At 43.7% G+C, this 134,425-nt stretch overlaps 2 protein-coding genes across 2 annotated transcripts; one reads left to right on the forward strand and one right to left on the reverse strand.

The window, feature by feature from the left end:
* Positions 1-10,907: 10,907 nt before the first annotated feature.
* On the forward strand, positions 10,908-34,287 carry FAM98B (family with sequence similarity 98 member B). The gene is made up of 10 exons (XM_069950114.1): positions 10,908-10,981; positions 13,147-13,215; positions 17,054-17,103; positions 18,928-19,073; positions 20,244-20,375; positions 21,586-21,758; positions 25,804-25,884; positions 26,501-26,617; positions 28,582-28,749; positions 33,381-34,287. The coding sequence occupies exons 3-10, from the start codon at positions 17,066-17,068 to the stop codon at positions 33,633-33,635; spliced, it is 1,110 nt and encodes a 369-aa protein (XP_069806215.1). The 5' UTR covers positions 10,908-10,981; positions 13,147-13,215; positions 17,054-17,065; the 3' UTR covers positions 33,636-34,287.
* A 7,379-nt stretch (positions 34,288-41,666) lies between these two features.
* On the reverse strand, positions 41,667-79,088 carry RASGRP1 (RAS guanyl releasing protein 1). The gene is made up of 17 exons (XM_069949862.1): positions 78,794-79,088; positions 65,438-65,619; positions 58,840-58,945; positions 56,622-56,684; positions 56,408-56,539; positions 56,174-56,327; positions 54,877-55,050; positions 54,667-54,783; positions 53,857-54,132; positions 52,599-52,679; positions 50,491-50,595; positions 50,288-50,397; positions 48,076-48,220; positions 47,286-47,322; positions 45,991-46,140; positions 43,176-43,543; positions 41,667-43,084 (listed from the first exon to the last, which is right to left on the reverse strand). The coding sequence occupies exons 1-17, from the start codon at positions 78,886-78,888 to the stop codon at positions 42,950-42,952; spliced, it is 2,430 nt and encodes an 809-aa protein (XP_069805963.1). The 5' UTR covers positions 78,889-79,088; the 3' UTR covers positions 41,667-42,949.
* Positions 79,089-134,425: the final 55,337 nt, after the last annotated feature.

A 134,425-nucleotide genomic window follows, 5' to 3' on the forward strand; every position in this document is an offset into this window, starting at 1 on the left:
TCCCCCAGTGCATATAACCAGGCCAGTGCACGGCCACAGAACAGTGCCGAGCATGAGAACCAGGTGGTGTTTCAAAAAAAAAGGACCGAACGACCAAAGGTTCCCTCCCAAACCCTGCATTAGTGGGACAATTGACCTCCATTCCCCTAATCAATGCTGATCCCAACTGATGGGCCCCCCAATAATTATCTAGTATTAATAGGGGATAACACTTTAATCTTGGGATAATCCCTTTTAATAGACGTCTCCATGTTCGTATAAAGTACAAACATGGCACATTGTACAACAAGGTAAGTAGATAAAACCAGATCCTCCGACATGGTGATCAAATTCTTTAGCTTCTGATAACCAACCAAAATGCAAGAGGGAGATATGTCAGTCATCCTCCCTGCATTCCTATTGATTATTTTAATCTTTAATATAGCACTATCATGTTCTGCAGCCGTGTACAGTGATTAGGGCTCACAATCTGAATTCCAGTATAACCAGTATGTTTGTGAATTGTGGAAGGAAACCAACATACCCAAAGGAAACACAAGACGAATATTCAGATATTGGCCTTGGCCGGACTCAAACCCAGAACTCCATTACTGCAGGGTGAAAGTGTTCACTACTGAGCCGCCGTGCTTCCTCCAATGTTCTGGCTGCTTCTACTTTTATTTTTTTTAGAACTTGAGTTTTCCATTTCAGATAAACATATTTTACATGATATATATTAAGTTATACATGCTGTTTGACTTGTCAAAAGTTTAGATAATAAGAACCAGCAGGGCGATCCGCTCCCCTCTGTGTCAGCAAAATTAGTCGGGCTCCATAGATTTACATTGACTATCAGCGACTGATCATGTGACACAAAGCTGGAAGAGGATCGAGTTTAGTGCGGTCCTTTCCTGGCTCTGGCTCCCAATTGGTACAAATCTGAGCAGACCCGGACCAATCAAAACTTTTGACATATCTCTTTGAAATGTTTGAAAAAAATATATATTTTGCCAAATATGAAAAATGGAGAACTCTGGTCGGATCTAAAAATCGCAGACTAGGGAGAGATAAGAGACTAATGGTGCGTTTACACAGAGAGATTTATCTGACAGATTTTTTAAAGGGAACCAATCACCGGAAAAACGCATATAGAGCTTTTGAAATGTGCTGTTAGAGCACACAGCACACTTGCCACACGTGTTTTCATAGCCTCCGTGCCTTCCCGGTGTAAGCCGCAAAGTAACTTTATAAAACTGGCGCCATGTATGCTAATTACCTGAGGTAGTCATCTGGGCGGTGTGCGGCTAGCAGGTAGTCACGGTCCCCTGGGCATTCTGATGCCGCCGCGCATGCGCAGTACAGCCGCTTCCATTCCGGCTGTACTGCGCCTGTGCAGAATAGCCTGTGAGGCAGAGTTCGAGGCTATTCTGCACAGGCGCAGTCCAGCCGGAGTGGAAGCGGCTGCACTGCGCAGTACGTAAGCGCGCCGACCTCGGGCACGGTGCGCTCCCGGGTGACGCCACAGCTACTCTGCCATTTGAATCACGCCCAGAGGGGCGTAATTACAGCGGAAGAACGCCCAGGGGACCGTAACTACCTGCTAGCCGCACACCGCCCAGATGACTACCTCAGGTAATTAGCATACAGGGCGCCAGTTTTATAAAGTTACTTTGCGGCTTACATCGGGAAGGCACGGAGGCTATGAAAACACGTGTGGCAAGTGTGCTCTAACAGCACATTTCAAAAGCTCTATATGCTTTATCTCGGTGATTGGTTCCCTTTAAGCCAAAAACAGAAACAGACTATATACAGGGAACAGGTCAGAAAGGAAAGACTGAGATTTCTCCTCTTTTCAAATCCATTCCTGCCTTTGGCTTCCAAAATCTGTCAGATAAATCTTTCTGTGTAAACGCACCATTAGATAATAAGTAATCCCTGCTCCCCACAGCAGCACAGCATCATTAGTCACTAACTCCAGTTGCCCTCCTGCCGCTTCCAGTCCGAAGATGTCCTGGCTCAGAAATGTCACTGACTGGCTAAGTGGGTACTTCCCTCCGCGACGTGCCGATGCAAGAAGTTGGGAAAAACTAAAGAGCGGAGGCCATCAGAAAACTGGTGAAAACTGTGGGGGTACGGAGATGGCTAAACATAGCTTCCTTATTATGTTTCCTCCACCCCCTAACTGGCCATGATTTTTAGATTAGGCCAGAGTTTTCTTTTAAGAATGATGGCTAACTTCTCTCATGGTATCAGTGACGTAGCTACCATTGAGGCAGACCACGTGACTGCTACGGGGCCCGTGCAGCAGAGGGGCCCTTGCAAAACATAGGCTGCCTCCATGGTTGTTTACAGCACACACTTGCAGTGCTCCCTGCCCTGACAGTCTCCCTTGTGGTCGGAGGTATCATTGCACCTTCCTCCACCCCTGCAATACACATACTCACAGGACCGCTCTGGCTGCCGGGTCCTGTAATTGTGCATGGGGGGGAGGGGCATGGGCTTCGTACAGTTTCCTTCTATGGAAGCCCATGAATCCTGGCTACACCCCTGCATGATAATCAAACTGAAAGCATGGGACATCCATCAGTACAGAGCAGGGTGCTAGAGGAATTACATATAAGAACCTCAGAGTGGAAACAGAGTTTAATTTGAAAAGTGGAGCTCCCCTTTAAACATATCGGTGTATTATTTGTAAGGTACGTTAAAAAAAAACAAAAAATGTGCGACCTTAGATGGGTATTATTGCATATATAGTATAACCGCCCCTGCCTACTGATGTTGCAGTTGGAGCACAACATCGTCTGATGCCAAAGTAATAGCCGGCGGTAACAACTGGATGATCCACCGTGACCTCCAGTATGAGAGAGAGCTAAATTCTTCCACCATTAAGGTCCATTTACACAGAAAGATTATCTGACATTATCTGCCAAAGATTTGAAGCCAAAGCTAGAAACAGACTATAAACAGAGATTAGGTCATAAAGAAAAGACTGAGATTTTTGCTCTTTTCAAATCCATTCCTGGCTTTGGCTTCAAATCTTTGGCAGATAATCTGTAAAATAATCTTTCTGTGTAAATGGAGCCTTAGAGAAAGTAATCCAAAGCACTAACAGAGCTATGATATGGCGCAGCTTGTGCGCTGATAAGACGTTAGCCATTGTGTAGGTAAAGTCATGGTAACTACATGACATGGCTGATCTTCCCTGTCAGTCACACCTGCTAATGTCACAAAGCAGGTTCTTCTTCTCTAGGATAGCAGGGTCCAAGTTACACATATCACAGGAGAACAATGCTTCTACTGACCCCTCCAGCAGCCAAGAATGGAGGCGGCAGAGCCAGTTGGCTCACATTCAGCTGTGTTAACCATTCGTTTTGTGGATAGAACCAGACGCAAGGAGAATATTCCTTATGTGTTATATGTATATTTGCAGATGTTCTTAGCCAGCAGGATGACCTCCAGTGTAATATTTAAAGCATCCAGCTCCCTCATATACTCTACCATAGTTTTACCACTCCAAATAAAAGAAATAAAAACTCTGAATAAAAAATAGCATCTATTGTCTCCTGCAAAATTAAGATGTATTGGTGGGCAGCTTTATATGAAGCTCTGGAGAAGAAGAATAAAAAGTTTTAATGTCAACTGGTGTCAGATTTGTAATTTACTTCTATGTAACAATCTCAATCCCTCCAGTTCTTATCAGCTGCTGTATGTCCTGCAGGAAGTGGTATATTCTTTCCAGTCTGACACAGTGCTCCCTGCTGCCAGATGTGTCCAGTGCAGTTTTTTGTTTGTATTTGCTGCTGATCTGGACGTTTCTAGTCACGAACAGAGGTGGCAGCAGAGAGCACTGTTCCAGACTGGAAAGAATACACCATTTCCTGCAGGACATACAGCAGCTGATAAGTACTGAAGGGATTGAGATTGGTACATAGAAGTAAATTACAAATCTATGTAACAATCTCAATCCCTCCAGTACTTATCAGCTGCTGTATGTCCTGCAGGAAATGGTATATTTTTCCCAGTCTGACACAGTGCTCTCTGCTGCCAGATGTGTTAATGACAAGAATTGTCCAGTGCAGTTTTCTGTTTGTATTTGCTGCTTCTCGGAACGTTTCCTGTCACGAACAGAGGTGGCAGCAGAGAGCACTGTTCCAGACTGGAAAGAATACACCATTTCCTGCAGGACATACAGCAGCTGATAAGTACTGGAAGTTCTGGAGAACTGGAAAGTGCAGATCTATAAATTACAGTTAATTTCACTCCCGGTTTTGGCTCAATATATACCGAGCATGTTTGAACATAACCTAAGGAAAAATCTGTTAAGGAATACGGGAAACATCAGTGAGGGGATCCAGCCTTTAGTTTTTTGTTTCCCTTCTCTACCACAAAAAGGACAATGAAGTCAATGAGCAGTCTGTATAATGAACCGACATGGAGGATCATCCCCTTTTTCACACTACTGAACAGAGGACAATCCCTTTAATACGATATGATGTACTGTATCCCTCCATTATGAATGAGTTTTACGTTGCACCCTGTGACAGATGTCATATATATATTTTTTTTCTTCACATTTTTCCTTTACACGTTGCTTCATTATATAGAAAAATAACCCAATTAAAAATCCTAAACATAATCTATATTGCCATGTAACAATCCAAATTATAAAGTGATATCAGTATTTAAAAAACAAAAATTGAATATATATATATTTATTTATCCTTACTCGCTGTGAATCCCTGCCCAGTACACCCTATGGGCAGACAAACTCGCAGCAGGATGGACATCCCGCTGCGAGTATGTCAGCAGCCTGCTCCGTTTACCCCCCGGGCGCTGAAGCGTATACTTCACCTGGTCCTGTTTCGGCTTGCTTCGGGGGTTCCCGGCACGTCCCGCTCGGCCAATCAGTGCGCAGCCGCAGTGCACCAATTGGCAGAGTGGGACGTGAAGTCACCGGGAGCCCCGAAGCAAGCCGAAGCGGGGACCAGGTGAAGTATATGCTCCGGCGGTGAGAAACCTGCTGCGGATCTGTTACGTGTGAACGCAGCCAAAGAATAAATCGCTGTGGGGGAGATTTATCAAACATGGTGTAAAGTGAAACTGGCTCAGTTGCCCCCGGCAACCAATCAGATTCCACTTTTCATTCCTCACAGACTCTTTGGAAAATGAAAGATGGAATCTGATTGGTTGCTAGGGGTAACTGAGCCAGTTTAACTTTACACCATGTTTGATAAATCTCCCCCATGTACATGTGTCCATAAGGTCCAAAAATGTTCTGAAGGGGTTAAAAGCCATCCATTTACTGCGAACAAGAAAGCCAGTAGGTAGAAATTGTTAAAACCTGTAAAAAATCCCAAATGTCTATAAAACGGGATGATTGTGCGCTGACTGGTCTGGTGACTATATGTGTGTATATGTATGTAACTAGTGGATACCTTGTCTGTGAGCTCACTGGCTGTGTAGACGGCTATGCCATGGACTTCACTAGAAGATGTGGGAGAAGGTTTCCGCATTATTAGTCTCTGCTTCAAGCATCTTTTGTTCTGATCAACTCCTAAAACATTTAGGGTTTGTTCACATTTACGCAGTCAGACTTTTTACCACCCACATAAAATTCTATACAGCTTACACATGGTGACTGGACCCAGTTCCCACATAGAGGATGGTGACAACAGATGGATTCATCTAAACAGTGCGCTATGTAGCTATAAGGATGAGTAAGTACACATTGACATTACCAGATTTCTGGAAATGGGATCAATTTACTACAGTTAAAGGGGTACTCCAGAGGGGAAAAAAATTCAACTGGTGTCGGGAAGTTATACAGATTTGTAAATGACTGAAGTCTTCCAGTACTTATCAGCTGCTGTATGTTCCTGCAGGAAGTTGTGTATTCTTTCCATTCTGACACAGTGCTCTCTGCTGTCACCTCTGTCCATGTCAGGAACAGTCCAGAAGTTTTCTATGGGGATTTGCTACTGCTTTGGACAGTTCCTGTCATGGACAGAGGTGGCAGCAGAGAGCACTGTTTCAAACAAGAAATAAAACACCACTTCCTGCAGGACATACAGCAGCTGATAAGTACTCGAAGACTTGAGATTTTTACATAGAAGCATTTTACAAATCTGTATAATTTTCTGATTTGAATAAAGAAAAATGTCACTGTAGTACCACTTTAAATTGTAGGGGAATGACTTTCTCTTGGCTGTACCCCATTTGGTCAGAGTGCCCATGCTGACTAGACTGCCAAGAAAAGAACCTAAAATAGGCCCAGAAGCAAATGTTCTTGACCATGAAGGCCACACCTCATAACCTACAGGACTTCAAGGGGTTGTTACTAGAGTTGAGTAGCCTTTTCAGAACCCAAACGCTTGCCATTTGACTCCCAGAGGCTGGAGAAGTTGGACGCCACCCTAGGGAGTCCTGGAAAACATGGATACCTTTTAAAGGTCTCCATACACCTTCAATAACTGATGGCAGAATCATTGTGAAGCCCTTGTCCTTCTCATACACTAAAACATTTAGCACAGCTCAGCGTTCCTGTACTCTGGGAAGGGGTCTGGCTGTGGCTTATCTCTACAAGAACAAAAGGGTCAAGTGGGGATTTTTCCATCACGCCGACCCCTATATCAACCAAAATCATCTGTTGGTGGACAGTCAGGAGAGCATCATACACACTAAACCGATGGCTGACATGAGTATAAGGTGTATGGGAACCTCAAGACTTATCCCTATACACAAGTATATGTTCGCTGAGGTCTCGGGTACTCTTAATAAAGGAGACCTAAAGTATTGTATTGCTCCTCAAAAGTTATACAAACCCCAATATACACTTATTACGGGAAATGCTTATAAAGTGCTTTTTTCCCTGCACTTACTACTGCATTAAGGCTTCACTTCCTGGATAACATGGTGATGTCACGACCCGAGTCCCAGAGCTGTGCGGGCTGTGGCTGCTGGAGAGGATGATGGCAGAGGGATGCTCAGTGTCCCCCCAGTGCCCTGTGTCCCTCAGTGTCCCCCTGCCATCATCTTCTCCAGCAGCCACAGCATGCACAGCTCTGGGAGTCGGGTCGGGACATCACCATGTTATCCAGGAAGTGACATCACCATGTTATCCAGGAAGTGACATCACCATGTTAAAAAGGAAGTGAAGCCTTGATGCAGTAGTAAGTGCAGGGACAAAAAGCACTTTATAAGCATTTCCTGTAATAAGTGTATATTGGGGATTTGTATAATTTTGGGGGGGCAATACAATACTTTCATAAAAATTTTCGCCGGACTTTTCCTTTAAGTGCTTCCATAGACAGTGAATGGAGGGCACTGTGGTCAGGTTCTATAGACTTACACTATGAGCTTGACTCGTCACATGACACACAGTCGGGAGAGGACCTCACTTAGCGCGGTCTTCTCCAAGCTCGTTCTCAGGATCGGTACGGGTCTGAATACTCAGAACCCGGACCGACCAAAACATTTCACATGTCTCTGTGACTGTCAAAAGTTTTTTTTATAAGCACAGGTACACTTTAAGAGATCTGTTGTTAAGGCACCTTAAGGCCTTATTACACAAAACAATTATCTGCCTTTCTTGGCCGATTACTGTCCATTCAGCCGATATTTGATTTGTGTAAAAGGACATGTTAAAAGGCCATGATCAGCTGACTTCAATGGGCAGCCCAAATGATCTAAGGATCATTTGGGCGGCCCCTCCCACTGCTTCTCGCTTGCTGTCTGTGCGTGTAATCGCTCAGGCAGCGAACGGGGAATGAGGCGGAAGAGTCCATGCCTCCACCATAACAGCTGTTTGGTGGAGCTACACAATAGTCGGCTTTAATGTTATGGCTAATTGGAGAGCGACAACGAGAAGGGCAGCCATATTGGTTATTACTTCTGAGTAAGTTTAGAAGAAACCGTTGACAGACTCTGTTATGTGTCTGCTACTATACCCAATGTTTATTGCCTGGGAGGCTTCCTGTGTCTTTGCATTGTGAAGCCTACACCGATCCCTCATTGTTGTCGAAGGAACCTTGGTCTGAAGTAAAACAGGTCTTAGACCCGAAACACAATGCAAAGTACTTGAAGGTTATTGGAACAGTAATTATTAAAGGTGACAAAACCGGGCCATGCACTAAGAGAGTGACAGACCATGTGCCAAGTAGAAGCTGGCGAAGAGTGGAGTTGTCTCTTCCCTTCCCCAGGGCGTGGGTGTTGGAATGGGGGGCATGTGGCGGAGTTCAACTCTTGTGAAGGGCAGAGGAGGGGGCTGTGGGGCTGGTGCCCTATAAAAGAACTTCCTGTACTATGAAAGCCCATAATGTGTCCTTATTCCGCTGCCTTGATGTGATGGAAGGGAAATGTATGGCTGGATATAAATAGAAAGCGTCCCTATATCAGATGAGGAACAAGAGCGACATTCTCCTCCTCTGCTTTCTGATAAATGAATCGAACGGAGAAGAAAGAATAATTACGAAGGTTCGTGACAGCGTCTGTGATGTGTATCTGCAGCGAGCTGGTGCCGTGTGAGCCGGTTATTTATAGTGCTATGAGCGCCAGCTGCTATTTCATTCTGGCCTCTGGAGTCGGCCATATTCACAAGTTTTCATATGACGAAAGTGCTTTGTACGAAAACTAAGTTCCGGTAACTGGCACGTTTCATGAATGACTCCGGAGTGAAACAAGTAGCTCAGCATCGCCCCCCTGTGACCACTCACGGAAATGCCTCATTGTACATGATAAACTGATGGTTTACGCGAATAGTTATCAAATATATTTAACAAAAATCAATTTAATATTATGGAATCCCAAAGAAAGAATGTTGACCCAGCTTTTCTTTTCTTTTTTTTTACTTTATAGCAAAGTGTTGTTGTGTTGTTGTTGTTGTTGTGTTGTACTGGAAGCATAACAGATGGAAGTCACTTGTCACAATGGGTTCAAGTGAATTATCGCTGTTAGAATGATCTAATAGTGGCTAGTAATCTGTGTCCTTTGCTGCATTATGATGAATCTCGATCTATCGTTATCGGAATTATTTTAAAGTATATCTATTAAACGTTAAAGGGGTTATCCAGCGCTGCAAAAACATGGCCATTTTTGCACCCCTCTTGTCTCCAGATTCGGTGGGGTTTGAAACTCAGTTCCATTGAAGTAAATGGTGTATAATTGCAAACCACACCTGAACTGGAGACAAGGTTGAGCCAAAAGTAGCCATGTTTTGTAGCGCTGGATAACCCCTTTAAAGAGACTCTGTCAATAAGTTTATGGTGTTTTATCTAAGAGAAGCACAAAGTTGTGACTGAAGCTGAACAGAATGCTATATCACTTACATTGTTCTGTTCAGCTGATACAGAGATATCCTCCTCAATAACATGGACAATAAGTAGTCCTCTCCATTATGTGCATGTGCTCAGTAGTCCTGTATATTCATGAGAAGCAGAAAACTCCACCCACCATCTGCTGATTGGCAGCTATCTCTCCATGCTGTGTATAGGCAGTCACCTGTGCTTAATGTGTATCGATCAGGTATGTGTCTCCACAGTGTCTTGGGCTGACCAGAGAAAAAACGTAAATAAATGGCACCGTGGTTGACCAGTAGTTTAAAGTGTCACTGTTGTTATAACTTTCAAAATCTAAATAAAGAGTAGATGTGAAATGAAGCAAGTTTGTAATTTGCATTCATTATTTTTGTTGTTGTTATCATTCTGTAAAATAAAGCTGAACTTACCAGGAATCCAGGTTCAGTCTCCTGAAGGCAGATTTTCTGACTTGTGCTGGTTGAAAAAAACAGACTAAACCCAGGATATCCGGCCAGTACAGAGAGTCACAGCTCAATGTGTCCATCAGTCACATGACTGCCTTCTCTCTGTGAGCGATCAGATGGCCTGAGATACACAGGACTTCCTGTTCTCTGACTGTTTCCTGTTTTTTTGAGGGGAAAAAAGAGTCAGAAAACAGGAAGTGCCGTGTTTTCCATGATAACCGGAAAAAAAAATTATGAATGTAAATTACAAACTTGCTTCATATCACATCTACTGTTAGATTTTGAAAGTTATAATGACAGTGACACTTAAGGTAAAACTTAACTTTTATTTGGTAATATAAAAAGCACATAAAGAGAATGGACAGTAATGTACGTGGCTAGTACGATTATGTCAATCGATATTGTACATAGCAGAGCTTATAAATACATACAGCTAAGCCCTATTATGTCCCTACCTGCGGCTATAGTGGATTGCCTGGTGTGGGTGTCCCCTGAGCCAGGCAGGACTTACCCTAATTGCCCTCACTTGGTGGTCAGTTAGGGTTTATGATGAAGTATATGAATATGGAGAAATCTGTAAACCAGTGTAAGATGAGAGAGAAAATAAATCCTATGTAATCATGTCGTTCGCAATGTTTGTTGTTTTCTGAGGGCTCTTCTTAGACCCTGTTTCCTTTCTGATGCGTTTTCCCCAGTAGGTGGCGCTAGGTTCTTCGGGGAAATAGTGGGTCATGCATAAGTGTGGGTACTTCAAACGTCAAGTAAGTCGGACACTGATAAATTACAGCTACGATGTCCCTGTCTAATAGAGAGATAATAGGGGTCGTAGAATGCTGGTATGAGTCTCCGTTTTAAGACTACTACCCCCCAGGGTGTTTCCTGGTGCAGGAGGTCCTGTTAAGAGATACTGGTAAGTATATTGGTCCCAGGTTATAAGTACAGGTGCATGAGCAAGCGTTTGAATTTCACGCTGTTTGCAGGTCCCTGAAGCTCCAGTTGGCGTCTTCATTTTTTCTTTACTTCCTGGTTTGGGCTTTCCCATGATGCACTTTGTCTCCTGTGATGTCTAACTGACTCTCTAAAACTGTTAGCTGGCTTACATCTTTTCAGCCAATCAGAGCTCAGCAACCTGTGTCATCTGACAAAGGGAGGCTGGCTTAACAGGGCTTAGACCCGCCTCCCTCTTGATGATGTCATTGTCACAAAATGGCTTCCACAGAGCAGCCTGGGGTCAACAGTCATTAGGTAAGAATGAATTTACTTCACTTCCTGGTGGGGGGGTTGAGGCTTGAAAATATAGGGAAGGATGGCAGATAGGTGATTAAAGGGGTAGTGCGGCACTAAACAATTATTCACTAAATAACACACATTACAAAGTTATACAACTTTGTAATGTATGTTATGTTAGTGAATGGCCCCCTTCCACATGTCCCCCCCCCCCCCACGCTAGACCCGGAAGTGTAGTGCTCTATACTCACCTGATTCGTGTCGACCCCCGTCTGCCATCTTATGACAATGATGTCATCTTCGGGAGGCCAGCCGAACCGCTCCAACTGTCCCTTGTGCCGGCCCCCCTCTGCCGCGTCATCAGCTGCTCAGCCGCAATTGTGGCTGAGCAGCTGATGACGCCGCAGAGGGGGGCTGGCATGAAGGAGGGCTGGTGCGGTCCAGTCGGCCTCCCGAAGACGACGTCATTGTCCCCAAGATGGCAGCCAGGGTCGACACGAATAAGGCATGTATAGTGCACTACACTTCCGGGGGTGGGGGGGGGACACGGGGAAGGGGGCCATTCACTAACATAACATACATTACAAGGCTGGGTTCACACTACGTATATTTCAGTCAGTATATTTCAGTCAGTATTGTGGTCCTCATATTGCAACCAAAACCAGGAGTGGATTAAAAACACAGAAAGGCTCTGGTCACACAATGATGAAATTGAGTGGATGGCCGCCATATAACAGAAAATAACTGCCATTATTTCAATATAACGGCCGTTGTTCTAAAATAACAGCAAATATTTGCCACTAAATGGCGGCCATCCACTCAATTTCAACATTGTGTGAACAGATCCTTTCTGTGTTTTTAATCCACTCCTGGTTTTGGTTGCAATACTGACTGAAATATACTGACTGAAATATACATATACTGACTGAAATATACGTAGTGTGAACCCAGCCCAAAGTTGTATAACTTTGTAATGTGTGTTATTTAGTGAATAATTTTCTAGTGCCGCACTACCCCTTTAAAGCATATTACAAAGTTATATAACTTTGTAATGTGTTTCAATTACTGGGAAAAAGCTTTTCACTGGAGTACCCCTTTAAGGTCTATAAGAGGTTTATAAAGCATATAGTTTTCATATGGAGGTGCAGTGAAGTAGATATTGACAATTGATATTCTCATTAATGAGAATAATGAGGGGGTAAGGTGACTCCCAATTCAATAGTAGAAGTAGAATTCCTAATGAAAAAATGGAGGATGAAGAATTGTACCAACACAGGAACACATCAGTGAAAATGGATACCTGTATTCCCTAACCTCTGAGGCATATCAAAAAACATCCTATCAATCTTACACAATGAAGAATAATAAAATATAGGGAATAGTGGATAGATGCCGAGAAATGTATTTTAATCATAACCCTGTTGCTTTAAATGGGCATCAGATTGCTTGTAAAATCAACTTTTATTTGTGGCTGCAAGTGTCCAGGAGATGTGGCTTAAGCTGCTTAAGTGCCACAGCATCAGTTTGTTTTCCCACCCCTCTCTTTAACAGTTGGCATATTGGGGCACATGGTCACATAGATAGAAAAGGGCTACTCCTTCTATATAGCATTGCTAACATGTCTGCCCCTGTTCTGAAGCTACCAAGAATTTGTTTGTTTTGGATGGTCTTTGTTCTGTACTTCATGGTTGTACTTTCTGATTGAGTGGTTGCTCAGTACAGTACTACAGTTCCCTGAATGCATTTCTTGCCCTCATCCTCACAGTGCTCCCACCCTGCCTACTTCCCTCCCACAGCACTCCTGCCAGACTCTGCCCCAACCAACTCCGTTCTATTACAGAGCAGACACAGTTTTTAGTAATCATCACTACTAATATTTTGTGGTCATGGAGCAGGTTTCTCCTCTTGGCTTCAAAGATAGGCACATACAGCACCACCATGACATCTACTGGTGATTAAAGGAAATAACAGAGTCACAAGAGATCATTCCCGCCAAGGGCTCTTTTCCTTCTTGACTCCCCAGAAGTGATTGTCTATAGGAATTAAGTGAGATTATATTTTTCTTTAGTGTTTGAAACAATGTCTCATTGTGTATATATGTTTTATAGACGTTCATTTTACAGGCTTTACATGTATTCATTTATTAACTTTCAAACATGCTCATGTAATATTTTTACCTACAGTATGATACAGACAATAACCACAAGATATCAAACGCTGACCTGCATAACAGCAGTTTCTTTGACCTGTCCGTAAGTATGGATTCCAATGTATGTTTTAAATGTAGAACCTGGTAAAGTCTGAAGCGCAAAACGCATTGTCCAATAACCAATAAAAACTACCGGTCATGGTGAAAAAAAAAACAAAAAAAAAACGAAAAAGGTGGAAAAATAAACTAAAAAAAATTACAAGTCAAAACATGGTAATGCAAAAAAAAAAAAAGTCTAAAAAAAGTAAAAGTATTCATACTTGGTATTGTTGAAATCATACTGTCCAGTGGGAAAAAAAACAAAAATGTCACTTTTATTGTCCAGTGAAAATAATATTGTCCCACAGTTTTGCACAGTTGCATTTTTTTTTATTTCACTTTACGGGTGCGTTCACACGTAGAGGATCCGCAGCAATTTGATGACGCAGATTTAAATCAGCAGATTTCATGGCCGAGATTTGAAGCTGCAGAACTGCTGCGAATCCTGTACGTGTGAACACACCCTACCTCTGCTTGTGCAATCTCTGTAATAAATGGAGTCTACCACCAGATTTGACAGTATTAAAGGGGTTATCCAGTGCTATAAAACATGGCCACTTTCTTCAGAGTCAGCACCACTCTCGTCTCCAGTTTGGGTGCAGGTTTTGCAACCTAGTTCCATTGTATTGAATGGAGCATAATTGCAAACCACACCTGACCTGGAGAAAGGAATGGTGCTGTCTCTGGAAGAAAGTGGCCATGTTTTTGTAGCGCTGAATGACCCCTTTAAAGGGGTTATCCAGAAACATGGCCACTTGTCTCCAGTTCAGGTGTAGATCGCAATTGAGCTCCACTCAATACAATGGAACTAAGTTGCAAAACTGGCAACCAAACTGGAGACAAGAGTGGTGCTGTCTCTGGAAAAAAGTTGCCATATTTTTGTAGCGCTGCAAAACTACTGGTATTGCTGCCTTCAGAATCATGATCTGCTGTGTCGTTCTCTTGGAAAACAATTTTAATTCGACATGAAAATTAGCTTGCTGGTGGTACGCTGAGGGGATTGTTTGACCTCTATACCCACCAGGACCCCTCCCATCTCTGAGCCACGTCTGGCCATGAAGACTGAGCTGTAACGAACAGGCTGATGTGCAGTAACACTGGAACAACTACTGCGTAAGCATGAGATTCTGCATATTCAAGGCCTTACCAATCCTTCATGTACACCCCAGGTCAGACACTGCTGTATACAAACTCCAAGCCGGAACCATCCCTAAAGAACACCAGACAAGACCACCACTGTATAAAGACTAATGAACAAACATAAATACTCCCAACCCCCCTAGTCTAATACAGAACTAAGGCCAGAACCTTCTCAATAAATTCAGCCTTCAGAGCAGTATGTCATGTTCGTACAGACCCCAGACCAGCTTTCCACCTCGCTCCTAAGTGCAGGAACAGGGAGAAGTGAGTATGTAGAACACCATTGAGATACTACTGCTCCTATGGAAGTTCAGATTTCTCCTGGCAAATATGTAATATTATCACGTTACTGTTTACAGAAGTCGTATAAAATACTAGGTTCTGTTCACATTTGTGTCAGCAAGTCCATCACAAATTCAACATGTAGGTTTATGGTCCATCCAGCCAGGCATGCCACTTTAGTTTTCTTGCTTTTATGATGGAATAAAAACATGGCGTTAAAGGGGTTATCCAGCATTAGAAAAATATGAGCACTATCTTCCAGAGACAGCCCCACTCTTGTCTCCAGTTTGGGTGCAGGTTTTGCTACTCAGTTCCATTGAAGTCAATAGAGCTTAAAGGGGTTATCCAGTGCTACAAAAACATGGCCACTTTCTTCCAGAGACAGCCCCACTCTTGTCTCCAGCTTGGGCGTGTTTTGCTGCTAAGTTCCATTGAAGTGAATGGAGCTCAAATGCAAACCGCACCTGAACTGGAGACAAGAGTCATGTTGTCTCTGAAAGAAAGTGGCAATGTTTTTGTAGCACTGGATAACCCCTTTAATTGCAAACCGCACCTAAACTGGAGACAAGAGTTGTGTTGTCTCGGAGAAAGTGGCCATGTTTTTCTAACGCTGGATAACCCCTTTAAGATACATTCACACGTACAAGATCTGCAGAAGATTTTGCAGATATCAATGTAACTTATAGGGGAAGTCCGAAGCCCGACCTTTTTTTCAAAGAGCCGGGAATGAGGTGGTTGAACATAACAACATGCACCTACCTCCCCGGCTCCAGCACTGGTGTCTGCTGTTGGCCCCTCCAGTTCCCGCCCGCTTCCTGGTCTGAACAAGGACTTGATCATGACGTGTCGGCCCTGCTCAGCTAGTCAGTGCCCAAGGCGGGATCTTGCTATGGCCACTTACTGGCTGACACGTCACGACCCGGTCCCCGCTCAGACCAGAAAGTGGCCAGGGGACCGGCCAAAGCGGGACACTCGTGGTTCAGTCTAGGAAAGTTTTACACAGCAGATGTGGCTGCATCCTTAGGTCTCATTCACACATCAGTAACCCTGTCTGTAATTGCGAAACTGCAGACAGGATTACAAATATTTCCGAATTTGCAAGGACCTCTTGCCAAATAGATGACACGGACGCACAATGGCTTAATAATTTTTGCGGCATGGATCATGTCCCTAAAACGGATCAGTAACACCTACAGATGTGTGTATGAGACCATAGAAATGGCATGTGTGACAGGGGCCATAATGTCACACGATTCACATGAATATAACAATTTTTAGGATCCATCGTGCACCACATGATGGAATAATCTGCAGGTTTGGGTCCATTATACAGTAAGAAATCAGACACTTTCTAGAGAAACAGAAAAAGTTTACTAATGCTAATCTCATTTCTAGGTAAAAAACAGGGACATGTAAAGGGCAAAGAGGGACAAGGGTCAAAAGTAGGGACTGTCGCTCCAAAAGAGGGACACTTGGGAGGTATGCATGTTGTTAGGTTCAGCCACCTCCTCCCAGGCGAAAGACACCTCCTGTAATCAAATCTGCTGCAGATCCTGTACATATGAGCATACCCTTAAAGCGAATGTACCATCAGGTACATGACCCACGGATAGATTGGCGCCGGCGCAGGGAAGCCAGTGCCGAGGTCTATATTTGAACCGCGGCACGGTTCCCGTGTACAGCATTGTTCTATCCGTGGGTACCAGGCTGGGCTGCCACCAGTGGGAGCCCGGTACCCATGAATAGAACGGCGTTGTACTAGGGAACCAGGCTGCGGTTCAAAAAATAGACTGCGGCACCGGCTTCCCTGCGCAAATCTATCCGTGGGTCATGTTAAAGCGAATGTATCTGATGGTACATTCGCTTTAAAGGGGTTATCCCAAAAAGCATACATTTATATTTATTTTTAACAAGGAGAGGGTTTATAACAGTGACTTCTTTAACTTTGTTGACCCGTATCGGAAAGCAAACGAAGACATGTGATTGGCTGCTGGAGAGGAGCCCTGCAGTGGGTGCCTACAGCGCCTCATACACAGAGACCACAAGAGAAGAGCTGTCCCCATTACTGTATAGTGCAGGGATGGGGAACCTTCGTCTCTCCAGCTGTTGCAAAACTACAATTCCCATCATGCCTGGACAGCCAAAGCTAAAGCTTTGGCTGTCCAGGCATGATGGGAATTGTAGTTTTGCAACAGCTGGAGGGCCGACGGTTTCCTATATCTGGTATAGTGAAACTTAGTTCCCGCTCAGCCGCTCTGTTTAATTTAGTCATGTGTCCGTTATGCACCGGAAGTTATGTTGCTGCACGGACGAGTTTCATTGCTGTACCGGAAGCCGCTGGAAAAAGCGCTCCTGATTGCAGCCGGTTTCCTATTGTAACTACACACTTGTGAAATATATATATATATATTTTTTTTTAGCGCGGTGAACAGATGGAGGCGGATTTACTGGATACGTTAGAGGCATTGGGGTGAGTGTAATGTAATGGTGGGTATAGGCAGAGCTGCAGGCGGGTGTAGACTCCGTGAGCCGCATGGGTCCTGTGTGCACATGGACTGACAGTCACCGGGCCGGTATGTGGAGGCTTATACACCCTGAGCTGCTATGTGTTGCAGAGACAGGCAGGTAGGAGCGGTGTAATACATTGTCCCCCCTGTGGTGGCGCTGCAGGGGAGTTGATCCTTGCTGCCAGATTACCTATGATCACTGGCCCCAATCTCTAATAGGAAATCCCCCAGCTTCCTACAACATAGGTGCAGAGAGGTGAGGATCTCCATGTAGTGTATGGAAGAAGAAATCATTGGGGCTAGTTACACTGAAAGATGGAGGCTGCCAGTAAAAAAAATAAATAATAATTTATATATATATATATATATATATATATATATATATATATATATATATATGGCATATACACGTGAAATAATGGGCAGAAATAGAGCCGCTCCTCATGAGGGCTGATCCTGACACGTTACTGAAATGACAGGTACGCTTTAAAGGGGTACTATAGGGGTACTTTAGCCCATAGTAACATGCAGGTATGGGGAATAGCATACATCACGCCGGTTACTATGTTACATTTAATATCTTTCTCCATTGTGAGAGGTTTGTGAAATCTTCAATAATAGGATTACAGAAAAACGTTTGTTTGGCGCACTCCCCGGCCGTGATGTAACTTGTTCAAGCATGGAAATCCCCCATACACCTTAGTTTTGTCAGCCGTTCCCGCCACTCACAGTGGGTTTGGCTGTCAGTATAAGGTGTATGGTGCTCTGCCAACCGACCGACCACCAACAGATGTCATCCGTGAAGAAAGGGATTGTGCGCAATGGAAAGAGAGAGAGAAGCTGCAGTTTACCCCTCCCCATAGAGAACACAGGATCGCTTGGTTGTCCTAAATGTTCCTGTGTATGGGGAGGGTGAGAGCTGGATGGAGCAATAACTGTTCATCCATCAATTATTGAAGGTGTATGGCCATCTTTACTGCACAGATTGGGAGATTTCCATGCTTGAAGGAGCTACATCACTGCAGGTGAGGACTATGAATGTTTATAAGGAGGCATTGTGACTGGAGCTGCCAGATGGGACAGAAGTGCACTTAGGGTCCATTTACACAGAAAGATTATCTGCCAAAGATTTGAACAGTAGTGGATTATAATAGGGGCGTTGTAGGTGGCAGCCCGGGGCCTTGAGCTCCTGTGGGGCCCATGACCACCCAAAAAGACTTATACTTTCAGTGGTGTACTGTCTCCTGGCTACACTTCCACCATGATTTGCAAAAATAACAGTTTTTTTTTTTTTATGGCAATTTTGCACAAATCAGGACATCATGACATTATCTGTCCTGTACTATGAATGCCAGGCTAGTGCTGCCATAGTTACAGTGGGGTGGGGGGGCCCAGGCTTGGTGAACAGCCCGGGGCCTATGGTACAGTTAATCCGCCCCTGGATTTGAAGCCAAAGTCAGGAATGGATTTGAAAAGAGGAGAAATCTCAGGCGTTCCTTTATGACCTGATCTCTGTTTATAGTCTCTGGCTTTGGCTTTAAATCTTTCTGTGTAAATGGACCCTTCGGATCAAGGGAACGCACCATTTTCATAACTCCGTTATTGAACATTTAGCAACAACAGTACAATGAAGGAATAGGTGTCGTACCATAGTAATCAGTGTGACATACGTGGTTACTTTATAGCAGCAGGTTAGTATGGGCTGACATGATGATCGTTTCTCTTTAAGAGACAATGCAAAATGTTCCTCTTTGTTTTTTCCTGAAATAATGTGTTTTTTCATTTAGGTACAAGGGTCCCTTATTGGAAGAGGACACACTGGGTCCAGCGTTAGAAGGTGGTTTGTCATCTCCTGACTACTTTCAGCTTCTAAAATGGCTCACGTCTCAGATTAATTCATTAGAGAACTTAGAAGAAAGTGTTAGTTCTGAAGGTAAGATCACATGTAAAAAAAAAAATCATTTTTGCTTCAGTTTTAGCCAAATTCAGGAGTAGATATGGAAGGGAGAAGTATATGTCTCTCCTCTTCTGTGCTTTTCCTTCCAGTTGGATCTGCTTCTGGCTATAACTATAACAGCATGTGTTGTTCCAGGCCAATACTTGCTTTGTACTTACAATTATCCTCTGCTTAGTGCAAGTACAATATAACTTCAGCAGTGCATCTGTTTAGCAGTAACATCACCTCTGCATGTTGCTAGACAGCTGGCCATACCACTTAAAGGGATTACCCCAAGATTAGGGCCCTATTCCACAGAATGATTATCGTTCAGATTATCATTAAATCGTTCGAATCTAAGCGATAATCCTTCGTTTGAATAGCAGATAAAGATTAACGACCGAACGAGAAATCGTTGATCGTTTAATAAGACCTAGACCTATTTTTATCGTTGCTCGTTCGCATTGAATAAGATGTTGTTCGGTCTTTCGCAGTAGTGACAAACACAATAGCGACGACAAGACGACCGCAAGAACGATCATAAGTAAGATTATCGTTCCATGTAAATGGGTGAACGATTTTAGGTCTTTCGCAATAGCGGTCGTTTGGATCATTTATGGTTAACGATTATGTGAACAATAATCGTCCCGTGGAATAGGGCCCTAACACTTGTCAAGTATGCACTGGGATGGTGGGGAGTCTGACTGATTGGGGGGGCTGCCCCACCCCACCCTTCACGAGAAAGGGAATTTCTTGTCTCGCATGTGAATGGAGCAGTGGCCAAGCATGCATGTTGCTGTAGAACTTCTGAAGATTGCTGAGCACTGTACTCAACTATCACCATTAGTCACATAGAAAACTAATAGAGTACCAGCTTGCACTTTCAACTGCTGCTCTAGACTCACAAGAGGCCAAGGGACCCTGATTGGTCGAACCCCCACTGATCAGATGCATGTCATCTGTTCTGATATTTTTTAATCTTGGGATAAACCCAAGGCAGCCCGAGGAGCAGTACATACAATAAATACTACTCTTAATCTGTAAAAATAATATGTCCTGTAATATTGCTAATATTTAGGTCTTCGTATACATAACCTCTTTCTGCAAATCTGAATATAAAGGGACTTATTGTAAGCATATCATAAACTGTCCAGATTTCCATTCTAGGTGGTGATGTAGAAAGTGTTCAGCTGGAAATAAGTGGTTTCTTAAAGGAGCTGTCCTGCCCTTATCCTACTCTGGTTACTGGAGACATTAAGGACAGATTAAAGACAAAGGAGGACTGTCTGAAACTACTGTGTGAGTATAGTAAAATGAAGACATCAATGATTCCCCTGACTGTACCTCAGGCAGATACTGCAAAGCTCAGTGTTCAGAAAGCCTGAGCTGCCATGAGGAACTGTACCTTACTGTCATTTGCCTTAGTGTGTATGTAGCCCCTATCAGATAGGGATTTACTCTGTTCGCTGTTTTTGGAGTCAGAAACAAACAACTGGCATCTGCCCTTAGAGGGAGTTTTGCCGGGATCAATGCAGTAGGGTTCAAGGTTTAACTTTTCCATTAAAATTTTTTCGTTTGGGATTTATTAGTCTGCACTTGATGATCAATTTTTCTGTACTCTAATAGATAATTGTTGGCAGCTCTTTCCCACAAGGAGATGTGTCATGGCCAAAAAAAGGTCTCACCCCTTGACGCCCATTGGTTGGCCGACGTATAGGGGGTGGGGTCTAGACCTTTCGGCCAGCCTGTTCCAATGGCCGGCGAGGGGGTGGGGCCAACTGTGGCGTTGTGGGCGGTGCTAAGTGGCGCTAATGCCGCGAGGCCCGCCCACCTCACTCAATCTGCAGTTGATAAAAGATGACCTTTTACTTGAACAATCACCATGACGTATTATATAAAATAAGGTATGAAAAACGCTAAATTTACCCTTTACACCTGTGTAGAGATGTCAGAATGCAAAAAGGAGGTGACGGTGTCACTTTAAAGATGCGTTTAGCTGACAGACAAGTGTTATCTTATTTTTCGAGTGAACACTGGGCAGTGATCGGGGAAGAATGTTTACAGAAATGATTGTTCACTTAAGGCCCTATTCCATGGAACGATTATCGGCCGATATCTGCTGTTATGGCTGATCATCCCGTGGAATAGAGGGCAACGATCAGCCAACATCGTTCATGTTGGCTGATCGTTGCGCCGCTTGTTTTTCAAACATGTTGAAAAACAAGCGACTTATATAGCAGCGATCTGCTGCCGTCACTCTGTGGAATAGAAGCGGTGGCAGCAGACTGCTGCTATCCTCTATGGGCTGCCCGGACGATCTAGCGATTACCCGGGCAGCTCCCCGCGGCCCCTCCCTCACTCAGCCGCTGATAGCGCTCGTTTGCTCCTCTCCGTCGGCCCGTGGAATAGGGGCTTTAGGCATTGACCTGTTTTATTCTGTAGGCAATTTACCAGAGTCTCATTTTTTATAATAAGTCTAGCGCCTTACATTGTTTGTCATTTCTTCCAGTGTTTTTAGGTTCCGAGCTTCAGGCCTTGCAAATTCTACAAAACAGCAAGCAGAAAGACTCCGATCCTGGCGGCCAAGTATATAAGGAAGTCAGAAGGATCTGCGCAGCGCTTAGACTTCCTGAACAATCGTCTTCACATATTGTCTCCATGATAAAAAGTGTGGAGGAAAAGGTGAGGAGCAGGCATTGTATAAATTTTCATATTTTCGTTAGTCCTCATTCTTGATGGTAGACCAAAATAGATGGAGATTCACTGTAGCAATTAATTTACCTTATTTTCTGGAGTATAAGACGACTTTTTAACCCCGAAAAATCTTCTTAGAAGTTGGGGGTCGTCTTATACACTGGGTATGGTCGCCCCATACGGTGGGGAGGCCCAAAAATAACCCCATCCCCAGTGTATGGGGTGACCATTATAAAAAAAACAACAAACATTTAATTCACCTGGGGCTTCGGGAAATTCCGGCGCCTCTCTCATTCTCCCGAAGCTCTCCCGGCAGCCGAGCATCTCTGAGCCTCTCCGATGAGACGCTTGGCTGCCCGTGATAGAATCGGTGATCTCCATATCCGGCCCAGGAAGTGTACGTCACACTGCCTGCGCTGGGAACGATACGGTAGGCGCGCCGATGCCAGGAACGGGCCCCAGGTTAGTTAAATGTGTTTTGTTTTTTTTTAATTGAGCTGCAGGGGTTAACATTTTCCGACATATAAGTTGAACCCCTGACAATCTTCTTAAAATTCAGGGGTCGCCTTATATGCTGGAAAATACGGTATACTTGTAGCAATTCCTATTTATGCTTAAAATGTGAACATTTGTTTTAATGTCAGGCTATGATAAGATGTCTTACCTTGTGTAACTGTGAGCAGGTGGTGCATTCTGATATCCCAGTTAATACCGATATGTTCCCCAATAGAGATAAGCATGACTTGAGCATGCTTAAGTCGGATTGCTCGGTATTTGATTACTGTTGGATGCAGCCCTAGGGAACACAGAGAAGACAGCGCTCCATGGTGCAGAATCCTCAAAACAGAGGTGGATCAAGTAGGGGGAATTTAACAGTGGATTCCCTCACCTGATGTTGTTGTGAAAGACTGAGGCACTCTCCAAGCGTGTAGAGGGAGCCTTTCCTGGATACCCCGGCTGGGGAAAATATATGCAGACCTCCACTTTGCAAGAAATACAGGTTCAACAGGCACAGCAATACATGAGCATATAGCTTATAAAGATTTTTTTTTAACTTATTAAACACTTTCCGTGTTTTAATAAATGTAAAAAAAAGTTGTTTATAAGCTATATACTCGCATATTCTAATGGAGTAGGCTGCGCCTGTTAAACCTGCTTTTCTTAAAAAGTGGAGGTCTGCATCGGTATAGTAGCCCTAGGGAGTCCTGGAAAACATGGATACGGCCATAGGGGGAGATTTATCAAACATGGTGTAAAGTGACACTGGCCCAGTTGCCCCTAGCAACCAATCAGATTCTACCTTTCATTTTCCAAAGAGTCTGTGAGAAATGAAAGGTGGAATCTGGTTGCTAGGGGCAACTGAGCCAGTTTGATAAATCTCCCCCATTGGCTGTATCCATGTTTGTCAACTGCCTGTATTCAAATGCTGAGTGATCTGACTCTAGCATGCTCATGTCCACACCCCACATGTTTGTTGTTATGTTATATAGTCTTCACTAGTAATTTCCTGCCATTTAGAGAAACATAAATCCATCAGACAGACTTTCTTCTTTCTTAAAGGGCCTATTACACGGGTCGTCAGAGGAGCAAACTCGTTCCCCGCTCGCTGCTGCCGCTATTCAACGCGACAGCAGCGAGCGGGTGAGTGCGGGAGGGGACGGCGGGGAGCTGCGGGGGGGCTGCCCGGGTGATCGCTGATCGTCCGGGCAGCCCATAGGATATAGCAGCGTCTGCTGCCGATGCTCCTATTCAACGGAGCAACGGCAGCAGGTCGCTGCTATATCAGTCGCTTGTTTTTCAACATGTTGAAAAACAAGCGACTGCAACGATCAGCCGACATGAACGACATTGCACTCTACTCTACGGGACGGTTATCGTCCGTAGCGGCCGATATCGGCCGAATACGGACGATAATCTTTCCGTGGAATAGGGCCTTTAGTGTTTGAGATAGCAGCAGGGAGAGGGAGTGAGTTAGGGCCATATTACACAGCCTGATGTGCCGAGTAAGTGCTGATCTGCTAGATTTGTGCTTGCTTACAGAGGCTATTACACAGCCCGATGATCATGCAGCAAGGGCTGTGCGGACATTACTTACCCAAAACTGGACAGCAGAGTGGCCTATCACTTTAGAGGCGGCTACAGAAGCTTCAGTAGCAGCTGTAGTAAGCAGATAGCATTGCGTGGTTGGCAGCAGATGATTTTTAAACATGTTGAAGTACAACGATCAGCCAGTGATTCCTTGGCTGATCCTTGTCTTTATTTTACAGAGCGATATGTTCCTGATTGGCAGATGTGTGTTATAGGGCCCCTAACAGCTTAAAGGGAGGGCAGTTTGAAGATAAACTTTGGAGAACAGCTTGCTCACCCAGGCAGACAGCAGAGCAGAATCACATAGACTGTGTCCAAGCATTGAAAGAAAGCAGCAGGGCTGTGGAGTCTGAGTCGGAGCTAGTTTTGGCTGGAGTGTGAGTTGGAGTCGGAAAAAAAATGTTCCGACTCCAGCTTTTGCTCATAAATATTATATATTATATAAACATTATAATAGGACACTGTCCCTATTACATAAGGGTGGTCAGGGAAAAGTTGTCGTCACTATTTGGCAGTTTGTTTCTGAGCTGGAAGAGTCCATTGTGTGGGGGGAGATCTGTGCTGTTCTCTTCCTGGATGCTGGATGATGGATGATTGTATATGAGCAGCAGTGTAATATGGAGATATCCTGTGTAATATAGAGGAGGAGGAGAAGACATAAGTAGTGTAGCAGTAACCTCTGTCCTCAGTGTGGTGTTTTCTCTTTGGGAGAAGATTGTGTTTTTCTTCAGTTGTGTGTGTGTGTGTGCGCGCGCGCTATGGCTGCAGCAAGCTGTGTGTGTGTTATAGCGATGTCACGACACCAGAATTTTGAGTTCGATACCGATACTAACTTTTTTATTTCGCTACTCAATACTAGCTCGATATCAAAATAAAATAAAAAAAAGATAGAAATATAATAACCCCTAGACAGCGAATATAATAAACCTGAAATGTTATCTATATTCTTCAGACCTGCACTATTACAGAGATACCAATTTATGGGCCTTTTTTTAATTTTATTACGTTAAAAATAAAGGTTTACGTTTTTTACATAATTGTGTACAGAGATCACTTAGACAGCTATGCTATACCGCGTACAAGGACAGCTCTGCTGTACGCTGCTCAGACAGCTCTGCTGTACAGAAGGCACATCAGGCCTCTGTTGGCAGATACTGATTGACAGCTGTGAGCAAGGGTCCGGGAGGAAGGAACGGTTAGGTGTGCCAGAGTGGGTACAACTTCTCATTGACTCCTCATTACTGTAGGCGACCTGAGTTTGTGCATAATCCACACCACAGACAAATGGCCTAAAAATACCATGCTCACTAAGGGCCTGACAACTACAGCACACTGTCAGCACCTCAGGTAGGGTTCAGGGGCTGGTAGATTTCCTTTAAGTCATGCTGGTGGTATGATGATAAACGGATAATCTTGAAGCTCTTACACAGTGTGATACACTTTGATTCTCAGAGGATGCTGTTGGATCTCCTTTTCTACACCAAGGGAGAGGTCATATATGTGAGATCTTTTTCCACATAGTTACGTAGTTAGTATGGTTAAAAAAAAAAAAAAAACAACAACCAAGGAGGAGATGGGTGAGGGAACGGAGGTTGGATGATGGGTACATTCTGTACATATGCAGTAACAAAATAACATTAATGCATATGTGTAGAATGTATCCATCATCCCCCTCATTCCCTTCACCCATCTCCTCCTTGGGTGAACTTGATGGACATGTGTCTTTTTTCGACCGCACTAACTAATTATGTCCATGAGGTGTCCAAGCCAATCTCTTGGGTGGAGATGTATCACTCTTGAGTGAGCTAAAATAAGGGATTCAAGGTAACCATAGGATCTAGATATCAGGTTTTAGGTAGGCTATTTCTATGGGGCATGCACTTTTTTATGTAAATCATGAAATTTGTGTTTGGTGAATCAAAATTCTTTTTTTAATTCTTTGAAGGTTACTGAACTTCTACCAAAAGCTAAAGCTGCCAGCATTGACCAGGCGCTGCTCGCTGTGGATATGAATACACAACAGCTGGTGAGAAAGCTGAAAAACAAACTATACATTTAATGGGGGAGGTTTATATGTTATAGATTCTACAGATCTGTAAAAGCTCAAGTGATTACATAGAGCTGCCTAACAGGTCTTAGGTCTCATGCATGTAGTAGAGCTTTACACAGTCTATAATGCTGGATCAAAGCCTGTGGAGTCCCTCCTGCCTCTGTATAGTGCCATACTGTACCTTATTAATACCACATCCAAAGGATTGTACTATGATTTTTTTTTTCCTTATGAGAAGTATGCGTGGAAGACTATATCATGATCTGCACTTCTTATGCTGGACAGCGTAGGGCTTTTGCCCAAATTCACTGTGTATGGGTGTGGGAGCAGCATCTTCCCCATACAATGAATCAGTAGGGGTGCTGCCACAAATCAGATATCGATGGCCTGTCCTGTGGATAAAAACCTGCACTCAAACTGGAGACAAGAGTGGTGCTCCAGTGACCATGTTTTTGTAGTGCCTGATAACCCCTGTCATTTATGTTAATTTCTAGTGCAAATGATGATAATTCCACCCGGCTTTTATGTGTTACCTTGTACGGATACCTTTGAATATCTATATAACTTGCATCCGGTTTCTTTTCTGTTAAAGGATCGCCTGGATAAAATAAATGAAGCTCTCTGTAAAGAGTACGAGTGCCGGCGCAGAATGTTAATAAAACGTTTGGATGTAACTGTGCAGTCATTTGGATGGTCTGACAGAGCCAAGGTGAGGGAAGCACAGTAACTTAATGCACAGGAGACCTGTAGTGTGGAGTGTAAGGGCTGGAGAAATCCTGCTTCATGTATCCTAGTACAGTGGGTATAGTTATAGCCTTCATTGCTTGAGTATCCGGTCCGCATACAGGATGGACAGTCAAGTGATTTTTTTTTTTCTCAATTGAAAATTCCTTTTTCATGGACTAAATTTTCCCTGTTTTGTCCTTAGTTATTCTGTAGTCAAAACTTAAATGGGGGTCTTATAATATAACCCCCATTTTCTGGTTCATTGTGATCACTATTTCCAATATGTCTATAGAATTCAATGGGGAGGTAGCCATACTTGCTCATGATCATCTCCATACAGATTTGGTAAATGTACCTGTCTTTTAGAAAGACTTTTGACATGAAAAGTTTTGATTGGTCAGGGCCTGAGTGTTTAGACTGACTGATGGATCCGTCAGTGGAGCGTGGGAGAGATGTACGCTGGTGCACACTCATATCCCCGCCGTGTGTCTGGGACCTGGAGGGTCCCATACACTTACATTATGAGTCTGTCCGAGTCATGTGAATCAGGTGGAAGAGAATGTGCTTAGCACAGGCTATTGGCTTATGCTGCTGATCAGTCAGGGTCTGAACATTCAGAATCTGACTGATTAAAAACTGTTAATCAGATTAGTCTCTATGACATGCCTATATGCATAGATATATAGGAGTCCTTCTCATGTTGCTGTAGTTTCTACATATTATACACGTTATACACTATATATATATATATATATATCTATATATATATATATATATCTATATATATATATATATATATCTATATATATATATATCTCTATATATATATATATATATATCTATCTATCTATCTATCTATCTATCTATCTATCTATCTATCTATCGAGGTCTTGTTATCTCAAACCTGTAGCTCTCAAGCTGTTGCAAATATACAGCCCCCAGTATACCTGGACAGCCCAGGCACGCTAGAAATTGAAGTTTTGCAGCCACTGGAGATCTATGGGTTGAAGTCTGTTGTTCTAGGTTAATTGAACTACTAAGAAATTAGCTTTAGCATATATGAATGGGGCCAGAGACTGAATAAACATGTTCTGTGCACAATGCTGTGGAATATTCTTCAGCTATATAAATAAGAGAAAAGCATTACATGCAGTGACACTAAAGGGCACAGGGGGGCAGCATTTCCATACAAAACTCATTGTACATCATCTGCTTTGATAATATCCTGTGGTGCTTTCGGCTAGGCGTCACATCTTAGTAACATCTAAGTGTAGATCTAAGCATTGTGGATAAACCATACAGAGTGATATAGAAGCATCATAGTAGAGGTTCATATTTTAAAACCAGTTAGGCTGGGTTCACACTGCGTATTTGAAATCCGGTTTTTGAAAAAACGGATGAAAAACGGATGCATTTGTGTGCATCCGTTTTGATCTGTTTTTCCATTGACTTCCATTATAAAAAAAAAAACGGATCAAAACGGATCCGTTTTTTTTTTTTTTTTTTTTTGACGGACACAAAAACGTTGCTGACACTATTTTTTTTGTCCTTTAAAAAAAAAACGGATCCGTTAAACGTATGCTAAAAACGCAGTGTAAACCCAAACTAATCCAGATGTTGGCCCCAACAGTAAGGAGTAACAGTAAATCTGTAATTTTGTACTGAAGACGATGCATTAACAATGGAATGAAAAGCCACTTCATACTGAGAGATGTCACACGGGGATGCTTGCCAAGTAGTTGTGTAATGTCAAGACCACATGGTAAACAGGATAAGCCACAAATGTTCAGCGTTTTTTATGTTCTGATACCAGCAAGAAAATATCTTGGTACAAGCGACACACCCAGAGCATCAGCACATGACAAGAGACATTGAATGTATCATACTGCTGCTATGATGTGGTTTATATATTTATGTAAAAAGACATATGCTATCCTATATTTTTAGGCAAAAACGGATGAAATTGCACGAGTTTACCAACCAATCCGTTACGCGCTGTCGACAAAATCGGAAATCACTGTGTCACATCTCTTGGCCGCCAGACGGGATCTTTCCAGGATAGTGCGTACTAGCAGTGGGTCGGTTCGAGAGAAGATGGTCTGCCCTGTCAATAAGGTAAACAGCCCAGGATATTTTTGCTGCATATTAGAATGTATATTTCCATTCACTGCTGATATTCACAGCCAGGACGTCACATGCTTATTGTGTGTCTGATGGCAGCATGCAATGGGTTATATAGATTTTACCTATAGAAAGCACTTAGTAAATATTGGTAATTGTAAAACAAATATACTTGTGTGTGTACTCTGTGCTACTGTTCATGAGCTGGGAGCTCCCCCAGCCCACAAGGCATGATTGACTGATCAAGGGAAAGCCGTCAGGCACAGCCAGTGTATCGGGGAAGCTACAGGCTACACAAGAGAGAGCTGGAGTTCAGTAATTCTCCTTCCCAACCCTATGAAGAGGTTAAGAAACAGGAATGAACAACGTTCAATACATGTGGAATCACCCTAATGGTGTATGTTGAGTCCTACTGCCGAGGGCAGAACAAGCTGTATATATGGCCGTGCCCTAGACGCTACACATGGTGGCTGGCAGTAGCCCTGAGTGTAGCTGAGACCCATAGCTGATTTTATGGACACCACAATCTTGCCTGGTCCTTTTTCTTATGTGCACTTTATAGCACCTCCTGAGAACCATTCCCCTCCTCCAGACTGGGCTGCCCTGCTCTGTGGTGTTTCTGTCCATAAAATGGCTTACATGGAGGAGCATGTGACCATCCCCCGCCCTCTGTGTCCACCACTGAGTCTGTATATGTCTATGGAGGACACTGGGTGGGGCATGGTCACATGCTCCTCCATGTCGGCCATCTTATGGACAGGCTCACCACAGAGCAGGACAGCACTGTCTGGAGGAGGGGAGTCTGGTATTAGCTCTATGAGGTACACAGGGAGCTGCTGTCAGTATATACACTTACTAATACTGTACACTGAACTACTTTACTATAAAGTGGCCAACCCCTTTAATGTTTAATTTGGGTCATACTTGCAGTCACCATATAATTATTATTATTAGCAGAGGGGCAAGATATGGCATTGCTCCATTCACTTGAATAGTACAGTGCTCCCTTGCACCACTACTACTTAAAGTACAGCGATTGCAAGCATGGGCATGACCATCATGGCCCCTTCAAATAGCTGATTGTGGGGGTGCAGGGAGTCGGACCATCCCCATATGACATTGATGGCTCTTTCTGAGGATAGGCCAATCATTCATAAAGCCTGGATAACCCCTTTAATTTTCATAAATCTTCCTGACTATGTGAAAGTGATCTTCTCTGCCCCTATCACAAGGACGCATCTATTCAGCACTTATAAGGAACCTATCACTTGGGTGTCAGACCCAGACAGAACAATGAGAGGCAGCTGGACGTACGGCTCAGTCACTAGGTCTCATCTTTCAGTCACCATGGAGACTCTGTGACTGGGATTTGTTGAGCTCTGATTTATAGTCTTATTTTATGTGCGTGTTATGACACTGCCATATGCCGTATAGTCACAGTACAGTTCTACTACTTAATCTGATACCAAGGAAAATGTGAGCGCTCTGTACTTATTGTCCTGGTCTCTAAGCCAGGATGGCGTTTTCCATGGTAACAATGCACGACTTCACGGAAATCTATTTTTAATAGTCTTTGACATTTAGATGATAGTTTTGTTGGGTTGGTGGTGGAGGTCATCACTGGAACTGAGGTTCAGAAACACTGGATGAGACCTGTTCCCACGTATAGGATTCTATTAGGATTGGGGCCCGGGTATGTTCCGTCACCTGACCTCCCCGTTAGTCTCAACGTTGTTGGGGTCATTTGTCAGTGCAATATCCTTCACAGATGAAACCAAGAGCAAGAGCCACCTGAAGTTGGTGCAGTTATTAACTATATTGCATGGCTATTGGTGGCCACATGGGGGCGTGGTTTTGGCCACATGCAAGATGACAAATGTGTAAACTCGGCTTGATTGGAAATGATCAGAAGGGTAGCCCGTACTAGCCTGCTGCTGTCAAGTACCGGCTCTCATGACCCTGATCACAATGGGAGCTTTTTTTGTGTGTTGCACTGTTTTTGCAATACTTATAATTAGAGATGAGCGCAATTTCAGCATGCTCGCGTGAATAGCGGTAGCTGCAGCCCCAGAGAGTCCTGGGAAACTTTGATACAGCCATAGACAGGCTCAAGTTGCGCTAATCTTTAATAGTAATATGTAAATAGGGTTGGTTAGTGTACAGGGGCATTACCTAGCCCCTAACTGCACCGCTACAGTCACCTGACAGCCCCTCATAAATATTTAGCGGCCTCTTATATATACTCAGTGGCCTCCCCTGCTGCTACTCATGTATACTCATTGGCCTCTGCTGAGTGGCCTCTGCTGAGTGGCCTCTCCTGCCTCTTCATATAGATAGATAGACACACACACACACACACACTTACTCATTGTCCTCTTCTCATATATACTCATTGGCCTTTCCTCATATATATATATATATGAGGAAAGGCCAATGAGTATATATGAGAAGAGGCCAATGAGTAAGTGTGTGTATGTGATATATATATATAATATTTCATCGGCCTCTCCTCATATATATACACTCATTGGCCTCTCCTCCTCTACTCATTGGCCTTTCCATATACACACTCACCGGCCACTTTATTAGGTACACCTGTCCAACTGCATGTTACCACTTAATTTCTAATCAGCCAATCACATGGCGGCAACTCAGTGCATTTAGGCATGTAGACATGGTCAAGACAATCTCCTGCAGTTCAAACCGAGCATCAGTATGGGGAAGAAAGGTGATTTGAGTGCCTTTGAACGTGGCATGGTTGTTGGTGCCAGAAGGGCTGGTCTGAGTATTTCAGATACTGCTGATCTACTGGGATTTTCACGCACAACCATCTCTAAGGTTTACAGAGAATGGTCCGAAAAAGAAAAAACTTCCAGTGAGCGGCAGTTCTGTGGGCGGAAATGCCTTGTTGATGCCAGAGGTCAGAGGAGAATGGGCAGACTGGTTCGAGCTGATAGAAAGGCAACAGTGACTCAAATAGCCAACCGTTACAACCAAGGTAGGCAGAAGAGCATCTCTGAACGCACAGTACCTCCAACTTTGAGGCAGATGGGCTACAGCAGCAGAAGACCACACCGGGTGCCACTCCTTTCAGCTAAGAACAGGAAACTGAGGCTACAATTTGCACAAGCTCATCGAAATTGGACAGTAGAAGATTGGAAAAACGTTGCCTGGTCTGAGTCTCGATTTCTGCTGCGACATTCGGATGGTAGGGTCAGAATTTGGCGTCAACAACATGAAAGCTTGGATCCATCCTGCCTTGTATCAACGGTTCAGGCTGGTGGTGGTGGTGTCATGGTGTGGGGAATATTTTCTTGGCACTCTTTGGGCCCCTTGGTACCAATTGAGCATCGTTGCAATGCCACAGCCTACCTGAGTATTGTTGCTGACCATGTCCATCCCTTTATGACCACAATGTACCCAACATCTGATGGCTACTTTCAGCAGGATAATGCGCCATGTCATAAAGCTAGAATCATCTCAGACTGGTTTCTTGAACAAGACAATGAGTTCACTGTACTCCAATGGCCTCCACAGTCACCAGATCTCAATCCAATAGAGCATCTTTGGGATGTGGTGGAACGGGAGATTCGCATCATGGATGTGCAGCCGACAAATCTGCGGCAACTGTGTGATGCCATCATGTCAATATGGACCAAAATCTCTGAGGAAGCTTCCAGCGCCTTGTTGTATCTATGCCACCAAGAATTGAGGCCGTTCTGAAGGCAAAAAGAGGGCCAACCCGTTACTAGCATGGTGTACCTAATAAAGTGGCCGGTGAGTGTGTGTATATATATATATATATATATATATATATATATATATATATATATATATATATATATATATATATATATATAATTTTCATATTCATTGGCCTCTCCTCATATATATTCATTGGTCTCTCCGGATGTATATACTCATTGGCCTCTCCGGATGTATATACTCATTGGCCTCTCCTCATATATATTCATTGGTCTCTCCTGATGTATATACTCATTGGCCTCTCCTGCCTTGCTTTCAGCTGTAATTGACATTTCAATCTGCTGACGCTCTTAGGTAGCTGTTTGGTCAAGGAGACACATAAGATTTATCAAACATGGTGTAAAGTGAAACCAACCAGATTCCACCTTTCATTCCTCACAGACTCTTTGGAAAATGAAAGGTGGAATCTGATTGGTTGCTAGGGGCAACTGAGCCAGTTTCACTTTACACCATGTTTGATAAATCTTCCCAATAGTTCCTCTTACATACTGTATCAGTCTGTTCTTCCAGAATGTAGCGTCAGAGAAGATTGCCCGAGCTACTAAACTGCTGCAAGCTAGGACACCTCCTTGTTTCGCCTACCAGTCCTATCCCTGCTTGATTGACAGTCAGCTGCAAAGCAGGGATGGGAGGGGGAGCAAGGAGATGTTACTACATACCGCAAAACAGGAATTTGGCATAGCCTCTTTGACATTTTGCAATGGAGAATAAAAGATTATTGTACATTATGGAAGAAAGCAGCTATGTTTTTCTAATCCTGGTTAAACCCTTTAAGGAGATTTAATGATATGTGTTCTGTATAAAAGTGATTTGTGCGCTTTTTACCTCACTTGTAATAATAGATTTTATCTTTTATTCAGGTTCTGATGGGCAGGGTGCCAGATCGAGGAGGAAGACCCTCAGAGATCGAGCCTCCACCTCCAGAAATGCCACCATGGCAGAAAAGGAAGGACGACGGAGGAAGAGGAGGCTGGAGAGGAGGCGGACGAGGTGGTGGTGGTGGCGGCTACGGAAGAGGAGGGTATAATCCAGGAGGCGGACGAGGAGGCTACCAAGGCAGAGGAGGTTATGGAGGTGGGGGCTATGGAGGAAGAGGGAATTATGGGAGGTACTAAATGGACTCGTTTTATACTCGAAGAACAATTTCCTCACCTGTAAGTGGACTACTAATGGAGCAGCTAGTGTTCTTCATTTTTGCAAATCACCTTATTTATTTTTGTATGTTGATAACCTAAGATCATGGAGGCTAACGTTAAGTTAATAATGAGAGAGTTGGGACGTATGTGACCTACGGTATCATGCTAAGCATAGTCTCTGTAATTCTGGTCATACAATAGATGCCATTCCTGTTCATGGTAGCCGTCAGTCAGTCTCTGCTGAGAATCATGATAACTTATGATTCACGAAACCCCCGAACACTTGTAATTTGACTCTTGGTGGCTGGAGAAGATGGTTGCAGCCCTTACTGTAAGTTAGTGATAACTTTTTATACATTTTATATATCTGAATCTGAGTAACGGCATCTGCATCGTGAAGGTTTTAGACTGTAGAGCAGCCATAAGCTGATGATGACTGTGGGTAATCCATGACTATAACATAAGGTAATTCATTATTGAAGAGACATTGGGAATAATCATTAGGTAGTAATTCAGGCCACTGCATGTACAGTAAACGTCCTGAAAATCTGATCATCTAGATCAGGGATGGGGAACCTTCGGCCCTCCAGCTGTTGCAAAACTACAATTCCCATCATGCCTGGACAGCCGAAGGCTGTCCAGGCATGATGGGAATTGTAGTTTTGCAACAGCTGGAGGGCCAAAGGTTCCCATCCCTGATCTAGACCTTGCTCCCAGCACAGAACTGAAAATGATTTGACAAGATAAGAAGCAGAAAGCTCCTTATGAAGAAATGCAGTTACTTTATAATGTATTTGTTGCTGTTGTGATATTAGTCTCGTTTCCTTTTTTTTTTTTTTTTTTCCCACTTATTATCACTTATTATTGACGCCAGATTGCAGATTGCCACCAGAACCCCTACCCCAGAGCATGTAGCCATGATGATGAATACATATGACCCGATGCTTTGTACTACTAAGATAAAGAATGAATTCCCTTAGGCTGCAAATTCTCAGTCCGACCGAAGGCCTGACTGTGCAGGCTAACAGCATGATACGTCCTTATTAAGCTGTTAGTTTGGGGGGGTCAGACCTGCAGTAAGGCCAGAATTTGGAGGGTTTTTTGTGACTTATAGTTTCTTTTTAGTAGTGTGTGTGTGTGTGTGTGTATGTGTATGTGTATATATATATTTTATATTGGAGAGGCCTGGGCTCCACAGCCTGTATGATTATCAGCAGTACAGCGACAGTGATTTTAAACCCGTGTGATATCACAGATGTATGATCATGTATATGCATTGAGTATGCGCTCCCACTGTATGAATATTTTTAAATGGTTGGCACATTTCTTAGAATAAGTCGTCTTGTGTATACGTGAACTATTACTGACCATTATATACCTTGTATATGGCATCTTCACCAGTTCTCACCTCTGCAGATCCTTCCTATATACTTTAAGAAGCAGCATGGAGGACATTATAGAGCAGTATTGTCTTTTATTAATCAAATCCTAACTTGTACAATGTCTGTGTATGTCTCACTCTGCAGCAATGTCTTCCTTTCCTCCTTATAGACTTCTATGGGCAGTATGCAACGTAAATGCTAAGGGCTTATTCCCACATTCTGTGAAACACGGACAGGGAAGTGATCTGAAAATTCAGATATACCTTTAAGCAGGTATGGGGAACCTTCGGCCCTCCAGCTGTTGCAAAACTACGATTCCTTTAGCTTTAGCTGTCCAGGCATGATGGGAATTGTAGTTTTGCAAAGCTGGAGGGCTGAAGGTTCCCCATCCCTGCTTTAAAGGTTCAGGATTTCTTTGGGTAGATGGTTCTGGGAGAACTTGCTGCATAGATAGTAATTGTTTATGATGGTGAGAGTAATGCAGGTTGTCTGCAGCCATCTCCCATCAGCAGGAGTAGGAGACCAGTACCACAATGTGGAGGTCTCTCATGGATGGTAGGTAAAAACCATATTAGTTCTTGTATCCAGCACCTGGGTGAATGCAGAGTGTAGATCGAGCACAGAGAGTTGTTTATGACGACAGTCCATTACCCTTTATTTACTAGAACGTCGACCCTCCTGTCATCATAAAATGGTAATGGCGGAAGTCCACTTTAATCGTGGTGTGGACTTTTAATAATTGTATGCTCACTTTGTCGTAGGTTTAGTACAGCATGGCGTTTTAGTCTGCTATTAAAGCGTGTTTGACCTCTCTAACTCGGAGCATAACTTTAAGAGCATGTTCACAGGGAGATGTGACGCGTTTTGTCTGTTTTTCTACTGATTCAGTACTGAAAAGCCGTGTTATTAGCTTTACCAATGGTATTAATGTAAATGTGCTGCAGTTTCGGCCATGGTGAATTTGCTTCCACAACTACTAATCATGTAGGGTGATCAGGTTTCTGATGCATTGAAACTCTATGAATGTTTTTCCTTTCTCATATGAATTTTTAAGGCTGTATTCATTTGTTCTGGTGTGTTTACACGGAAAGATTATCTGACAAATTTTTGAAGCCAAAGCCAGGAATGGATTTGCGAAGAGGATAAATCTCAGTCGTTCCTTTCTCTTACCTGTTCTCAGTTTTATAGTCTGGTCCTGGCTTCATGAAATCTGTCAGATAATCTGTCTGGGTAAAGGCACCATTAGACTGCTGTTAATATACAAAATAACATAAAGAAACATTTCCGTTTAAACCTCCATTGCTTTGTGTGGTTTATATTACATACTGGCAAATCAGGTCAGGTGACTTCAATTCACCTCCATTACATCAAATTTCCATTGTGTTTAGTGGTTTAAACATAGAAAATTGTCGTCAGAAAAAGACCACTGGGTCCATCTAGTCGGCCCTTTTTTATATTTACATTCTTATTATCTTAGAATAGATATATGTTTATCCCAGGCAGGTTAACATTGTGTTGTTGTAGATTTACCAACCACATCTGCTGGAAGTTTGTTCCAGGTATCTACTACTCTTTCAGTAAAGTTGAAGGGGTTATCTGGGGAGAAGACAATATCCTACCTATTCTGCTCCCTGACACGCTACTTCGTCACTTTGCCATCTTGCAAGTATACCTTCTAAGACGAAAGATTGCACTTGTGACATGCTCTCGTCTCAGAAGGTATACGTCCAAGGAAGCAAGTGGTGCAGAACAAGAAAAAGGACAACCACTTTAAGGTAGTAAACACTGATTCGCTTTTCTACCTAGAAAAAAAATCCTAAATCTTATGCTTCAGATTAAACCCAATGGATAATGCAATTTCTACGAGACTGATGAAATGGTACAAATCAGCTGTGTGCCATGAAAGCACAGAAAATAGAAGATACTATATAGTAAATGTGACATGTATGTTACTGTGGACTTTGTATTTTCTAGTAATGTCTTTTATAAGGTTTGCTGGTACTGTCAAAGTAACACTGAATTGTGTTGGTAGATTGGGGGGATGGGCAGATCTAATACTCCTATAGCTTTGATCAGACTGCAGTGAATATCAATAGAACTGTATCTATGTGATAAATGTGCACACTAATGTAGGTAGCACAGCTGGCAGTGACACATTTCAGTAGGAATAGAGTACAAGTAGTTTACAGGTTTGCTGGTTGCATTTGGAAACCGTCAACATGTGACTATGAACATGCTCATACACTGTTGCAAAAATATTTTTTCAAGAAATCAACAGGGGTTGTGGTTGCAAGCAGTTTAGCAAAATACTATTTTCTATGTTTAAATCAACATGATAAATGTGGCCACTAGGTGTCTCTCGTCATTGCGCATGTGTACAGCCGCTGTGTGTCCACATGCAGTAGCAGAGAATCCTGGGGGTGCTCACATTGTGTGGTCAGCTCTCCTGTCACACAGCAACAAAACCTCTGTAACCACACAGTGACATGCGGACTGAATTTGTTCCATAACAAAGGGCATTGTCTGCTGGTAAGCATGCAGAGCTGATAATAGAATTAGGGTCCTATTCCACAGTAGCGATAATCGGCCGGATTGGCCCGATTCGGCCTATTATCGTTCGGTGAAATAGAGAGACCGATCAGCCGATCGTGTCATCGGCTGATCGTTCATTTAGGGCCAGACCTAAAATCATCATTCCCCCACCGCGCATCGCTACGGTTGAATAGCGGTGCGCGGCGGGCGACCGACGATTTCAGAAGTGCAGCATCATACATTACCTGTCAGGGCTTCTTCTCCGCGCTGTCTTCATCCCCTGGTCCCGCGCGCTCTATCTTCCGAATGGCCGGTCAGCTGATGGAGCGCTCAGCCAATCACAGGCCGGGACCGCCTGTCAGCTGATCGGCCATTCTGAAGATAGAGCGCGTGGGACCAGGGGATGGAGACAGCGCAGAGAAGAAGCCCTGACAGGTAATGTATGATGCTGCAAGGACATCGGTAACGATGTCCGTGCAGCCCTCGCTCAACAATCATCGGGCTGTGGAATAGGCCCAGTAAACGAGCGTCGATCTGCTAGTCTACATCGTTGATCGGTCCCTCCTCGGCCCGTGGAATAGGACCCTTAGTCTAAGTTAATTGCTCTCAGTTCTTATACGACCTGCTTGATAAACCGGTTGCACACAAAGGATTGGGACTTCCTGTATTTCGTCTTTTTTTTTTTTTTTTTTAACAGAGAAAAGGCCAAATATCGTCATAGAGGGAGCATGGACCACAGTTTGGCCATATGTACATTGATTTCGAGGGAATGTGTCATCAGAAAATTGTAACTTATTGTGTAAATGTTTTTATGTTTAACATATTTTTTAAATAATTTAGGGGGAATTTTTTTCAATGTTTTCAAGTTTTTGTAGCACTGGATAACCCCTTTAAGAGGAGTCTGCTGTAAAGTGATCTGTACAGAATTGCAGCGACATGTGACACCAGTAGATAGAGACAAAAGCAGCTCCCTGTGAAATGACCTCTTCAAAATGTCACATAGTACGCTCAGTAATGTTTTACATTCATGTCATGGGGGTAGAGTCTTTCTATTGTGGTCTATGTCCATGAGTCTTGCTGTAAAGCATGTCACTAAATGCTGTAAAGGACAGTCCAGGCAATATGGCAGCCCCCATAACAATGTACAAAAGATTAAATAAAAATACAGTCAGAAAATGGTTTGGAATAAAGGAACAATTTTTAGTATCTGACTCTAAAAGAAAATTTAGGTGACACATCCCCTTTAAGCATAGAAAAAAAAAAATAAGAGACTATACTGCAAAACTGCTTGTGATCACAGGTTGCTTTAAAGTTGTCCAAACCTCCTAACTTTGTCGAGTTCAGATGCTTGGCTAAGGTGTATAACAGCGATGGGGAACTTTTGGCCCTCCAGCTGTTGCAAAACTAAAATTACCATCATGCCTGGACAGCAAAGGGTTGCTTTGGCTGTCCAGCCATGATGGGAGTTGTAGTTTTGCAACAGCTGGAGCGCCTAAGGTTCCCCTATCCCTAGTGTATGGCATTCCAACTCTCCCCTGACAGATGATGTTGGGCATGTTGGTTTTCAGATGCCTGTCCTCATTTTTCTGGTAGAGATAAGCAAAAGCAGTATGTCTGCTGCTTACCCCTCCCCATAGAACATATATAAACACTGAACACTCATGTGTATGGGGAAGCTGGGAGTGATAATAGTAGGCCAAACGAACAGCTATCGAAAGTGTACGGCCAGCTTTCTTTTTTCCTAAATCAGATAACACTGTGGTGTCTGGTGTAAAGAGGACACCTCATAAGATGCATGGTACTACAGCAAACAGTGTGATGCTGGTAAATCTGAGGATAATGCAATGCATATACACAGTCACACCTGGTATGCAGATTAGTTGTATATATATAAATTGGTGTAAAAGGAGAACAATTACTCTTAATAGTATTGAGGAGGATGGTGAAAATGTAAATGTTGCCTCTGATTTTAATTGTGTGATTAAAAGTGGTGACTGAATAAACTGCACGGTCTTTGAATGCATTTGTATACTGTATATGCCCCTTGTGTTATGTCTATAGATTCTTCCATTGCAGATGTATCCTTCCAGGATTCTGTAGCTATATACAATAAAGCAAAGATGGCACAGAGCTCTTCATTCAAGTGGAAATGCTGCAGACTGAAGCAATATTGCTTCAGCGTTCTTGGAAACTCCAGTGACACATCATAGCTGTACTTCTCTGTAAAGAAAACATGTCCTCCCTGCTTTATTGGTGCGGAAGAGCAGATTGCTTGCACTATTATGATAGGTTATTATAGTCGTATGAGTCAAGCAGAAGGCATGATCTACTCAGCAAGTCCACACTTGTGCTGGTAAGAAGTAATAGAACAAGAATCGGAAAAATAGAGTGGTCACCATTCTGTGATAGAGGAAGATGAGTGGGGAGTGTGGACCTGGACATCCACCGACGGCTAAAGGAGGCAGACCCCTTTAGCTTGTGACTCTCCAAAGATTTCTGTTTCTATTGCATGTACATTGGAGGGTGAAATGTCTAAGGTTGCAGGCTTTGCTATGTGGCAGCTTATGCCCCAAAACTTCCTTTCTTATTTTTAGTTTCCGTTACTTGCATCTTAAAGGGAAAAAACAATTTTTCCAGAATACTTTACAGGTAACACAAGGTGAGATCATCAGTCAAGGCTAGAGGTGTGAGCTGAAGCTGCCTGGCACCGCCCTGATGACTCTTGGTTCAGGCAGCATCACTGTGATTATAAGGTCCCTTTAAGGGTAAACTATAAGTAGTGTTATACATTCTACATATGCACCCTGAAGAAATCAGATACAATTGCAAAACTCGGCACAAATGTAGTCCAGTAAGAGATATACAAATTTTGTCACCAGTGAGATAAGGGTAAGCGCATATGAGAGAGTTTCAAACATGAGTGCTCACGACGTTGGTCTATTCAAACGAATCTGTCAACTTGGATTGGATGTTAGCAGTATGTATGAGCAATTGTCCGACTTTGATAGGGGCCATATAGTGGTCTTCAGAGAAGCAGGTTGGTCAAACAGGCGTATTAGCTGCCACCTCGCCACCAATATGGTAGTTGCTCAGTGTTGGCAGCAATGGATCATGGAAGCGAAAGTCTACCATCGCGGAGGGTTAGGACGTTCCAGGAACACAAATGCACAATCATAAGCGAGGCCATACCCACACCAACAACGTTGCTAGCATCAATTCAACGCCATTTACTACTTCCAGGCATCTGGTGGCATCAAGTGAATCCAGTCTGGCATTTGTTGTCGAGCAGCATACAGTGATTACACAAGGTGTGACAGTTCGGGGAGCGATTTGTTGGGACACATGATCACCTCTAGTCTTCCCTTAAGGTACTACGATGGCTTGCAGTTACGTGGACAACATTTTAACGCCGGTAGTACTGCCTATGCTATCGAGTTGCCCAGGTGCCATTTATAAACAGGACAACGCTCGTCCACATACTGCGAGACTCTTCCAACAATGTCTTCAAGGATATGACGTACTTCCATGGCCTGCCAAGTCACCAGACCTCTCGCCAATAGAGCACGTCTGGGACGTGCTTGGAAGGCAGTTGCAAAGATTATGGCATGGTCTTCCGCAGGGGGTCATAGGTGACCTGATTGATTCATAGCCACGCCATGTTTTGGCTTGTATAGCTGCAAGAGGTGGATTTACTACTTACTGATTTGCAACCTTTTTCATGCCATAACTTCTTAATAAAACGATCTTTTGTTCAGAATTTTTTAATATTTGCTTATCGCCTTGTATGCTACATACAAGTTTCGTGATAGTAGCTGGTTTCCTTCTTTGTGCATATATATATTTTTTGTGACGGAGTGTATTTAAAAGGTTATGGCCCAGTGGTGGGTTTAAAGGGGTATTCCCATTTCATATATAAATATCTATGATTCGAGGGACCCCTAAAGATCCTAAAACACAGAAACCTTGGGGTGCCATAGGTTGGCTATGCAGGGAACTGCAGTCAACCCTCTTAAAGCTCCCCTGTGCAGCTAGTGGACAGATGTTACTGTGCAGGATACATAGAAAAAGTCGGAAACCATTCTTTTTTAACTCCTTTGTTTTATTAATATAACATCAACCTCTTCTGTCCCCTCCCTGGCCCAGAATAACAAGTACAGAAATCCTGAAACCAGAACAAATAACCTGTATGACCTTCCGGACTTTAGAAGTGAACCAAAACCAGATGAACTGTATTTAAATAACAGACACAGAATACTGACAATATTAACAAATAAAAAAAAAACCTGTACAATATTTACATAGAATGTTCTAGAGAGATTCCCACAATTGGCACAAGTACCTGCACCTAACACAGAGTGTAGCAGCAATGGATCCGGCTTCTAAAGTTTCTAAAGACCTAACACAACGGCGAAGGTGTTCCAGTCATACAGTCAGTCCCGGTTCTAGCTATTCACGTACAGGAACTACCACTTCTTACCCTTTGCTATCTACATTATAACAGGTAACACTGACATCAGATTGGAGACCTATATCTATACAGGACCACTGGTAGGTGGAGGTGTCATATTTTCTGGTTATTACGTGTTTTATATATGGCTTTTAATTGTATTGCTTGGTGGTGACCTACCAGTCGATATGAAAAGTTTGGTGACCCTTACAGTCGATGGAGGAACTACAAGTTTCAGCCCAATCTTCTGTCCTGAACTACAACTTCAGCAAAGGCACTATCACATAAGCTCCAACCTATTATAGATGCTGTTTGTTATGGATATTTAGCCATGTCTCATCTGCAGGCTATAGCAAGTCTCTGACGTGAAGCACCTGGAGTCATGTCACGTTCCATTAGCAGACTTTACCTATTGTTATCAGATGATAAGGAAGAGCTGGAGCGGAACAGCCTGAAACTTACAGTACGGCTTTGTTTCACTGACCAGAGTGAGATAAATATTTATGAAGTGTGATCATTGTTGCAGGAGGGTTCGGGTGTGCATGGTGCCACCCTCTACTTCTGCTGCCAACAGGGCAGGGATAAACAAAACATACATGGTACACTGTAACATCACACGTCTTCTTCCAAAAACATTGGTGTACATTGCGTCTGCAAGTCATCACCCCAAAACCTAAGCCTGTGAACGGTAATGTGCTGAGAACTATTAGATTTGCCAGAGGCCCCTATAGAGTGAACACTGAAGCATCTGCAACTCGATAACATACGACACGGGTATCTCCTGCTAAGCTACCAACACAGAGCAGGCACGGGGATGTATCACATGGTACTCCATCCGCAGGGATACTGCACGCATCCATATCATCCACTAAGGCAGTGGAGTAGCTATCATCTATACAATACGTGGCAATGCAACGTTCCAGTGTCTATGGCTATGATCCCTTCCCAACAGGCTCACTATCCAGAATGTACTTTCTGAGTTCCGCTCGCAAGGCTTCAATACGTCGATGAGCGTCTTTAAGCTGGATTCTCAGACTTGTGTTTTCCTCCTTAAGATACGACCTCTCCTGTTATCAAAGGGTAGAAATCACTAGTTAGGGTTCTGATATATGCGTATATATAAAAAGAAAAACAATTGTAATATTTTATATAACTAACCTTTTCCAATTCTTGGGTTGTCGGCTTGATCCCTCGTCTCTCTTCTCGTGCTTTACGAACAGAGTCCTTATTCTCCCACTTGGCGTATGCCCGCTTCCTCATCAGCATTGGACTGGGGCAGGGAGATGAGCTGCGGTTTAGAGAGGGGTCTGGTGTGCGGCTCCGGTGCATGGGGGGAGCTAGTAAAGAAGGGCTGGCAGGGCACTCATCTGTCTGGGTGGCGCGATGTTTCACAGCTGGTTGTAACCGTACAGAGATCTTCTGGGCAGAGCTGCCCATCAACATGATTGTTCTGTCTTTGCTGACCTCTGTATGGTTATTTGCTTCCCCATTCGCGTAAGGAAAGACGTCCTCTTCTGCCAAACAGTCTGGAAAGGTAAAAAGGAAAATGTAACCAGCTGATGATGAGGGTTTTGGAGATGATCACTACTGGACAAATCTTGTTATTCAACCCGACCTCTCTGAAGTTAAGACCAGTGGATTTACATTATGCTATATGTGTAGTGTATCACTACGGGTGGTTCTTCTTATCTTTACACACCCAAGTAAAACTAGGTCACTCAGGTGCCACAGCTAGTGCAGTTAGTTGCTGTGCCCTACTCCAGCCACTAGGTGTATGTAGAAGGTTTAGGGGCCTTTTCTACAAAGCAATAATTGGCAGAATCGGCCTAATTGGGCTGATTATCGCTCCATGGAATAGAGAACGATCAGCCGATCGTGTCGTCAGCTGATTGTTCATTTAGGTTCAAACCTAAAATCATCGGTCGCCACCCGCGCATCGCTGCTTGGAATACCGACGATTCCATAAGCAACACAATTTACCTAACCATGTTGCAGGTCTTCTCCTGCGCTTCTCTACCTCCCAGTCCCGCGCGCAGCAGCAGGTTTCGGTGTGGTCTGTCAGCTCAGACAGGCCGCACCGAAGACGCTGCTGCACCCGGGACCGGGAGGAAGAGGAGCGCAGGAGAAGACCTGCAACATGGTTAGGTAAAGTATGGTGTTTAAACAAGAGCTGCATATTATCAGGCCGTGGAATAGGCCCAGTAAACGAGCGCCGATGTAGCAGATTGGCGCTTGTTTACATTATTGATCGGGCCCTGGTCGGCCCGTGGAATAGGACCCTTAGTCTGTGTCCACACCCTATACACCGGTAGACAAACCTATCTACACTTCCTGTCACACACACACAGCCCTATATACAGTAAATTAGGGGCTTCCTGTATGAGAGAAAGATGGAGAATTCTGGTTCAGTACAGTCAGGAGTCAGAAGAGTTCCTATGTGGCTAGAGAAGAGACCGCACCCGTTTTGACAGACTCAAACCAGTAGCTATGTCCTGCTAGACCTAGACTTTGGGTAACAAGATGAATAGGAAACACCCTTGCCCACACCGAGGATCTTAACCTTAGTAGGGCACCGATTGCAAGTTAGCTTTCTACTGACAACGGTTGACTACGTGGGAAAACTTTCACTAGTCGGCTGCACCCAGAGACAGAGGCCTGGGACACCTACTACCTCACAGGGCCGTCTCCCAGACTGTGTAACAGAAGGTGGTCAGATAACGCAGATTTATCTAAACGTGAGTAAGAGGAGTTTTTCAAGATATACTTCACACCCCAGAAGAGTACTCTACTAATTAAGCAAGGGCTCCTATTTGGCCCCTATCATCTTCTACTACTACTACTACTACTACTACTTCACTCGACTCACTACTTCTTCTCCACCTCAAGTTGCCTTTTGAGATACTGATTGTATTGTTGCACTGTGTACTTGGTACTGTACCTATAGCACTGTTATATTTTAGTTAAAGCACTTGTTTAAAGGAGAAGTCTGGCAAAATTTTTTATTAAAGTATTGTATTGCCCACCAAAAGTTATACAAATCCCCAATATACACTTATTACAGGAAATGTTTATCAAGTGCTTTTTTCTTGCACTTACTACTGCATCAAGGCTTCACTTCCTGGATAACATGGTGATGTCACTTCCTGGATAACATGGTGATGTCACTTCCTGGATAGAATGGTGATGTCATTTTCTGGATAACATGGTGATGTCACTTTCTGGATAACATGGTAATGTCACTTTCTGGATAACATGGTAATGTCACTTCCTGGATAACATGGTGATGTCACTTCCTGGATAACATGGTGATGTCACGACCCGACTCCCAGAGCTGTGCGGGCTGTGTCTGCTGGAGAGGATGATGGCAGAGGGATGCTCAGTCTCCCTCCAGTGCCCTGTGTCCCTCAGTGTCCCCTGCCATAATCCTCTCCAGCAGCCACAGCCCGCACAGCTCTGGGAGTCGGGTCGTGACATCACCATGTTATCAAGGAAGTGAAGCCTTGATGCAGTAGTAAGTGCGGGGAAAAAAGCACTTTATAAGGATTTCCCGTAATAAGTGCATATTGGTGATTTGTATAACTTTTGGGGGGGTATACCCGCGTGTCCGGGGTTGGGTACTGCCTCTCCCGGCCACCGTGACAGGTTGCCACCGAAACACCAGAGCCCACCAGCCGGTGCTGGTGTATCCGGCACCCGGCCCACGGCATATGGTCAGCCCACCCAATGCATGTGCTTATGTGTCTGACTATTCAGAGTATTGATAACCTTCAAGTGAGACATGAATGAAGTGTGGCTGCTACTTAGAACCAGGGGCGTCAAATTGGCAGCCCCCCCCCCAGCTGTTGCAAAACTACAATTCCCAATTTGACTTTATACAGCATAACATAAGCAGTCAGCTTCTCTCACTGTATAGACCCCATTTACATGTTCTATTCCATAGAAATAACATTGTTTCCATAAGAAAGGTGCTCACCGTTCGTCATGCCTTTGCCACTGGCCAATGAAACGTCAGTCTGTCCTGAGTCCGGTGACAAACTGCTGTCCCCGGTGGGGCACTTTGACCTCTTCTTGCACTCAAACACAACCAGCTCTTTACATTGCTTATGGCAGTTCATCCCGCAGTCTGTGGCACAAACACAATAGACAGCACTGAATACTAAGGAATCCACCTACACCTCATATACAGAGACTATAGCAATACAGCTGCACATGTCTGCACTAGTAGATAGGGAATGCCCTGCTTATATCCAGGTGTGGTGACTCTTCCTTGTTTGTTTTTCCCGCAATGATAATTATAGCATCACGCCATTGATATGGGCTGTTATATACGTGACACTGTGTAAGTGATAAGGTATATGCCAATTATAGGTAATGCCTTGCAGGTGTTAGCGCAGATAATGGCCCACATTTACTAAGCAGCTTACGCCTAGTTTGACATATGTTACTCCAAAAAAGGTCACAAATAATGGTCTGTAACAAATTTGCATGGAAATTGGTTTGCTTATTGCTCAACATAGTTTTTGTTTTCGGACACAGAGAAGTGCGAAAAATGTATCAATATCTAATGTAGTAGAGATGAGAGAGCTTTAAGCACGCTAGTGTACGTCCGATCCTGAACGCTCTGCATGTTATTAACAGTGGCCGAAGAAGTTGGATGCAACCCTAAGACTGCCTGGAAAACATGCATACAGCCTTAGGCCATGTTCATGCAACGCAAGTTTTGAATTAATCACGGCCGTTGTTGCCAATTCGCAACAACGGCCGTGATTAATTCAAAACTTGCGTGCACTGCAGTGCCGTGCGGGATGATCTTCACAAACACCAGACGTTTTGTGACCTGGCGGTGTTTTACGTTATGTAAACATGGCCTTAGGCTGTATCAGTGCTTTCCAGCACTAGGGCTGCATCCAACTTCTTCAGCCACCGGTATTCGAATGCAGAACGTTCGGGTTCAGACAAACCCAAGCATGCTCGAGGTTCTCTCATCTCTAGTATCTTAGTATGTTGCACATATACAGTGAGTTTTGGTCATCTATGCAGCCCCAGCCTTATTTAGACTGGAGTAAGAATATGTCTGTAGTAAACATGTGAAATAAAAAAAAATTAATCACATTTTTCGTCCTATCTATCTATCTATCTATCTATCTATCTATCTATCTATCTATCTATCTATCTATCTATCTAGTTGTACACCTGAAACAATCTTTAATTGTATCTATCCTATATACAATGTTTCTACAATGATGCATATAGAGTGATGGACCTTACCTTTGCAGCGGTATCCTTGTTTAATCACACCCCAAAGCTGAAAAACACACAATAAACAATCAGTCATTCCAACTCCAAATGTCCCTATAAATACCCACATAGATCTGGTAGGTACTGATTTCCTGCCAACAGGGAATGCCAATCTTATTTTACAATGGCACATGTGGTATTAGCCCATAATTGTTAGACACACCCAACATTACTAAGCAGCTTCCAAAAAGCCCATGAAAAAAAATGGCCCTTGCACTATATATATGGAGTAAAAGTAAACGCTACAGATCATAGACTCCACAAACACATTTTGTCACAGATTTTTTTAAAAGGGGTACTCCAGCAAAAATCTTTTTCTTTCAAATCAAAAGAAAGTTATATAGACTTGTTTTTTATTTCTATTTAAAAATCTCCAGTCTTCCAGTACTTATCAGCTGCTGTATGCCCTACAGGAAGTGACGTATTCTTTCCTGTCACAGTGCTCTCTGCTGCCACCTCTGTCCTTGTCAGGAACTGCCCAGAGCAGTAGCAAATCCCCATAGAAAATCTCTCCTGCTTTGGACAGTTCTTTACATGGAAAGAGGTGGCAGCAGAGAGAACTGTGTCAGACTGGAAAAAATACACCACTTCCTGCAGGACATACAGCAGCTAATAAGTACTGGAAGACTTGAGATTTTGAAATAGAAGTAAATTACAAATCTATATACCTTTCTGAAACCAGTTTGAAAGAAAATGATTTTTATCATAGTACCCCTTTAATGCAAGTTGGTGGTTAAAGGTGTAAAAATAAAATACTTACAAATCCGGCACAGTTGTCACAAAACGTTGGACGGAGGTAGGTGGTCTCCTGGAAGTTATGGAGGAAACCCAAGCCGAGTTTTGAACATATGGAGCTGGCTCGCATGAAATAGGCTGTGATTTCTTGTCTGCTGATCTGACCCTCCCTGCAAAGATCATAAACAATAGCAGGAGTCTTAGGGCCGTATACCATGACAATATAGAAATAGTCAGCTTGTTCATTATACATATTAAAAGAACAGATTGCTGGCAGGTTGCCTTTAATGCTGCAATTGAAATGCCATACTGACAACTTCAGCCCAGTGAGCAGTTTACTTAAGGTGCGTTTACACATAACGATTATCTTGCAAATTTGCGCGATAACGATCGAATTTGAACGATAATCGTACGTGTAAACGCAGCGAACGATCAAACGACCAACAAGAAATCGTTCATTTTGATCTTTCAACATGTTCTCAAATCGTCGTTCACAAAAAATTCGCAGATCGTTCCGTGTAAACAGTCGTTCGCCGATTTAGCCAATGTGTGGGATAGGCTTAAGAGATCGCAAAACGATCGCAAAGCAAATTTTCCGTACGATATATCGTTCCGTCTCAACGCTGATCATTATGAAAAAAAATCGCTACTCCGACATCGTTAATCATACGATCGGGCCAATTATCGTTTCGTGTAAACGCACCTTTACAGATAATTGATTCATCCATAGAGGTTTTGGACACCATCACATGTACATTGAACCTCACTGCAAAAGACTACTCTCTCTACAGCCAGCGTCTCAAAAAATTAGCACTCTAGAACTGAATTTTACCGATTAAGTATATTATGGAGTAAGATTAAGGCTGGGTTCACACACAGTATATTTCAGGCAGTATTTGGTCCTCATGTCAGGTCCTCATGGCAACCAAAACCAGGAGTGGATTATAAACACAGAAAGGCTCTGTACACACAATGTTGAAATTGAGTGGATGGCCGCCATATAACAGTAAATAACGGCCATTATTTCAATATAACAGCCGTTGTTTTAAAATAACAGCAAATATTTGCCATTAAATGGCGGCCATCCACTCAATTACAACATTGTGTGAACAGAGCCTTTCTGTGTTTTCAATCCACTCCTGGTTTTGGTTGCCATGAGGACCAAATACTGCCTGAAATATACTGTGTGTGAACCCAGCTTGAGGGTGCGTGCACACTACGGAATTGCCGCTTATAACCCGCGGTGTATTCAGTCGCTCGTCCCCGCACTTTTCCGCCCATGCCATAGACACTATTCTGTGCACGGGCGGATTCCGTGTTCCGTCGAAAGAATTGACATGTCAATTCTTTCGATGGAACACGAAATCCGCCCGTGCACAGAATAGTGTCATGGCATGCGTGGAAAAGCGCGCCGCCGCATGCGGGGACGAGCAACGGAATACGCCGCAGGTTATATGCGGCAATTCCGTAGTGTGCACGCACCCTCAAGGGGTATTCCAGGACTATTTTTGCTGTGTTATTCTGCTCCAGCATGCATACAAAAGAAAGGAACCTATACTCACCCTCCCCAGTTCCCCACCGCTGTCAGTGCTTCCTTGTGTTGGTGTCAGCACAAGAAAAAACAGCTAAGCTAATCAATGGCTAAAGCTGTGCCCTGGAGGTGATTGGCTGAGCAGGCAGTTCCCAGTGCTGACACCGACACAAGAAGTGCTGACAGTGAGCACTGACACCAACAAAATTGTGGCAATGGGGGATAAAAGAAGTGAGTATAGTTTTTTTCGTTTGTTTTTTGCATCCCAGCCCAATTGTCCTGGAATACCACTTGAAAGTGTTATTGTCATTTTTTTTTTAAATTCAGAGACACATCAAAATTTTCAATCGGTTAAGATCTTAGAGCTGAGATCCCCACTAATAAGTAGAGGAAGCAGACTCCCTATGGCTGCATCTAACTTCTTCAGCCACCAGTATTTAAAGGGGTTATCCAGCGCTACACAAAAATGGCCACTTTCTTCCAGAGACAGCCCCTCTCTTGTCTGCAGTTTGGGTGGAGTTTTGTAACTCATTTCCATTGAAGTGAATGGAACTCAATTGCAAACCGCACCTGAGCTGGAGACAGGAGTCATGCTGTCTCTGGAAGAAAGTGGCCATGTTTTTGTAGAGCTGAATAACCCCTTTAAATCACAAAAGATCGGACTCACGCATGCGCTCATCTCTAATGATGACATAGCAGATCCTACCTGTCCTTATCCATGATGCAGAAAGAAAATGGGAAGCTGGCAGCAATCTTCTCAAATTCATCTTGGGATATATATCCATCTTGGTCCAGATCATAGTTTTTAAATACTGACTAGAAATAAAAAAAATGATATAAATAATAATAATAATATTAAAGTACATGAGATACAAGAGCTGTATATATGTGAAAGCGTACAGTACTTACATCCACCATCCTTTGCACGTGCTTGCTGATTGTTTTTGGGTCTGGTTTAGGGGAGACACCGGATGCCCAATCTGCTACAACTGGAGGCTTGGAGGGGGTGACGGGCTGTATAAGGAGAGATCATTCATGTCATGTCACCTGTATCGCCCATATCCGATTATCAATGACTGACCAGGGATTAGACAGCATGAGAGCAATAGACCTGCCGCCTGCCTCTATCTCTCATATCATTACTTGTGTATAGATCATTGTTCTCAATATTCAGATGAGAGCTTATATTACACTTCCAGCTAACTAGATCCACCTTCAGTTTTATCACATATAATACGTGTTTGTGCGCATTTGAGGTGTCAGAATCCCACTGCTATTTATATCCTCATTTACACCAGGCTTTATTTTATTTTCAGGAATTGCACAATCTTTTCCAGCTACATCATATGGGTTTATGCGGTGGCTACGGGACATTGACCCTATTATTAGCTGTGTGTGTGTTTCAATGTAACATATATGTATATACTGGAGCAGAACTCAATAAAACGTCCGTGCCCGTTCAGACTTCAGCGCCATCCTCTCTCCCTAAGGTAGGGCACCGGATGTTCTGTTGACCATGATTTTATACATTTAGTGTATGCTGTCCTGCACTGGTCTGAATAATACTCTATTTTATACCTCTGTGTTAATTGGATTCCACCACACCCGTCTGTTTGCAGATGGTTAAGCTAGCAGCCTTTGACGGTTCCTTCAGTAGTTGTATCCTTATCAGTCCGTTATCTGTGTTATCTGGATGTCAGAGGACTGGTCCAATCATACCCTGGACCGGGACTCTGACATCCTATAAGAATACAACTGGCCCTCTGCTTAGTGCTCGATTTAAGACTGTTTTGGATTTGGCTGGCGTCTACCTGTATTGCTATTTTACATTTTCTGACCTCCTGTTTCTCTGCTGATTTTGTACTGTTGCCTACCCATTTCTGTACAATCATTTTTCAGTGTTTGTTAGTTTTGTCTCATCGCAGTGTGCACTATGGCATAGGAAGGCAAAGTCGACCAGTTCTCACTGGCCACTTAGGGTCAGATGGGCTAGTAGGTAGGAACAGTTAGGGGACTATGGCACTAAGGCTCACTGTTATGTCTTCCCTACCTATTAATCCTGGTCGGAACTAACTTTTTTAGGACATATATTAGTATTATTCCTGCATTTTTATTTGTTTTATCCCAGCTACATCCATCCAAGATTCCCTCATCACATATCAAATCCCTTTTGACACCACCTATCTTGTTTATGTACAGGAGAGCAGTGATATAGTAGGTGGGTCTCTACAGTGACTACCTACAGACTCCCCTGACGCTCAGTGCCTGTCTTTGCTACAGTATCTGCTGCTTGCCAAATTGCTATGCTATTTCTATGAGATGCAGCTTCTTACACTGCTTGTAGGAGTTGACAAGGGCACAGGCTGAAGCTGCATCTCACAGGAATACAGGTAGGCGACCGGATCTCTATGTCACTGGACCTTAGATTCCCATAGTCATTATGGGAAACATATGCTATGGTAGGTGAGCCAAATCAACTAAATGCACAAGGCAAACACAAGGGCCTCAATATCTGCACTATATAAGGCAAAAATTAGTGCTTTCCTGATTCCCACATTGTATTTTACCCTTTACGATTGTGGCTATATACCTCCACCTACCCATGAATATGTAGGCTCTGGTAACATGATATGAATCACATTTCAGCTGTAGCATCTGCTTATGCAAGCAAGAAATGAGTGTTATACAAGTGATAGATCTAATGTATGCACTGACAACTTTCCATCCGAATTTCTAGCTGACCTCAATAGAAAAACGCATTTATCTAATCACAGGCTCCATCCCGACAAAGTGCTTTATCTACTGAAAGTGTCCAATTCTCGCAGCTTACGGCAAACAGGTCAGGTATAGAGTTACCCTGTGTAATCAGTGTGTGCCATGTTATCCGGGTGAGTGTCCAATACCTCTACCTGTCTTACACCCAGGAGCCTGGCTCCTAATGCGTCTTGTTATTACTGTATGCATGGGTCTTCATCAGACTCCACTATCTCGATAATCCTCACTTTTCCTGTACTTACTGGAGCCCGGTGATTCCTTGGTTCCCTTGCATAGGACAGCTCGTACATTTCATCTTCGGTGTAATACAAGTCCAGGGAAAGCTGGAAAACACAGAACAAAAAGAGAACAGTGAAGGACATTTATATAAAAAACTGGAAATAAATATAGTGGTGGAGCCTAGGGCAACATATGAAATCCCATCTAATTTTAGAGGTTACACAAGTAAAGCAGATGTCTGTTTACCAAGGTCCATTTATGTAATCAGATGGATAGATATTCCCTAATGCTCCTTGCACAGACAATGAGGGGAATGTGGTTACTGGTGAAGTTACGGGTCATCATGGCACAATGGTACTTGGCTGTTACCGACATGGCTATATGGGTTATCATCTGTGCTAGCGTCATGGCTATGTAATAGTAGGACTGCTATTATGAGTATAGGAAAACCTATTCATGCTCTTAGAGGTCACCTTATCATGGTGGGATGGTGAACATCAGTCAATGATATGTTCAGCTCTATATCAGGCTTAGAATTGCATCCATGGACATATAGTTGATAGGGAGATAAACACGCTATACGTGTCTCTTAGCTAATGTCAGTTTGCAAAGATATAAAATCATGTTTTCCTTCCAAGCTCAGGTATCATAAAGGCTGGGCTGAGCTACAGCATGCATACCCCCTCCCTCCCTCCTCCACCTCTCCCTGCCTTAACTGATTTGATGTACAGGGCTCAGTGCTGGAAGCCAAACCATGTAATCCATTAGTCAAGGCAGGGAGGGGTGGAGGAGGATGTATGTATGCTGCAGCTCAGCTTGGAAGGAAAACATGATTTTATAACTTTGCAATCTGCCATCAGCTAAGAGACAAGTATAATTTGTTTTATCTCCCTATCAGCTATCTACCCATGTCTGCAGCTCTGAGCAAGATAGAGCTGATAGACTGCCCTAAAAGGGATTATCTAGGATTTAAAAAAGCACAGGTACTTCTTTTTTGCAAAAACAGCACACTCCCCTGTCACTAGGTTGTGTGTGGTATTACAACTCAGCTCTATTCACTTTGGGCTGCAATACCCACACCCAAACTGAAGACAAGTGTGGTGCTGTTTCTGGAATAAAGCAGCCATGTTTTTTCTAAGCTTGGAAAACCCTTTGACTACAGCACACCCGACCTTGTAGACCCTTGCATGAGGGCGTCCACAGAGCTTACAGGACACAGTAACTATGTGGGGAAATGGAGGACAAGAAGAAGCAATACGGGACGTTGGGGGTGTTACTCACTGTCAGCAGATGTACAAGGTCCATATTGGCGTCCAGTGGGGGGGCTATGTTCTGTAACTGGATGAGCTCATTGATATGGTTGTACATAGAATGCAGCTTGGGCACATTGATTTTCTTCTCATCCAGAAAGTCCGGCATGGCCTCATAAAGAGAGATGAGATCCTTCAGGTGCACTCCGAGGATGGGGATCTTGAAATTGCTGCACTCATTGTATACTCTCCGGTAGTTATCATAATTCCTACAGGAGGACAGGAGTTCTGTCATTTCATTGAGAACCTGCAAGAAAAAGCGCTATATGACTTGTTTGGCCCGACAACAGCCAACTATATTCATACTTATATCTGTAACATCCAAGGGCCCTCAGTTATTCTTTGTCTGTGTTAGGTAATTGTCTAATTTAAAGGGGTACTTTGGCGAAAATCTTTTTTTTTTCAACTGGTTTCAGAAAGTTATACAGATTTGTAAATTACTTCTATTTAAAAATGTCAAGTCTTCCCATACTTATCAGCTGCTGCATGTCCTGCAGGAAGTTGTGTATTCTTTCTAGTCTGACACAGTGCTCTCTGCTGTCACCTCTGCCCGAAAACAGCAAATCCCTATAGAAAACCTTTCCTGCTCTGGACAGTTCCTGTCTCAGAGAGAGGTGAGAGCAGAGAGCACTGTGTCAGACTGGAAAGAATACACCACTTCCTGCAGGACATGCAGCAGCTGATAAGTACAGGAAGACTTGAGATTTTTTAAATAGAAGTAAATTACAAATCTGTATAACTTTCTGAAACCAGTTGATTTGAAAGAAATAGATTTACATACCTTATGCACGTCATGAGAAACATGGGAACTGGTCTCCTTAAGCCTAGATATGGAGCTGTGACAAAGACCTCCAATGACCGCCATCAACGTGTTAAAGTTCTGCAGCTGCTGAAGTTTCTGTAAGAACAATGAAACCAAATGATGTTGGTGTAGAGAGCTGTAAACATATATATACTCCTTCACTACACATGGATAGGAAGTACTCCTCACCTGAGCCACGTGAATGAACTTGGTGAGAACTTCAGCTCGTAACTGGGGAGTTGGCCGACTCAAGACCATCAATTGGACCCACTGAGAAATCCCGTTGCAGAGAGCGATCGATCGTTCCATGGTGGGATTATCTTTCACACAACCATTCACTATGTAGTTCTGATAGTCAGAAAACTAAAGGAAACAAAGATTATTATAAGAAACCCAAGTCAGGTTCTCTATATGTCATATAGAGATTTGTAATTTACTTATATTTAAAAAATCTTCAATCTTCCAGTACTTATCAGCTTCTGTATGTCCTGCAGAAAGTGGTGTGTTCTCTTCAGTCCGACACCGTGTTCTCTGCTGACACCTCTGTCCATGTCAGGAACTGTCCAGAGCAGTAGAAAATCCTTATAGAAAACCTCTACTGCTCTCCAGACTGGAAAGAATACCAACACTTCCTGTAGGACATACAGCAGCTGATAAGTACAGGAAGACTGGAGATTTTTGAATATAAGTAAATAACAAATCTCTGTCACTTTTGATTTGAAAGGATTTTTTTGAAGTATCCCTTTAAGGCCCAAAGCCTGTATATGTCAGTACATGGAGACCATTTGGCTCAATAATATGAAACTGTAAAGCCTTTGATTACTGTCGTACAGGATCAAAGCTTCTAAGGAAGAATGCATATGGTATTCCTATAGTCCTCTTCACCTCTTCTGTCCAAAGCAGGAGAGGTTTTCTATGGGGATTTGCTACTACTCTGGACAGTTCCTAACACGGACAGAGGTGGCAGCAGAGAGCACTGTGTCAGACTGGAAAGAATACACCACTTCCTGCAGCTGGTAAGTACTGGAAGATTTGAGATTTTTAAACATAAGTAATTTACAAGTTGATCTGAAAACAATTCTTTTTGTCCGGAGTACCCCTTTAAACACGACATTCACACAGATTAGGCTATAGTTAGTAACCCAACTAAAATGGTTGTTTAGAGACAGTGCCACTTCTGCTATAGGCTATTTCCCGTTCAGCTCTATTGAATGTTGCTGAGTTGTAGTACTATACATTGCAGCTTATTGCCTCCGTTGTACAGAGTTGATGAGTATGCCGTTCGATTGTCACAACCTCCCATTGTAGCTGACTCCTACATTGTTCTACCTTCCTGTTTATGTTCCATATAGAGTGGTAATCTGCACCAGCCCCTTATCCCCATAGGGTCCTAGCTCCATGTGGCCGTGCTAAAGCCAAGCTGTCCTATATGACATTACTAATACAGTAATACCCAAATGGTGCCAAAATTCCGCTTTTAACTCACAGAAATTCTGCGGAACGATTTGAACTCCAAATAAGTCAAGTGTTCTGCTAGTTCTTGTGGCTCCAAGTGGTCAAAGAGCAGGGAGACTTTCCTCTTCTTGCTGCAGTTAGGTTTTATACGTTGGGTGAGTTTTCTTGACCACTCCCGAGAGTTACTGGAATAAACGACAGAAAGGTCAATAAATATACAAATAGACAGACGGAAACACTTCACAAGCCTTCTCCATGTACTAACATCTGGGCAGTGTCAAGAAGATGCCAGTGGGACTCTTCTCCCTGCGCTCGCACCATCTCTTGGAACTCTTCCATGGTCTGAGTTAGACGTGAATCCATTTTAAACATGGTCCAAAGTTCTGTAATCCAATACCTGGGGGGTATAATGGAAGGAGTTAATACCGTGATATGACCGTGACATGGAGACAATCGGAAGGGTCGTAAAGTCATCTCACCTTACAAAGTAGCAGATTTTGAGGCAGAACATCATTGACCTTTTCTCCAGAGCTTCTTCATATGTGCGGAATTTAAATTAAGGTAAAAAATGTATACTAGGCATGTGCTATACATGGTGACACAGAATGGGGGAGATTTATCAAACATGGTGTAAAGTGAAACTGGCTCAGTTGCCCCTAGCAACCAATTAGAGTCCAGTTTTCATTCTTCACAGACTCTTTGGAAAATGAAAGATGGAATCTGATTGGTTGCTAGGGGCAACTGAGCCAGTTTTACTATAAACTATGGGGGAGATTTATCAAACATGGTGTAAAGTGAAACTGGCTTAGTTGCCCATAGCAACCAATCAGATTCCACTTTTCATTCCTCACAGACTCTTTGGAAAATGAAAGGTGGAATCTGATAGGTTGCTAAGGGCAACTGAGCCAGTTTCACTTTACACCAATGAATGTAAAGGTGGCCATACACCCTAAATATCTGTTTGGGCGATAGATATTTTTCTCTACTTCCCCATACATATGAACGTTTGTTACAGCCAAAGCTGTGTGTTCTCTACGGTGGGATCCAACATGGATGACCAGGAGGCTGCCACACACTTTAGACAGTCAGCTGAACCCAAAGTCAACAGGTTTAGTTGACTTTGGTCTAAGGTGTATGGGCACATTAAAGGGGTTTTCCAGCGCTACAAAAACGTGGCCACTTTCTCCCACTCTTGTCTCCAGCTTTCGCAGGGTTTTGCTGTTCAGTTCCATTGAAGTGAATGGAGTTTAATTGCAAACTGCAACTGAACAGAAGACGTGTTGTCTCTGAAAGAAAGTGGACATGTTTTTGTAGCACTGGATAACCCCTTTAACACAGATGATTTTCTACTCTCCAGGATAGGATAAGGGTCCCATACACCTTATACTTATGTCGGCCATACTCACCGTTCGCGGCGGGTTTGGCCGTTGATATAAGATGTATGGGGGTCTCTGGGCCGACCAATGACAGGTAATGTCGGTGGAGATAGGGGTCAGTTGTGATGGAAGATCACTGACGGACCCCTTTGTTCGGGAAGGAGTTCTCTAACCCTTCCCGCAGAGAATGCAGGATCGCTTTACCGTGCTGAATATTCCTCATACGGGGTGGGTGGGTGGGACTGAACGATTATCGGACTGTCAGTTATGTGGACCTTTTAGTAGGTTGTAGACTAAATAAGTATTGGTTGTAATCTCTCTATTTCCAGGTTATGTCTCCCCCCATGTGATCCCCCATTACCTGCACCCTCATGAGCACATGCCTGCTAGTACTCACACATACGTCCTGATGCGTCTCCACACTACCTGTATCCCCAGAAACATATGTCTGTCATTACTGAAACACACTCAACAGTAATGCCAAATCCTCTTAAGCCAAATCCAATCACTTCTGTCTCAAATACTCCCTTAGGCTGGAATCACACTTGCAAATTCTTTGTACAATTCTTGATGAGATTCAAGTTCTTTTCTATACTTTGTGGGGACCCCAATAATGACAGAATCGACCCCTTCATCCTGACTCCATCCTTGTCCTGGCCGTTCATTTCTGACTGGTGGAAGTCATAAGATTTTAAAGGGAACCATGATTGTGCAGATATGGTTCCCAGCAGCATGGTATAGATCTACTGTGCAGCTCACAGAGCATACCAGCTGCAGGCCTGCGAGAGGGGAGGCAACTAGTCATCCCCCTGTGACTAGTCATGACTCTGCCAGTCAGTCAGTGCGCAGTTTTACGGTGATTGATGGGCAGAGACTAGTTAGTGGCCTCTCCGCCTGTCAGTGTGCAGTGCAGGGATGATTGACAGCGCCCCGCCCAGATGACTAGTTGCCGCCCTCTCCCAGCCTTGTGCTGCGTAATAAAACATCTTTTTCCCCACTGTAAAGCTACTGCTGCAGCAGGTGCGGCTGGTATGCTCGGGGAGCTGCACAGTAGATCTATACCAACCAGCTGGGAGCCATATCAACACAATTTTGCTAATTGGTTCCCTTTAAGACACAAAGATCCTGACTTGGCAATTTTAAGGACTAAGAGATGTTGAGTACTCAAATATTTTTTTTTTTTTTCATTTTGTATTTGTGCGTGCGAGAAGAAGCTCTTATACTAGACAATATTTTGTAACCTAATGGAGAATAGGGCACAGAACTATGCAGGACGTGTAACTAATGCTGGGTCATGAATGCAGGAAGCAGCAAAGGATATAGTGTCCTGAGCTTGTTTAGCAGGTCTGCGGAGGGAATCAGGAAGCCATGCATTGTCAGCATGATTTGCACCAGCTCGCTGCCCTGGCAAACATTCCCTTCAGAATCTGAAAAAGATAAGGGTTATAAAGATTACTACAGGAGAATCCAATTTAGTAAAATAACAGGAACTCACCAGAACATGGTGAGCAGTACAGGATAAGACGTGTTCCGCTGATAAATATTGGTGTCAGGACATAACAGGGGCAGATGTGTCCATACTGTCACCAGTACAAGCTCTGGTATGAGGCAAACAAACATTTCTTTTTTTAAGTATATTAGTACATCCTGCTACACTGGGATACATGGGACAGACTGGAGTATGGAGCATCAGACTACATAGGGTGTGTTTGTAGTCTGTTACCACGGGAACACATAGTAGTTACAAGCAAGATATTTGCAAAGTATGAAAATGTTTATATCAGCTGTATTAGAACAAGAAAACCAGACTAGCTATAGGTTAGGGGTCTTAATCTCGCGGCCCTCCAGCTTTTACAAAACTACAATTCCCATCATGCCTGGACAGCCAAAGCGAAGCTTTGGCTTTCCAGGCATGATGGGAATTGTAGTTTTGCAACAGCTGGAGGGCCGCGAGTTTGAGACCCCTGCTATAGGTGGATGTAGCCTTTTTGCATGTCGTTTTTTAACATTTGGGCAAGACCCCATTCCAAAGACCAGCTGTTGCGAAACTACAGTTCCCATCATGCTATGGAAAAGCTTTAGCTTTGGCTGTTCAGGCATGATCGCAACAGCTGGAGGGCCGAAGTTTCCCCATCCCTACTTTAGGAGAATGTTTTTGGATGCACACCTGTCTTTGGTTCTGCAAGACAAGGACATCACGTACGAGTATTTCGGGTTGTGCCCCAGTTGTAGTTTGCCTTTGTGTCTTCTGCTCACCTGCAGCACACATCAGGCAGGAAGTCTCTGATATCTTTTCGTCGCTCATACTTGGCTTTGAGCTTCCTCTTTAGGTTTTTACCATTTAGAAGAAGTGGTTGCAGGAGGCATTTTCAAGATGATGAACGTCAAGATAGGTGGTGGGGGTTGTACACATCTCGCACAAGTGAAGACCATGTTTCACTTCCATGTGTAGTCCAAGGGTTAACAGCTCACGAGGAGGGCCGTGGGACACGTTGTGTGTTATCGCACCAGCCTGTGGCTTTGTCCCAGTTACATAAGCAATAGCACGCAGAGGTACTCAGGATTATTATACAGTGTCACAAGTTGTTTTCTAGGATCACTCCAAGAACATAAGATACCACTTTAGCACATAATCTGTCATTTACTCTGAACATCACGTCATGGAAAATAAATCTAAATTAAGGAGGCCGTTTCTCCATTTCACTTCTTCAGTTCGAGCAGGTTAGCAGAAGATTTCCTGCCGTGTTTCCATTCAGGGAAACTTGTTGTATTAATGCTAATGTGATTGCAATTTTCCTCCATTTTCCTCCAGAGTGACAAACAATAGACTTTCTTTTGTTAATGTTCCTCCCACATTTCCCGGCACAGAATCGGTCCCTGGGGGTTTCCAGTTGCTTCCCGCTCTCCGGGTACCACACAGAGCAGCCCCCTGCTAACACGCACCACTCAAGGATAGGTAAGAGGATGCTGTGGGCTTTTGTTACCATCGACGCTGACAGATGTCTTACTGAAAGGCTGTTACTGCGGTATTATATCCTAGAGTATATAATGTAAAGGGGACCTAATACACGCAAAGATAATCGTCCGAATCGGCCCTATCTGGCAGATTATCACTCTGTGTAATGAACACAGCAATCATTGGCTGATCGTTGATATAGGTTTGGACCTATAATTGTCGGGCGCCAACCAAGCATCGCTACGTGTAATAGCGGTGTGCGGCCGTATACATTACCCATCCATGCTGCAGGACTCCTCTTGCGCTCTGCTTCTCCCCGGTCCCGCGCGCTTCAACTTCAGAGCGACCTGTCTCAGCCGACAGGCCGCACAGCCAATCACAGGCCAAGACCGCTGCGGCCAGTGATTGGTTGGCTTTGAAGCTATAGCGCGCGGGACCTGGGGAGAAGCAGAGCGCTGGAGGAGCCCTGCAGCATGGATACGTAATGTATACAGTTTAAGCAAGGGCTGCAAGGACATGGGTAACGATGTCCATGCAGCCCTTGTTAAAGGATTATCGGGTCGTGTAATAGGCCCAGTAAACGAGCACCGATCTAGCAGATCGGCGCTCGTTTACAGTTATTATTGGGCACCCATCGGCCCTTGTAATAGGACCCTTAGACACTGTACAAGATGGGGAGCAGAGAGGTCACCCAAGTCCATGCGCTAGGATTGGGCAACTTCACTGTCACTCTCTTCCTTATACGGAGCGATAATCTGCCAAATCAGGCCGATTCGGCAGCTTATCGCTTTGTGTAATAAAGACAATGATCACCGGCTGTCATTTATTTCGGCCTACAAATCATTGCTTGCCAGGCGTGTATCACTACGTGTAACAGTGATGCACGACCGATGGTTGACTTACCTCTCCCCAATGTCCTTCTTGCCTCTACCCGCTCCCGGCACCTTCCACTGGAACTTTAGAGCCGGTCTCTGAAGTGGCAGGCCACTCAGCCAATCACTGGCCATGGCGCTGTTCCTGTCGGCCAGTGATTGGCTGAGTGACCTGTCAGTTCAGAGACCAGACATCGCTAACTATATATATATATATATATATATATATATATATATATATATACACAGCCCATGGTGCATGATTATCAGGCCATGTAATCGGCTCATTAAGCGAGCGCTGATCTAGCAGATGGCCGCTCGCTTACATTTGTAATATGGCCCATACAGTCAATTCATAACCAGAAATTGCCCCAAATTCAGTAAAGGGACTGTCCAATACCATAGATGTGCACTAGTACAAGACATCAACCATAAACAAAGGTGTAACTTAAAGTTTTTCAACAGCTGAAGGGCCGAAGGTTCCCCAACCCTGTACTAGAGGTACCGAGCTGGTGTAGTATCTTTCTTTTTTTTAAAAAAAAAATGGTTGTTCGGGTGGGCCGCAGCCTTCAGTAGAGGAGCCATAGCTGGTAAGCACTACCAAAGCATGTACTGAACATTACGGCAGTCCACTGTTTACACAGCTACTGATACCTTAGATACCTATAGGTTCTCGGAACAAGGTAAATGGTTAACTGCTTCAAAGAATTAACAACAAAGCATCTGATGTAATTCTTTATTGACTGGTCGCAGCTTGAGCTTCTCACATCAAACACATTGAGATTGGTGCCAGGACAGTGACATTTCAGCTCCGTGCTCCCAGATGGCAACAAGGCCCCGGACTTAGCCGCAACCTACATTTTATAATACCAGGTCTTTTCAACACTGACGCATCAGGTTTACATAAGTATATTGCACTCGGTTGTGACAGATATAGGTGTTGTATGGGGAGCTCTATGCAGGAACTAGTAGGGTCTCACCTATTGGGGGTCCATTGAGCTCTGCTGTCTTGTGTACATTGGAGAACTATAGACTATGGAGAGGATGAATTAGGGTCTTATTACACGTTTTTTAACGACTAACGATAAACGATCGCAAACAAGATTGTTTATCGTTAACCTGAAATCATTCACCATATTACACAGAACAATGGTCGTTAGTTACAATCGTTACTATGATTGTTTATTCCTTCTGATCCCAGAAAAACAATGAACAATGTGCAATTACACTGACCGATTAGTGACAAAATGCGGAACCTGAGCAAACGAATGTTGAATTACAGCGAATGATTAACGATAATTTTAGGTTCAGACGATTAACAACATACGAACGATTTTCCGATCATCGCCTGCCAATACACAGAACGATTATCGTTTAAATTCGAACGATATAAGAATTTTTGGCACCATAATAGGGCCCTTAGGTCGGGCATACACGCAGCTGTCTATTACAGTCTATGGGAGAACAGCTGGGGCAGCAAGTGTAGGTACACTAAGCTCTTTATTTTTGGACATGACAGCAACCTTGGTCAGCCATATTAGTACTTCTTCAGTCCAGTCATCTAGCTAAATATTCTCCATTCCTGTATCACAAATTTACTGGGAACTATAACTATAACCATTCTGAAAATATAGCAACTTGATGGAAGTTTTGGGTGACTGCTTAGGTTAAAGGTGGACTCTAACTAAAATTAATTTATCTCAAATTAACTGGTGTCAGAAAATGTCAGAGATTCGTAATTTACTGCTATTCAAAAATCAACAGTCTTCCAGTACTTTTCAGCTGCTGTATGTCCTGCAGGAAGTGGTGTATTCTGTCTAGTCTGACACAGTGCTCTCTGCTGCCACCTCTGTTTAAGACAGGAACTGTCCAGAGTAGTAGCAAATCCCCAAAGAAAACATCTCCTGCTCTGCAGACTGGGAAGAATACACCACCTCTTATGCAGGACATACAGCAGCTCATAAATACTGGAAGACTTATTTTTAATATAAGTGACAAATCTCTGGCACGCTCTTTTTTTTTTTCTTGTGGAGTACCCATTTAAGGCCCAAAGCCTGTATGTCAGTGCATGGAGACCATTAGGCTCAAAAATTAGGAACTATAAAGCCTTTAATTACTGTCGTCCAGGATCAAAGCTTCTAGGGGAGAAGGCATATGGTATTCCTATTGTCCTCCTCACCTCTAAGGAAGCTGGGCTTTCCAGTAAAACCTTAAAGGGGGTGGGGTGTAATTACTGTCACCATAGCTTAATCTAACCATCTGACCCTTACATATAAGGCAATATGCATAGAGCGTATCATAAATTCTTTAATGTCAGATTCTGCCGTATAAATACAAAACTCAATCACTATAAGAACAGAGAAAATCCATAACATTCACATGTCCGTTTTCTGCGGCCGCTATTCAGTGAGTCCAGGAGGGGGGCGCGGGGGATCGCTAGATCATCCGGGCAGCCCGTAGCAAGACAAACGACGCAACGAACAGCCGACATGAATAATGTCGGCTAATCGTTGCCTTCAATTCCACAGGACGATTATTGGCCGTGAAGGCCGATATCCGCCAAATACGGCCGTTATTTGTTCCGTGGAATAGGGCCTTTACGCCATATGAAAAAGGCCTAACCCCTTAAAGCAATTTTTCCTATTCTAGGTATGCCATCAGCCTCACGTGTATATCCAAACAACATGTTATAGATAGTGTCCCCCACATACATTATTGCCCAGTGGGCTATATAAGTACAGGGGGTGAATTGCTCTACAGGCAGCTGTATAGAATACTACAAGAACACCACTGTGATAAAAACAAAAAAGTTTACTTAACAACACAACAAAGAGGTAAAAGCACAGATGTGAGATCCTGACAGACAAACGTGTCCTATTGACCTGCTTGGTAATCACTGTCGTAGAGGATGCAGACCCCCATAATCTACACGTATCACCATCTGCACTGTCTCACTGCTAATCTCTGGTGCCAGTGACTAGGCTTATCTGAGGCTCCATTGTGACATATGATACACCCCTGCCCAGGCCAATGTTTTCTTTCCATTTACTTTTATTTTTCTTTATTTAACATCTTCACATGTGGAAAATTTTCCAGTTTTAATGGTCCTGTCATCTTTTCTAAATAGGTTCGCCCAAGTGAAGGGGGGGGGGGGCACCAGTCACCAGCCAATGTCTGTATGTACAGGTCTAAGTACTTGGAGTGCAGGGGGTGAAGCCCTATGGTTCAGCACAGCTATAGGAACTAAAAAGTTCCCTCTATGACAGTTCTGCAGGCAATGGGGCATCTAAAACAGATCTCCAATGAGAAGAGTCCAGATCTCATAAATAAAATGAGTGTTATAGGTATATGATAACTTGATATGATATGCTTTATCTATATGAGTTATCTTAAAATCTTTTAAATCATTCTTTTTCTCATTTTGGGATGACATTATGGGGGCATCACAACTAATTACAAGTTTTCCATAAAGTTTTGGACTCGACATACAATGGTCGTCCTGGAACCAATTAATATCATATATATATTATAACTAATATAGTGCAAAGGTCATTCACTAGTATACAAATATTACAATATTAATTGAATCCAATAGCATATTGCGTATATGAGCACTGTCATCTAAATCGTGAAACTAGTACAATATAGCGGGTGTCAGACTACAGCTGCCTAATCCAATGCGGAAGTGGTCATTATTACGAGATGCTGTAGACAATTGGTTAAGTGCGCTGACATTGAGAAACACTCAAAACCCCGGGTTCCTCTAAAACTGGACAAGTCACGGATTACAGCAGGAACAATGTATCGGGACATGTACTATGTAAAATTGCACACAACTACTCTGAATATATAGGTATCAGTATACTAGAACCATACAATATACCAAAACCAACTGTGTAAAATTTTTGCATGCAAATACATGTGGGTGCAGATGTAGCAGAGCTATTGTACATCAGATTTAATGCACTAATGTGGCTGCCCACTACAGGACAAGAACAGCACGACTGCCTCTGACTCGAGACCATTCCTGGACCCCATCCCTACGTCTTTCACAAGACTATAACCGAGAGAGAAAAGTTGAAGTAACTCACCAAAACTTTGAATGCACATCTGTATGAGTTCGTCCAAGCTGGCTCCCTTGATGAGCTGTCCTAGCGGCATCATCACCCGTATGGGATTGACCTGGGGAAGTTTGGGGTGCGAGGTGCAATGGATGATTTGCTTTAGTTCCAGTGCCAGTCTAGGAATGGTGGTACAGCCATGTGCAGGTCTACTGAGAAAGAAAGAAACCACAGATGAAACAGCTGACGGAGTATGTCAGGATGTATACAGCCCACTGCTGGGGAAGAAGGTTACCACCTCTGCCTCTTAGCTCTCCTCCTCCTGTGCCAACCACACATCAGTCCTCCTTCTAGGAACAGGGACCAGCTCTCCCTAACATCCCACAGGATTCACTTACTATTATCTCTATGTCTCTATGGTCCTCTATGCAGAAACATACTATTATCACATAATTGTTACCATGGAGGAGAAGATGGGAATTTTTTAAGATTTTGGGTACTTTTTTTCCCCATCAATGAATCACTAATAGACAGTGTGCACTTCTAGGCAGATTCATAATGAAACTATTGTAATCACTTTGTCATTCTATGCAACCAGTTCCCGGATAAGCTGGGATACTTGTCAGCGCTAACTCTAATAGGTTATCCGATACAGGAAAAAGAACGGAAAAGAATGGCTGTCTTTGTACATTTAAAGGGGCTACACATTTCGAAGGGGAAATCCTTTCTTCTTCAGGTACGCTTTGCGTTGATGTCATAGGGATGTGGCTGCCTATGATTCAGTATGCCTGTAATGTAATAGGCAAAAGAAGAGCCAGCGGAGCCTCATTTAAGAGTCTCAAAACACAGGACTAGCCAGATATCCCTCCGGGAAGGGCCCAGCCAAGGGGTGGCTCCTGTAAGGAAACCACCATAGTAAGTGGTCCTATAACCAAGCCAGAATCCTGCTCCACACTGATGAGTAGCAACACCCTGAAACAGCTGCATGTGGATGGATACCTGGCCTTGGTTTTTCCCTTGTCATTACATTTACTTATAGAGCCACTTAATATGGTGGTTTTGGAGGTTTCCTAACAGGAGCTGCCCCTTGGCTGGGCCCTTCCCGGAGGGATATCTGGCTAGTCCTGTGTTTTGAGACTCTTAAATGAGGCTCCACGGGCTCTTCTTTTGCATATTCATGTTTCCCAGGGAGCAATGCACCTAGGATTTCACTGCATTGAGAGCTTTAACCAGCAGCCGGCAGTGTTATCGTTTGGCTGGTCTACCTGAGATCAGCGATCTGTTTCTCTTATGTAATGTAATAGAACATCTTATTACAGATATGCTGCACACCGAGCAGAGACACCTTTCTTAGTCATTAGTGTACGAGAGAAAGCCCCACTCCTGAGTAAAGGAGACACCATAGGGACTATGTCTTGTTTTGTCTTGAAAATTGACTATACCTAGGGACCTATAAAGTGCCGCACAGTGACAGTGCTTTACACTACTGCTTTACATGAATTTCCACCATACTGTATTCACTATATGCATATCCATTATGTTCCTAAATATATCTCTATACAAGTATTTCTAATACACAGGATGACTCCAAGTCCCCTGCATGGAGATGGGGCAGTCATCATCAGTCACTACTATAGAGGGACCTTAAAGGAACACAGCACTTCACCATTTATACACTGACATCAACAATAAAAAGTATACAGTAAGCTCCCCCTAGTGGTAGCTCAAGGCATTTAGAATTTGGAGGTCAGTATCACAATAAAATTCTAAAAAAATATATATTAAAGTAAACCTTTCACCCCACGGCCACCATTTGAGTTCATTTTGCAAAGAGGCGGGAATACGGCATAGTAATGTACAGTGTCTTTAGTGCTTATGGAATAAGAAGCCCCGCCTCCTTGACACTATTACCAGCCCAGAACAATGGAGTTCTTAATGAAAGTAAAAACACGGAACAAGCAACAAAGTATGTTCTGGAGGTTTTTACTAAGATCTATACAGAAGTGCTGCCCACTAGGTAGACGGATGGGGGGGGGGGGGGCCACTTTACTTTTAAAAAGTTGAGATTTTGTGAGTTATTAAATGGCTTTATTATCAGATTTTCTATATTATTAGCATTATAAATTACATTGACAGCAGTCTATCCTGCTATGGTCATACTGATGATTCTAATGATTTATTCACATAGCAGGAGTGGATCTGACCATGCAGATCTATTATTTTACTATTCAATTTTTTGGCGATTATGTCCAGTCCATAGGTCACCAATATCTCTATGTATCTATGTATCTCTATCCAGGACATTACTGTATTGAACTGTCATGGTTATCAGCTGCTTTATAACTTCTGCTAATACCCGGAGTTTACTGTGTCGTTAGTCTTATCTGAGATTGCTACAATACTTTGTTAGGTTTTACAATCATTATGTTTATTTTCTATTTGTGTTTGTTTTCTCTGACCTTATTATTGTAATTCTTGGCAAGTAAAAGCATAATATTTACAGAAAGCAAACTCTCCGATTGGCCTAATAAGTATTCTGTTGGTTTGCCTACTATTAACTGCATTGTAGCAATGGCTTGCAGCCAGTGCCTCTCCAGCTGTGGGGAAACTATAGATATATATATATATATATATATATATATATATATATATATACAGAGAGATAGATATAGATATATATATATATATATTTTTTTTTTTTTTATGTAATATTTATATTTTTTTATAAATAAATTATATATATATATATATATATATATATATATATATATATAAATACATACACACACACACAGTAAATATATATTTATTTTTTTTACAGGGAACACAGTATTATTTTATCCAGTACACTCAGCATCTGTGGATTTCTTCTCAAAAAGCAGAAGTAATTTTTAATATAGGAAGCATTAGAATGCCTTGTGCACAGTTAAAGGGCTTGTCCATTCACGGGTAAATAAAGCTTAGGCACTGCATAGGACCTAACCTAACCGTATCAGTAGAGCTGTGAAAAATATTGGGTCACATCACAAGAAAAAAAAAAAATTATAAAAAGGGACTATAACAATCCACCCAGCCCAATATGTTCTCATAGGGCCCTATTCCACGGAGCGATTTCATTGTTCGAAAAATCGTTAGATCGTTTTTTGTAATTGAATGATAATAGAAAAACGTTGGTCGTTTGATTGAATTTGGAGCTATTTTTATCGGTGATCTTCTGCAAATCGTTTGCGCATCGTTCGGTGTCAAAAGACTTTGTTCGGTCGTTCGCAGTAGCGAAAAACGCAGAAGCGACGACAGGACGACCGCAAGAACGATCATCGTTCCATGTAATTGGGTGAATGATCGTTAATAGTCAAAAAATCCATTTGTGGAATAGGACTCCTAAATCAAACAAGGTTCAACCAGACGGATATATCCAATCTGTGAGCAGTTCTATACCAATCTTAAGTAATGAATGGTTTGATGGCTCAGTGCTAGGTAGGCTTATGATGTTTAAGGGGGTTATCCAGCGCTACAAAAACATGGCCACTTTCTTCCAGAGACAGCCCCACTCCTGTCTCCAGTTTGGGCGGGGGGTTTTCTGCTTAGTTCCATTAAAATGAATGGAGCTTCATTGCAAACCGCACCTGAACTGGAGACAAGAGTGGTGCTGTCTCTGAAAGAAAGAGGCCATGTTTTTGTAGCACTGGATAACCCCTTTAACCATCAGTCCATCATTCATAGGGGATTTGTCTACTGCACAGTTTTTTTTATTGGAAAATTGCCTAGAGAACTTTATGAAGGTTGGTCTGAAATGTGACAAAGAAATCACATCCAACATCCAAGAACTTTAGATTTAGCTGGAGGCATTTGGAGTGATGGTTTCAATACCATACACTGCACATTGAACAAAACAGCAAAGGTTAAAGGGGTACTCCAGCGAAAATCTTTTTCTTTCAAATCAACTGGTTTCAGAAAGGTATATAGATTTGTAATTTACTTCTATTAAGAAATCTCAAGTCTTCCCATACTTTTCATCTGCTGTATGTCCTGCAGGAAATGTTGTGTTCTTTCCAGTCTGAGGCCATGTGCACACTATGTATAACACCGGCCGTTCTATGACCAAGCCGGATCACAGAACGGCCGGTGTTACTGAAGATCATCCCGGCCGGTACTGCAGTTTTTCTGATGAATTCTGATGCGGGGGCACAGTGTCCAGAGCAGAAGAGGTTTTCTATGGGAATTTACTACTGCTCTGGATGGTTCCTGTCTCTGACAGAGGTGGCAGCAAAGAGCACTGTGTCAGATTTCCTGCATGACATACAGCAGCTGATACGTATTGGAAGACTTGAGATTTTTAAATAGAAGTAAATTACAAATCTATATAACTCTGACATCAGTGGATTTGAAAGAAAAACATTTTTGCTGGACAACCCCTTTAAGGAGAACATAAGAAGCCTATAAAGTAAATTGCACCACACCCACAGTGAAGCATAGTGGAAGATCCATAATGTCGTCAGGGCTGCTTTTCTACACTTGTGAATGGGACAATGAAACTATGAGATTCTCTGAGCATTTTAGAGTGATGTTCTCCCATAGTGCAAGAAGCTGAAACATGGCTGCAAAATGTTTGGAGGTTGCGACACCTAGTATTAGTATTGGTACATATGCACTTATTTCTGAAGATATTGCTTTCTTTGTATTAAAGTGTCACTGTTGTTTAAATTTTTTTGGGCAGAAATAGTACAGTTTGAAGCTCTCCCTCCTGTCTTCATTGTTCTGTATGGAGAGGGGAGGGGTGGAGGCACCAAAACAGGACAACAAAGAGTTAATTTACAGCTACATCACCAGCTATCTCCTCTGAAGTCAGCACCGACCTCTCTGACCTCTGAATACCGGCTTTCATACAGGTCCCGCTGTGTAATGCTTTGCTCTCTGCTGGCGACTAATCTCCCTCCTCCCCCCTCCATAGAACAGACAGGGCCCGACTGATGTAAAAGAGTCGAGATTTCCTGATAATGAGCTGTGAATGAGAGAGAGGAGGGGGGGGACGGACCTGGGGAAAGTCTTTTTGAATGCAGATAATGGCATATTTGCCTAATAAACCCAATTACAAAGTTTCTTAAAATCGCCTGTACTATTGATTTCTGCAAAATAAAATAAAATAAAATACGACAGTGACACTTTAAGGTTGTCAATAATGTTGACCACAACTGTGAACTGTGAAGTACCTGTGGGGAAGATGCGGGTTGCCTCTGGAGCTGTCCTTTCTCCAAGGATGACAGAGCCACAAACCACACAATGTTCAATTTTTTCTTACCCTTTATAAAGGAGATCAACAACCCCCCCCCCCCCCCCACACACACACACACACACACACCACCCCTTATTTCTGGATCTGGTGGTACTACGGTTTGCACCATGCCGGATGGGTTTCATACACGTTTCTCACACTTATAGCCTATTGTCTTCTCTGCTATATAACAATAATCTACAGCTGCTACAGCGAGATGCAGGCATGCAGCAATGGACACTTACTGGAGATCACTGCATGGTGCTATGTGATGTCTTTTTTACCCATGACTGACTATAGGGTATTTCCATGCAAGAACATACCGAACCTCTGCATGTAAGTAGCACAATATCACTTCCTTGTAGATTATCTGAAGAATGAATCATATGCAGGAAGTCTGAACGCCAGAGACAGAAAGTCAATAAAACACAGTGACGTTCTGCCTCTCTGCCTATTCTACATAATATAGCGAGTGCGTCCACAATCACCTTGGAGATAACTAAATTAACCAAGCTATAGTGTATGAATAGTAACTACAGTTTAATCCCTTAAAACAGTTCTCATCGGCATCAGTTCATCTGTGCATCAATTATTTATTGGCTTCGGATTAGAGGAGGCACTGATTTTCTATAGAGATATAGAAAGAGCCAAGTGGGCATGCTTTAGCTAGAAAGAACCCAGTGGGCATGCTTTGTGTAGAATGAGCCAAGAGGGCATGATTTATATAGAAAGAGCCAAGTGGGCATGCTTTATATAGAAAGAGCTTAGTGGGCATGCTTTACATAGAATGAGCCAAGTGGGCCTGCTTTATATAGAAAGAGCCAAGTGGGCATGCTTTATATAGAAAAGGCCAAGTGGGCATGCTTTATATAGAAAGAGCCAAGTGGGCATGCTTTATATAGAAAGAGCCAAGTGGGCATGCTTTATATAGAAAGAGCCAAGTGGGCATGCTTTAGCTAGAAAGAACCCAGTGGGCATGCTTTGTGTAGAATGAGCCAAGAGGGCATGATTTATATAGAAAGAGCCAAGTGGGCCTGCTTTATATAGAAAGAGCCAAGTGGGCATGCTTTATATAGAAAGAGCCAAGTGGGCATGCTTCACTGTTATGTAATCACCAAAAATTACACAAGGGACCCCAACCTATTATGCTCTGAATACAAGGAATATGGGAGGTTTATGTGCGCTTTGTTTGATCAACATAATGACATACATGTCTGCCTTATTTTAAGGGTTTTTTAGGATTTGGGGGATGTGGGAAGTTCCAGTTACAGAACGGCTATCTCTCAGGGTAGATAAATGTGTCTATTGTATGTAAATTATATGTGTCCTTTCTTGTTGCAGTTTTAGTAAAACCAAACTCTATAGTATATTTACTGTTGTAATGCATCCCCTACCCCCTGTAACATGTCCCTTTGGGTCGCATGTTGACTGGGTGGCATCCAATGGCCGCAGGCCGCAGTAACATCGCCTCCATAACAATGCAGTGTCGCATGAGCTGCCATCCAGGGGCTGCAGGCCACAATGATACATTATCTGGAGTGACATAATGTCTTCCAGCAAACACTGGACGACGAGAGGATTACAATGGAATAAGTGACCTTGCCGGTCACTCTGGGTAAATACTAAAACTGTAGTCTTTTCTAGTTTTTAGCATGAGACCCATAGTGTGACTACATATACGTTAGAAGCGCTGCCCATACATACAAGGCTCATATACACTGCTAGATCGGCGCTTGTTTACTGAGCCTATTACACAGCTCAATTATTGTTTAGCAAGGGCTGCACAGACATCGTTAATGATGTCTGTGCAGCCCTTGCCCTAAATTGTTCATACATTAACTCTCGATGCGCGCCCGGCATCCGATGATTTTAGGTCTGGACTTAAATAAACGATGCACCTAATTCGGCCGATTATCGCTCCGTTTAATAGGGCCAAAGCAACCCAGGGCACTTCAGTACCCTGGTGACGCCTCTTTGACCCTTTACACGGCCAGACAAAATTACTTTTCTTTCAAGCCCTACAAAAAAACTGTACCCTTACTCCGTGTGCTATTAAAGGTGATGTCAGGCTTACAAAAACATGGCACAGTGTGGTGTGAGTTGAATTGTTTTTGCAAGAAAGTAGCTACAAAAAAAACCTTTAATTGCCCAAATTTATCAGTCTGCCTGAAACCAAAGCTATCCAGTTTTGCCCACAGCAACCAATTACAGCATGAATTCATGCCTTAAAGGGGTATTCCACTCATACATAACTTTTGATATTTTGCTGCCCATAGTGAGACTAACAATTCCTTCCTTACTTGTTATTACCTAATTTGTCTCCTTCCCCCAGTACTGAGCTGCTGCTTTCTGCTGAGGACACAAAAAACTGTGTGAGAGCTTTTCTCTCTGTCTCCCCCTCCTCCCCCTTCCCTTCCCAGACGGCTGATGTAAACAAGTCCCCATCAGGCTTTATCTGCAACTTTGTATCTTCTTTGTAATGCTTAGAGGGATAATCTGTGGTCAAGTTGCTGATGAACTCACTGTGATTAAACCTCAGCTGTCTCAGAAGGGAGGGGGAGGAGGGGGAGACTGAAAGAAAAGCTCACACAGAGATTTTTGTGCTTTCATCAGAAAGCAGAAGCTCAGAACTGGGGGAATAAGACTGATTAGATAATAACAAGTATGGAATAAACTGTCAGTCTCACCATGGGCAGCAACATATGAGAAGTTATGTTTGAGCGGAATACCCCTTTAATGAGTTTAGGTAAAATGAAAACAAAAATGAAATCTTTTATTGGTTGCTATGGCCTACAGATAAATCTGGGCCTGTGTGTCAATTAAAAGGGAGACACATCCATAATATTACATAGGAAATATAGAAGTGTAACCCATGGCAACCACATAGAATTCATCTCACTTTTTTTTACCGTTGCACCTAGTACAAAGCTGTCATTTCCCATGGCAACCAAATAGAGTTCACCTCTTGCTTTTTGTCCCATTGCACCTAGTATAAAGCTGTCGTTTCCCATGGCAACCAAATAGCGTTCACCTCTTGCTTTTTGTCCCATTGCACCTAGTATAAAGCTGTCGTTTCCCATGGCAACCAAATAGAGTTCACCTCTCGCTTTTTGTCCCGTTGCACCTAGTATAAAGCTGTTGTTTCCCATGGCAACCAGTTATCGTCCAAGGGCCTTGTAGGTAATAATAATAGGAGGCCTCTGACTGTCACAGCACCCACTCCACAGCATCCCTGCACCAGCTTTGACACATCTCCCCTGTAGCATGACACGAGATTGATTAAACTCCTTGACGTGGAGTAATATGTGACATAAGATCCGCTGCGTTCATTATCGCCTAGGAAGAGTGCCTTTGATTTCTCTCATCCTCTCGAGCAATCAATGGCAGGAAAATTCAGATAATAGACGGATAATGAACAGATCCTAAGTGTTACATCATAGGCACAAGGTACCGAGGCACCGACATTAGCAAAACTCCTATTACATAAACAGCAGCAAACAAAATAACACAATACAGTGTACAGGGCCTTAGCCTTAGTACAGGGGTACAGCTTTAGCTTTGGCTGTCCAGGCATGATGGGAGTTGTAGTTTTGCAACAGCTGGAGAGCCAAGGTTCCCTACCCCTGGTGTAGTGGCCAGACAATGGTGAATTGCAGTCAGATCCTGCTAGTAATACAATCCTAAGGGAAACGATTCCAGGAAGGGCAATGGAGTCTAAATCCTTATCATATAAATCAGCCCCAAATAGACACAACCTATGCGAAAGGTCGCCACCTCCTCTTCATTGTACACTGTAGCCAGTATTGTTTAGTAACAACCAACACAATATAGCTAATAAAACAATGGTATACAGGAGCGTGCCCACAACTCCTGCCTGATATGTAGTACAAAGCTTGTGTGCGACGGGAAGTTTACACATGTTCACACATGTCAGGTATGTTGCACAAAGATATACTGATCTGGGGTCAGGGATAGGGTTGAGCCTTTGTTGCTTAAAGGGGCTCTCCCAAGAGGTTATGCAGGATAAGAAAAACATGGCCAGGAAACAGCTCCTCTCCTGTTCTCAGTTTGGGTGTTTTGCAGCTCAGTTCTGAAAAAAAGTGAATTATAATACCACAACCAACCTGAGGACAGGGGTGGCGCTGTTTTTGCAAGAAAGTATCCGTGTTTTTTTTTCTAATCCTGTATAACTCACTTAAATATATATCACCTATTCACAAGGAAGTGAAAAGTATCTGATTTACTTTACCGACTGCAGAAATGCCAGGCCACCAATGTAATTCACTGCAAAGCACTGACTGATATCTGAAACTAAATCATCAAGTGCATATGTAGCAGAAGACTTTCAGGCCTTTTCCGATGGAAATGTAATGCTGCGGACTACTAGCCCGTAGCCCAGTCTCAGTACATGTAACATAAAAGACACAAAGCATGCTAGGCACAACCATACAGTTGGAGCATTACCCCCATTACACAAAAACACACAAGAACAGGTCCTAATACACAGCGGGGGCACCACCACCTGTACACTATATCATACATGAAGGTGTCCTAATACACAGCGGGGGCACCACCACCTGTACACTATATCATACATGAAGGTATCCTAATACACAGCTGGGGCACCACCACCTGTACACTATATCATACATGAAGGTGTCCTAATACACAGCGGGGGCACCACCACCTGTACACTATATCATACATGAAGGTGTCCTAATACACAGCGGGGGCACCACCACCTGTACACTATATCATACATGAAGGTGTCCTAATACACAGCTGGGGCACCACCACCTGTACACTATATCATCCATGAAGACCTCCTAATACACAGCGGAGGCACCACCACCTGTACACTATATCATACATGAAGACCTCCTAATACACAGTGGGGGCACCACCACCTGTACCCTATATCATACATGAAGGTGTCCTAATACACAGCGGGGGCACCACCACCTGTACACTATATCATACATGAAGGTGTCCTAATACACAGCGGGGGCACCACCACCTGTACACTATATCATCCATGAAGACCTCCTAATACACAGCGGAGGCACCACCACCTGTACACTATATCATACATGAAGACCTCCTAATACACAGTGGGGGCACCACCACCTGTACCCTATATCATACATGAAGGTGTCCTAATACACAGCGGGGGCACCACCACCTGTACCCTATATCATACATGAAGACCTCCTAATACACAGCGGGGACACCACCACCTGTACACTATATCATCCATGAAGACCTCCTAATACACAGCTGGGGCACCACCACCTGTACCCTATATCATACATGAAGGTGTCCTAATACACAGCGGGGGCACCACCACCTGTACACTATATCATACATGAAGACCTCCTAATACACAGCGGGGGCACCACCACCTGTACACTATATCATACATGAAGGTGTCCTAATACACAGCAGGGGCACCACCACCTGTACCCTATATCATACATGAAGACCTCCTAATACACAGCGGGGGCACCACCTGTACACTATATCATACATGAAGGTGTCCTACTACACAGCGGGGGCACCACCATCTGTACACTATATCATACATACACAGCCCTGTACTCTGTATAGCACACATATAGATGTCCCCCGTACACAGCCCTGTACTCTGTATAGCACACATATAGATGTCCCCATACACAGCCCTGTACTCTGTATAGCACATATAGATGTCCCCATACACAGCCCTGTACTCTGTATAGCACACAAATGCCCCCCCATACACAGCCCTGTACTTTGTATAGCACATATACAGTAGATGTCCCCATACACAGCCCTGTACTCTGTATAGCACACATATAGATGGCCCCGTACACAGCCGTGTACTCTGTATAGCACACATATAGATGGCCCCATACCCAGCCCTGTACTCTGTATAGCACATATAGATGTCCCCAAACCCAGCCCTGTACTCTGTATAGCACACATATAGATGTCTCCATACCCAGCCCTGTACTCTGTATACAACACATATAGATGTCCCCATACCTAGCCCTGTACTCTGTATAGCACACATATAGATGTCCCCCATATACAGCCCTGTACTCTGTATAGCACGCATATAGATGTCCCCCATATACAGCCCTGTACTCTGTATAGCACATATAGATGTCCCCATACCCAGCCCTGTACTCTGTATAGCACACATATAGATGTCCCCATACACAGCCCTGTACTCTGTATAACACATATAGATGTCCCCATACACAGCCCTGTACTCTGTATAGCACACACATATAGATGCCCCCCATACCCAGCCCTGTACTCTGTATAGCACATATAGATGCCCCCATACCCAGCCCTGTACTCTGTATAGCACATATAGATGTCCCCATATTCAGCTCTGTACTCTGTATAGCACATACAGATGTCCCCAAATACAGCCCTGTACTCTGTATAGCACATACAGATGTTCCCAAATACAGCCCTGTACTCTGTATAGCACATATAGATCCCCCCCCATAACCAGCCCTGTACTCTGTATAGCACATATAGATGCCCCCCCCATACCCAGCCCTGTACTCTGTATAGCACATATAGATGCCCCCCCATACCCAGCCCTGTACTCTGTATAGCACATATAGATGCCCCCCATACCCAGCCCTGTACTCTGTATAGCACATATAGATGCCCCCCCATACCTAGCCCTGTACTCTGTATAGCACATATAGATGTCCCCATACCCAGCCCTGTACTCTGTATAGCACATATAGATGCCCCCCATACCCAGCCCTGTACTCTGTATAGCACATATAGATTCCCCCCATACACAGCCCTGTACTCTGTATAGCACATATAGATGCCCCCCCATACCCAGCCCTGTACTCTGTATAGCACATATAGATGCCCCCCCATACACAGCCCTGTACTCTGTATAGCACATATAGATGCCCCCCATACACAGCCCTGTACTCTGTATAGCACATATAGATGCCCCCCCCATACACAGCCCTGTACTCTGTATAGCACATATAGATGCCCCCCCATACACAGCCCTGTACTCTGTATAGCACATATAGATGCCCCCCCATACCCAGCCCTGTACTCTGTATAGCACATATAGATGCCCCCCCCATACACAGCCCTGTACTCTGTATAGCACATATAGATGCCCCCCCATACCCAGCCCTGTACTCTGTATAGCACATATAGATGCCCCCCATACACAGCCCTGTACTCTGTATAGCACATATAGATGCCCCCCCCATACCCAGCCCTGTACTCTGTATAGCACATATAGATGCCCCCCCATACCCAGCCCTGTACTCTGTATAGCACATATAGATGCCCCCCCATACCCAGCCCTGTACTCTGTATAGCACATATAGATGCCCCCCCCATACACAGCCCTGTACTCTGTATAGCACATATAGATGCCCCCCCATACACAGCCCTGTACTCTGTATAGCACATATAGATGCCCCCCATACACAGCCCTGTACTCTGTATAGCACATATAGATGCCCCCCATACACAGCCCTGTACTCTGTATAGCACATATAGATGCCCCCCCCATACCCAGCCCTGTACTCTGTATAGCACATATAGATGCCCCCCCATACCCAGCCCTGTACTCTGTATAGCACATATAGATGCCCCCCCATACCCAGCCCTGTACTCTGTATAGCACATATAGATGCCCCCCCCATACCCAGCCCTGTACTCTGTATAGCACATATAGATGCCCCCCCATACACAGCCCTGTACTCTGTATAGCACATATAGATGCCCCCCCATACACAGCCCTGTACTCTGTATAGCACATATAGATGCCCCCCCCATACCCAGCCCTGTACTCTGTATAGCACATATAGATGCCCCCCCCATACCCAGCCCTGTACTCTGTATAGCACATATAGATGCCCCCCATACCCAGCCCTGTACTCTGTATAGCACATATAGATGCCCCCCATACCCAGCCCTGTACTCTGTATAGCACATATAGATGCCCCCCCATACCCAGCCCTGCACTCTGTATAGCACATATAGATGCCCCCCCCCCCCCCCCCCCCCCCATACCCAGCCCTGTACTCTGTATAGCACATATAGATGTCCCCATACACACAGGGCGGACTTACTGGATGCCTTTCTTCTTGCCTATGGTCCCCATGATGAAGATGCCGGTGTGGTGGTGAGTATGCTCTGCTGTCCCAGCACTCCGCCTGTATCCCATACTGGAATGGGGCTGCTCACTGGTCTCCACCCCAGCACACCTCCCAGCCTGCAGCTCTGCCAGCAGCACCTGTGCCCCGTGTCACACTCATTGCGGCTGCTCCCTGCGGCTCCCGTTGCGTTATCGCAGCCTGACACTCAGCAGAACATGACACTTGTGCTCTTCTGCTACTTGTGACAAGTTGCCGGTCTCCGGTGTGCCGCCGCCGCCCGCCTCACACACAGCTCACTCCTCCCACACTCCTCTACATTAACCCTGCAGTACCGCAGCCGCCAGCTCTGCATCCGGGGACCGGCTCTGCCATGGGCAGCAGGGGAGGCAGTGCCAGGCACAGGAGGGCACAGGGGACCCCTGCAGTGTATGGGGGTACACGGGGGTGTAGAGGTCATCCTCAATTCCTTCCATCTATAGGAACATCACTCCAATGAAAGGAAGTAGCCTTGTTACTAATTGCACCTACCTATCCATTGCACCCTATTACTAGTTGCACCCTACTTATCAGTTGCACCCTATTACTAGTTGCACACTACTTATCAATTGCACCTACTTATCAGTTGCACCCTACTTACTAGTTGCACCTACTTATCAGTTGCACCCTACTTACTAGTTGCACCTACTTATCAGTTGCATCCTAGTTACTAGTGGCACCCCACTTACTAGTTGCACCTACTCATCAGTTGCATCCTACTTACTAGTTGCACCTACTTACTAGTTGCACCCTACTTACTAGTTGCACCCTACTTACTAGTTGCACCTACCTATCAGTTGCACCCTACTTACTAGTTGCACCTTCTTATCAGTTGCATCCTAGTTACTAGTGGCACCCCACTTACTAGTTGCACCTACTCATCAGTTACATCCTATTTACTAGTGGCACCCTACTTACTAGTTGCCCCTACTTACTAGTTGCCCCTACTTACTAGTTGCACCCTACTTACTAGTTGCATCCTACTTACTAGTTGCACCTTCTTATCAGTTGCACCCTACTTACTAGTTGCACCTACTTCTCAGTTGCACCCCACTTACTAGTTGCACCCCACTTTCTTGGTGCATGAAAAATTTCCCATCAGTTAACCTGCAAATATTGCAAAAAATTAGCCCACACTTTATTCTGTAGTAGCCAAAACAGAGGGTACATGGTGAGTTTTGGCTGGCTAAACAGATTTGTAATTTACTTCTATAAAAGAAAAATGTAAAGTCTTCCAGTACTTATCAGCTGCTGCATGTCCTGCAGAAAGCAGTGAATTCTTTCCAGTCTGACACAGTGCTCTCTACTGCTACCCCTGTCTATGTCAGGAACTGTCCAGAGCAGCAGCAAATCCCCATCCTGACATGGACAGAGGTGGCAGCAGAGAGCCCTATGTCATACTGGAAAGAATACGCATACAGCAGCTGATAAGTACTGGAAGGCTTGAGATTTTTAAATAGAAGTAATATACAAATCTGTATAACTTTTTGAAACGGGTCGATTTAAAAACAGCTACTTTCTCCGGCGTACCCCTTTAATTATGATGGCCGAGGCATAGTGGTTAGCTGGCACTTGGGAAACTTGCTTGAGTAGTCTCTCTAGGTACACCCTGGCTGACGTTTTGTCGGGCATTTGTGGCTTATGCGTATTGCAGGAACCCAGAGAGAATCTGTAACTTGCGTCTCGCTATGAAGAAGACCAATGGCTGGCAGCATAGTTGTTCACACTATACAGGACGTCCATGGGAGCCACCAGTGAGCCATGCATGGCCACTACTATATGGGGTGTACTGGATTTATAGGAGGCATCTGTGACTTGGAATACAGGGTAAAATCAAGGCAGTCAAGATACGAGGAAGGATCTGCCTTAGTTTTCAAATAAGCTTTATTGCATATCCAGGACAAACAGCAACTTTTCGATCATCAGTTGGTCTTTATTAAGCATACTATTCTTGATTAAGACCAACTGATGGTTGAAACGTCACTGTTTGTCCTGGATATATGTGATGTCTCTAGGACATGTCAAATGGTACTTAAAGTGACAATGCAAATTTTAAGTGGTTTACCCACTGTCTGAAAGCCAACATGGACTACACCCAGCATAAACATAATACATGTGATGGGCTTAGTTGTGACTCACCCTGCTCTGCACTGATAAGGGGTGACAACCCCGAAACAGATGTCCGCAGAAGTCTTTCCTTTTGGAGAGATGGTTTGGCTTGGCGTCAATGTTCTAAGACTCTTAGATGGAATGAAACACTGACTTGAAGGGATACCACTTTTCCTTAGCTATTACTTCCAAGTAATTTGTGAAGGGATGGGCTTTGAAGACCCTGGAATGAAGAGTCATAAGTGGAATCCTCGAGATAACAAACAGATTGCCCGTCGTAAAGCTGTAAACCGGCCCCTGCTGTGTAGTACACAATGGACTCTATGTGTGGATGGGCAGATATACAGTAAATACTCCGGGATAACTGAGCGCCTCAGGCCCTGGGGGTCATAACAAGGACAAGAACCTATTCTATCTAAAGCATGCCACCTATGGGGGAGGGGCTTACCGCTACAGTGTTATCTTCAGAATGTGCTAAGATAGTGTTTGGAGGAGCCACAGGAAGTGTACCAGATGTGTGTACCGCCACAGGAAGTGTACCAGATGTGCGTACCGCCACAGGAAGTGTACCAGATGTGTGTACTGCCACAGGAAGTGTACCAGATGTGTGTACCGCCACAGGAAGTGTACCAGATGTGTGTACTGCCAATAGAAGTGTACCAGATGTGTATACCGCCACAGGAAGTGTACCAGATTTGTGTACCGCCACAGGAAGTGTACCAGATGTGTGTACCGCCACAGGAAGTGTACCAGATGTGTGTACCGCCACAGGAAGTGTACCAGATGTGTGTACCGCCACAGGAAGTGTACCAGATGTGTGTATCGCCAATAGAAGTGTACCAGATGTGTATACCGCCACAGGAAGTGTACCAGATTTGTGTACCGCCACAGGAAGTGTACCAGATTTGTGTACCGCCACAGGAAGTGTACCAGATGTGTGTACCGCCACAAGAAGTGTACCAGATGTGTGTACCGCCACAGGAAGTGTACCAGATGTGTGTACCGCCACAGGAAGTGTACCAGATGTGTGTACCGCCACAGGAAGTGTACCAGATGTGTGTACCGCCACAGGAAGTGTACCAGATGTGTGTACCGCCACAGGAAGTGTACCAGATGTGTGTACCGGAGACGGTTGGGAAGCCAAATCACTCTTATTGATTGTAATAGGAGATGCGCCAATGACATAGCCCCCAAGTTACACTGTTAACACATCTAGCGGATCTCACTTCTGCGGATTTGCAGCGAGATCAGCTGCGGATCCAGTATCATTCACCCTATGATAGCACATATTTGCAGCGGGATTGACATCCCGCTGTGAATATGTGCTTTAAACCCCCGCTGTTCGCAGCCCCGCCGCCGCATCCCCCATCCCCGGCCGCATCCAGCAGCCCGCATCCTCCCATCTCCGGCCGCATCCTGCAGCCCGCCGCCGAGAGCATACAGTACCTGCTCTGCGGCGCGGCTGCAGTGAGGCTGCTGGCTCCGGTCCCGCTCAGATCAGCTGGCGGGCTGCAGGATGCGGCCGGGGACGGGGGATGCGGGATGGGGGGGGATGCGGCCGGGGATGTGGCGGGCTGCGGACAGCGGGGGGTAAAGCACATATTCACAGCGGGATGTCAATCATAGGGGTGCTATCATGGGGTGAATGATACTGGATCCGTAGCTGATCTCGCCGCGAATCCGCAGAAGTGAGATCCGCTGCGGATCCAGTAGGTGTGAAGCCACCCTTAAGGTGTTATGCAAATTGCATAATTCTTCACCTTAACTGCTTACAGCTTCCCGATCACCTCCAAGAGCCATAAAAGGCGGACTCCAGCGGAAATCTTTTTCTTTCAAACCAACTGGTTTCAGAAAGTTATATAGATTTGTAATTTACTTCTATTTAAAAATCTCCAGTCCTACAGTACTTATCAGCTGCTGCATGTAAAGTAAAGTGGTGTTTTATTTTTAGTCTGACACAGTGCTCTCTGCTGCCACCTCTGTCCGAGGCAGGAACTGTCCAGAGCAGCAGCAAATCCCCATAGAAAACCTCTCCTGCTCTGGACAGTTCCTGTCTCACACAGGGGTGGCAGCAGAGAGCACTGTGTCAGACTGGAAATTATTCACCACTTCCTGCAGGACATACAGCAGCTGATAAATGTGGGAAGATCTGAGATTTTTAAATAAGAGTAAATTACAAATCCATAAAACTTTCTGAAACCAGTTGATTTGAAAGAAAAGGATTTTCGCTGCAGTTTCCCCTTTAACAGAGCTATTTATGGCATGTCCTGTACGGTACACTGCTGTACACTGGGTAGTGGCTGCATCTGGTAGTGCAGCCCCTCTTGTTAAGACGAGTTTAACACTCCGCTCGTATGTCGTTTGGGAGAGTCCCCATAGTCTCTGTTTATAGAAATGGCCCTCTTTGCAGTTTTGCATGAATAAAATAAAAACAATCTATATATATCTTACTGAATTTCCAAAAGTACAGAAAAACCTTAAAGTAGTGTTCCAAAAATAGCTTCCTCCGGTTTAGTTTTCACACGTAGACATCAGACATCTCGGAAAGGTCATTGCAGGAGGCGCCTGTGGGCTGAGACCTCCGCTGCGGCCCTGAACAATGGATACTCCATGCAGCCAATTCTATACAAATGGGAGTTATGGAAACCATGGAGGACTCTCATGAAAGGAGAGCCGGCTGCACGTGTGTGTGTAACACAGATCATGGGGAGATCAATACTGTTTGCACGTATCCTACATGCTTCTTCCATTGCCCAGCTTGCTATTATACACTACCACAGCCAGGTACATTCGAGTACACTGTGTATTTTCTGCTAGTTGAAAAATATGCAACACAACTTCTAGGAATCAGTCCTGGATTTTTGCCCATTTTTAATCAAATATTTTTTTACGGTTTCATCCTGGATTTACGATGTGCTTTCTTGGGGGAATACTTGTGACTTATTTACAGCATTGGAAATTGGCAAAAATATGTGGGTAATCCTAACAGTGCGTACTACAGTGGGTATGCCTAACAGTGTGTACTACAGTGGGTATGCCTAACAGTGTGTACTACAGTGGGTATTCCTAACAGTGCGTACTACAGTGGTATGCCTAACAGTGTGTACTACAGTGGGTATTCCTAACAGTGCGTACTACAGTGGTATGCCTAACAGTGCGTACTACAGTGGGTATTCCTAACAGTGCGTACTACAGTGGTATGCCTAACAGTGCGTACTACAGTGGTATGCCTAACAGTGTGTACTACAGTGGTATTCCTAACAGTGCGTACTACAGTGGTATGCCTAACAGTGTGTACTACAGTGGGTGTTCCTAACAGTGCGTACTACTGTGGGTATTCCTAACAGTGCGTACTACAGTGGTATGCCTAACAGTGTGTACTACAGTGGGTGTTCCTAACAGTGCGTACTACAGTGGGTGTTCCTAACAGTGCGTACTACAGTGGTATGCCAAACAGTGCGTACTACAGTGGTATGCCAAACAGTGCGTACTACAGTGGGTATTCCTAACAGTGCGTACTACAGTGGTATGCCTAACAGTGCGTACTACAGTGGTATGCCAAACAGTGCGTACTACAGTGGGTATTCCTAACAGTGCGTACTACTGTGGGTATTCCTAACAGTGCATACTACAGTGGGTATTCCTAACAGTGCGTAGTACTGTGGGTATTCCTAACAGTGCGTACTACAGTGGGTATTCCTAACAGTGCGTACTACTGTGGGTATTCCTAACAGTGCGTACTACAGTGGTATGCCTAACAGTGCGTACTACAGTGGTATGCCAAACAGTGCGTACTACAGTGGGTATTCCTAACAGTGCGTACTACAGTGGTATGCCTAACAGTGCGTACTACAGTGGTATGCCTAACAGTGTGTACTACAGTGGGTGTTCCTAACAGTGCGTACTACTGTGGGTATTCCTAACAGTGCGTAGTACTGTGGGTATTCCTAACAGTGCGTACTACAGTGGGTATTCCTAACAGTGCGTACTACTGTGGGTATTCCTAACAGTGCATACTACAGTGGGTATTCCTAAGAGTGCGTCACCTGTGCGTCATGTGACCACTATAGACAGTCAGGAGCGAAGTGCTCAGCCTTGTGCTTCATTCTAACAACTGATAAGGGACAGAACATCCAGACCCCAACCAATCAAAAGTTTGGACACGTCTCTATGATATGTCAAAAGTTTTTTTTAATTTTTTTTTTAAAGTGACAGGTACACTTTAAACATCCCATGTCAAGATCCTGGCAGCGCCCAATAAATGTGACATCAGCATAGGAGTTATGTAAACAGACCACTCAACTGTTTGAGTTCCCGACCACCCCTGCAACCAAGCCAGCTGGGGCCAGAGCGCCCTCATTCTGGAAATAGGTGAGGGTCCTGGAGACATATATATATGGATATGCCATAAATGTTGGAGATGAGGATACTTTCATATTTTCCCCCAAAATGGTTAAATAAATCATTTGTGCTGTATGCAAATCTGCAGCGTCTTTTAGCACAATCTCACATACATTTCACAGCCGCTGTACAGGTGGGAAGTGACTGGAGATTTATATCAGCAGGAAGAACCGAGCGTCACGTGGACATTTTCGAGAACAACTTCTGTGAACTCTATTCTGAAGAATCTGATCTACCAGGAAAACAAGGAGCCCGCATGAATATAGGCCGCTATACTATATACATGCACATATGCTGTATAGACTTCAGCCACAACTGGGGCACTCAGAAAACATCGAGAAGAAACACGTATCCAAATATCACTGCTTCTCTGTCCTTACAGGGCAAACTGAAAGGGTTGTTTAAAGGGGTACTCCGCCGAAAATCTTATCTTTTTTTTAAATCAACTGGATTCAGAAAGTTATACAGATTTGTAATTTACTTCTATTTAAAAATCTCCAGTCTTCCAACACTTATCAGCTGCTGTGTGCCCTGCAGAAAGTGGTGTATTCTTTCCAGTCTGACACAGTGCTCTCTGCTGCCACCTCTGTCCATATCAGGAACTGTCCAGAGCAGGAGAGGTTTTCTATTGGAATTTGTAGCTGCTCTGAACAGTTCCTGACATGGACAGAGGTGGCAACAGAGAGCACTGTGTCAGACTGCTAAGAATGCACCACTTTATGCAGGACATACAGCAGCTGATAAGTATGGGAATACTTGAGATTTTTAAATAGAAGTAAATTACAAATCTATATAATTTTCTAACACCAGTTCATTTGAAAGAAAAAGATTTTCGCTGGAGTACCCCTTCAATGCCCTAGCTTCCAGGTGAATGCATTGGGTCTAACTCCTGGAACCTATTTTTCCTCCAGCAAAAGCAGCTCACCTCCACAAAGGCTTCTGAAGCTTCACCCAAGGAAAGCCCTAGGCACAGATTTCATCTGTAGTAACTTCTGCAGAAGGTATACTTACCTTTTCCCCATACCCCCACAGAACTGCATCACTGCTCCCAGACCCCTGCTGAGCTCCTGTACCTCTCACTCCTTCCACATCATGACCTGAGCTGAGCCATGCTTGCTTAGCCACTAAGTAACTAAATGCAGTCACTGACTGGCTGAGCAGGTACTTCCCCCCAGGTTGTGACGTATCAGGGAGTCAGAAAAAACTGTAGCCCAGCGGCAGTCAGGGAGCTGGGGGCACAGGGATGGGTAAGTATACATTCTTTATTATGATCCCAACACCCCCTGCCTTTAGCAGAGTTTTATTTTACCCAGACTTCTCTTTTAAGTCGAGGATGTCCCTGCTCATTTGCGCTGAATCCACAACAGAACCATGTGTGTTAAAGCAACTCTGTACCCACAATCTGACACCCCCCCCCCCCAAACCACTTGTACCCTCGGATAGCTGCTTTTAGGGTGCCTTCAGACCTACCGTATTGCAGCAGAAAATCCGCTGCAGATCCGCAGCAGATTTAACTAAATGAATGAACACAGCCTTAAATACGCACGGATTTGTAAGTGCGGATTTGATGCTGTGTTCATTCATTTAGTTAAATCTGCTGCGGATCCGCAGCGGATTTTCTGCTGCAATACGGTAGGTGTGAAGGCACCCTTAATCCAAGGTCTGTCCTGCGGTCTGTTCAGCAGGTGATGCAGTTATTGTCCTAAAAAAACACTTTTATGGTGCGTTCACACCTACAGGATCTGCAGCTGATTTTCTGCAGCAGATTTCATTTAAATAACTGAACACAGCATCAAATCTGCTGCAGATCTGCTGCAGATCCTGTAGGTGTGAACGCACCCTTAAACTTGAAGCCTTGTGCCAAACGGGAGTATCTGTGCCCTAACTTTGCACCACCCCTCCGTCCCTCCTCCCCACCCTCCTCATCATTAGGAATGCCACTGAAACATTTTCTCCATGCTGAACATTGCACAGGTCCTTAATAATCCAGTCCATGTGCCGGGCTGACACAGGTGGGGAATAGTCAATCTGTCTGGAGCATTCCTAATGATGAGGAGGGACAGAGAGGTTGTGCAAAGTTAGGGCACAGATACTCCCGTTTGGCACGGGGGTGCAAGTTTAAAAGTTGTTTTTTAGGACAATAACTGCATCCCCTGCCAAACAGACCGCAGGACAGATCAGCTATCTGATGGTACAAGTGGTTTGGGGGGATCAGATTGTGGGTACAGAGTCACTTTAAATGCAGATATTGCTGTATATTCACCAGATGTAGAATGGTGAGATCCTTAGTAAAAAAAATAAAAATAAAATAAATCTAAAATTTAAAGCCAACCATGAAAAATTATTCTTCCCAGCAATAGTAAGGGTGAAATCACAAAATCTGGTTACATTGTGGTTTGTAACTATATCACGTTGTTTTTCAATAGTAAGTACTGGAAGAATTCCATTGTAGCATCGGAAACGGCAACGGAACTGCAACACAATGTGATCCTCTATTTTCACCTTAAAAGGGTACTCCAGCAGAAATCTTTTTCTTTCCAATTAACTGGTTTCAGAGTATTATATAGATTTGTAATTTTATTTAAAAAAGCTCAGGTTTTCCTGTACTTATCAGCTGCTGTATGTCCTGCCTTACATGATGTTTCCTTTTCAGTCCGACACAATGCCCTCTGCTGCCACCTCTGTCCAAGACAGGAACTGTTCAGAGCAGCAGCAAATCCCTATAGAAACCTTTACTGCTCTGGATAGTTTCTGTCTCGGACAGGGGTGGCAGCATTGTGTCAGACTGAAAAGAGAACACTTTCCTGCAGGACATACAGCAGCTGATAACTACGGGAAGACTTGAGATTTTTAAATAGAAGTAAATTACAAATCTATATAACAATCTGAAACCAGTTGAATATTTTCTCCGGAGTGCCCCTTTAACATCTATGCTGACTAAACCAACAGCTCCATGTCATGGAAATTGGCTCCACAAAGGTTGGAAAGGCTTCCGACAGGTGTACTCAGCCATCAGGTAATAAGAACATACAAGTAGGTGCTCATAGGATACTCGGCCCAGTTCAGGCAGTGGATTTGGCAATCCCTAAATGTTTGAGTCTGTTTGCTTTTTGATGCTAAATACTTTGTCATATTTTTAGATAAAGAAACGTGAAGTATCTGGAGAAAGGGCAGGAAGTTACTTACTTTTAACCTCAACTCTTAAGCTAAAAAAAAAAAAAACTTCATAAACTTCTGTAAACTAGGTAGGAATCTGCCCAACCAGTTTATATACTGCACATGTTTCATATGCGTAATGGAAAACACATCACCTTGGCCTAATATTAGAACACCCCGCACTAACAATGCCAGGACACCACCCATTTGTCCTGATTGTATCTACAAAAAAAAACAACAAAAACAACATGAAGGCATAAGGAAACAGCTATTTAACCCCTTCATTTTTTATTTTATTCTATTTTTTTTTCTGGCTTGTGACCATCAAAAACAGATGCAACTGTGCTCAATCCATTTGGATCCGTTCTTCAATTGACTTCCATTATTAAAAAAAAAAAAAAAAAAAAAAAAGGAACAAAGCAGATGTGTTTTTTTTTCTTTTTAGCCAACACAAAAATGTGGTTTATTAAGTTTTTGTGCACGTTTAAAAGCAACCATTTAAAAACAGATGTGTGCATAAACAGTATTTATGTATGTCTGTCTATGGGTCTATTTCAAATGATTGCCCCTAATGTGAACACCACACATGGTGTCGGACCTGTAGTCAACCCAAAGAGTAGGGTGTCCTGATTTCTTGATCTGCTCTTCCATCCAGAGATATATGGGTTAAAGGGGTACTCCAGTGAAAAACTTTTTATTTCAAATCAACTGGTTTCTAAAAGTTCTATAGATTTGTAATTTACTTTTTTACTTTTTACTATTTAAAAATCTCAAGTCTTCCCATACTTATCAGCTGCTGTATGTCCTGCAAAAAAGGTTGTTTTCTTTTCAGTCTGACACAGTGCTCTCTGCTGCCACCTCTGTCTGAGACAGGAACTGTCCAGAGCAGTAGCAAATCCCCATAGAAAACCTCTCCTGCTCTGGACAGTTCCGGCGGCAGCAGAGAGCACTGTGTCAGACTTAAAAGAAAACACCATTTCCTGCAGGACATACAGCAGCTGATAAGTATGGAAAGACGAGATTTTTAAAAAGAAGTAAATTACAAATCTATATAACTTTCTGAAACCAGTTGATTTGAAACAAGCCCTTTAATAGTTTCTCTGACAATTCAGTTAATAGTCAGATGGGCCCGCCTCCAGTGCTTAAGCAAATACTGCTAATTCCTATATCCATACCTTCCTTTAGTCTGATTTATCATATGTAGATGTCGGTAATGTTAGGGCCCTATTCCACCGGACGCTTATCGTTCAGATTATCGTTAAATCATTTGAATCTAAATGATAATCGTTCGGTTGAAATGCAGTTAACGATTAACGACCGAACGAGAAATCGTTGATCGCTTTATAAGACCTGGACCTATTTTTATCGTTACTCGTTCGCAAAACGTTCGCATTGAATAAGACTTCGTTCGGTCGTTTGCAGTAGATACGAACACAATAGCGAATAAATAGTGAAGAAAAAACCATCGCAATTACGATCATAAGTAACGATTATCGTTCCATGGAAATGAGTGAACGTTTTCAGTTCTTTCGCTATAGCGGTCGTTTCAGATCGTTAATCGTTAACGATTATGCAAATGATAATCGGGGCCCTTAGTGGATAGTTATGGTGCGTTTACACAGACAGATTTATCTGACAGATTTTTAAAGCCAAAGCCAGGAACGTATTTGATAAGAGGAGAAATCTCAGTCTTTCATTTATGACCTGTTCTCTGTTCATAGTCTGTTCCTGGTTTTGGCTCCAAAAATTTGTCCGATAAATCTGTCTGTGTAAACGCACCGTTACTCACAGCAATGGGACGGAATTAACCAGGTAATAGCCGCGTTGTGGCAGTACATGATCCCCACATGTTTTCTGTGTGTTTTTGTTCACCGTGCAGGGAACCTGAGGGTTTTATATAGAACGGCCAAATAAGATAAGGCAGACAAACATGCCACGCTACCACCCAGCATTCCTTCAATAACAGCTTAATCTAGTAACTCAGAGCAACCAAGAGACTGGGAAGTGACGCAGTAGGGATAGTGGACACATAATGGACGGCTTTGCTGCTCATTGGACTTTCCTGACCCAGCACTAGATGCTGCCTGATACACCTAAATCTATTAAGGGACAGGAAATACATGAGTGTGGGAGAGAGATAAACTAGAGGATGCAGAAGAAAAGCTTCTCGACTTCATCAGGGATGCTAGCAGTATGCTGCAAGGCTTTGTGTGGGTATGTGAGTGAGTGGGTGATTCCCACATCTATACACTGAGTGCTGCCAGCATGGGCTCCAAAACAAGTTGCTGAACTGGAAATGCTGGTGAAGCGCCGAGACGCTGCTGCCCAATTCCCACTCATATTCTCTGTGTATATTATCTTCATACTGCTTCTTCTTTTAACTATTGAAATGCAAGCAGCCTCCGTGCAGAACTCCAGCAACAAAGCTCCATTCTCAGCATGTTGAGGCTATGTTCACACAACGTAAATAATAAGGGCGAAATACGGCTGTATATGGCCAGAAATAAAGAACATGATTATTATTTCTGGCTGTATTTATTAAAATACGGCCATATTTTGCCACTGTCTTTTAAATTTTGTTTGCAGAAATCAATAGTACAGGTGATTTTAAGAAACTTTGTATTTGGGTTTATTAGCCGAAAAATGCATTTTTATCATTAAAAAGCAGTTTGAAGCTCTCCCCCTGACTTCATTATTTTCTATGGAGAGGAGAGGGGTGGAGGGAGATGAGGCACCAAAACAGAACAACAAAGAGTTAATTTACAGCTACATCACCGGGCTATCTCCTCTGAAGTCAGCACTGACCTCTCTAACCTCTGTATACCGGCTTTCACACAGCTCCCACTGTGTAACTCTTTGTTCTCTGCTGGCGACTAATCTCCCCCTTCCCTCTTGGCTTTTGGCACTCCCACATATAGTCTCCTCCTATTTAGTATGAGGACCCCCAGTCTCTCCTCGAAACCCCCATATAGTAGTATCAGTCCCCCTTATACCCCCTGCAGCCACCATATAGTAGTATCAGTTTCCCCCTGCAGGCCCTATTTAATATTAATCCCTCCCTGTAGCCCCCATGTTTTATCAGCCACCCCTCCCCCTGCAGCCACCATATAGTATTAGTCTTCCCAGTAGCCCCCATTTAATATTCGCCCCCTACGGCCACCATATAGTATCAGGTTCCCCCAGTTCTCTTGCCAGCAGCACCCATATAATATCTTACCCCCCCCCCCCCCCTACAGCCACCATATAGTAACAGGGCCCCCACTCCCCATCCCCCTCAGCCCCCAAATAGTACCAGGGACCCCTGTGCACAAATAAAAAAACTCATACTCACCTAGCTGTTGCTGGCTCCTCTGGTGTCCCATCTTCCTCTCTGCTCTGTGCCTCTCTGCTCCATCGCACGATGACATTAGAGCGTTGGAAAAAAGATACAGAGCGGCCTCTTGTGAGCAGTCACAAGAGTCATTGACAGCGCAAGGAGCTTATGGCTTTTCACGCTGTCAATCAGGGGGCCTATTTAACTATAAGCATGTCACTAGAATGCTTATAGGTAAAGAGGTTGGTGCTGAACCCGGCAGCGCCCCCCCAAGACATTTTTTTTTTAACACCCATAACGCCGGCCCTAGGCATAAAAGATAAGGGGGCGAACATTGCTAGGCTTTTGCAGCTCAGGGAAACGGGCCATGAGCTTTATTTCCTAATTTGCATTAAACGTCTAAAAATAATATCTCAGTGCTGGACCGACAGACTAAAGTACAAGTTACATCTTCTTATTCAGGGAAAAAAAACTATAGTACACTGCCTATACATCAGTCAGTAAAAAATTTGCTGACAGATCCACTTTAAACAAGCGCTGTTGGGCAACTTCATCAGTTCATAACATTAGTCCTTCCCTAGAAATAAGGCTAACAACGCTAGATTCAACCATGTGATGTGACAACATGGAGGCTTAAGCTTCTTGCCTGATGAATTATTACTATTGAAAACTCATTATAATAATACTAAAGAAATATTCTATGGCAGGTGTTGTATAAGTGATAAGCACTGATATTACCATATACCAATATGTAGTCTGCACGCACATGACCAACATACGCTGCAGAAGCACTTCCTGTAATAGGAAAACCACAGACCACAATGAGCCAAAAACTTTTGTGACTTGCATTTTCTGGCTCTGTGAAGTTGGTATCTGCTATCATGGCTTGTACTGCCTGACAAATCCAAGTATCAGTGGTGTTTCTAGATAATGGCGGCACCTTGTGGCATACCGCCGGGGTTCTAATGTCTAAGGGGTCACCCCCTTACTCTATGTAAGATTCTCTGCCCCATTCACAAGCTTAGATGCTGAACATTCGATGGATCCGTTTTGTTTCAACAGTCAAAGAAGCAGTGTCAACAGTACTTTATTGTGCGTCAAAAAAAGCGTATCCGTTTTGATCCGTTTTTTTTTATATTGGAAGTCAATGGAAAAATGGATCTTTGCAATCCGTTTTTTTGCAAAAAACAGATCTGTTAAACGGATGCTGAAAAAGCAGTGTGAACCTAGCCTAATATGGAAAATGATTTAGCTTTACTCGATAAGTGGTCCAAACATGGAAACTGCAGTCCAATGTTTCCAAATGTAAAATAATGCACCTGGAGAGGAGGAATCCTCTATCCGAGTATCATAACAGTGGTTCTGTGTTGGCTAAGACTTTAGAAGAGAAGGATTTAGGGGTAGTAATTTCTGACAGCCTGAGTCACCAGTGCAACCAGGCGATAGGGAAAGCAAATCATATGCTGGGCTGTATATATATAATGGTATTCTGGGCTGTATATATAATGGTATGCTGGGCTGTATATATAATGGTATGCTGGGCTGTATATATAATAGTATGCTGAGCTGTATATATAATGGTATGCTGGGCTGTATATATAATAGTATTCTGGGCTGTATATATAATGGTATGCTGGGCTGTATAGCTAGAGGTATAACCAGTAGGGAGCTTGTGATCCCGCTGTATAGAGCTCTAGTGACATCACATCTGGAATACTGTGTCCAGTTGTGGAGACCTCACCTAAAAAAGGACATTGATAAAATAGAACGGGTCCATAGACAGGTAATTTTGTAATTGGGTTTATTAGGAAAATATGCCATTATCTGCATTCAAAAAGACTTTCCCCAGCCCCCCTCCCTCTCTCATTCACTGCTCATTGTCAGGAAATCACGTCTTGTTGCATCAGACATGCCCCTGTCTGTTCTATAGGAGGGGGAAGGGGGAGGAGGGAGATTAGTCGGCAGCAAAGAGCAGAGAACAAAGGATTACACATCGGGAAATGTGTGAAAGCTGCTATTCAGAGGTCAGAGAGGTCAGCACTGACTTCAGAGGAGATAGCCCGGTAATGTAGCTGTAAAATAACTGTTTATTGTGCTGTTTTGGTGCCTCATCTCCCTCCACCCCTCCCCTCTCCATAGAGAACAATTAAGACAGGGGGGAGAGCTTCAAAGTGCTTTTTCATGATAAAAATTATTTTTTCGACTAATAAACCCAATTACAAAGTTTTTAAAAATCGCCTGTACTATTGATTTCTGCCAAAAAAATAAAAAATAGGTACACTTTAAGGATTTGAATCTGTATAGTCTGGAGGAAAGAAGAGAAAGGGGGACAGGATCGAAACCTTTATATAAGTTAAAGGACTAAATAAGGTTCAGGAGGGAAATTTTTTTTATAAAATAAAATGGTTAGTTGGGGGAAAGATCGGAAGCAATGTGAGAAAATATTACTTTACTGAAAGAGTAGTAGATGCTTGGGACAAACTTCCAGCAGATGTGGTTGGTAAATCTACAATAACTGAACCTGCCTTGAATAAACAGATATCTATCCCAAGAGAGCAGAAGATATGGACCAGATGGTCTTTTTCTGCCAACAACCTTTCTATGTTTCTTACTAAAATACATTTTTATTTGTCAATTTCCCTGTAACTGGGACTGGCAAAGTAGCCCTAGTTAGGCTACGTACACACAATAGAATTTGCGCAAAAATTTCAAGTGGAGTCAATTCTTTGGGTGTACGGCAGATTGAGCTTCAGAATATCATTGAGTCAATGGGACATGTGGAACTTTAAGCAGAGCTCAGATATAGGACTACCCCTTTAATTCCTAGTGACCTCCTATATTGTGATGACCTCATAAAGGAGACATAAAAAGTCTGTAGTAGTCTCTCCTTCTCAATCCTACCAGGTAACACACAATATTCTGAAGGTTTAGGACCCTTTATGGAAGTCAAAGGTGAAAGCAACCTCCTTGGAATGAGTAACACGGATACATTATTCTTTACTATAAGATGATTGTTTGCCAAGATGGAGGGTGTAACACAAACAGGCCGGTCTACAGGCTTGCATAACAATAAAAGAACAGAAGCACTTCCATGATTGGCTTGTCGAGACCTGCTGGATGAATGCACAGATAGGAGGAACCTTGTGCAATATGAAATTGTGGATTATGAAGACTTGTAGACAGTAAACCAGAGGGAACGCTCGTACACATCAGTGTTTCCAGGAACTCCATCAATGTCAGGGCTGTAGTACAGACGTAAACAATGCATTCAGAATCACTATAGCATGTTACGCTAAGGCTGGGTTCACACTGCATTTTCAGCATCCATTTAACGGATCCGGTTTTTTTAACGGTCAAAAAAGTAGTTTCAACAGTACTTTATTGTGCGTAAAAAAAAAAAACCGCATCCGTTTTGATCCGTCTTTTTTATAATGGAAGTCAATGGAAAAAAGGATCAAAAAACGGATGCACAAAAAATGCATCCGTTTTTTGCAATCTGTTTAAAAAAAAAAAAAAAAACGGATCCGTTAAACAGATGCTGAAAACGCAGTGTGAACCTAGCCTAAGTATTATGGGCTACATGATGCTGAGGTGGCTTTAAAGTGTCACAATCGTTTAAATTTTTTTTGCAGAAATCAATAATACAGGAGATTGTAAGAAACTTAGTTTTTTTGTTTATTAGCCAAAAAATGCATTTTTATCATGAAAAAGCAGTTTGATGCTCTCCCCCCTGCCTTCATGGGTCTCTTATGGAGAGGGGAGGGGTGGAGGGAGATGAGGCACCAAAACAGGACAACAAAGAGTTAATTTACAGCTACATCACTGGGCTCTCTCCTTTGAAGTCAGCACTGAACTCTCTGACATCTAAATACCGGCTTTCATACAGCTCCTGCTGTGTAATCCTTTGTTCTCTGCTGGCGACTAATCTCCCTCCTCCCCCCTCCCCTCTCCATTGGTTACACAGGGCTCAACTGAGTTGAGATTTCCTTATAATGAGCAGTGAAGGAGTGGGGGGGGGGAGTCTTTTTGAATGCAGATAATGGCATATTAGCCTAATAAACTCAATGACAACGTTTCTTAAAATCGCCTGTACTATTGATTTCTGCAAAAAATAATAATAATATATATATATATATATATATATATATATATATATATATACGACAGTGACACTTAGGAAAATTTGGCAAGGATTACTTATAGCAAGGGGTGTCTTTTTAAAGAAAGCATAGCTTTTATTTCTAAAGTGCTAACACAACAGGGGATGATTATCAAAGACTTGGTGAAGTGGTGTATTCTTTCCAGTCTGACTCAGCACTCTCTGCTGCCACCTCTGTCCATGTTACGAACTGACCAGAGCATTATAGAAAACCTCTCCTGCTCTGGACAGTTCCTGACATGAACTGAGGTGGCAGCAGAGAGCACTGTGTCAGACTGGAAAGAATACACCTTTTTCTGCAGGACTTATAGCAGCTGATAAGTACTGGAAGGCTTTAGGTTTTGTTTTTGTTTTTTAATCGAAATCATTTCAAATCTGTATAACTTTCTGATACCAGCTGATTTGACTTAAACCTCTCCTGTAAGAATGGTCCAGTGTCCAGCTGATACCATGGGCCTGGCAGGGTCACTCTTTACTATTGAAATTGTATGTCTGGTTATTACTTGTCTATCTTAATGGATTCCATATAACAATGTCCCCTTGTGTCTTCGGTGATCATTAGACCATTGGTTTGCTTGTTTTCCCACACGATCAACGATAATAGTCTCATAATAACAAGAAGAAGATCTGCCGGCTGAGGAGCAAGAAGGAAAATTCATATCTCAGTGAATCATCCCTTTAAGTACAGCAAGACGCAGCAAATGTGGGTGAAGTGGATGGGGAATGACTACATGCAAGTGCCAAGATTCTCCAACCCAACAACATTCTTAATTGTCTTCTGCCTATCTGGCAAGAGAATGAAAAGCTTCGAGAACAAATTGTACATGCTTCCTAAACACACGCCTGACCGCTTCACATCAGAGCCACATCCAGTATTCTGCAGAAAACAAGCTCCTCACTGAGTGGATGGATTAATATCATGTTTACAGAGAATACAAGTCATTAGGTTGCTTCTGTATTGATGTAAGCAATGTTATATATCACTGTATAAGGGTTTGTATCATTGCATCAGGATCTATTAAAGGAAAAGTCAGGCGAAAATTTTTATTAGGTTACAAACCCACTTGGCGGGTCTGCAGCGAGTCTCCATGCTGCGTTTTTGCAGCGAGACTCGCTGCAGATCCCGGCCCTATACTTTTAATGGCAGACAAACACGCAGCAGGGATGTACATCCCTGCTGCGAGTTTGTCTGCAGCCCACCCCATTAACCCCCCGGCCGCCGGAGCTGATACTTCACCTTCCCGGCTCCGGCGGTTGCCGATGTCTTCAGCAAGCCGGAGCGGGGACCTGGTGAAGTATATGCTCCAGTCAGCCGCCCGCAGCCCCGGCCGCCCGATCGCCCCCCCGCAGCCCCGGCCGCCCGATGGCCCCCCCGCAGCACCGATCGCACGCCCCCCCGCAGCACCGATCGCACGTCCCCCCGATCGAGCGGCCGGGGCTGCAGGGGGGCGTGTAAGCGATCGGTGCTGCGGGGGGGCGTGCGATCGTTGCTGCGGTGGGGCGTGCGATCGGTGCTGCGGGGGGGCGATCGGGCGGCCGGGGCTGCGGGGGGGGCGATCGGACGGCCGGGGCTGCGGGCGGCTGGCAGGAGCATATACTTCACCTGGTCCCCGCTCCGGCTTGCTGAAGACATCGGGAACCGCCGGAGCCGGGATCAGGTGAAGTATCAGCTCCGGCGGCCGGGGGGTTAATGGGGTGGGCTGCAGACAAACTCGCAGCAGGGATGTACATCCCTGCTGCGTGTTTGTCTGCCATTAAAAGCATAGGGCCGGGATCTGCAGCGAGTCTCGCTGCAAAAACGCAGCATGGAGACTCGCTGCAAACCCGCCAAGTGGGTTTGTAACCTTAAAGTATTGTATTGCCCCCCAAAAGTTATCCAAATCCCCAATATACACTTATTACGGGAAATGCTTATAAAGTGCTTTTTTCCCCTGCACTTACTACTGCATTAAGGCTTCACTTCCTGGATAACATGGTGATGTCACTTCCTGGATAAAATGGTGATGTCACGACCCGACTCCCACAGCTGTGCGGGCTGTGGCTGCTGGAGAAGATGATGGCAGGGGGACACTAAGGGACACAGGACACCGGAGGGACACTGAGCATCCCTCTGCCATCATCCTCTCCAGCAGCCACAGCCCGCACAGCTCTGGGAGTCGGGTCGTGACATCACCTTTTTATCCAGGAAGTGAAGCCTTGATGCAGTAGTAAGCGCAGGGAAAAAAGCACTTTATAAGCATTTCCCATAATAAGTGTATATTGGTGATTTGTTTAACTTTTGGGGGGCAATACAATACTTTAATAAAAATTTTCACCGGACTTCTGCTTTAGCTATTAAAGGTCTTTCTCAAAATCTAGCAGCCGGCAGGGGCAGGGGTGCATTTGATCAAGAGTAGAAACTTACCTCTCCTCGTGCCTGAGATGAGTGGCGGGACCAGCCTCGGGACCCCCCCTTGAGGGTATTTTCTCCCAGTTGTGATGACGTCACAACTTGGGGGAAAAGGCCTGTCCCGGCTGATGGACTGGCCGCTCAGCCAATCAGTGACTGGAGCGATGTCCTGCCCCAGTCATTGACTGGCTGAGCGGCCAGTCCATAAGTTGGGTCGTGATATGTCAGTGCAGGACATCTCAGAGCCCGGTGGGGGTCCCAAAGCTCGTCCTGACGCTCACCATGGGCACAGGGAGAGGTAAGTTCGTTTTCCTGATCAAATTCCCCCCTGCCCCTGCTGGCTGCCAGATTTTAAAGAAACCCTGGACTTCTCCTTAAAGTGACAACTGTAATCCATAAAGCTGCATACAACTCACTCAATAGTTAAATGTAAATAGTAAAACTACAAAAAGTATTGCCCCAACCTATCAGGGCTCCAGATGGCGACCAAAATGGTCGCCAATGTGACTGACATCTTGCAAATGGCGCCCAGATTTATTAATCTGGGCGCCATTTGCGACTGGCCCTGGCGGCGGCGCACTGTCTCTTTAAGGACAGTGACCGCCTTCCGCACGCTGCACCGAAGCGTGTCTCCGCACACTGGGGACACGCTTCTCCAGTGACGTCATCTAGCACGTCCGTCATTCATTGGACGGACGGCCGCAGAGGCGCCACACTCATCCAGCGCCTCTCTCCCGCCTCTCCTCACCTGGCGGATCCTCGAGTTCACCCCAGCGGCACCATACTTAGATTGTTGGTGACTGGGTGAGTATAACCGGAGGGGCGCAGGGGTGGCGGCCGGCCAGTAATGTGTGTGGGAGGGACCGCGGCCTGGGTAGTGTGTCTATTGTTATGGCGGCCAGGTGCGGTAGTCAGTGCGTGGGGGTGGGGGGGGGGATGTATAGACTGCACAGTACCACTTCCCTCAGTGTCTGTATATATAGACTGCACAGTACCACTTCCCTCAGTGTCTGTATATATATAGACTGCACAGTACCACTTCCCTCAGTGTCTGTATATATATAGACTGCACAGTACCACTTCCCTCAGTGTCTGTATATATAGACTGCACAGTACCACTTCCCTCAGTGTCTGTATATATAGACTGCACAGTACCACTTCCCTCTGTCTGTATATATAGACTGCACAGTACCACTTCCCTCTGTCTGTATATATAGACTGCACAGTACCACTTCCCTCAGTGTCTGTATGTATAGACTGCACAGTACCACTTCCCTCAGTGTCTGTATGTATAGACTGCACAGTACCACTTCCCTCAGTGTCTGTATGTATACACTGCACAGTACCACTTCCCTCAGTGTCTGTATGTGTAATAGACTGCACAGTGCCACTTCCCTCAGTGTCTGTATATATATACACTGCACAGTACCACTTCCCTCAGTGTCTGTATGTATATACACTGCACAGTAGTACCACTTCCCTCAGTACACTGCACAGTACCACTTCCCTCAGTGTCTGTATGTATAGACTGCACAGTGCCACTTCCCTCAGTGTCTGTATATATATAGACTGCACAGTACCACTTCCCTCAGTGTCTGTATGTATATACACTGCACAGTACCACTTCCCTCAGTGTCTGTATGTATACACTGCACAGTACCACTTCCCTCAGTGTCTGTATGTATAGACTGCACAGTGCCACTTCCCTCAGTGTCTGTATATATATAGACTGCACAGTACCACTTCCCTCAGTGTCTGTATGTATATACACTGCACAGTACCACTTCCCTCAGTGTCTGTATGTATAGACTGCACAGTACCACTTCCCTCAGTGTCTGTATGTATATACACTGCACAGTACCACTTCCCTCAGTGTCTGTATGTATATACACTGCACAGTACCACTTCCCTCAGTGTCTGTATGTATATACACTGCACAGTACCACTTCCCTCAGTATCTGGATGTATAGACTGCACAGTACCACTTCCCTCAGTGTCTGTATATATAGACTGCACAGTACCACTTCCCTCAGTGTCTGTATATATAGACTGCACAGTACCACTTCCCTCTGTCTGTATATATAGACTGCACAGTACCACTTCCCTCTGTCTGTATATATAGACTGCACAGTACCACTTCCCTCAGTGTCTGTATGTATAGACTGCACAGTACCACTTCCCTCAGTGTCTGTATGTATAGACTGCACAGTACCACTTCCCTCAGTGTCTGTATGTATATACACTGCACAGTACCACTTCCCTCAGTGTCTGTATGTATATACACTGCACAGTACCACTTCCCTCAGTGTCTGTATGTATATACACTGCACAGTACCACTTCCCTCAGTGTCTGTATGTATACACTGTATACATATATATATATATATATATATATATATATATATATATATATATAGTAGATCATTGCCGGTAAGATGGCAGCTGGCTGAGGGAACACACCGGCAGCAGGGGGGTATATGGTTGTCAAGTTGCAAGTTTCCATGTTGAACGTTTTCAAACTAAGAAAAGAAAGGATCTAAAGGAGGAGGCTGCCGCGGCCTCTGCACACAGTAAGTCCCATGTAACATAACATTAATGTTACATGTTTTAAAATGTTGGCGACCAAATATTCTATTTGGCGCCTAAATTTTTCAGGTTAGGAGCCAATGGCTCCTAGGTAAATTTTTTATTCTGGAGCCCTGCCTATATTCCTCAGAAGGTAATAACATGTAACTGAAATTGGGTAAATCTAGAAAGTGTATCTAGAAAAAATTAGTGCAAATGTGAAGAACAATCAGTAGGTGGATAATATTAAGGTTTAATGATCCTACTCTGGTCACACCGGCTGACTGTATCTTACAATCATATCCATATACTGGATAAGCAAATCCATGAGATGCTCTTGTGGGAAGAGGGTGTCTTACTTCCTCCTCTACACGTCCTTGGTTGTGTTGCAATTTTTATGGAAACTGACACAATCATACCCTAATGATGTCATTCATTGCAGGGCTTTTGAAATTCTACAAAATTTTATAGTACTTTTGTTGCAACTTTAAAAAACAAAAAAAAAAAACCAACTTTTGAGTATTCAGACCTCCACCGATCTCCAGATATAGCCAGGAGAAGCTCGAGGCTGTGCGCTTCAATCCCTGACTTCTCGCGATCACTATTTCGCAGCACAAGACATAAGTCTAAGGAGTCTCCTGCAATGATTCTGATTAAAAAGTGACCTAGGGAGTGAAGAGCATGGCAGTGCACTTCTCCCAGCTCTGCATTTGATTACCGGTGGCTGAAGAAATTGGATGTAGCACTAAGGTTGCCTGGAAAATATGGATACAGCCATAGACATCCAACTTCTCCAGTCATCAGTAATCTAATGCAGAGTGATCAGATTTGGATGAAGCCGGGCATGCTCTAGGTTCGCTCATCTCTAGTCCCCATAAATGCACTGATAAATGTCTTGATCATTGAGCAAAAGTTGAAGTGGATAATTTTAACAAGAACAAAGGGGTTGGGCATTTAAAATCCAATATTGCTGATCCTTCTCTAACCTAACATCATCAGTCAGGGGTCCGAGTCATATAGTCATACATATTAGAGAGTCATCTGGCCCTGTCATAATCAACGGAGTTGGCTAATTTTTCACTAAAGTGTGTTGGAAGTTTAGTAAAGCATACAATGACTGAAGGCCATATTACATGGCATGATAATGAGGGGAAAGCGAGCGCTGACCTGTCAGATCAGTGCTCCCTTCCCCCTCGTTCCTTGCTTGCTGCCTATGCTATTACATGAACCGACAGCGAGCAGATAGCGACGGGTGGGGCTGTCTGGATGATGCTTAGATCGTTCAGACTGACCATTGAATTCAGCAGCAGTCTGCTGACGCCGCTCCTATTACAGGGGGCTATGCGCAGGAGACCGTAGCTGACATGATCGTGCAATTGTTGAAATACCACGACCATCTAACATTGTGAATGTCGGCAGATTTTTGTAATAGGGCCTTAAAGGAGAAGTCCGATGAAAATTTTTATTAAAGTATTGTATTGCCCCCCAAAAGTTATACAAATCCCCAATATACACTTATTACGGGAAATGCTTAAAGAGCTTTTTTCCCTGCACTTACTACTGCATCAAGGGTTCACTTCCTGGATAACATGGTGATGTCACTTCCTGGATAACATGGTGATGTCACTTCCTGGATAACATGGTGATGTCACTTCCTGGATAACATGGTGATGTCACTTCCTGGATAAAATGGTGATGTCAGGGGGACACTGAGGGACACAGAGTACTGAAGGGACACTGAGCATCCCCCTGCCATCATCCTCTCCAGCAGCCACAGCCCGCACAGCTCTGGGAGTCGGGTCGTGACATCACCGTGTTATCCAGAAAGTGACATCACCATGTTATCCAGGAAGTGACATCACCATGTTATCCAGGAAGTGAAATCACCATGTTATCCTGGAAGTGAAGCCTTGATGCAGTAGTAAGTGCAGGGAAAAAAGCACTTTATAAGCATTTCCCGTAATAAGTGTATATTGGGGATTTTACAATATTTTAATAAAAGATTTTACAATACTTTAATAACAAATTTTGCCGGACTTCTCCTTTAAAGGGAATCTCTCACAAGGTTTACGCTATTTTAAAAGAGGGCAGCATAAACTGGTGACTGAAATGCTGAATAGCTCAGCATATTACTTACATCATTCTGTCCAGCCGTTCTCCTAATATGCAGGAGAATAGAATTCTTGCCACACCCCTCCCCCCGACCTCCAGCTCCTGATTGACAGTTGACTGCCTATATAGAGCATGGATAGATAACTGCCAATCAGCAGCTGATGGGCGGAGTTTTCTGTTTCTCATGAATATTGAGGACTACTGGGCTCATGCACATAATGGAGAGGACTACTTATTGTCCATGTTATTCAGGAGGATATCTCTGGATCAGCTGCACAGAACAAGGTAAGTGATACCTCATTCTGTTCAGCTTCTCTGTCACTAGTTTATACTACCCTGAGGACAGCAGAAACCTACTGACAGAGTCTCTTGAGGGTGTGTGCACATGTACAGGATCTGCAGCAGATTTGATGGCACAGATTTCATTTGCTTTGAATCTGCAACTTCAAATCTGCTGCGGATCCTGTACGTGTGAATGCACCCTTAGGCCATGTTCCCACATCGTACACGTACTGCAGTACCGGCCGGATGATCTTTTGGCCCGCAGAGTTCTGATGCGGTCGCATCACCGCACGCCCGCAACAGAACTCCCCACAGCACACTATGAAGCGTGCAGCCGCTCGCTTCATAGTGTGCACTGACAGAGCTTTCAGTTGTTTGCGGTGCCGCTAGGGGTCACGGCTGGTGCGTATACTATGTGTATACATAGTACGGCTGTAGAAATACGAAAAAATACGTTGTGTGAACATAGCCTTAATCTTCAGCTTCAAATCTGCACCATCAAATCTGCTGCAGATCCTATACGTGTGAACGCACCCTTAAGGTGCTCAAAACTTTATCCTGCAGTCTGGATATTACCCAACCCCTTGCCCACCATTTGCTGCAGATGTCTGACCCCACCCAAAGACACCTAGTGCCAGCAGCAAAACTAGCAGTACTGTCTGAACCCTTTCAACCTGAGAATCTAGAATACAATGGTTTCTGCTTCCTGTTCCATGTAGCCGCTGACCTTCCTGTTGTTGTCAGAGCCTTTGTTATACAGTAGAGCAGCGTACAGCTGTGTATGACCCATTCTCCACAATAAAATCATCTACCGTCATGTCATGAAACTTTGTTAATTGTCACAATTTGAGGTTGGGATGCAGATTTATACTTAGCGTAGGATTATTTGATGAGGAACGGCAAACTTTAAATGGTTTCAGTGTGTTATTTTATGAGATCATTTCTTTCACGTTCATATGGAGAAAATAAACTATGTTCCTGCCAGGACACGATCACAGCAAAATAGACGCGCTATTATTACTATACTAATATAAGAGAATGACATCACCTCTCCCCAAAAATAGATGCCAAGCCATTAGCTTATAAGGAAACCGGGATGGGGCCTATTGTAGAGAAAATGGTGGGAAAATGGAGATATCTATAATACATTCACAAAAGAAATGTACCCCAACGCGCTCTGATACCTCTAATACATGGGTCTCCAAACTGCGGCCCTCCAGCTGTTGCAATACTACATTTCCCATCATGCCTGGACAGCCAAATCTAAAGCTTTAGCTGTCCGGGCATCATGGGAATTGCGGTTTTTCAACAGCTGGTGGGCCGCAGTTTGGAGACCCATGTATTAGAGGTATCTGACCACGCTGGGGTACATTTCTTTTGTGCTCTAATATGTCCCTCAAAGGAAAAACAAGGAGCTGCCATGGCTCTTATTAGCCACTGTGATCATCTAGTTTAGTTCCTGTTATGTAGGTAAGGGAGGTATCTAGTACTGTGCAAAAGTTTTAGGCAGGTGTGGAATGATTTCTGGAACAAAGACGCTTCCCATCAAGTAGATGAGTCTTCTGGTCCATACTTGTATTACCTGGATACCCATTCATTTCAATAGCTGCCATATTACACCAGGCATTCTATATAGATGAAGAATTATTTCCCCTGATGAAGACTTGGAATCCTAGGAGGAGATTTATCAAACATGGTGTAAAGTGAGACTGGCTCAGTTGCCCCTAGCAACCAATCAGATTCCACCTTTCATTTTCCAAAGAGTCCGTGAGGAATGAAAAGTGGAATCTGATTGGTTGCTAGGGGCAACTGGGCCAGTTTCACTTTACACCATGTTTGATAAATCTCCCCCCTAGACTCCAGTCTGTGCTCAATTCTTAGGGCTCCGCCACATGAAGAATAGCAATCCAGGAAAGAATAAATCAACTGTTTTTCAAAAGTTATACAGATTTGCAAAAAGAAAAAAATATATAACTATTTTAAAAAATTATTAAAACTATTAAACAAAAATCTCAAGCCTTCCAGTACTTAACAGCTGCAGTATGTCCTGCAGGAAGTGGTGTATTCTTTCCAGTCGAACACAGTGCTCTCCACTATCCAGAGCAGCAGCAAATCCTCATAGAAAACCTCTCCTGCTCTGGACAGTTCCAGACACAGACAGAGGTGGCAGCAGAGAGCACAGTGTCATACAGGAAAGAATACACCACTTCCTGCAGGACATACAGCAGCTGATAAGTACTAAAAGAACAGGTTTTTTTTTTAATAGAAGTTATTTACACATCTGTATAACTTTCTGATACCAGTTGGTTTGAATTTTTTCAAGTACCCCTTTAAGTTTTTTTTCTTACTTCTAATCCCTTTTTATGACCAGTAGACAACTTCCCTGTGCACTTGCCTGCTAACAATGCAATTTTTCTGGAGTATTGCAAATTTTGCCAACCAACTATCTTCAAGACACCCGTAGGCTTAGTCCTATATATATATATATATATATATATATATATATATATATATATATATATATATATATATATTCAGAGATATACCTAGTAGTACCCAATATTACATAAACAGACACAGATATGATATATAACTCCTTCAGTGTACATTGTATTCCTTTATTCATCTACTAACCTTGAGCATTACATCACATTGGCGTCTTTCCAGCATGCATTAGCATATAATAACTTTAGCGGGATGGGGGGGCGGGGGCTGATTCGGCGCATTGTGTTCACTCCTAACAAACAGTTACCTACAAAAAAGTCACTTTTGATCCAAAAACACAAATAACCAGCATTGTGGATGTAAACCAAGTCTCCTATGAGTCTCTGGTGTCTGAAAGGCTTTGCCCTTTAATGCGACTGGAGTGAATCACAAATTTACACTTGAAAAGCACAAATTCAACAACATCATAGTTGCTAAGAAACCTATTATCTGTCGGAGTAAAAAGACCTGAATCCTGTAAAAACAGAAAAAAAAAAAGAAAAAGAGAATAAGTGTCTGTAAAGAAGAGCGTTGTCAGGCTTTTCTTCTCTTCTCACTCAGATTGCTTTTCTTTTTTAGTTAGATTTTTTTTATATTGCAAAGAATAATTGAAAACAATTTAGATACAATAGAAAGAAAACCCAAAATAGTTCGCAAAAGGATGAAAAGGTACGTGTGGTTATTGAAAGGGTAACCAAACAAATACGGAGATACTAAATGGACTCATAGATGAGGAAAAGACTAATTCATTTCTGTAATTTATTTCTATTAAAAAAAAAAATATCAAGTCTTCCAGTACTTGTCAGCTGCTGTATGTCCTGCAGGAAGTTGTGTATTCTTTCCAGTCTGACACAGTGCTCTCTGCTGCCACCTCTGTCCATGTCAGGAACTGTCCAGAGCAGGAGCAAATCCCCATAGAAAACCTCTCCTGCTCTCCAGACTGGACAGAATACACCACTTCCTGCAGGACATACAGCACCAGGATGGGTAAGTATAACTTTATTATTATGTTCCTACTACCCCTTGCTCTCCCTATTTTTATTTTTTTTTTTTTACATTTGGTTGGAGTACCCATTTATTGTCATTCAGGAGGTTCTTGACCAGTGGGTTATCACTAAAAAAGGTTCAGGCTTATTGAAATCCACCAAATCGGAATCTTCTTTTGCCAACATTTGCCGAAAGGACAGATGAAAGCCTCTCCTACTACTACACCATTGTCCGTTCTGACACAGCCCTCTGCTGCCACCAGTGGCTGTGTCGGGAACTGCAGGGGTTCAAAAGCCCAGGTCCTAGCACAGTTAGATATTGCTAATGCTTGTATGCTGTGGATGCAGCGCCCTTCACACACACAGCTTCCCCAGTTGTAATGTCTATTGCTAATATGCAGGACGCTCAGTATCACTAATGCTGCATGCAAGGGCAATATCTAACTGTGGCAGGACCAGTCAATGAGAAACATAAAAAAAAATCATAAAGTTATATTATAAATTTATATACAGTGGTACCTTGGTTTAAGAGCAACTTGGTTTAAGAGTGTTTTGGTTTAAGAGCTCCCTGTACTGGGTGGGAGCGCGAGTGGATGGTCTGAATAGCGTGGTCTGCAGCCCTGTACTCTGAACTTATAATATCACATATTCTGCTGTTTCTGAATGTTTGTTTCATCTGTTTTACATGTTATTCAGAATAATAAATCACTATTTTTGGGGTGTGGAACCAATTGTCTACATTTCAGTGATTTATTATGGAAAAATTTGCTTTGGTTTAAGAGTGGATTTGGATTACAAGCACGGTCCCGGAACCAATTATGCTCGTAATCCAAGGCACCACTGTATCTTACAAAAGTATCATTTTATTTCTCTGTAATACCCCTTTAAAAAACATTTTATCCCCCCCCCCAGGCAACAGTACTAGGCACCATGGGCCATGGACAACAATCATTGATGCAATTTTCACATTTAAAGGGGTACTCTGGAGGAAATTACCTTTATTTAAAAATCTCCAGTCTTTAAAGAGGATGTCGGCCACCAGTTACATCCCTCTATGCAATTCCCTCCCCTCTATGACGTGGCTCCATTAGAATTAATGGAGCCGCGTCATAGAGGGGAGGGAATTCCCTCCCACACGGGGCGGGCCGGCCGACCTCCAGTGTTTCAGCACGGCCCGATACCGCTGGATAGAACGGCGCCGTACACGGGAACCGGGCGTTCGAAAAACAGACTGTGGCACCGGCTTCCCCATGACGGTGCCGTTCTATCGGTGTGTTAAATTCAAGAGGATGTACCTGGTGGTACATCCTCTTTTAAGTACTTATCAGCTGCTGCATGATGTAGTGTATTCTTTCCAGTCTGACACAGTGCTCTCTGCTGGCACCTCTGTCCATTTCAGGAACTGTGCAGAGCAGTAGCAAATCCCCAGCGGAGAGCACTGTGTCACAATGGAAAGAATACATCACTTCCTGCAGCTAAGTAATGGAATACTTGACATTTTTAAGTAAAAGTAAGTTACAAATCTGTATAACTTTTTATCACGAGTTGAATTTAAAAAGATATATTTTTCTTCAGAGAACCCCTTTAAACTCTACTTCTTTTTTTCTTTCTATCCTTTCTTAATGTTGCCGCAGCCTATGCCCGATGCTGAAGCAACATTAATTTACGAGCGAGGATAACACAGGCGCAGGAGCTGCGCCTGTGTCATCCGCAGCGGGTCCCGGCTATCAGTGATAGCCGGTGACCCGCCGCAACTCTCAGCATCGGAGGCGCGCTCCGATGCTGAGAGTTAACCCTATAGATACTGCGGTCAGCATGACCGCAGCATCTATAGGGCCCCTGACAGAGAATTCTCCCTCTACAAAGGGAGAATTCTCTATCCGGTGTCCATCGGGGTTCTGTGCAGTGATCGCAGAGCCCCGATGGTAGCCATGAAAACCATGGCTACCATTGGGCCTCTGCGATCACTTCCTGGCTACAGAGGCCGGCAGGGGGAGGGAGGGAAGCAGGGCGCGCGCCCATGCAATCTGCCCCCTCCCCTCTCTCCCCTGCCACTGTCACAAGATTGTAACAGTGGCAGGGGACAGAGGAGAGTGGGAAGACATAGTGACATCAGCTTAAGCTGATGTCCAAAAACGACCTGGGCATTGATGTATCAATGACCCCAGGTCTTGAAAGGGTTAATCTGCACCACCCATCCACCAATGGAGAATGACCAAGCCTGGTTGTTTTGTTCTTTTTTATAAGGGCAAATGACACAGTTGTCACGTGCAGTTCCATGTTCTTCCCCGATGTGCATTGTGTGACTATATGGGCAGAGTATACCCAGAAATATAGCACGTAATCCACATTTCCCTGATTTTTTTTTTTAATTGTACGCCAGGAGTCAGAGTGACATTTGGATGAGATTAATTCTTCAAACAAGCTTCTCATTCATTAGTACAGCTGTCCTTGCTGATAATAAGAGAGTGACGCTCACTTTCCACGTCTAATGAAAGCCTCGCTCTCCGGCTGCTGATACAACTAAATTGTTTTTCCTCTTCTCCACCCAATCAATAGATGATTCCCTATAAATAACACTTTGGAGCTGTAAATAGCTGTCTGCCGAGCACCACTTCATTAGTGACTGGGGAGTTTTCATTATAGTGGTGTAAAATAGACGCTGAGCGGCGATAATATGGAAATAATTTTGCATAGCAAAGCGACTATCATTGATTAGAACAATCAAAGAAATACATTTATTTTAATACAGAAACTGTGAACAGCCTGGGCTCCATCCCAATGATCAATTATACATGTCTGTTAATAGCTGTTAGATAGAATGACCTTGGATGTAAGAACAAAAGAATCTTTTATATCATTAGGATTAATGTACTATTTCAGCTCCATAAGATCCAAGGGGTATGAATAGGTAATATGGCATCCTTAAAGGGGTAATGTCTTTCTTTTAAATCAACTGGTGTCAAAAAGTTATATAGATTTGTAATTTCCTTCTATGTAAAAAGTCTTCCAGCTGCTGTTTGACCTGCAGGAAGTGGTGTATTCTTTCCAGTCTGACACAGTGCTCTATGCTGCCAACTCTGTCTGTGTCAGGAACTGTCCAGAGCAGGAGCAAAATCCACATAGAAAATCTCTTCTGCTCTGGACAGTTCCTGACATGGACAGAGGTGCCAGCAGAGAGAATTGTGTCAGACTGGAAAGAATACACCACTTCCTGCAGGACAGGCAGCAGCTGATAAGTATTGGAAGACTTGAGATTTATTTTATTAGAAGTAAATTTCAAATCTCTGGGACTTTCTGGTTAGGTCAGTTATGGACAGAATACAAATGCATAACCTTGTCAGATCACTCACCTATCACTGAACATCTCATGTGGATTTATTTGGGTGCGTATAATAGGGAATCACTAGTAACGCTATTGTCTGATGTTTTAAAATTCCTATTTCTTACATGACTGCCTCAATCCCCCAGCAGCATCCTAACAGAATCTATCTATCTATCTATCTATCTATCTATCTATCTATCTATCTATCTATCTATCTATCTGTTATCTATCTATCTCTCTCTCTCTCTCTCTCTCTCTATCTCCCTATCTATCTATCTATCTATCTATCTATCTATCTATCTATCTGTTATCTATCTCTCTCTCTCTCTCTCTCTCTCTCTCTCTCTCTATCTCCCTATCTATCTATCTATCTATCTATCTCCTATCTATCTGTTATCTATCTATCTATCTCTCTCTCTCTCTCTCTCTCTCTCTCGCTCTCTCTCTCTATCTCCCTATCTATCTATCTATCTATCTCCTATCTATCTGTTATCTATCTATCTATCTGTTATCTATCTATCTCTCTCTCTCTCTCTCTATCTCCCTATCTATCTATCTATCTATCTATCTATCTATCTATCTATCTATCTATCTGTTATCTATCTATCTCTCTCTCTCTCTCTCCCTATCTATCTATCTATCTATCTATCTATCTATCTATCTATCTCCTATCTATCTATCTATCTATCTATCTATCTATCTATCTATCTATCTATCTATCTGCTATCTATCTCTCTCTCTCTCTCTCTCTATCTCCCTATCTATCTATCTATCTATCTATCTATCTATCTATCTATCTATCTATCTATCTATCTCCTATCTATCTATCTATCTATTATCTATCTATCTATCTCCTATCTATCTATCTATCTATCTCCTATCTATCTATCTATCTATTATCTATCTATCTATCTCCTATCTATCTATCTATCTATCTATCTATCTATCTATCTATCTATCTATCTATCCATCCATCCATCCATCCCCTATCTATCTATCTATCTATCTATCTATCTATCTATCTATCCCTGTGTAATAATTATCTATCTATCTATACATCCATCCTATACACTGTAGCTGTAAGATTTCCTTTTCCAGATCCCTTTCCCAAATACTCTGGTCCAACACAGTGCACATAAAGAACTGACTGTAGTATATAGTGTACTGCCAAGTGCATAACAAAAACCTGTGATCCTAGCAACAAACCACAATGCCAGAAGGGGAAAATTACATTTAGTTATGACGATGAGACATTGTATGGCAGGCAGGTCTCAGTATAAACCAGTCTGTTACATGAAAATAACCTGAACATCTGACATGCAGAGACTTATGCAATGCTCAGTGTGAACTACTCAGCACCTTGTGAAGAAACAATCGTCTCCCGCTGGTTTATACTTGTCTGCCCTCTGCAGGACTTAATAATCATGTTCCAGTCTACGGAAAGCACATTCTAAACACATAGGCTACAATTACGTGTAAAGTGGATTGTTACAATGGTCTCAGGGTAAATCTACGTCCCAATGAAAATTGCTGATTTCCTTTTTCTTATTCAAGGTACGAGCGAGAATATAAGAGCTAATATAAAAGCCCATAATCAATCTGACTTGTGGATTATCTAAAACAATGACCTGCTTATGTGATAGTAACATCTTTCATGTCAGCTGATTGTTGCCTTCTATTATGCAAGACGATTATCGGCCATAATGGACGAATGCGGCCGATAATCGTCTCGTGTAATAGGGCCTTAAGAAATTGCAGGTGTGACTCCAACATTAGTGCGCCCTCTATAAAAGATGTTCATACTTTACTATACAGTATGTACCTATGGAAAATGTTTTACTATGTACGGGATAGGCACTGATCGGGTTGGGCACTGGTCAGTTTCTTCAATTCCAACAATTAATCTGTTTTTTGGAATAGAGGTTGTGAGATCTGTCCAAAGACTGTATAGAGGGACTTTTAGGGCCATATTACATGGCCCAATTTGCTATGTAAGTGAGCACTGATCTTCTAGATCAGTGCTCGCTTACCGAGCCTATTCCATTGTTCGATGATCGTGCATCATTAGCCATGTCCATGCAGCCATTGCTGGTATTCCGGCATATATAGAAAATAATAAAGTTATACTTACTTCTCCAGGCTCCTCAAGTGTTCTCCTGTCTTTTTCTGTCTCACTGCAGCTGTCCCTTACACTTCTGAAGCCATTTCTGCCGTGACAGGCCATTTAGCCAATCACTGGCTGAGAAGGGACAGTGCCGGGTTAGGAAGTATCAGTGGTGGCTGCAGTGAGCAGGGAACAGGCAGGAGGACACCAGGGAAGCCTGGAGAGGTAAGTATAACTGTATTATTTTCTAAACTTTTTCATCAGCCTGTCAGCCTGCGCAGACAGTGATTTTTATACCTGCTGAATTTTACACAGGGCTATATCTGCCTGATTGGCCAGATAATCGCCTCGTGTAATAGGGGCCTTAGACTATATGATATGCTCCTCACCAAAGAAAACCTTTCCCATCTCTACGTTAGATTTCGACAAGATTCCTAAGATTAACAAAGCCTATATATATATATATATATATATATATATATATATATATATATATATTCAAGAAATTGATCTCATTGGAAGGATCTTGACAGGTTGGTGAATTCTCCATAAAGATGTAATCAGAAATGCAGGGGTATTCACAATGCTATTTGTAGCTTTAATATCACTATTCACCCTAAGGTCGCACCCGGGCTACTAGCCTGCCCCAAATGGTATCTGGGCTTGTCCATTTAACCAATCCTATTGGATAGATGTATTAAAGGGGTTGTCCAGCGTGGGGGCTATTTTTTCATATGGCCGGGGAGGAGGTGGCTGAAAGAAAAGACGTCCACTCACCTCCCCGGTTCCAGCGGCGGGTCCCGCATCGCGTCGCTCCGGTGCCCGGTTCCCGTCCGCTTCCGGGTGTCTGACGCGGGCCCGAGACGTGACGTCTCAGGTCCGCTCAGCCACTCAGTGAAGGAGGCGGGATCCCGCCTCCTTCACTGAGTGGCTGAGCAGACCTGAGACGTCACGTCTCGGGGCCGTGTCAGACACCCGGAAGCGGCCGGGCACCGGAGTGACGCGATGCGGGATCCGCCGCTGGAACCGGGGAGGTGAGTGGACGTCTTTTCTTTCAGCCACCTCCTCCCCGGCCATATGAAAAAATAGCCCCACGCTGGACAACCCCTTTAACATAGCAGACGATTGGCTTCAGAACCTGCTTTTGCTTTGTTCCACTATATATAATACATAGGCCATTTTCTTGGATAATTCACATGATTCTTCTAGCAGCCAAGAGGTGTCTTTTGGTTCGTTGGTTTCAACCACCCATCCTATGGCTGACAACTGATTCAGCCAGTTTCTAGATATGGATTGGATGGAATAGGTAAGGACTACAGACATTTCAGTAGCCTCCTTTATTATTAGTTTTGTCCAATTTACTACTTTGATGTTACACTTTGGAAGGGTGGTGTCCCACCCAGGGAAGACAGTGAGCCCTAACTGGAACCCAGCCCACTGTCCCCTGCCCTAAGTGGCAGACCCCAACTGGGCGACAGTCCCCATGCTGCTAGCGTGCTGAGGCCATGAAGTGGAAAGAATTTGGGTCAGTAACAGAACAATAACGTCAAAAGACAATAGAGAAATAAGAAGACATGCCAGGGGTCAAAACCAAGTACAGAATCAGAGCCAAAGAGAATACTGTATAACAAGCTGAGGTCAAACACTGTCAGGAGCAAGGTACAAAATTAGAGAAAAGCAAATCTATAGTAGTAACAAAGCTGTTGGCATTCAGGCTGCTCCTTTTGAACTCCGCTCTGGAGTCCTTAGAAACTTCTGCCTGGACTGGATCCAGCTTTTCCAGACATCCGGAGCAGCCTAAATGGCAAGTATTCATTACTAGCGTAGATTCGCTCATCTCTATTGAAAATAAGGAGACAAAGCCGAGGTCAGGGAACACCAAGCAAAGGCTAGGAAACACAAGATATGGAACCCTGGAAAACGCTGGTGATGTCAGGCAAGCCAACACTATAACTGTATAACTGTAATTATCCCTCCATAGACATGTGCTGAAGCATAGGATAGGTGGCCCCAGCGTGACTGGGGCCGGACTCCCTGATACACCCTGCGGCTGCAAATTGGCCGCATACCCGTGGCGTCAGCAAGCCGCATACCCACCGCAGGAGTGAGGTCAGGTAAGATCCTGAGGCCTCATTCACGCGTTCAGTGATTTTTCTGAACTAGTTTTTCTCCCTGATCCGTGGAAAATCATCCGTATTTGCATCCGTTTTCCATATCTGTTTTGAAAATATGATTAGTGCTAGTTTGCATAGATTTGATCTGTGTTTTCTACGTATGTCACAGATGTGACATCCGTGAAAAACACGGATCCCATAGACTTCTATTGGTAATCTGTACCGCAATCACAATCCGCACTAGGACATGTCCTTTTTTTTTTGTTTACGGAACAGATTAACGGATCAAAATTAACACGGACCGTGTGAATAGCCCAATATAAATCAATGTGCTCTAAGTTGAACCGTGATTATGGATTTGCAATTACAGACAACTTTACTGGAAGTGTGAATAGGGCCTGACAGGTGGGATAGGAAAGTATTTTCTCAATTTTTTTTGCCATTCTCTGAACCACCAAAGAACTAAGCAAAAAACTAAAAACAAGTACAATGTAACAAGTGTAAGGCAAAGCGTGACAGCATTACAGGCCAACATGGCAGACAACAATGTTGAACCAACTAGAAAGAAAGTTTTACATAGGTAATGTAAGCCTATGAATATTTCCTGATCTCATAGAGCTGCGTACGGCATTGTATTAGGGATTCTTTGGCGCTTTTGTCTGAACAGCATGTTCCTCGCATTGCCACAAAGCTTTCATCTACACTCGAGAGAAACAAAGGAGTTTCTGAAGGTTCCAGACACTGAATTGCAAAGGTTCAGTCTTACATAATCTGAAAATGAAAAGCAAAAACTCACGCTCACATTTTACTACCCAGAAAGGCTGATAACTAAACTGCACTGAAAGCATGCAGAACTCAGGAGCCAAAGCCAAATATATTCCCTGGTGGTCAGTGGCAGAGAAGGGTCAGCAGTAGAGATGAGCCACATCCTGACTCACACCCTGCAGAAAATCCTTGCTTCCTGGTGCACTGAGTCCTCCCCCTCCCTTCTGAGACCAAAGTCACATGATCTCTGTCTCTTCTGTTGCCAGGTTACCAATCAGTGAGCACCTGGCCAATGGGCAGGGAAACAAAAGAACAGTGTGAGCCTTCTGAGCAGTATAGGGAAAAGGAGACGCAGTTTTTTCATCTCCCTCTCTTTTTAATCTATCTATGTAGATGGATGGATTAATTGATGGACATATAGATATTTTGTTTACAGTGTAAAGCAGAAGCAGATTGGGCCAGTCAAAGGAAGATTCTACAAGTTGAGACGGATACTTGGCAGTTGGCTCTGAGGTGCAATGCATGCTGGGAAAAGTAGTTTCCTTGCCGGCACCTTTTTGGATACAGATCGGCTTTTAGAAAAACGTGTAACACAGGAACGGCAGGAGCAATTAATTTTTTAGCTTTTGGGTGGAATACCCCTTTAATATACCCAAGTGATCTATTGGTACAATGGGAACCTCTAGCAACCAGTCCTTATAAAATTCTACCTATAAAGTTCCACTAAAGTCAATTAATTTTTCCTCTTTCTGGTTCAGAATGTTATTCTTCTTGACTTTGCTAAATAAAGACACATGACAATGCTGTGGTCAGGAAGCTCAGCAACACAAGGGCGTCATCCTCTAATGCACACTGCCGTAATTCAAAGAAGAACACTATGTTAATGGTAATGGTGCCCATATGCTCTTGGCAAATTTGGACGGCTCTTTTAGGTCTTTGCAGACGTCATCTATCGGGGGAGAGTTGGAAGGCCTTCATACACCTTAGTATTGAGGATGCTGATTTTTTTTGCCATCCAACTAGAGATGAACAAACCTTAAGCACACTTGGAATCAGCCTAACCCAAGCGTGCAGCATTTGATTACTGGTGGCTGAAAAAGTTGGATGCAGCCATGAAGAGTCCTACAAAACATGGATATGGCCTATGGCTATGGCCTTAGGGCTGCATCCAACCTCTTCAGTCACTGGTAATCAAATGCTGCACGCTCGGGTTCAGAGGTTCGCTCATCTTTACACCCGACCCTTTTGTCCTCAAAGGGATAAGCTGGAACCAGAGCCACTTCCTCTCCCCATACAGAAAACATGAACGTTTGGCTTAATGTTCATGTATATAGGGAGCTTGGAAGAGATAAAGTTAGCGATACCAACTATTGAAATTTATGGTCCCCCTGACTAAAGACATGGCAAGATAGCTTATGCTCCAGGTGCCTTGACCTGTCCACAATGTAATGCCGAGTATCAATAGTACTTGATACTTTCCTGCATAGGGCCCCGTTCACACTATGGAATTGGCGCAGAGATTCCGTGAGGAACACCCCCCGGCCCAGGCTCAGCACCAAATCCTGCCTTTAATCTCTTTGAACTGCTCCCCGCGCCTCTCCCCTCAAAGAATTCTTTAAAGTGGCTCTATACCCACAATGTGCCCACCCCAAACCGCTTGTACCTTTGGATAGCTTCTTTTAATCCAAGATCTGTCCTGCAGTTATTGTTCTGAAAAACTATTTTTAAGCTTGCAGCCCTGTGTCAAACTGGCGTGGCCTAGAGCAGTGCTTCTTAAACTTTTTCTACTGGAGCCTCACCTAACAGACCAAGGCAATGCCTGGGCCTCACCAGACTGACCAAGAGGGTGCAGGGCCTCACCAGACTGACCAAGAGGGTGGCGGGCCTCACCATCTGTGGTGAAAGTCCATTTAAAAGCTGAGAATAATGCTAGGGCTAGCTTTCAACCATCTCCCAAGCTCTATGTGCTAATAAGCAAGTACAAAATAAATTAATAAAATGGCTAAAATGGAGATTTTTGCAAACAGCAAAAGGACTGTGCAGATCATAGTTACTCTGTGAAAATTGGCTCCTCAGCTGGGCCTCACCAACAACTAGGGGGCACCTCACTGGTGAGGCCCGCCTCACAGTTTGAGAAGCACGGGCCTAGAGTGTCTGTGCATTAGGCTGGCACCACCTCTTTGTCCCTCCTACCCGCCCTCTTCATCATTAGGAATGCTCCAGGCAGATTTTCTCCTATTAATCAGCTATAAGAACACTGCGCATAGGCTGGATCTCTAAGGCAACTGTGCAGTGTTCAGACAAGTGAGGAATAGGAGAATACCTGGCTGGAGCAGTCCTAATGATGAAGAGGGCGGGGAGGAGGCAGAGAGGTTGTGCCAGCTTAATGCACAGACACTCTAGGCCCCGCCAGTTTGACACAGTTTGACAAAGGACAATAACTGTATCACCTGCCGAACGGACCCCAGGACAGATCTTGGATTTAAAGCAGCTATCTGACGGTACAAGCGGTTTGGGGTGGGCAGATTGTGGGTACAGAGTCACTTTAAACAAGAGTGATGGCAAGATTTGGACCCAAGTCTGATTCCGTAGTGTGAATGGCGCCTTATATACATGTTGATGTATGAACCTGTATGCTGTATGCGATCCTGTAATGGCTACCTGAATACAATCACAGGACTGGCAATAGACAGAAAGTATAAACTCAGTGTCACAAAATCTCCGAAAGGTTCCAGGAAAGTTATATAATAGTTACGTCACTGCTTTCCTCTGTTCATTTTCTCTTATTGTTGAATGGGTTAAATGCTAGACTAGTGACAGCTACTTGTAAGAACTCCAGATCCCGGCTCTCCGGCTTTTGTATTATTGTCGCCCACAATCCGGAAAGGCGTTGGAGTTCCCATAATACACATAGCCACTTAGTAGTGTTCACTTGCCCACTTATCACTGTCGGGAGTAGGTGTTTCTCCGGCATTGCCATCCTTTGCACACTCCACATGACTCACAGGTCGCTGGCTCATTTAGTTAAATGCGTGAATGATACGCACAGAGATTCAATTACATGGGAGCACTTTGACAAACTTACCATGGCAACACAGTCTTTATCTGCACACAATGAGCCGCTCTCATTGCTCTTCACTTCTTTTATTTGAGATGCAGTTTGTTTTTTCTTCTTTCAGATTGCACAGATTTTGAGGCTCATAGTCATAGGACCTTGTGGGGCCCGGAGCTTATAGCTTTATGACAATCACAATCACATAATCTCCTCCCGCTTCGGCCAATTTACACTTTAAGAAAGCAAATCCGACCAACTTGGCGATTTAAGTGTTCTTATATATTGTATATACAGCTACTAGGCCCCAACAGAACGCCACTTGAATTGGAATAGAGCCTATAGGCTGGCTGGGACTTGTAGTGTAACAACTGGTTAGTACAAGTGGGCTTGAGATATCCAGCAGGTGTATGTACATTCCCAGGAGGGCTACATTATCACCATCCCTAATCTACCATCCATAAGATTAGATGCTGCACATTTGATATACTTGTCTGTGTCTTCTTTTTGCTCTAAAATCTTTTAATTTCATCGGTGGACAGTGTCACCTAGGCAGGGCTTCATGGCAGATGGGCCCTCCCCCCAGCCAGGAGAGGGGGCCCAACTGCCTTGAAGCCCCGCCTAGGTGACACTATCCATATAAGAGATGGGGCCCAACTGCCGTGAAGCTTTGCCTAGGTGACACTGTCCATATAGGAGAGGGTGCCCAGCTGCCATGAAGCCCCGCCTAGGTGACACTGTCCATATAGGAGAGGGGACCCAACTGCCTTGAAGCCCCGCCTAGATGACACTGTCCTTATAAAAGATGGGGCCCAACTGCTGTGAAGCCCCGGCTAGGTGACACTGTCCATGTAGGAGAGGGAATCCCATTGCTGTGAAGCCCCGCCTAGGTGACACTGTCCATATAGGAGAGGGGACCCAACTGCCGTGAAACCCCGCCTAGGTGACACTACTGTCCACAAATTAAATGAAGCGAGGGAGACAATAGTATCACTTTAAAGGGACTCTGTCACCTCCAACCCACCCGGCTGCCCTTATTTAAGTTTATGCTGCCCTCATTTACAGCAGCATAAACCTAGTGACAGATTCCCTTTAAAACCATTTAAACTCAGATTTCTCCATTCTACATTTTACAATTTTTGACACAAACAATTTTCCAATAAATAACAGGGGAGCGCCTCCTTCCAATAAAAAACAGATGATTTCCTTCAGGAATAGATGTGTTCTGTCTCCTAGAGATTAACAATACAAATCACCTCCAAAATATTAGCAAAAGATCTTATGAAGTTGGTGGAGGAGACAAGTACAAAACTGTATGCATAACAATGGTAAAACCTGTCCCATACTGACATGACCTGAAAGGCCGCTCACAAGGAAGGAGACAGTCCAAAACCGCCATACAAGTAAATAAATACACCTCTAATCCTAACCTTATAATTTCATATATGATCACCCAGCCTTTTTTTCACTGCACCACTGCCCTCTAGTGATTGAGGATGGATACTACAAGAGTCAGACACATAGATATAAAAATAATATTGTACAACATATAAAAGGCAAAATGTAATGAGGGGCATACTTATTATGGTGCCTAACAAAAAATACAAAGAAAACTTGCATTTGGTTCCCTTTAGTTTATTTTAAACCTTAGTATAATATAAAATTATGTAAAAAAAAATCTATCTATCTATCTATCTATCTATCTATCTATCTATCTATCTATCTATACAGTATATATATATATTATGCTATAAGCAGCAATACCTAGGACTAGAGATGAGCGAACTTACAGCCTATGGCCACATGTTCACCTGGTGTACGACTCCGTCTGCAGTACCAGTCGGATAATTTTGACTTCTGATAAATTGGGATGCGGGCACCTCAGTGTGCGCCCACATCCCAATTTGCCACTGCACACAGCCGCACACTCCATTGTGTGAACTGACAGGTTCTCTGCGGCCGCTATTTAATGAATAGCGGCCGTAGAAAACTGACATGTCAGTTTTTTGGTGGCACCGCTAGCGATTATGGCTGGATTGTATACTATGTGTATGCAATCTGCCCGGGATTCCCTCAGCTGCAGCACATTGTAAATTCAGTAGTATTCATGGTCATGGCCGTTGTTGAAAATCGCCAACAATGGCCGTGATTACCACTGAACTTTAGTTGTGTGAGACTATGACTGTAAGCCTATGTTTACACAATGGGGGAGATTTATCAAACATGGTGTAAAGTGAAACTGTCCCAGTTGCCCCTAGCAACCAATCAGATTCCACTTTTCATTCCTTACAGGTTCTTTGGAAAATGAAAGGTGGAATCTGATTGGTTGCTAGGGGCAACTGAGCCAGTTTCACTTTACAGCATGTTTGATAAATCTCCCCCTATGTCTTTTTTAGACACAATAACGTCCGTTATAATGACAGATGTAAATAATGATCATGAATAACGTCTGTCATAAAAATAAAAAGGCAGTTTATTGCCTTAAAAAGACGTTTTGTAAACAAAACTATGGCTGTATCTACATTTTCCAGGCAGCCCTAGGGCTGCATCCATCTCCCCCAGTCACCAGGAGTTGAGTGCAGTGTTTGCTGATAAGATCACTCATCTCTACTGTAAATGAAATATTGAAAACATTATAATAACTTGTTTCCTATTAGTGTTGGCGGATCTTGAGATTACAGGCCTGAAGCCGCTCTATTCCTGCGTCCCTATGACAACACTTTCTATTCTCTGTTCCTGTTCACTCTATTTGCACATATTGTGCAGGGATGGGAGATGTGCCGCCCTCCAGTTGTTGCAAAACTACATATCCCATCATGCACATCATGCACTCAATCCTCCATCAGGAGGACTGAGTGCATACAGCTCTTTGTGTGTATGTCTAATATCCATACAAAAAGAGAACAGAAAGTGTCGTCATAGGGACACAGGAAAGGAGTTTGGGCCAGTCGCTTTAACAATTTATGGCATTGGTAAAAAGGAAGCTATTCAAAAAATAGATTGTTTTTACTTACTATTAATGACTTATTTTTTCTACTCTATTATTTATTTCTATTTTACAGTAGCCGCATGGACCGTAGAAACCTATGATCTGGAGATGTTCAATGACTTCTACGGGAGAGTGTTTGCAGCATGCCCTTAGATCTGTGCTGAGGTCATTATATAGAGAGTAGGGAGGAGAGGAGCTATAACTGTCAACTATTGTGAATGGTGGATCCTGTGTTATCTATGACCAATGCTCAGTGACCAATAGGGAGGGGTAAGCCACAGGCAGAGAGCTCTATCTGCGGCTTATCCCACCCAGAACAAAGGGGCCGTAAATTTCCATCATATCCGACCCCCATCTCCACCGACATCATCTGTCCATGCTCGTTTGGAAGAGCTCCATACACCTAACATTGACGGGCGAACCCACCGCAAGCAGCAGTTACAGCTGATGAAAATATAAAGTGTATGGGGACCTTAAGAGCTTTCTATGAAGTATTACTAGTCCCTTTCTTTAGAAGAGAATATATTTTAGAAGAAAACACAGTAAGCTGAGATTTCTTAATTTTTGCAACTTTTGTAACACTGGATGCTTCAAGAAGACAGGATTGCATAATAGTGCGTTTACACAGGCAGATTTATCTGTCAGATTTTGGAAGCCAAAGCCAGGAATGGATTTGAAAAGAGGAGAAATCTCAGTGTTTCTTTTATGACCTGTTCCTGTTTATGGTCTGTTCCTGGTTTTGGCTTCAAAGATCTGTCAGATAAATCTGCCTGTGTAAACGCACCATAATGCTACTTTTACACAAAACGATTATCGGGCGAATTTTCGCGATTCCGATCGAATTCGAACGATAATCATACGTGTAAAAGCGGCGAACGATCGAAAAATCGTTCATTTTGATCTTTTAACATGTTCATAAATCGTCGTTCGCCGATTGTTCCGTGTAAACAGTCGGCGCGCGATAGTCCGGCCGCCCGTCTCCCGTCCCCCCGCTCGCAGCCTGGCCCCCTGCTCATCCGCAGACCCCTGTGCAGGCTCGATCGCCACCCCCGCCGCCGCTCTAATCGACACCCCCGCCGCCCCGATTGCCACCCCCGCTCTGATCGCCGCCGCTCCGATCGCTCCCCCGTTCCGATCACCCCCACTGCCGTGGCCAAGAGCATACGTTACCTGCTCCGCGCAGCAGGTCTTCGAGATCCCCGGCTCCCCTTTTCGGCGCACTGATTGGCTGAAGAGATGAGCCGGGAATTTCAAACGGCTCCTCTTCAGCCAATCAGTGCTCCTCTTCAGCACTGATTGGCTGAAGGGGAGCGTTTGAAATTCCCGGCTAATCTCTTCAGCCAATCAATGCAAGGCAGCACTGATTGGCTGAAGGGGAGCCGTTTGAAACTCCCGGCTCCCCTCTTCAGCCAATCAATGCACGGTAGCACTGATTGGCTGAAGAGGGGAGCCGGGAATTTCAAACGGCTCCCCTTCAGCCAATCAGTGCTGAAGAGGAGCACTGATTGGCTGAAGAGGAGCTGTTTGAAATTCCCAGCTAATCTCTTCAGCCAATCAGTGCGCTGAAGATGGGAGCCGGGGATGTCGGAAGACCTGCTGCGCGGAGCAGGTAATGTATGCTCTAGGCCGCGGCGGTGGGGGGCGATCGGATCGGCGGCGGGGGGGGGGCGATCGGAGCGTCGGCGGGGGGGCGATCGGAGTGGCAGCCGGAGGTGGCGATCGGAGCGGCAAGGGTGGCGATCGGAGCGGCGGCCGGGGGGCGATCGGAGCGGCGGCTGGGGGGGGGATCGGAGCGGCGGCTGGGGGGGGATCGGGGGGGAGGCAGTCCGTGGGGTTAGGTGAGTATAGGGGGCTCTAACGGGGGTCGGGAGCCTGTCACCCCGGCACGGGGGGTGACAGGTTCCCTTTAAAGGGGTTATCCAGCACTACAAAAACATGGCCACTTTTGCCCCACTCTTGTCTCTAGATTGGGTGGGGTTTGAAACTCAGTTCTATTAAAGTAAATGGAGCTTAATTGCAAACCACATCTGACCTGGAGACAAGAGTGGGGCAAAAGTGGCCATGTTTTTGTAGTACTGGATAACCCCTTTAAGGCCCTATTACACAAAGACCTCTTTCTCCTCTGTCTCCTTCTGGCCATTATATTAGTCTACAGACACCTCCCTGTCTACTACAGGAGTTGTTCACTAATTCACTAAAGTGCCAGAAATTTGTAATTTACTTCTATTAACCCCTTAAGGACTGAGCCAATTGTCACTTTTGCGTTTTTGTTTTTTCCTCCTCATAACTTATTTATTTGACCCATAACTTTTATTTTTCCACCTACAGGGCCATGTGAGGGCTTGTTTTTTTCAGGAGCATCTTTTAATCTGCCATAAAATGAATGATGGAACCCCCAAAATATCATTTATGGGGTGAATTTGGGTCAAAAATTGCGATTCTGCAAATTTTGGGGGGGGTTCCATGTTTACGTAATGCACTTAACAGTAAAACTGGCATTTTTTCTTTATTCTATAGGTCCGTCTGAAAACAGTGATATGCAGGTTTACTAGGTTTCCTAACGTTTTACTATTTTTATTAGCAGTAAAACTTTTTTTTGCAAATATGTATATTTAAAATCGCCATATTGTAACTCCTATAGCGCATTTATATTTTCATCTACGGGATCGTATGAGGTGTCATTTTTTGCGTCATGATCTCTAGTTTTTATTAGTAAAAATTTTTTCTAGATCAAATGTATTGATCGCTTTTTATTAATTTTTTTATACATAAAATGTCATTAAAAAAAAGCAATCTCTGCGCTTTTTGTTCACGCCGTTCACCGTGCGGGAATAGTATTGTTTTATTTTAATAGATCGGACGATTACGCACGCTATTCTATATAATATTTTAATTAACTTTATTACTTTTTATGTGTTTTATGTATAAAATGAGAAGGGGGGGGGTGATTTACACTTTTATTGGGGGAGGGGCTTTGTGGGATTTTGTAAAACATTATTATTTATAATTATTATTTATTATTTATTTATTTTACACTTTTATAGTCCCCTTAGGGAACTATCACTGACATACATTGGATCAGTAACACTGATCACTGCTATGCCATAGCATTGCAGGGATCAGTGTTATCTGCAATCTTCTGATAGAGCCACAGGCAGGCTGAATCAGAAGACCGAACAGAGGACTGCACGGACCTAAGGAGAAGACCCCCGGCAGTCAGGAGATGCTCCAGTCACTTATACTTAAACGCTGCGGTCACGGTGCAATTGCAGCGTTTAGGGGTTAAAGGCGGGCGGCCGTGTGATCGCGGCGGCCCACCATTGAGGGTGAGGGCCTGGCTGCAGATAGCAGCCGGTCCTCACCCGCTATGGGGCGGGCTCAGCTCGTGAGTCCGCTCCATAGCCCGGGACCGCGTTAGGTCATACTGTACATTTACGCCCTCCTGCGTTAAGGCCCAGGCAGCGGGGGCGTAAATGTACGCCCTGTGTCGTTAAGGGGTTAAAACATCTCCAGTTTTTCATTACTTAGCAGCTGCTATATGTCCTGCAGGAAGTGGTGTATTCTCTCCAGTCTGACACAGTGCTCTCTGCTGCCACCTCTGTCCCTGACAGGAACTGTCCAGAGCAGTAGCAAATACCCATAGAAAACCTCTCCTGCTCTCCGGGAAGCTGCGGGGGGCTGCCTGGGTGATTGTTGAATCGTCCGGGCAGCCCATAGAAGATAGCAGTGGTCTGCTGCTACCACTCCTATCACATGAAGCAACGACAGCAGATAGTTTGTGTTTCAGCCTGTTGAAAGACAAGGATCAGTTGAAATATGCATGTCTGCTGATCATTGTCTTCTATCACACAAAGCGATTATCGGATGTAACGGCCAATATCGGCCGATAATCGTTTAGTGTAATAGGGCCTTAAAGGGGTAGTGCGCCGCTAATCATTTATTCACAAAATAACACACATTACAAAGTTATACAACTTTGTAATGTGTGTTATGTATGTGAATGGCCCCCTTTCCTGTGTTTCCCCCCCACCCACGCTAGACCCGGAAGTGTTGGTGCATTATACTTACCACATTCATGTCGGCCCCCCGGCCGCCATCTTGAATAAATGAGGTAAGTATAATGCACTAACACTTCCGGGTCTAGCGTGGGTGGGGGGAAACACAGGAAAGGGGGCCATTCACATACATAACACACATTACAAAGTTGTACCAAAAAAACGACATGCTTCTTCTTTTATACTGTTATACCTGCCCAATATTACTATGATTCTATGACGTAGTAAAGATTTAGATAAAAAGTTAAAAAAAATGAATAGATACTGAGGTTTTTATGGCAAGCGTTCAAGTTTTTATAGCTGCTGTCATAAAGGCTCATTGCAGGTGCTAGCAATGACATGAGCATGAGATTTCCTATGTCAGATAGTTATAATAACTTCTTACAGTCAGGCCACAACATCCTCGTATTTACAAGTATCGCTCTTATGCTGCCCTATTGATCCACAACGTAACACAAACTTTTTTTTATTACATTAGTGTATACCAAACACATCACATGTGCAAACCTCTACTAGCTATAAACCATAATTGCATGTAAACTACCTGCATATGTAGTTAAGGGGAAACTATCAGCAGGTAAGAAGCATCTACCCTGCCGATATCAGAACTGCTAACACTCTGCAGGTATTGTTATAGGCTTCACACATCCCTACACTACAAGTGATCACTACCCCTTCATATGGAGCACAAGGTGTAATGGTAGTGTGACCATGAATAAGATCACCAGGAGCAGTCACAATGCATTGACTCTTGCATAGGTCAGAGGCTTTTATTCTTGGAGAAGCAATAAAGATTGAAGAATTGGTTACACACTGGTGGAATTTGAAACTTTTTCTGTTTAAGGTAGTGCTTAAACAGGGTGATTTATGGTGGAGCTGGATTGTGTATGTACTTATTTTTAGAAGCTGCAGGTTTTCGGGGGGGGGGCAGAAAACCTAAAATCCCTAAATGAGATGGTTTGGTGCACTGGGGGCAGAGCTACCATCCTCTATGCACCAATCCACCCCAGCTGGCCCGCCCTTTTAATAAATATGCCGTAGTGACGTCATAACACGCATTACCCCACTATTCATTACTAGGGTAGGCTGGCCGGGCCGTTTCTGTGTGCTGTGGGTAGTAGCTCCGCCTCCAGTGTACCGAACAGCCTCATTTACATAATATGACAATTTGACACAGGGCTGCAAGTTTAAAAGTTGATTCTAGGACAATAACTGCATCACCTGCCAAACGGACCCCAGGACAGATCTTGTATTGAAAGCAGCTATCCGATGGTAAAAGCGGTTGGGGGGGCTACAGATTGTCGGTACAGAGTCACTTTTATGTAGGAAAAATGTACTTTATTACTACAGAAAACAGTTATCCAAGTTGTGATATACGGTGGATGACCCGTATTAGTAGTGCATCAATGCATCAACTATGAAGCCCCTTTTGCAACTCACATGTCTCACAAGTCATATGTCTGTATTGTCTTATATAGTCTTATCTGAAAATGACAAGTACAATAGAGCAAACACACAAGCTGTATACTACAGTACTATCAGGGTGGTGGACTAATACAGGGTGTGTACTGTAACAGTAGATGTACTCCTCAATGAGAATGACATATGCAATATATATTATATATATATTGTTTCATCAACATCATATCATGACATAAACTCTATATATACTGTTGCATTGCTATTCCATGCACCTACAGCTCACATACTATACTATCAATAGACAATTGTGGAAAAAGCAGCTTATCAGATGTGTGACTATAGATAACGCCTATAGGCCATGTCCTGTCTGAGTGTATAACATGAGGCTTTTCCTGTCTCGCACCCCATGTGTACACACACTTACCATTCACACCCCACCAGTGTCCAGGCCTCAGAGGTTCTGATCTCTGCCAGGTCGGTCCATCGAGCTGGTGACTGTCACAGCTGTCTCGCCATCAGTACACTGACTTTCACTTTGTTAATGCATTTCTCTGCTGTAATGTAGTAAAGGGAGGTTGTATATTGGTCTGTGGTCGGGAAATCATCATACCGTGGTTTCCACGTGCATGAATACAGACTACAGACTCTCAGTTCCTCCTTAGGGTTGCTTTTTTTTTTTTTTTTTTACCTTTGCATTTTGCATTTTTTCCAATAGCTTATTGTATTTAGACTGTTTTTATTTTTTATTTTTAGTTGGTGGAACTGGAAAAGTTAGTAACTTAGCATATAGTAAGTATATTTTATACATGATTCGGGGGAGATTTATCAAACATGGTGTAAAGTGAAACTGGCTCAGTTGTCCCTAGCAACCAATCAGATTCCACTTTACGTTCCTCGCAGACTCTTTGGAAAATGAAAGGTGAAATCTGATTGGTTGCTAGAGGCAACTGAGCCACTTTCACTCTACACCATGTTTGATAAATCTCCCCCTATGTCTCTATCTTACCTTGTAAATTATGGGACTGCATATAGGAGGCCTGTAGGAAGCAGAGACGCCTAGAGCTATGAACAGGAAAACAGTGCTTGTCCCTTAGCAGCGCCGTAAGAGTGTGATTTACAGCAGTGTTTGTCATGTTTTCGAAGTGTAGTATTTCCTATCCTCAGGGCTATGATCATTGTGATAAGTCTGTCTGTCTAAACCAAGGATGGGGAACCTTCGGCCCTCCAGCTGTTGCGAAACTACAATTCCCATCTTGCCTGGACAGCCAAAGCTAAAGCTTTGTCTGTCCAGGCATAATGGGAATTGTAGTTTTGCAACAGCTGGCGGGCCAAAGGTTCCCCATCCCTGGAACAGTTAAAAAGACCTGGAAGTACAAGTAGATCAGTAGGCGGGTTAGAACAGAAGGATGCACAATCCCGACTAGTAAGCCCAAATTTGGAAAAGGTCCAAACTCCGACAGCATCCATTAGTAGTATAATACCAGTGGTGGTCAAGTACAGATACAAGATTTTGACTGTGGGTGTCTTTATCAAGTGTTATCAGTTTATTAAAGGAGAAGTCCGGTTAAAATTTTTATTAAAGTATTGTATTACCCCCTAAAAGTTATACAAATGCCCAATATACACTTATTACTGGAAACGCTTATAAAGTGCTTTTTTCCCTGCACTTACTACTGCATCTAGGCTTCACTTCCTGGATAACATGGTGTTGTCACTTCCTGGATAACATGGTGATGTCACTTCCTGGATAAAATGGTGATGTCACGACCCGGTTCCCAGAGCAGTGCGGGTTGTGGCTGCTGGAGAGGATGATGGCAGAGGGATGCTCAGTGCCCTGTGTCCCTCCGTGTCCCCCTGCCATCATCCTCTCCAGCAGCCACAGCCGAACAGCTCTGGGAGTTAGGTCGTGATATCACCATGTTATCCAGGAAGTGACATCACCATGTTATCCAGGAAGTGAAGCCTTGATGCAGTAGTAAGTGCAGGGAAAAAAAGCACTTTATAAGCATTTCCCGTAATAAGTGTATATTGGTGATTTGTATAACTTTTGGGGGGAAATACAATACTTTAATAACATTTTTTGCTGGACTTCTCCTTTAAGTATTTATGAGTAAATTTGTCTTTCTAGTCTAAGGGCCCGATTTTATGGAGCGATAATATGCATGCATAATATATACAGATGAGCGAATACGATTCGATCGAGTAGGTATTCAATCGAATATTGCGGTATTCGAAAGATTTGAATTTAATCGAGTAGTGACGCGAATACGCGGGAAACATTCGAAAGCCCTCCCGTCGCAGTTGGCGCTTTTTATAATCCAATGACTATGCAGGGAGGCCGTGAGGGACCCTGGGAGTACGCAAATGGTGTCTACCCTCATTGGATGGCTGAGCCACATGACCTCGAATCTTAAATACTTGCCTCCCGCCTCTCGACCGCAGATGCGCTTTCAACCTAGCCAGGGAAAGATCTTGGAGCAGGGAGAGAGAGGTTTTAGTAGCGTTTTGGTTAGGCAGGATTACTACAGAGCCCAAAAGTCCTTCTCAGGGCTAAGATCAAGCGGAAAAGTCATCTCTGACCAAAAGCTCTTCTCAGTGCTAAGAAATAGATGATAACAACAGCATCAGCATCAGCAGGTGTATTCATTCCAGTAGCCTGTGTGTACAAGTTATAGTGTCCCTGTTTAACACCACTAAGGGCACGTTATACATACTGTTTCAGTAGCCCACTAAGGGCACCTGATATATACTGTTTCAGTAGCCCAGTAAAAGGCACGTAATACATATTGTTCCAGTAGGCCAAAAAATGGCAAGTCATACATACTGTTCCAGTAACGTTCGTACAGCATTATGCATGATACTTGCGAATAACATGACGCTCTGCGGACACACATTGGAATCATGTATGTAACTGCGCAAGAAATACGAACAAAATGTGTGAATATTGCCATAAATGTTCGTAAAGCGTTCGCAAATATTTTTCCTTCGTAACTGCAGAGAGTGGCATTATACTGCGATTTTGGGGTGTTAGGTGCACCCAGGCATGCTCCCCCTAATGTCCCAGTGTCATTCTGGAGGTGTTTGCATCGTTTAGGGAGGTTTTATGAGGGACTTGGTGACTTTTCCCCATAGACTATAATGGGATCGAATACTCGTTCGAACAGTCGAATATCGGTGCCTATTCGATTTGAATTCTCGAAAGTCGAATATTTCACTACTCGCTCATCTCTAATAATATATCCACGGAGCGATAATATGCAGGCCGATTCGGCAGATTATCGCTCTGTGTAATAAAGACAAAGATCAGCCGATGACAAGGATTATCGGCTAATTGTGTTATTTAGTCCAGCCTAAAAATCATTGTCTGCCTGGTGCACGTTGCTACGTGTAATAGCGATAATTGTGTAAAAAAGAAAACTTTATACATACCTGTCCACACTCCCTGGTGTTCTTCTCACTTCTGCCAGAATCCTTCACTGGGACTTCTAAGCCGATCTCTGAAGTTATAGGCCACTTAGCACCGAGGCCAGTGATTGGCTGAGCAGGCACTTGTTACTTCAGAGGCCGCTCAGGGGTTCCAGGGGCGGCTGCGGGGAGTGGGCAAAAGAGAGAACACAGGAAAAGTGGAAATGTATGCATAAAGTTTATTATTTTACACTTAAAGCATGGGCTGCATGGACATCGATAACTAACTGTTAATGTAATATGCCCCCACCATGATCTCACAATGCCTGAATCTGTAGCACTGTCCACAGCCATGGATATCATTATAGTTGTGCACCTGCAGCTATCAACATTTGCATGGACCTCTTCATTCAATATAGGGGACCAGTGCTGCAAATTTAGGCTATATTATGTCTCTTCAGTATGTTTTTTGGCACAGATCCCATGACACGTATGGTTGTGTGTATGGGGCCATAGAAATAAATGGGTCTGCCTCGGTCTTGCAAATGATGTCAGAATTAACACATGTGTGAAAGGGGCCTAAGAGTTTTGCAACTTCAGTCATCTGACAGATTCCATTTAGCAGTACATACCTCCCAAGTGTCCCTCTTTTGGAGGGACAGACCCTAATTTTAAGCCAAATCGCTTCCTCCCTCTTTGCAGAATTCCTTTCAGCAGAATTAACCAGTAAGAGGCCTGTGACCCCCTGTTTATCACTTTATGTCAGTGACAACCCTTACCTGTGAAGATATATCTCCAGAAATGTGTCTGTAATATGTGGCATATGTCCAATAGGAAGTAAGCATTATATAGCATTACTTTCAGAATTAGACCAGAACAGGTATTTGCATGAAGCGAGGTTCCTCTAAGCTAAGAATAAGCCTTATTACTTACATCCTCTTATATCTGCATAGGAAGAAGTCCGTCTTTGTTAACTACTTTATTGTATTCAAATGGCCCAATACATAGCCGAAAAGAGAAAGGGGATTTTAATTCTTTGTTTGCCTTTGCTGTTATTGAGCCTATAATATATATATATATATATATATATATATATTATATATATATATTTTTTTTTTACATTTCATTCATATGCACCCCTTTGCTGCCACCAGCGGCTGTGTTGAGAACTGCAAGGCTTCAGAAACCTTGGTGCAGACACAGCTAGGAACACAGTAATGGTTCTTTTACACGGAGCGATAATTCGCCCGAACGCACGATTAACGATTTTGAATGAACGATTTTTTTTTTTTATAACGATCAGCGTTTAGACGGAACGATACATCGTACGGAAAATTCGCTATGCGATCGTTTAAGCCTCTTTCACACATAGGTGAAATCGTTAAAAGAATGTTTACACTGAACGATCTGCGAATTTTTTGCGAACGATCAACGATGATTTGAGAACATGTTGAAAGGTCAAAATGAACGATTTATCGCTCGTCGTTTGATCGTTTGCTGCGTTTACACGTACGATTATCGTTCGAATTCGATCGTTATCGTGCAAATTCGAACGATAAATCGTTCCGTGTAAAAGGACCATTAGATACTGAGCCTCCCCTAATGTATATAAGCATTAGGGTCCTATTACACAGGGCGATTTTTAGCGACTAATGACTAACAACAAACAATCGCAATCAAGGTTTTATATCGTTAATCTGAAATCGTTCACCATATGACACAGAATGATGGTCGTTAGTTACGATCATTACTATGATCGTTATTGCGGTCGTTACTATGATCGTTACTTCCTTCTGATCCCAGTAAAACAATGAACAATGTGCAATTACACTGACCGATTAGTGAAAAAATGCGGAACTTGAGCGCACGAATGTGGAATTACAGTGAACGATTAACGATAATTTTAGGTTCAGATCTAAATCAACGATCAACGACATACAAATGATTTTCTGATCGTTACCTGCAATTACACAGAATGATTATCGTTTAAATTGGAACGAGATATAATGATTTTTTGCATGATAATCGTTCCGTATAATAGGGCCCTTAGAACAGACAATACAACTAGGGCTGTCTGTGTCAATAGAGCCAATAGCAACATTTAAAAAAAAAAAAATAATAATAATTCTTTAATAAACATGTACAAAATGTAAAATAAAAAATTAGCTGGAATACCCCTTTAAAACTAAGTTCACGCCCACTTGACTATTAACTGAATTGTCAGACAAGCTGTAAAACCACATATCTTGGGAATGGGAGGGCAAATCAAGAAATTGTAAAAGGTGTGTGATCGGGGGCCAACCTTTAACTATAGATTCATAGCCCAATCTCAGATCGGCTGCAGGTATTCTTTAATGTGTCTGCGACCATCATCCTAATTCTCCACCTTATACCATTATATTAGGCACCCTATTTTGTCTCCTATACTTGTGCGTGCTGTGTACATTCCTATATAGCCTTTGTGGCTTCTAGACTTTGTGGCTTCTGTTTAGTACCTTGTCTCTGCATTTCCTGTAAGCTTTATCTGTCTTCTCTGCTGCTGCCTGGCAGGTAATGTTGTTTGTATCCGTCTATCTAGCAAACATTATATAACTGCACTAATGTTTCCACTACATTATCTAACGTTACAAAACATGGCCACTTTCTGCAGAAACAACACGGCTCTTGACTCCAGTTTGGGAAGCGTTTTGCAACTCAGTTCCATTGAAGTGAATGGGGTTTAAAGGGAACCTTTAACCTCGGCTGTCGGGGCAGAGCCCGCCCAACTCCCCGGTGGGGCCCCATATACTTACCCCTTTCATTACCAGAGATGTGTCTGACGCCCATAGAAAATGATTGCTCCAGTCATTTTCTATGGACGTCGGACTTATCTCTGGTAATTAGCATAACGTGCACGCAGGGCTTCCGATGGCGATTTCACAGTGGCGGGACCGGGTTTAGGAGCAGGACTTCATGGAAGAGGTAAGTATATGGGGCTACACCGGGGGTCGGGTGGGCTCTTCCCTTGGCAGCTGAGGTGAAAGGTTCGCCTTAAAGGGGTAGTGCGGCACTCAGAAATTATTCACAGAATAACACACATTACAAAGTTATACAACTTTGTAATGTATGTTATGTCTGTGAATCGCCCCCTTCCAGTGTCCCACCACCCCCACCCGTGTACCCAGAAGTGTTGGTGCATTATACATTACCTGATCCGTGTTGAGGGCCGTCCGCCATCTTGTGCCAAACGTCATCTTCGGACGGACGGCCGAGTCGCTGCCGCCTGTCCCCCCTCCGCCGCGTCACAACTGTGCTCAGCCGCGATTGGCTGAGCACAGTTATGCTCATCCAATCGCAGCTGAGCATCGGATGACGCTGCAGAGGGCGGCCGGCATTCGGGACAGTTGGAGCCGCCCGAAGAAGACGTCACTAGCTGAAGATCGGAGATGAGTCGGCACGTGACAGGTGAGTATAGCGCACCACACTTCCGGGTACACGGGTGGGGGTGGTGGGACACGGGAAGGGGGCCATTCACAGACATAACATACATTACAAAGTTGTATAACTTTGCCGCACTACCCCTTTAAAGGAGAAATCCGGCCATTTTAAAAATATGTCATCTGACAGAGGCAGGGGGGAATTTGATCAGGAGTAGGCACCTACCTCTCCTAGTGCCCATAAGGCCCCCCGGAATTTTGATGTCGTCACGCCTGGCCCAGCTAATGGACTGGCTGATCAGCCAATCAGTGACTGGAGCGGTGTCTAGTCCCAGTCACTGACTGGCTGAGCGGCCAGTGCATCAGCCGGCTCGTGACGTGTGCACCCCAGAGATGCCGGAGCCTGACGGGGGTCCTGAGGCCGTTCCCGCCGCTCACCGCAGTAAGTTCATACTTGTTATCAAATTCCCCCCTGCCAAATGATTTGAAAGAATGTTTTTTTTTCCCCTTGAACTACCCCTCTAAGTCCAGCATGTTCATGGTCCCCCCTCCTCTCACTCATTCACTGCTCATTATCAGAAAATCTTGACTCTTTTTCATCAGTCGTGCCCTGTGTAACCTATGGAGAGGGGAGGGAGATAAGTCGCCAGCAGAGAACAAAGGATTACACAGCGGGACCTGTGTGAACGTTGCTATTCAGAGGTCAGAGAGGTCAGTGCTGACTTCAGAGGAGATAGCCCGGTAATGTAGCTGTAAATTAACTCTTTGTTGTCCTGTTTTGGTGCCTCATCTCCTTCCACCCCTCCCCTCTCCATGGAAAACCATGAAGACGGGGGGAGAGCTATAAACTGCTTTTTCGTGATAAAAATTAATTTTTCAGCTAATAAACCCAATTACAAAGTTTCTTAAAATCGCCTGGACTATTGATTTCTGCAAAAAAAAGTAAACAACAGTGACACTTTAAGC

This window comes from Dendropsophus ebraccatus, chromosome 13 (assembly GCF_027789765.1).
Source record: "Dendropsophus ebraccatus isolate aDenEbr1 chromosome 13, aDenEbr1.pat, whole genome shotgun sequence".
Taxonomy (NCBI): Eukaryota; Metazoa; Chordata; class Amphibia; order Anura; family Hylidae; genus Dendropsophus; species Dendropsophus ebraccatus.

Excerpts from the sequence above, each read along its gene's own strand:
- RASGRP1 (XM_069949862.1), bottom strand. The coding sequence starts at position 78,888 with ATGGGATACAGGCGGAGTGCTGGGACAGCAGAGCATACTCACCACCAC. Across the intron at positions 56,685-58,839 it reads CTAAACAAGCTCAGGACACT|ATATGAAGAAGCTCTGGAGA; the intron begins ATATCCTTTGCT and ends TAAATTCCGCAC. Across the intron at positions 52,680-53,856 it reads ACCTTGTACATCTGCTGACA|CTTTCCCTGGACTTGTATTA; the intron begins GTGAGTAACACC and ends TGTGTTTTCCAG.
- FAM98B (XM_069950114.1), top strand. The coding sequence starts at position 17,066 with ATGGAGGCGGATTTACTGGATACGTTAGAGGCATTGGG. Across the intron at positions 20,376-21,585 it reads GGACTGTCTGAAACTACTGT|TGTTTTTAGGTTCCGAGCTT; the intron begins GTGAGTATAGTA and ends CATTTCTTCCAG. Across the intron at positions 26,618-28,581 it reads GATGGTCTGACAGAGCCAAG|GCAAAAACGGATGAAATTGC; the intron begins GTGAGGGAAGCA and ends CTATATTTTTAG.